At 38.2% G+C, this 144,179-nt stretch overlaps 4 protein-coding genes and 1 long non-coding RNA gene across 19 annotated transcripts in view; 2 read left to right on the top strand and 3 right to left on the bottom strand.

The window, feature by feature from the left end:
• The window catches only part of LOC139120071 (uncharacterized), a 106,807-nt gene extending 86,136 nt beyond the window's left edge, over positions 1-20,671 (bottom strand). The window contains exon 1 of the mRNA XM_070684149.1: positions 19,308-20,671. Coding sequence (XP_070540250.1) covers positions 19,308-20,080 — 773 coding nt within the window. The 5' untranslated portion in view covers positions 20,081-20,671. The remainder of the gene's footprint in view (positions 1-19,307) is intronic.
• A 3,729-nt stretch (positions 20,672-24,400) lies between these two features.
• LOC139120070 (epididymis-specific alpha-mannosidase-like) lies at positions 24,401-46,010 on the bottom strand. Its single transcript, XM_070684148.1, is given in 21 exon segments — positions 24,401-25,202; positions 25,997-26,099; positions 27,011-27,123; positions 28,272-28,439; positions 28,779-29,007; positions 29,957-30,073; positions 30,259-30,364; positions 35,919-36,071; positions 36,436-36,630; positions 36,990-37,279; positions 37,894-38,036; positions 38,425-38,617; positions 39,664-39,857; positions 41,433-41,631; positions 42,332-42,509; positions 42,780-42,895; positions 43,171-43,277; positions 43,280-43,342; positions 43,994-44,105; positions 44,488-44,628; positions 45,842-46,010. Coding segments are annotated over 21 exon segments (3,216 nt in total). The 5' UTR covers positions 46,001-46,010; the 3' UTR covers positions 24,401-25,065.
• Positions 46,011-47,466: 1,456 nt separating this feature from the next.
• Positions 47,467-70,152, bottom strand: LOC139120069 (major facilitator superfamily domain-containing protein 10-like). 2 transcript variants are annotated; one of them, XM_070684146.1, is made up of 15 exons: positions 70,012-70,152; positions 69,733-69,918; positions 63,745-64,167; positions 62,908-63,004; positions 59,864-59,967; positions 58,746-58,904; positions 56,941-57,132; positions 56,359-56,455; positions 55,508-55,619; positions 55,109-55,164; positions 54,628-54,680; positions 53,583-53,673; positions 52,949-52,996; positions 52,076-52,165; positions 47,467-51,549 (listed from the first exon to the last, which is right to left on the bottom strand). In XM_070684146.1, the coding sequence occupies exons 3-15, from the start codon at positions 64,063-64,065 to the stop codon at positions 51,443-51,445; spliced, it is 1,527 nt and encodes a 508-aa protein (XP_070540247.1). In that variant the 5' UTR covers positions 64,066-64,167; positions 69,733-69,918; positions 70,012-70,152; the 3' UTR covers positions 47,467-51,442. The 2 variants fall into 2 exon arrangements, with proteins under 2 accessions (XP_070540247.1, XP_070540246.1); XM_070684145.1 differs by having other exon boundaries at positions 69,733-70,151.
• A 23,669-nt stretch (positions 70,153-93,821) lies between these two features.
• LOC139120068 (uncharacterized) lies at positions 93,822-96,395 on the top strand. The gene is made up of 2 exons (XR_011549032.1): positions 93,822-94,059; positions 95,672-96,395. It is a non-coding gene; the product is annotated as an uncharacterized lncRNA (long non-coding RNA).
• A 132-nt stretch (positions 96,396-96,527) lies between these two features.
• On the top strand, positions 96,528-142,473 carry LOC139120066 (fibroblast growth factor receptor 4-like). 14 transcript variants are annotated; one of them, XM_070684134.1, is made up of 18 exons: positions 96,528-96,680; positions 125,703-125,886; positions 129,399-129,665; positions 130,049-130,353; positions 131,540-131,563; positions 132,281-132,404; positions 132,626-132,807; positions 133,499-133,588; positions 134,475-134,622; positions 134,776-135,032; positions 135,223-135,350; positions 135,869-135,984; positions 136,414-136,524; positions 137,855-138,051; positions 138,452-138,574; positions 140,193-140,401; positions 140,724-140,829; positions 142,018-142,473. In XM_070684134.1, the coding sequence occupies exons 2-18, from the start codon at positions 125,781-125,783 to the stop codon at positions 142,288-142,290; spliced, it is 2,766 nt and encodes a 921-aa protein (XP_070540235.1). In that variant the 5' UTR covers positions 96,528-96,680; positions 125,703-125,780; the 3' UTR covers positions 142,291-142,473. The 14 variants fall into 14 exon arrangements, with proteins under 14 accessions (XP_070540235.1, XP_070540236.1, XP_070540241.1 ...); XM_070684135.1 differs by lacking the exon at positions 96,528-96,680 and adding an exon at positions 97,713-97,785; XM_070684138.1 differs by lacking the exon at positions 96,528-96,680 and adding an exon at positions 97,946-98,088 and having other exon boundaries at positions 133,502-133,588.
• The last annotated feature ends 1,706 nt before the right edge of the window (positions 142,474-144,179 follow it).

Raw genomic sequence — 144,179 nt, 5'->3', positions numbered from 1 at the left:
CACTGTGAAACAGCAAAATATGTTCAGAGTAAATTAATTAAAGTACTGTTAGAAAATGCATCAATGGTAGTATTAAAGTTGAATGACAATGACAAAATAAGGATAAAATTTGAAAATAACCTTTTCAAACTGCATGACAAAAGTTCAAAGCTAAGCTAGCTATGAAGTCAACATTTGGGTATGTTTCACGAAAATCACAAATGACTGACATCTGAAAATGACAATAATATCCATGCTGGGTTGTCACAAAGACAACCATCACTGAATTGTATTATTTCAAGGCAGTCCACTGGGTAAATTAAATCATGACTTGAATTATAAATGGTAGGAATGGTCACGCAAAGTTGACAGACATTTTAAAAAAATATCTTTTCTCTCATTGAAAGCACTGACACAGATCACCAGAAACGGACAAATTCCTTGTACATGTGACTTCAAGAAGAGCAGCTGCAAAATTTAGAATGATTTTAATGGTTGTCTGACACCTTGAAGCAGAAACACACATCTGTTCCAGAGAGTACATCTAATCACTTGTATGGATATACCGCATCGCCGGTACAGCTGCATGAGGATTTGAAATATCAAGGCCAGGCACTGGATAGGTCTTAAGTGTATACAAGCCTAGCCTAAAACAGTTTGCAAGGACTAGCGAATGCACACGAGATCTTTTGGCATTTAAGGATCAATAACTGTAATTTTTGAACATACTTTCACTCATTTCAATAGCAGAATACAAGAATGCTTCCTTTCTTCTCTCTTGAGTACGGTGAAATACCAAGTATTAGCCTTGTGACCACGATGCATAGTGTATATACTATATGCAATGTTATTGTTACAAAATTAATTATGTAATTCTGTGGAGTATTAGAGTTTATAAAAATACAGGTATTTGAGGAGGGACTGAAGACATACCGGGTCACTTATTTGCAATTACATGTTGCAAAACTTAAATATCTGATGAAAGTATGTTACTGGTTGTTTTACCTAATGAATACATTACATATTATCAAAAGAAATTCCTTTTGGCGACAGGATTTTGTTTTATGAGATGTAAACTGGCAGTTGTATTGTCGTAACAAAGAGCTCATAGTTGTATGTTCTTGACTGGATTATTAATGTCCAGTAGATAACCGGATACAAATCTTTAATAGTCTTTATGGTGGTTTTGTGACGGTGGATTGTATTTCACTCTCAGTTTCTATGAGAGCTTTGTAATGGTCTCAGAAGTAACGATTGCTATTGTTCCACTACTACTTCTGACAGACAATAGACAGGTAGTGTATCACTAAACAGCAGCCATACAACTTGTAATGTCACATCAGCTTGGTATTGTTTCTGAAACTGTTGGTGCTTTATGTCACATTACCAAAGGAGTTTAAACAGTTCTTTTACAGCTCTTTTGAAGTTACATCGTTTTCAATCACAATGGTTCCATATTCTAAATTCCCTCGCGCATACCACCACCCTTGATACAAGGTGAACGGTTTTGTTCCAAAAATTAAATTTAACTGTGACTGTCCATGTAGGCTATCAAAATATATTTCGGTCAGGGTAGTTTGAGCTGTAGGAAAAGATGGTGAGCTAGTAGATCTCAAAATACATTACCGAGTCGTGTCTCCTTGTATTAAAACCTTCCTTCTAAAAACTTGCAAAGTTTGAAATTTAATGAGTTTTCACACACTGGATGTACTATTGTTCCCAAAATGTTAATTTTGCTCCAAGCCAGACAGCATTTATAGTTTTCCCTGTACAGGTTCAAGTTTAAGGCCTACATGGCTTAAGACAGCAACAATCAACTGGAAAAGCCGCTCAGAGATGGACACATTTTTGCTGAATCTATTTCAAAGGGCCATCAATATATCTCAGCCAGTTTTTAAATCCTTCTTCATGGTAAACATTGGTGATCCAATGGGTTCATCAACCTTTTTATTTAGTGGTCCAAAAAGACAAAGAGTTGATGGCTGGGTGAAGAAAGTAAATTAATTTTGAATTGTGATATAGATGTCCACAAGAAATTGTGATGTTACAACAGCAACTGGAGGGGCAACATTGCTCTTTGTTATCATTCAAAAAATTATATCTTTTTGAAAAGTTCCAAAACTGTAAATACCCGGATGGGCGAGTTAGATACAAGCACACACTGTACAGTGGCAGCCAGGTTTGCTATTAGGCATCACTGCAATCGGCTCATTTACATAAATTTCGTTTCAAATGACCATCCCAAGTAACACAAAAGCAGCAGAAACAACGATAACAGCACACAACTTTGTCCACAAAGTGTCATCTTCATGCTGGAAACGAGTCAACTGTAACGCGTGCACGTTTCAAGCTCCATGTCAGCTGGCTTGTTAGAGACAGTGTACAGGGATTGTACTGTATAAACCCATGATTGAGAGTACATATACAATTCATGCTGTTTGTCGATGATATCTGATGAAGTTCAGAACGCCTTTCAACATGCACATCACATAAAGTATTTAGAGCAGTAATACAGACGTACCCTTACGAGCATTGTAAAAGAAAATAAAATCCAACTGCACGGACAACATACACTTTCTAGATTGCATTTAGAGTGGCCATATAAAAGTACAATAATGATCATTGAAAAGAAAATGCAATCCACTTTCTAGCTAGAATCATGCATCAGCGTGCTCTGAGAGTTTTTCAGACGCTCACATTTTTACAATACTTTTCTCGCCTGGGACTCATTTGAAGTCTGCAACGTAAATTACAAGTTCTCGCCACCATGATTTTTGCGAAAATAGAAATCTACTTTTTCCCTAATGGGGTTAAAACAATTAAGGTATAGCGACCAACTTTGAATTTCAAATATCGGTAAATTTTATGTAATTTGTTTTTCAGATACCACACCTTTGATTTTACTGAAAAGAAAAGCTTCAGGTTTCTTTTGGGACAGTTTAGCAAATGTTCAAAAAATTTGATTTTGAGGTATGTGTGTAAAATTTTTACCTTAGGGTTGAACACACACTGGGACAGATAAATGTATTCAGACCCTCAAATGCTTACTGTGAATTTCAAAATAGCTTGGAATTAGAAAAACATTTCTGGCGATAGAAAATAATGCCAACAGCATTCATGACAAACGTTCTCCTTTGATAGATATTGCAACAATTTAACCAAATATGACGTACACTGTTCTCACTTACTAACATGTTGAGTGTAGGAAACACCAATCATTGTCCTGACCCGTACACACTTTACCAAAAAAAACTATCGTTAGCGTTCTCTACTTTTTCATCGACAGGAAATGTGATAAAGGCAATATAAAAATGTTTAAGTAGTCAGTGTAAGGGTGAGTTTTTCAATGGGAGCGCGGCAACACTGACAATGTTGAGTGTGGCATAGTGAACGTGATATTGGGTTAAATTGTTACAAAATCTATCGAAGGAGAACGTTTGTAATGAATGCAGATGAAGTTACTTTCTATAATCGCCAGAAACATTTTTCTTATCACCCAAGCACGTTGAAATTCCAAGCTATTTTGAAATTCACTGTAAAATACTTTTCTGCATGGTCTCCCACTTGTGTGGGCTCATTTTGAAGCTTGTTGCGTAATGAATTTTTTACAGTCTCATTTTTGTGAAAATCAAAACTTCACTTTTTCCTCAGAGAGTTAAAACAGAGATGTCAGCCACTTTGAATTTCAAGTTTCGATAACTGCTAATGTCATTGCTTTTCTGGAACCAAAATTTGCATGGTCACCCCTGATTTTATTCTTGATTTTGAAAGTGAATGGCTTCAACTTTCCGTGAGGAAAGTCTTGGCAAATCTTTCAGTTTAAAGACATATACCATCTTGCTATCGGGTTGACTCTTGTAAAATCACCATGTGTTACTTGCATCTTACTCTTTGCAAGACAAGATCATGAAAATCAGGTTTATTTATAAGGATCTCCAAGTCCAATGGTCAAGTCTGGTAAGATATGGGAAAACATGGAACATACTATGCTTTACTGGTTTTAACAAACTTGACCTTAAAGGGACAGACATACCAGGTAGGAAATAGGTCGAAACTGAACAATTATCGTCTACATGATCTATCGTTTGCAATTTCCTTTTCCTATGACAATTACCATAATGCTGTACGAAATTAGGCTTTTAACTTCCGCGATATAGAAATTATTTTGTAATTATCTACTTCAAGTCACTCCTCAAGGGACGCTGAAAATATGCACCAGTGCAGGTAATCATTCCCACGTTACACCAGTGATACTTATTTTTAGCAGATAATACACACATGGAGATAACCGACGCCAATTTCTAATTATTATTAAAACCAAATTCACGGAAAATGAACATCAAATGGCTGATAAAATAAATCAAAAGGTGTATACACACCATAGAACCAGTCAAATGGTACTGCGGAAATGGTCAAAAATTCAAAAGGCAAATAAAGGAAAATAATATTTATTATTATTTCATATTTAGCATGGTTTTTGAAAAGTATGTGTGCAGCCGTTTCAACTTTTCAAAATATTTAAACCATTGTCGACTGTTGTACGAACAAGATGTGCCAAGTGAAACTCTGCAAGAATGATAATATTATAACATTAAAGCTGCAAGCAGCGTTGGCGGGGCCGAGCAGCTCGCATAGTTGATGAGAAACATACGGCGTCATCTTGAGATCTGCAATCATAACAAACATGAAGGTTTCTGTACTAATTGTTGCTCACGTTTAGGTACATATGTACATTTGGGGTCAAAGGGTATAGCACTGTTGATTACAGAGTTATGGACAAAAATATATATTTTGAGGTCAAAGGTCATTGAAGTCACGTGACATTTTGTCAAAAAATTGTATCCCATACTGATTCCCATATACAAAAAATCAGACCTCTAACTCTATTGGCTTGCCCAGAATTAGATATGTGCATATTTAATGAGGTACCAGATATTGCACCATAAGGTCTCCCTTTATACCAAATAAGAAGCATCTAGCCCTTGTGGTTCCTGAGTTATGGACAGATATGTATATTTGAGGTCAAAGGTCATCGAGGTCACGTGACCTTTTATTGAAAAAATTGTATCCCATACTTATCCCCATATACAAAAAATCACACTTCTAGCTCTATTAGCTTGCCCAGAATTAGATATGTGCATATTTAATGAGGACATGATGTGGCGTCAAAAGGTCTCCAATTCTACCAATTATGAAGGGTGTAGCACTTGTGGTTACTGAGTTATGGACATATATGTATATTTGAGGTCAAAGGTCATCAAGGTCACGTGATATTTTGTCAAAAAAATTGTATCACATAGTTATCCCTATATACCAAAAATCAGACCTCTAACTCTATTGGCTTGCCCAGAATTAGATATGTGCATATCAAATGAGGCATGACCTATAGTACCATAAGGTCTCCCATCATACCAAGTATGAAGGGTGTAGCCCTTGTGGATACTGAGTTATGGAAATATATGTATATTGAGGTCAAAGGTCATCAAGGTCATGAGACATTTTGTCAAAAAATTGTATCCCATAGTTATTACTATATACCAAAAACAGACCTCTAACTCTATTGGCTTGCCCAGAATTAGATATGTGCATATTTAATGAGGCATGACTTTTGGTACCATAAGGTCTCCCATCATACCAAGTATGTAGGGTGTAGCCCTTGTGGTTACTGAGTTATGGACATATATGTATATTTGAGGTCAAAGGTCATCAAGGTCACGTGACATTTTGTCAGAAAAATTGTATCCTATAGTTATCCCTATATACCAAAAACCAGACCTCTAACTCTATTGGCTTGCCCAGAATTAGATATGTGCATATTTAATGAGGCATACCTATGGTACCATAAGGTCTCCCATCATACCAAGTATGAAGGGTGTAGCCCTTGTGGTTACTGAGTTATGGACATGTATTTTTATTTGGGGTCAAAGGTCATCAAGGTCACGTGACATTTTGTCAAGAAAATTGTATCCCATAGTTATCCCTATATACCAAAAACCAGACCTCTAACTCTATTGGCTTGCCCAGAATTAGATATGTGCATATTTAATGAGGCATGACCTATGGTACCATAAGGTCTCCCATGATACCAAATATGAAGGGTGTAGCCCTTGTGGTTACTGAGTTATGGACATATATGTATATTTGAGGTCAAAGGTCATCAAGGTCACGTGACATTTTGTCAAAAAAATTGTATCCCATAGTTATCCCTACATACCAAAAACCAGACCTCTAACTCTATTGGCTTGCCCAGAATTGGATATGTGCATATTTAATGAGGCATGACCTATGGTACCCTAAGGTCTCCCATCATACCAAGTGTGAAGGGTGTAGCCCTTGTGGTTAATTAGTTATGGACAGATATGTATATTTGAGGTCAAAGGTCATCAAGGTCACGTGACATTTTGTCAAAAAAATTGTATCCCATAGTTATCCCTATATACCAAAAACCAAACCTCTAACTCTATTGGCTTGCCCAGAATTAGATATGTGCATATTTAATGAGGCATGACCTATGGTACCATAAGGTCTCCCATCATACCAAGTATGAAGGGTGTAGCCCTTGTGGATACTGAGTTATAAACATATATTTATATTTGAGGTCAAAGGTCATCAAGGTCACGTGACAATTTGTCAAAAAAATTGTATCCCATAGTTATCCCTATATACCAAAAATCTGTCCTCTAGCTCTGTTTGCTTGCCCAAAATTAGATATGTGCATATTAAATGAGGCATGACCTATGGTACCATAAGGTCTCCCATCATACCAAATATAAAGGGTGTAGCTCTTGTGGTTACAGAGTTATTGACAGATATGTATATTTGAGGTCAAGGGTCACAAGGTCATGTGACATTTTGTGAAAAAAATTGTTTTCAATAGTTATCACTTTATACCAAAAATCAGACCTCCAGCTCTTTTGGCTTGCCCAGAATTAGATTGCATAATAAATGAGGTTAGAAACATGCTAGGGTCATAGGTCAAGTTCATCCTCAAAACATTGATTTGCAGTTTGATACCCTGTTGGTCATTGTTCATTATTGACAAACCCCTGGCCCCCCAGGACACTCACATATGCCAGAATAAGCCATTGGTATAGCTTAGCTGCAGAGGTATAGGGGAGGTCAAAGGTCATTGAAAAATCAGAAAAATAATACTTTAAAAATCTTCTTCTCAAAAACTGCCACATCAATTTCCTTGAAATTTAGTATATAGCATCTAGATAGTATGGCCTATAAAGTTTGCGAAAAGATTTTGGATCGGTCAAATTTTATGGAAATGGGACAGTAAAAAACATTTTCATTTCAAAATTGTAGCCAGGTCACATGACTAATTAAATATTCAAGACTAACATGCACTACCTCTCATTGACCTTAAACATTGTACCAAGTTTCAAAAAATTTCATTGAGCAGTTTCTGAGATTAGGACGGACAAAAAAACGGCAGAAGAATAAGAAGAAGAAGAAGGAAGTAGAACTTTAGCAATACCAATAGGGGCCTCGCCCATGAGGGCGCTCGGCCCCTAAATAAAGTAAATAAAGCATTAGAGGAGACACAGTATTACATGTACATGCGTGATATAGCTAAAGTGATACACTGACAAGGTACACTGATAGAACGTGTGTACAGAAAAATCTGCCCTGCTAATATTGTACCGACCAACAGCTGGTGATAAATATGACAGTCGCTAATCTCTCATATGATTATTTTCAGGACAGATTTCAAAATGCAGTCACCACCAGTTGCCAATTTATGTATTTTTTATCTGACCTTTTAAATTTTTCCTTTTGTTCTGCATGGATGCTAAGTACAGACTAGTTGAGCTCCTAGTAACATTTTGACATATCTTCCTGTATCTTTTTCCTGCCGATGACCTACAGTTTCTTGTTGATTTTGAAATGCCTGTGTGAAACATGTTAGCACAGACTGGATATATGTGTAAAACAATTTTATTTTGTAGCCTGGATTAGGATTTCATTTGTTCATAATAAGATTACATAACACAGTACATAATACACAATACATTATGTGGGCAAGGTTGACACTATGTACTTCAACTTATTTTTGGGGAGAAGAAAAAAAAACACATTTGTTTTACCAACCAGCAACAATGGAAATATTATGAATAATTTACAGCTTTTTTCCCCTTGCACAGGTATACCCCAGGATTCTGGTGAGTTGTTTCAGATCATTTGAGGCCCTACCTTCCTATGCTCATATGGTTTTTTTTTCATTTATTAATATTTCTTTCTTATCACCAGATTATTTACTCAATGACAGAGAAATCCCAAATTTTCATCCAATCATTAAATATTCATCAATGTCTACATGAGCTGTGCTGCGACTTCCTTGTTGTTACAATCCATTGAACACACTTTTCTTGTCAGTTTTGTGCAACAGAAACTAATTCACTCAACTGAGAACACTCAACACAATGTGTGAAGTGATCGAAGTATGTCAGCACAATAAAGACAGTCTGCAAAGTTCCCAAAAATTAATTATCATCATAATCATGTCACAACTTATCATCAGATTTATTAATTATTAACCACACCATATACAGAGTTGGAACAGACACATGAAGACTCACAAAATTCTCTGTCAATGATTCCAAACATTACTATCACTGAACTTACCCAAGTCATTTCAATTCTACACGTCAAAGACTGGCATATGGTTTTGGTGACAAATAGCTATTTGTTCTGATCATATATACAGAGGATTAAATTGCCTTTTGCACAATCAAAATTAATCTCCCTATTATTATGATTACTTCTATTAGGACCACTCATTACCTTTTGAATGAAATTACTTCACAATTTCCATGTATATTTGACCATAACTATTATTCGCTAATCTAGGTTTATCCGTTTTGAAATGACTTGCAAGTTATTTCAAATATTGCCTCTAATGCAAAAATAAATGCCATAGGACACTGAATTTTTCTGTAATTACTTGGTTGTAATAACCATCTTTCTACACATCTGTACTGATGTCATTTTGGTGGTTTAAATCATTTGTGAACTTTTACATGTAGCAAGCAATCGCCATAGTGACAGACTGGTACAATCCTCTATATCCTAGATAAACAGGATGAAAATTGTTTGAGTATGCAAATGAAAAATTAATGATTCACTATTGATACGGTTTACTCACTGGCTTAACATAGCACGATGTCGGAAGGGACCATTATGTTTTTTTGACAGGGGAGTTCGTACCTTGCACTGACTTCAAACTTTTCTTCAAAGAGTGGAATTTTCCATGCCTTATTCCATGGGAATTAACCAACATAATCCCTAATACCATTCAACTGTCCAGTAATATATCGTCTTTCTGTGATACAAATTGTACATGTATCTCGGCGTGGTTAAGGTGAGATCAGATAACAAAGTAAAACGTAAAATTTTGATCTCTGAGGTAGAAATTTGGGATGGAGATTATTTCAAAACGTTAGACCTTATCCCCAATATCATACACTAGTAAATATTTGTTTTACTGAGTGATGTCGTAGGTCTCTCATTGCCACACATTTATTGCACATCACACTGGGGTAAATTCATTTAGCATCCAAGACCGATTTCCAATTCTCAACGCATTTACCACAATCCCATCAGAAACTGTGCAACAACAATCCACAGGATATCCACTCACCCCATGCATTGCTGATTACAAACGCATACAAGCGCATAGCAAGCCAATTTGCCACAAATGCTTTTCAATTGAAATCAGTAGGTGTTATGAGCTACATGTAACACACCTCTATTTTCATAAAATCTGATGTTCTAGCTGGTAAAGTGAAAGTGAATTATGTAAAGATCAATAGGAGATACAACCTTTTGCAAAGTGAAACATTCTGTTATTTACCTTTTGAGTGCTGTAAAATTTCCAACCAAAATTTTGGCGCAAAATTTTACCAATTTTTATATGAATTTTTTGATGATTTTGGATCAGATGGACATCACTTTTCATTGGCTACAGTTTTTTGATCAAAATTTTGGAAAAAAGTCAAAATTTGGAAAAAATATGGGAAAAAAAACTCTCTCGGTTACAAAAATTGACTTTAGCACTCAAAGGGTCAATGGTTCTGTTCACTGTTGATAGTCAAGAGGCTAATTTTGGGATAGCCATCACTGCGGACAGCGTTGATTCAAAAATCCATTTATGGATGTCACTGGGATGATTCAGCAGGTGCTTGAGCGATGTCAGTCTGATAAAACTAGCATATTGATAAAATTGATGATAGATCTGCCAGTAAGTTTTTTATGATGGAAAATTTACTTCATTACATTACGCCATTTTCAACCTTTGCCTCAGCACACACTGTGTAATGTGTATACCATTGAAGTGTGGACGAGCTCAGAGGTGGTATTCAAAATGTTGACCTATCAACTGGCAGTTTGCTGTACAGTCTTCTTACAACATGTATCCGTTTCTTTTTTTACACTGTACTGATTTACTTATTACTTGAATATTTATTTAATTTAGTTGTCTATTCTACTTCTTTTCCCTTTTTATTAACTTTTCATTTCATATTCCTCCAGCTATTTCGTAATATGTTACATATTTTCGCCTGCTGTTACTCAAATCCTTTGTTAAGAAATTAGATTTATGAGTGTTTAAGATTTTAGATGATTAAAATAACACTAAGCACATGACTAATGTCATTGGTTTGTAAATGGCATTCAGTGAACGGTGAATAAAAATTGTATGATACCATTCTGATTGCAAAACCTGTATGTATTCAATATTCTCAATCTGGCAAAATATCAGGCCACTTTCATCATGGTCTGTGTGAATTTCACGGCACACTTTTACGACAGGAAACTCAAGAAAAATCTACAGTCATAATGTATGACCTAGTAAAATAATTGGACATAATAACCAATCCGGCATACGCTGATCATCCAGGTTTCCATAGGAATTCCCTGTATGAGGCTTAGCAACCAACATCAGGTTTCAATGGAAATCTGGACACCACTGTGACACGGTCCAAGTCAAATGACCTGAGCGATGGATGGAATGTACAATGAGAATATTCGGGCTGCTGACACAAGCATATATATGTACATGTATGTAACTGAATATTGTACTTTCCATACATCATTGGCTTTGTGATAGCATGGCTTACAACATTTATTGGTGCCATTACTCTTACCTGTCTGTAGTTTTATGTCATTTTCAATATCGCCACTAAAAACACAGAATTTACCACAAAACGTAAAGTTAACAAGGAAATCAATCAGCACAAGTGACTGTTCTCCAGCCCATGATTTCCAGTCTGCGCTTTAATTCAAAATGCCTGTCAACATCTCAACTACAATTATTACTAAGGGCAGTTGGAGTTTAAAAGTTCACATGAAATAGGCTCATTTCATGGATGAGGGAATCCGCTGAACAGCCCATATCCATGCCCATTTGTCAGCGTAAGACTGTAAGACTAGCAACTAATTGCTGCGTCTGCAATGGCCAACTATATGTCATTGAGGGAAGACTTAGAAGTCAGCTGATGTGCCATCGGAAGCGAGGCCACGGGTCTTTGTACCGAACATGCCATTCAAAACATACGCATTTTCCCCGCATGCCACAGAATGGTTCCCACACCTGAGAAACAGCATACCGATGTCTTTGCAATATCATTTTATCTGCTGTATATCTTTGACCAGGGTGGCCTCTCTGTGCAAGCATCTGCATGGCTAGAAAAATTCAGCAAGATATTAAAATCTACAGAGTGATGAACAAAAATGTCATTTCTTTCAGAGATATCTAGTGCAAAGTAGTTCTCCAGACTGAACTGAATTAGTTTTCAACAACAACAATGTACATCACACACACATAGCAGATCCACATGTACTTTGACGAACTTAGCATTAAGCACGGGAATGAAACACAGAAATTCTGTTTTATCAGTACACCAAAACAAATAAATGGAAAATATTCCATCACTCACACGTCTGTATAAGCCGGAACATGTACATGTTAACCTCAGCCCACCAGTGTGGCATCATTTTTCCATTTACATGAATGGAGAGAGGAGGATATATGTGGAAATTAAATCGAAGTTTTAAACTCATTGTACATTCCCAAGCCTGGAAAGAGGCACTTTCATACGTAAGTGTTCACGCAAACTGTATAGCTACATTAAATTTGATTTTTTTTTTCAGTACTGGAAACAAACTGTACAGTAATGATACGCCAACTGCACAACAAGTGTTCTCAACCTGTCTCAGGTTGCTATGGGCAAACATTACCTGAGGATATTGTTTAGCCCCCATCTGTGACACTCACAGCAGGTTTCATCAATATATATCACTGGTGTGTACCATCGTCAATGGAAAGGCAAAAAAAAATCTGCCTGCAGTACGAGCAAATTTAAATTGATCACATGCATAGGAGGCAAAACACCCTTGTTTGGCACGTGAAAGTGAGTGTAATTTTCTGGCACTTCTCAGAGAATATCTCGGAGAAACAAGTTGACAGCCACATCTGGGTTTTAGCATAGATCTGAATACAGCATGTGTACGAGTGCATTCGATCACAAATCATCATATGAACTGCAATCAAACATAATTGAGTTAGGCTGATGTTATGAAAAAATGACAAATGACCTGCCCGGCATGGCTTGCAGAACATGAAGATACTGTCACTGAAAATAACACCTTTTTTTGCTGTACTCAGTCTAAAAGATTTCCTCGACAGATTTCCTTTCTTTGCTTAAAAGATGTTTAAATTAGCCATTCTCCTCATCTTAAAACCCATCTTTTCGGGCTGGCAGTGTTATAGTACTTATCTGTAATTTTTTATTGTAATGTATTTAGAACATTTAAAAGTAGTGTAGTATGCCTTTTTTAAAGAAATAACAATAAAAATTGTTATTATGGAGTAAATTGCTCAAACAACATATAACTCATACATGTGTCATGTTATAGCAAATAACTGTTCGATGACAAACGCTTAAAAAGAAACAAAGAAATATGCAAAACATACATTTACCGGTATTTGACTCCTTCAATAAATATACTGACACACTTTCATCTTTTGCAAGCTAACACCAGTTTCCATAATACAAGAATAATCTCCATTTTCAGATCAAATTTCATAAGTTCTGTAGGTTGTCCACCCCCACCCCATCCACTATGTATATCTATATGACATGTACATATGCAACACATTCACGCACAGTTTGTGCCGATTTCTGCAAAATCTACTGTTCTTTGAACACGATTGCGGTGATTTCTTGGACGGAACACACTATACGCCAGAGGAAGCGGTCGGTCAAATACGTGATGTTTTACAAATCTGGTTATGAAGGTTTCATATCATTTACCCCTATGAGTACCCATTATGGCGTGACGAAGGGCAAATATGCCCAATCACAAGTATTATCATCTTAATCTGCGAAATATCATACCAGTCAATATATGAATTTAGGAAGACTACGTGAACAGCTCCAAGATGAAACGCACATTGTACCTGATTTTTCAGTTTGCCCTTGTCATGCAGCTAATTAGTACACCTGATATAATAAGGTCAATACCAACATCACTGATAGAAGACCACAAAATGTAAAAAATCTTGAAATTCACATACACACAGGTACAACATATTCTGTAAGTACATATCTCAGTTTCTTTCGCCAAAAAATAGTACACATTGAAAAAAAAGTTAAACACACCTAACAGGGACACTTCACGTCTTAGGACACTTCTTGCCATTTTTGAAGGGTTTCGGAACATTTTTGCGGTGATTCGAATTCATCTCAAATCCACGCAAATTGGGGGGCAGCTAATTCCCTGAAATCTGAAAATGTCCTAAGTCGGAAAGAATTGTGCCTGCCTGATCAGGCCCTCTCTCAATTAATGACACTTTTGTCATTCCCAAGGGTCTCCTTGATAGGCAAGTCACATGATAGATTTTGATCATGTCTGATAGTATGGGGAGGGGGGGGGGAATTGTGGCATGTCAGCTATCTGTTGAAACTCTGAAACCTTACACGACAATCTCAATAACTGTGCATAAAACTGAGGGATAAGTGGACATGTTCAACCCATGTATGATTCATTAATTTTTCATCTTGTCTGCATTCATATCTTATACATGGTATATATCTACAAGTATATTGATTTTCATGCGAGTAGCTCTCATCTTGTCAGGGAGATCAAAGTGCATCTATTATTGCCAAAACAGGAGGTTATTTGATCCGTCACCTCATTCACCTTCATATCTACAGTTCTTGCTACCTGTTGACACCGTAATCTCTTGATATAAATTTCACCCAGAGCACATAGACGAAGAAACATACATGTGTACGGAATTACGTCTGACTTGATCAATGAGCCCTTGTGGAATCGTCAATGATGACGTAGGTATACCTCTCTAAAATTAGAAGCTTTACGCAAGTTGAATTCTTGGCACATGTAATAATTATGAAGAGGTCATTGATATACAGCAAGTCACAAAATCCGCTCACGGCAGATACAGATTATTTACATTCACATGTGACCTGAGGACCAATGAAAAACGTCCACCTTTGTGTAGCACGGCATAAACGTTTAAGAAGATTAAGGCAATTACGGGCACCAATCTCTCATAAACAGGAAGTTTGACTTTTTCTCAATCTGTCTGCTGAGATTTGATCTTTTCAGTTAAAGTCTGCGTCATCACCGTCTTCATTAGCCGTTGTCCGTAAACACTCTTACACCTAGGGCTAGTCGTAACACCTACCACAAAACCGACAGTTAGGTAGTTACAGTTTGAATTTCTTTGATGCTTGCGTCATGAACGCTCTTTCACGCGACACCACAGAAGGCGCGTTCAACTTTCTGTTAAGGTTGTATGACGAGATTGCATAGATTATGAGGACAGTCTTTTTATGTCTCAAAATGAATGCACAAGACCAACTTTACACTTGTTCATCGAGGCAAACAAAGAGACACACTTTCAGCAAATGATTGATATCCTAATAAAACAATAGTCAAACCCGAGACAATTCATCCAACTCAACATTGCAATTTATGAGCCTGTGTTATCAATGACATACATTTAAACGATGAGGTTTATGTTTGAAAAGACAAACTAGCTTTTACAAGTGGAGGGTTTAAATCTTCATCAATTTCATAAATTCAACTTTAATCACAATATAAATTATTCAAACTGTCTTGCATGATAAGTGGCTATTCGGAGTCGTTTATCAAATTTTCACTTTTTCCACAATAACAGGGAGGGAAAAGTCGGTTGATTGCATCACTGCAAGTCCTTGTCTCTGAAAATAACAGCCACAGTGTCTAGAAGTGATCACGTTTCTTAAATGCATGTTGAAAATTTAGTAAGAAAGGTTTTCTCTTTAAAACGTATCTGTTGCCAATACAAAATTAAAATCCATTAAGATAAATTAAATCTGCCCATTTGTCACTAAAAGCATTGTTTTTTTGTGGGATGATTAATGGCTCATTTTAATAATTGCGACGAAAAATGTCATTCAAATGCACACTGGTATGTTCCATTTTTTCCCTCATGCTGAAAACTTGTTCAGAAGTCAGAAAAAGTGTGAAAACGGGAGGATGATAAATGCTATCACATTTGAATAAGTTGTGAGCATTGTCATTTTAAAATGAAAGTTAATTACACCCTTTGACCTTGGGACACGCCCATGTGTCAGCAAAAACGATCCAATAGCACTTTTGTATCAGTAAATTTTGTTAGGAAACTGTAAATTAAATCACCTTTGCACTGAGCTTGCCACTCCACTGAGTATGTATGTATGATAGGGCATGAAAAAGATATTTAAATGTGCAATTAAAAGTAATATTTTAGATATTAATAATATTATTATTGACATCATATAGTATATGTATATGCAATCTTGCATCAGGCAAACTGACCCTCTTGATAAACATATACACAGACAAAATATATATACTGGTATATATATATATATATATATATATATATATATATATATATATATATATATATATATATATATATATATATATATATATATATATATATATATATATATATATATATATATATATATATATATATATTGATAGATAAGTTATTCTGGAATCCGGCATTGAGCACTGAACCCCCCCATCCTCAGGAAGATACAAGCAAGTTTGAAATATATATATAATACATGTAAGACGCTGACATATCTTTTTCCATGCCTTATCAGCGTACTTCTGATTGCTTTGCTCAGAGACATCTTCACTATAAACAGTCTAAATTACAATTTTGCTGCGTGTGGAAATGTAACAAAGCTCTGCTTTGAAAGCTCTCCTGCTGGAAACCAAAAGGATTACATTTCAAATGCACCGGCATTTGGGAGTTTAGTCGGTTTCCCTTTCAGCAAAACACCAGCTTCCAGTGACTTCGAATGTAAATACATGCACTCTCAATGCTGAGGTGGAGAACAGGGTCTATAATGGTGGTGACTCTGGACGTAACATTTCGTAAGAAGTCTCAGTGTTTTATACACGTTTCCCTCACAATGAGGGAATGGCGCCCCTTTCTGGAGGCAAACTCTAGTTGATAGTCTTTCAGCTGTTGGCCCATAGGAAGCTTGTATCACTTCACTGAAGCTACAGATAGTGGATTACATCAACTGTATGATGTTACATCATAGACAGTAACCATGAAGTGGATTACATCAACTGTATGATGTTACATCATAGACAGTAATCATGAAGTGGATTACATCAACTGTATGATGTTACATCATAGACAGTAACCATGAAGTGGATTACATCAACTGTATGATGTTACATCATAGACAGTAACCATAAAGTGGATTACATCAACTGTATGATGTTACATCATAGACAGTAACCATGAAGTGGATTACATCAACTGTATGATGTTACATCATAGACAGTAACCATGAAGTGGAATGCTACTATAAATACTCTGTGTAAACCATAATCTCAAACCTCATCGTAGAAGGGCAGTCATGTCACTGGCTTGTGATTATTTCAATGGGATTTTGATTAGATAGGGGATTTGTCCTGGAGAAAACACTAAGAAACACATATAAGCAGAAGCTTCTATAGTACGGTGTTGAGGAACTCGTTACTGGAGCAGTTTCATGGGAAAGCTTATATCTTGATTAGTACATCTCCAATCTGCATAGAAGCTTGGGGACACACGTGTTGTATGCTGGCGTCATATGAGGTCATCTACCTCACTGACAGTTGTCAATAGACAGACACACATTTTTAGCACATATGCAAGGTTTCTTTATTGGATGATAAAAATTACATGCCCTGGCGATAGAGGGCATTTCAAGGGGGAATATACATCCGATAAATTATGTGTCTCCCCTATCATGATTTGATGAGCGCTCTTGATTCAGCACTGCTATTTTCATGACCCCTTTTGATCATTACCATTCCAAGATCCTAAACCTGTCAATTCCAGACGGTGCTGGCAGATAAAATCCTGAAGATCCTGGCATGATTGCCAGGTTTATGAAGCCACCAGGAGGCGTTAAATCGCCTGATAACATTTATTAGTAATGAAAAACTGAGATTACCATGTTTGGTACGCCCATTATGCAGAGCACAACTGGTAATCTGTTATGAACGCTTTCGTATTACAGGGAATAAAAACAGAAACACACAGAGTTACAAGACAGTTGTGTCTGCTATCAGAAGACTTCAATTAATTATTATAAGCCGGATAATTATTCCGAACAAGTTGCAGGTCCCTTGTTTACCAACACGTTGTAGAAATTGATTTACTGCATACATTGATACAAATTGTCACATGTCATCAGTGAAACAAGTGAATTCTTGTTCAAACTTCCCCACAATACACATAAAATTTGTTCCCCACTTCAGTGGTTCCAACATTTGTACTCAATGCATTATCATTTGCTCACAATTTTCATATTTTGTTTGCAAAAAGTAAACAACCAACTGATAAGATCAAATATTGGTTTTCCTATTATGGATAATAATTTTCACAGTGGCAATAATCAATATTGGTTATGGGCATAGACCCCTAGGGTCTATGGTATGGACAATAAAATATTAGCACGATTCGTTTTCTGTATATGCTAAATTTATGCTACAATGGATGGGTAAAGTTGGGTTGGAAACATAAAAATAAAAAAATGTTTCTTTGAGTTTGTTTTATAAAGTGTGAAAAATTGGGACATTTTTAATGAATTCATTTCATCAAAAGTTAAATGAAGTAGAAACGAGAATGAACGTTAACATTATTGTCCTCTTTTTTTAGTATTGTAACGGCTATAAATAAACATGTTCATGGATGGACAAGTAGTTAGTCTACAGAGGGACAACAGTGAACCTGGAAAGTGACAGAAATAGGAAGTTATTGATGGCGACCGCTGTGATTGTCAGCACTGAGGATGAAATGCCAGTCATTGCTTGTATATCCATACTGGTAAAGGGGTCACTGTGTATAGTTTGTTGTTTTTCAATGGTGAGACCTGACTGTTTGACAGACATGCTTTGACGTACACGCCAACATAAATGTTGTAGTCATTTTGTGTGCGGTATACAGACTATAAAGTTGTCAACCAGCCACTTTCGTTTCCATATGATGGGATGGTTTTGAATCAAAATGCGGGTTAGTAGGTTCTCCGCGCTGAAATGTGATTGCAGATATTATGATGTCACGTTGAGAGTATTTTTGTTTGGTAAATCCGTTACTGATGATAGTCAAACGCTGACGAGGCTGCGGTTGCATGCGTTCCACAAAACCCCGTTGCTGTCGTTCGCTTGGTAACTAACAACGCCCACGGCAATTAGCCAAGGAAGTGCAACCCCGGTACTCCCACCAGGGGAAAGCTGTCGCGACGGGAAAACAGCATCAGTGTAATTTCAGTTGATAATTTCGGGCGAGATATCGATATTTTTTATTATGTTCATTGAACAGTTAATTCCTCAGTTAATGAACATGTTTTTGCATTCCAGTGCCCTATCATTGAGCTTGAGCTGTCCCAGTCAGAACAATCCTGGGAAGATTCATTTTTTTTGGGATAACATGAACTGACGGAAGAAGCCTGTGCATGGATGCACTACCTATGCTTCGGCCCCTAGCTTCATTGACGGAATCGGTTTACAACTTCGTGCAAACGAGCACTTGCCTTGAATTTAACGAGTAGTATACACACCAAATAATGGGGAGTGTCTGAATCACAACAAAAAGCGCTACCGCCAGATCGCTTTATATTAGGTGACGCAGACAAGGGGAAGAAGAAGTGCTGTTACATAACCACGAATCACGATTACATCGTGTTCTGGCAGTACCCTTGTCTACGAGTGTGTTTATGAATGTCAACATGGCTATGTATGTACAAACTCACCCTGCGTTATATGCCTCTCTCGGCACTGGACAACTAATACCGAATATGTCTTCCTCCGGAATTGTCACCTGTAAGAGCGACACGGCGACGTCGTCCGTGTTATCGTCATTGACGTAAATATAGAGAACCTGGTCGTGTCTCCTCCGCACACTTTCTGTTAACCTGTTGTTTGTATTGTCCGCTTGGAAATACTGTGAAAACGTACTGTCTGTGGCACAAGTCACCCTCATGTCGAGCAGTTTCCTCTGCCCCGGCATAGGGTCGTTGGCACATACGTCTATAGTCGCTTTAAAGAGACAGGCTTGGAAGCCGAGGCAGAATAGTACGGGATCACAACTTGACAGTGCATCACCGGGACTGTCACCTATCCCCGCATTCCAGAACCCCCTGGATTTCTTCTCGCCCGCTTGCCTCTTCAGGACGATTTCCCGGTTGGTGAGGCTCAGCTGTGGGATGTCGTTCAGTTTGAAATTCTGCAGTGAACTCCCGTAGTATTTCTTCATTCCGGAGAACACGAACGACACGGCGGCGATAAATGTTCCCTTCGGACAGAGCACCGCAACTCTCTTGTTTTCTTGCCATTTGTAAGTTTCCTCCAGAACGCTATCTACCGACTGTTCGTATCTCACTTTCGGTGGGTCCACGAAGGCTCGGCGGCTGCGATCGGCGTTCGCGGCTGCCCTCTGAGGAATCTTCACTGCGGGTATGGGCTGGAAGCCCCGAGAAGTCGCTACCACTAGTAGTAAGACTACTGGGAGACATACCTTCCACATGGCCAACGGTTTTGGTCAGATATAAAGAGACACACGATTTCATCGCTAAGTAATCGCCACAACTCTCATCCTTTAGGTTGATTGTATTGTTATTAAAATGACCAGCTACGAACTACACATGCGTGGTAGTGCCGCAGCTATGCAAATATCGTGAAACATCAATATTTCGCGTCTGGCAGCGGCAGTCATTCATTGAATGGGTTCAACGTAATACAATGTGACGCACTAAATCGCCCAATCACAATTTACATTAATCTGAACTGTCGACGAAAGCATTTTTTGTTCTCGGCGTTAATGTACTTCGGAAAGAGACTCGACCTTGTAATCAGATGGATAAAAAAGGGAAGTCGTGTTTGCGTTTATATGCTTAGATAAGTTCCGGTGACCATAGGTAAGGGGATGTATCGTCAGACATTACGCATATTTGACTTTTTCAAATAAATGTTTACCCATGCTTCGAGTCACAGATATCAATGGGGCAGTTTTACGTCGTCTCATCATTTCCCCGGAGACTCTAGCCACGTGTATTATTACATGTTTTATATTATTTATGAATTCTGTACTACAGTCTCCCGCATTCACCTGACTGTTTAAAATAAAGGCTCAAAACCTTAGAGGCGACAGAAATTCGCCTTTGTCTGTCCATGGATGTCTATTTTTTACATCCATGGCCTGTCTGTGTGAGTGTGAGTGTGTTTGATATTCACTGCAATTTGTTGACAGCAGCTCCCGTCAGAAATTATAATAGACAAAAGTAACATTGCCACAATACCAAATGCATATTCTATAAAACATAATGGCAGTTTCCAAGAACTCATAATATAAAATTATATAATGAAACCAAAAATGGTACGTACATTAAAAAAATATAAGGCCTTAGCTGGAGTGCAATATATTGGCAGAACGCTTGACTTGACAGAATGGGTTCAAATGTCATCTTTTTTTTTTATTTTCGAAGTTCAAGATATTACTACGAAAACCCGTAAAAGCAAAAAAGTATCTTGTGCGCACGGAATAACATGCTCACGAGAAACTACTCGGTGCCCACTGTGCACGATTTATTATTCCGTGCACACGAGATAAACTATATATATATATATATATATATATATATATATATATATATATATATATATATATATATATATATATATATATATATATATATATATATATATATATGCTGACGGGCTTTCATAATATGACAGGATATAGAGTGAAAAATTGCTACCCATAATTGAGTGATTTCCAGTGCCGGTGTTAACAGATCGTCGAGAAAAGGAGGGTTCATGGTGTTACACATGAAATCATGTAAATGTTAGAATCTTCTTTCGTCAATAAGCTTTGCATTTCATGCGTGACTTGCTACCGGAAGTTTAGCACTTCATTTTTCCTCTTGTGCGCATACAAGGTAGTGAGAGGATGTCTAATCGCCCGGAGGCAGTCCATTTAGCATAGATTTGTTCATTTCTCACAGCAATATGACAAGTTAAGGTGTCTAGACTTTTGTAAAACGTGAGATTATCTCTACGAACGTAAGATAATAAACCAAATCAAGACAAAATACAGCTTAGACTCTTGGAGACAGTTTTTATGTAGTTTAAAGGGCGTTGCACTATGTTGGAAGACTATGTGAGCGACAGAAACGAATTTCTATTTTCAACTCTCGAATATTCCACTGTCACAAACTTGTGGATAATGTGTACGTATTTTGTTGGTGGTTTCCTATTTAGGAAATATCACACGGACAATCAAAGTTTTGGCCATAAAATCAGCTTCTGTTAAAAGTGACCCTCCCCAAGATAGGTTTCTAAACAGTGACCCTCCTCCTTGAACTGTTTTCTAAAAAGTGACCCTCCCCCAAGTTCCCCCGGCCCACCCCCTGTAATTACTGAAGGCTCCCTTATGCGGTTGAAAGCAGGATCGAGAGCCATGTTTGTCCCTCGTATCAGCTGTAAATTAAGTCAGGCAAGTCAGAGAAGTTATATCAGCGCATCGGCGAGATCTCTTCAATATATATATATATATATATATATATATATATATATATATATATATATATATATATATATATATATAATATAAATTTATATATGTGTGTGTGTGTGTGTGTGTGTATTCAACTGTGAAGTGAATCTTACAACATAATAAGGAACACAAGAAGTCTGAAAATAGAGGGAAGCATCAAGAAAGAAAATTTAAACGATTGAAACGAATAAAGAAAGCAAGAAAAAAGTAAGTATATTTGATACAGGAACAGCGAACGTAATGTGATAAAAGCTTATATCTCCGTATGACGAGCTTTGCGATGATGTGGGGAAGGCTCAGATATACCTGTGTTCGGAAGCTAAAAATTCCTTGTCGACTGGTACGAGGATTTCGCAGTTGTTGAATGTTGGTCTCAAAGCCGAGTCTGTGAAGTGAATAGACTCCAGCTAAAAGTACAGCGTGTAACATTATATGCATTCATAATTCAGAAACTGACGAAGATATTACGCAGTGTTGTTTTCCGAGCGCCACTTTTGCCGGAGGCCGACTTCAGCTTATAAAGTATGCATCAATAATGCACACATCTGTTATAGAAACGAAAAAGTGAGAAATGGGGGCCAACATGTGCTAAGCCAAATAAAATAATGATAGGATTACAAGAGAGATTTAGTTGGACGTCACACAGCGAGGAAATCAGTGGGAAATCCCAATTTTGAGCTGTAGGACAGAACACCCGACAAATCACGGGCTTTGCATGCATACATTATCATGCCCGACCGACATCAAATACAATAAACCTTTTTTTAAAACTTTGGACCAATCACATATAAGTAAGTTAAAGAGAGAAATCATTTAAATCATAATCAACGCAATTACGTGGTACCAGCCACTGCAACGTTCTCCATTCAAAAATAAGCAGATAGATTCGTCATAACTGATTGTTTTAAACGTCGGTGAGATTTCCATGGCACGCGATGCACAGGATTCATTGATAACACACTGGCGCCCTCATACGACAACAAGCAAGGCAACCCTTTCTGCGCAGGCAACCTCAACCCGGAAATTCATTCGGACTTAATTCTCCATAAATCCCAATGATATCAAGAAAATACGAACAAACATTGCCGTGATTCCGTTAAATTTTGTAGATATCCTCAGTCTTTGTTCTTTCCTTATTTTGGTGTTCTTTCCTGTCATAGTGTTCGTTTTACACAGTACATTCAATCATTGAGGTGAAAGTAACCTCAATGGTAAATATTTTGCCAATAGAAACTTGAAAATATTGCTTTCATGATTGAGAACATATGTCAGGGTCAACATGAAAAGCTTTCAATTAAAAAACTAATAAAAATTACAGCTCAAAAATTCTTTACATTTCTAACAAAAACAACAATCATCACGTAGCTGTGTTCACCTTGTTTTTTTCTTGGGGGGAGGGGGGTGAATCATTTTTCACAAAATAATGGCAATTTAATTTTCTGCTAAAGTTCAAAAAGTAAAGTTGATGTTCAAAATTTTTAAGTTCAGAATAAAGTATTTTTAATGTTCAGTGGAGTTGTATTGAAAATTAAAAGCATTTATGACAGAAATGAAAAAATTTGAAGTGAAATATTGGAAATGTCAAAAGCAATTTTCAATATCAGATACAATATAGACATGATTATGACATAGAGCAAAGAGAACAAGACAGTGTGTGGCATTTTGAGTTAGTTGCAGTAGAATGCGCCTCAGAAACTAAAATTTCTACAATACTTTCCTGATCTGCTGCATGTATGGACTCGTTTTGAAGCCAATAAAACTAATGAAGCCTTTATCACGTTATTTTTGTGAAAATTTGCAATGTTCATTTTTCCCCATAAAATTAACACAGAGTACACGCAGCAGATGTTCTGAATTTTAAATATCCACAAAGTTTTGGTAATGGATACAAAAGTCATACTAATTTATGGCTCAGACTACAAGCAGCGACAACAGCCACGCATGCAACAACAAACTTTGTCCGAATTTCAAGCAGAAGTGTCCCATGTCGCGCATGTGCAGCTATATTTAGTAACAGACCTGAAATTGCGATCAGCGCTATTCACCAACACACTTCATTCTGCACAATAAGCAGTATTATTGTTGACAAATGAATTCCACTCAAATTATCAACGATAAATATGAAATATTACTATTACACACGTATAGTATGCATTTATAGGTACAGTGTGAACACTTCTGCATTTCATGTGGCTTTTAAGAGGAGAAACCATTCTACAGACAAAATGGAATTATGAAATCTCACTGAAAATTAAAAGACACTCAAACAGAATGAAACACAGTAAATGTATATAAAGTGTGACTAGATCAACTTTATTGATGATACAAAAAATAAAATTTTTCACTTTGTCAATGCAAATCTATGGGTATTTGTTAAAATGAAGCAATAATATTGCACAATATCAAATTTTAATAAAAAATTGTGATTTAAAAATATACTATTTTAAATGTAAAATGGCATTCTATACTTCACGGGAAATCTTGATATTGTTGAAACAATGTATAATGTTTATTTAACACTAAAAGTGAGAAGGATTTTCTCAAGAAATTCATGCAAGGCTCGAAGAAGCAGTTTCCATGACTGCTGTCTTCTGAATGTGAACCCAGTCACTGCTTCCAATATCACACAGAATAGCTTGAAAACTATGGTCACCATGTCTGATTCGGCAACAATCATGTCGCTTTCAAAAATCAAAACACTTGGTAGAACGCGTTTGTTAACGGTATTCTCATAGTGTATCGCAATTTCGTGCAGGATTGATGAAAAATTTGCTTTATTCATTCAAAACAAATTTGATGCACTGTACAAAAATGGCTGAAAACATTACTAGTAGCCTCAGTGAAAAGTACGAGGGCTTCTAAGAATTACTATTATTATCATCAGGAAACAATAGTCAGGAAATATCATTCTGGAAACTTAAAACACTTGGCAAAGATTGGCAAGCCTTTCCAGGAATTCACTCATTATTGATGTCAATAAAGAATGTTTTGATGTCTTTGGGATTTAAAGTCACTGTAAATGGATCCACTCTCATGATATCCATGTCATTCTCCGGAGTCACTGGAAGGTCAGCTTTCTGCTTGTTTACATTTTCTGGAATAAAAAGAAATATAAAACTCAGACTGACCACCATCAAACTTACATAATGATGTTGACATATATATAACATATACTGATCAACCATCTTGCCTTCCATACAAAAATAATTGAAAGTAAAATTTGTATCAAATTATCCTTAAGTCATATGAAATATCTCGTGATAATTGAGTTGTCAATTTGTAAAGAACCCTCGCATCCAGTTTTCTTCACAAAAATGTTAACAATGGGTTTAGGCCAAACCATGGTGGCGAAAGGCCTTGTGTGATTTTGGACTTGACCACAGGGAATTTAGGGTGAACTGGGTAAGGGAGAGGGGAGGTCATATTAGCTTTTCAATGTTTCCTTTCTGAAGAATCATTTGTGGAATCTTTTATCATTCTAAGCACTCTCATGAATCAGTTGTGTGTCCTGGACCACGGGCACATTCTAGTGTTAGAATATCACCATTCAACATATACTGTATTGATGCGCCTTCGAAACAAAGTTCAGTAGAGTGATTTGTACATATTATCCGCTGACAGAACCTACAAAAGACTAGTTTAATTTGCCGGTGACATTTTACAATCAGAGCCTATGCTCAACTATAGCACAGGTTAACTGTCATGTCTGAAATACAACACAATTATGATAACTACAAACTGAAGAATAAGGCAAATAATCCTGTAAGTGCATATTCAATCCCAAATGATGAAGGCTAACTTCTTTCATTTCTACATGAACATGTAAACAAGGAATACACTATGGTCTGTACAGATTGTACGATGTTGCTTTTTGTGATGACTATTCACCTTTTGAATCCCACTTCCATCTCTTCATCTCTTTCATCGACCAGATTCCTGTCAGACTTCTCTCTTCAATGTTGACGACGTCGCCAAGAGGAGCCAGAAATTTCTATAAAAGAGACCAAACATGGACATTGCTTTAATGATTTGCATTACAGGCACACCAGAAGAATACTATGGTAGTCCCAATATTCCTTGCAGAGCCAATATGGCTCTCCTATGAAGGACTCACCCTGATGCTAGACTTATTCCTGACCGACTAAATTTTAGTAGACTTGTGACTTTAATTGGAAAACACAAATTTATAGGAGTGTTCAATGATCGTTGTTACATTGTTGTCATTGAGATGTTTGGATGACTTAATGCTGCTCCTCAGATGTTAATACATCACTGTTCCCGTTGAAGGTATTCTGTTGTAAAAGATTGACACAATAATCCAAGAAATTGCCAATCAGTACATGATTTTCTTTAGATGTACCAAAATGACACTGGAAAGTGACAACATTTTCAAGACAGCATGGCAACTTTAACCTTTATTCTGCCGGGTTCATGTGGCACCATCTGGTCAAGTTCAAGTTAAACCAGGGAGGCCCATAAGTTGCATTTTAACAAAGACTTGAACAATCAATACAGAATGTCACTTACAGTTCTTAAAATGAAACCATTAGACACAAATCATCCTCTATCTAACACTCATCCTGACAGAAAACTCGATTTTGACTTTTCAAAATGTTATTTATATACATTTACAGTTGTGTTCAGGTAACAGCCATCTTTCAAGACTTAGTGACCAAAGAATCACATATCCACATGTAGCATGTATCCAGAATTGTTGCCAGCCCTTAACAAGTTTTGTTCAAAGGGTCTCCAAGATCAAGAAAAAGCTAACAATTCCCTTTTTATAATGATGAAAAAGCTGATTCTTTTTTCATCTTTAAATGCCTGTAAGTTTGGTTTACGATGAAGTCACAGAATAAACTTTTTCATCAACATAAAAGGCGTCTTTTATGAAAAATATACCTTTAAATCGACAGTCGCAGGTTTGGACAGATCTGGGTGTTCCATGTCTTCGTACATGTGATACAATCTCAGCAAGACTCTTTTCAAGTTTGGTTCTGTCAAGTTTCGCAGTGCTGTGAAATTGGAAAACACAAATTTACCGGAGTGTTCAATGAATATTATTACATCGTTGCCATTAAGGTGTTTGGATGATTTAACTGCTTTTGGAATCGCTACCGTCTTTCCATGTTATCACCAAAATAGTTGATCATCTTCTAGTGAATACATCAAGATAGGATATGATAAATAATTTTTATAGTGGCTTGTATCCATCAGGCAATATTCTCTGGCACTTTACAATTGGTCACATGTAAGTTCTCTCGAAGAAATGAGTCTTAAGCTTAGATCTGAAAGTACGAGTGTTTGGAGCTGATCGGATATGAGCTGGCAGTTTGTTCCATAGAATTGATAAACAACAGGATAAGGATCTGTCGGCAAAAGATTTCAACTGAGTTCGAGGAACATCAAGGCTAATTGTAGTATCCCGTTGACAAAATGATGCGCTATTATCATTTTACATCAATATTCCAATGTCAATCATTCAAAGTAACAATGCCACTGATTAGCGATTCAATTTTATGTGCAAAAGTACACTTGAGAGAGTTCCTGAAGGTCAAGTGTTACATCTGATGACTCACTATAAAACATTACTTACAAAATAATAAACAATCTAACTTATCTGTTGGAAGTCAATGTGATTTTCATTCAATATGTGTAACATTTTGCAGACACTATGCATATACCGGCTGATCAGCTAGCCAATCAAATCAGCCCTAGCTTACCAAGGTAAGTGCTACTTAGCCCACAGTTCATTGCAGGGTAGCCTTGATGTACAGCCTTATTACAAATGGTGATTTATCTCTCAAAATACATCCAGGAAACACAAGAAAGAAGGATCTCTGGTGTAGATCAAACATTAGGTACAAAAACTGAGGTGGAAAGACAGCCCACTATGGCTTCATTAGGGGAAATGAAATCACTCAGGGAAAATGATTAGACTGAAAAATTCAGCAGTGTGGAGGCGCTCCGGCTCTCTGCAACTTCCGACCTTACACAATGATTGATGTGCGATGGCCAAAGTAACAATTGGTTCATTACTTACTTTTTGTTTTACTTCCAGTACATAATGGATGTTGTGGTACACTTGGAGCCCACAAGTGACTGTGTGGTCACACCTACAAACAGTAAAGAGGTGGGATGAGACAACTGAGGGAGTACTTACGATTATTAGCAATATCCTGAAGATGTTCCTCGTGATCTGCGCTGAAGGTCCATCCAGGAGTCTTTAGCGTCAGTAGACGCACATTAGACGGCAGATCCTCAAAGTCCGATAAGCCAGGTGTGCTGTCAAAGTCATGCCAGAATTTGCTGATAAAATCCATCATCCGCCCTGTTTTGCAAAACAAGAGCAGCAAACATGTTCATTTCATGGAAACTGGCGAGAGAAAATTTCGAGAGATATGGTAAGAGAAAACGTGTTACTTGCAACAAAAGGTGCAAAGTCTGTATCAAGGCAAATAAATCACATTATACAATAATACCAAATGAGTTGTAATAGCCAAATAAACTGGAGCGAACTGGTAAATGGTAAGAGTGACTTTCACGGTATAGTCTTTTGCAAAATTTCCCATTTCTTTAATTTGCTTGATATCAATTTTATATAATCTTTTCAATTATTATCTGAAGCCAAAAAATCTTTAAGTTAAAAAAAAAATTATTAAAAACTTACTAAGAGTCCTCTCTTTTTTGTCATATTTTGGCTCTTGAGAGTGCTTGACACCAAAAACTATTGGAGGGTTTTCCAACATTGCTTGAACTTTGTGTCGCAGGTAAGAGGACCTTTCCCTGTTGCCTAGCAACATGGCAAATGTTGGCGTGACAACAGAAGTGTCATTGACGGTGAGGTTATAGTTGAGTGTCATTTGTTCATTGACAATCAGCCTTCGGTGCAACATTACCTATAAAAGTGTGAATGGATAATATATGTCAGTTATGGGAAATTTTTTCCAAATCACAAATTTTCCTAAATTCTCTGATATCACAACACAAAGATTTAGCTACCATTTTTTATGTTTGACTTGATTGATTGTGTCACATGAAAATAATCTTTCAAGAAAAATACTGAAAACTGATCAGATAAACATTGAAACAAAAAGTGTCTATAACACAAATCTGCAGGTAAGGCAAAGAAAGAAAGATTATTTGTTTCTGGTCCTCAATGTGTAGTAAGTGGTGATCCAATTTTCGTTTTTTTTAACTTCTCTCCAATCCACTTTGGTTTAAATTTACCACATAATTTATTTTATACAGACTGTAAAATACTCTCTGTTCACTTATTAAGCATTTCATGAACATTTGATGCGTATGAGAGAGGACAGTTTCACACACACAGAGCCTATTTGAGTCCATTGCTTTTTCTGATATGATATATAATGCAAATCATTTACTTTTTATGTTGACCATGTTTGGGTGAAACTATGATAGGATAATTTTAGAACACATCAAAACTGAGAAAAAAGACACGATGCGCAGGTTTTGAAGCAATGTGAACAAGGACTAGAAACATATCTAATTATTTTGTCTAAAGGAAAATATTGAAAAGTAAAATTTCAAGAAACTACTCTGATGCTGCGAAGTTCATTGCTTTATTAGAAAAGAAGTTCAAAGTATATTGTCCATTGAGAAGTAAAATATGGGTAATAAAATTGACTACGTTAGCATTGGTGCAATGATTTATACTGGCATTTAAGTCTTAAAAAGTTCAATTCAATCTTTAAAAATAATGAAAGCTCACAAAGGACTCATTTTCATTAGTATATTCATGTAGACCTATGTATACATCACAGGAAAACACTTGATTGTACAAAAACTGTGTATGAGAAAAAGAGATAAATTCAAGTAACTCACTTCAATCATTCCATCACCTTGGCTACTGACTCCATGACTTCTCTTAGACAGTAATGTCAATCTGATGTCTTTTTTCTCATCTTCCATGTATGCAGTGCTCACCATGGGGTAGTAATTCTGCCAAAAAATAATAAAAATGTCTCTTTAAACTTTATTTTGCACATTAAAACTGTCTAGATTACACAGACAAATCCTGTGTCATGTTACATTTAATAACTATGACAACAATCTATTGATTCTGAGGAATAGTTTCTACATATCAAGACCAAACTGCATTTCCTGCAATATTCAGTTTTTGCTACCTGAGCAATGGATTCTGGGACATCTTTTCGGTGGGTCCGTCTCATCATTTGGTAGGCATTCTCATCTGTATACAACTCTCTGTCTGTTGTCAAGTTTGTTGCGAACCTGCAACAGGAAACAAATTTGTTAGAAAAAGATGCAGAGCTCTAGGAATACTAAGATTAAACAGTATTCCAATTCTTATTATTCTAGAGATTGTGATTTCCATTTCTCTATTGTGAAAGCACCCTGAGATTCAGCAGCTTACTACCATGACAAGGATTGTATATTTGTAAAAACAAAATAAAATTATATATTTATCAATAGGGGCGCTCTAAACATTAAGAGTCCTGACATGCTCTAAACCTAGGCCCAATGTCCCTGAAGCTACTACTACAGATATGGACACAAAATTAAGTATTTTCTGACTGTATGACATTATCTCAATAAGGTCATCCTAGGGATCTGTATACCAAATATTAAAGCTGTCTGACCAGCAGTTTTGAAAAAACAAGCGACCTAACAGTTGACAGAGCTTTGAGCTTTGCTGTGTTATGTAGAGAATAACTTTTTGTGACACATGTTGATGATGAAGGTGGATATCTTTGATAACTCATTTCAGGATGGCTTGACCAAACATGGCAAAATTAGCGGCAAAAATACAAAGTTGAAGATTTCATCACAATTTCAATATATTACATTAAGATTAACCCTAGGAACCTGTATACTAAATATCAAAGCTATCAGATGAGTAACATTTGAGAAAGAAAGATTTTGACGAAAATGGCAAAAATTGACCCTGAAATACAAAAATTGAAGATTTCATCAAACTTCAAAATATCACACTGAGGCAACCCCTAGGAACCTGTATACCAAATATCAAAGATATCAGACAAGTAGTTTTGGAGAAACAATTTTTTTGACCAAAAATGGCAAAAATTGCACCAAAAATACAAAATCATAATTTCAATATATCATATATTGATCATCCCTATGAACCTGTATACTAAATATCGAAGCTGTCAAACAAGCGGTTTTGATGAGATAAATTTTTGACCAAAAATGACAAAAGAAATTCCATATTTGCATATTTCATCACGATTTGAACAAATCTAAGTTGGGTTATCCCTAGGGACCTGTATACCAAATATCAAAGCTGTCTGACCAGCGGTTATGAAGAAGATTTTTTACCAAAAACACCTTATTTGTGCTAATTTGCATATTTTCAAATAAAAAAAGAGAGTTTCTCATAATCATATTTTGCATCTCACAACAAAATATCAAATCTGTAAGTACTGCGGTTCTCAAGATATTTGAGTGGGCGGACATCCTCACAAACGGACATGCATACATACATACATACATACATACATACATACAGATTGACGACGGACACCGGACGGATACCCATCCCAATAGACTATAGTCCCAATAGACTATAGTTGCAATAGACTGTATAGCAGGGTTTTACATGACGCGCATTTCTGCGTCCTTTACGCATAAAACCGGACCCAGGACCCCTCAAAAACTAAACTACGCGTCCCTTCGGACGCACAAATATCTGTTGCTGGTGTATATCTCGCGAAGCTGCTGAACACGTAAAACACATCCCAGTAAACCTTACCGACCCCATACTTTAATAGAATGCTCCGTAGTGCATTGGCCTCCACTGTTTGATGACCAATGGTACCCGCGGAAACAAATTTTACTACCGTAAAAAGTGACTTTCAAAATGTAAACTGATTCTTAATTGGTCGATTTCTTGTTTGCGGCGATCAATACATGTTTATGCATTATGGCGGGTCGTGTCAAATACCCAAAACAAGCCGATCTGCGAAAGTTTTCGACGGCCGCAGCAACCAGCACGATGTAGGTTCGGTCGAGGCCGAAACAGCAGCTACGCCATGCGATACTGATACATCAGATCCCCCGGCCAAGTCAGCAAAATTACGAACATTCAACAGAAGTTTGCTCGATAGATTTAAATGGCTTCGATATTCTGAAGAGCGAAACGTCATGGAATGCGATGTATGTTGAAATCGAATGTTACATGCCCGTTCACGGAAGGTTGTTCTAATTTTCAACATTCAACTCTCACTCGTCATCAGGACTCTCACAAGTGCTAAAATCCTAAGCTTGAGGTCACAATTTACTACTGCTCGCAAATCTGCAGAGGACCGGCAGGTACCTAGGTGCAGGGTATGAGTAACGAACTCGAGGCGTACGCTGCACAATTACGTACTGTTTACCTGATTGCTAAACGTGACCTTCCGTGCGATGTATTCACTGACATCATGCATCTACAGAATCTGAACGGCTTAGACATTGAATATTACAAACGTCCTCAGATAGTTATGGAGTTTGAAGAGTGTATTCAACGTGTGATCGAGAAGTCCCTGATTGATAGCATACATGCAACTTGCAAGTGATTTCATGATGTAATGTTGGATGAGACTTGTGACATAACCGTTCATAAGAAACTTGCCATATATGTTCGATATATTCAGAATGGCGAGGCGAATGTTTCTTTCCTCGGTAACCAGCAAATTGCCACTGCTGCAGGGATCGAAAACGCCTTGATTGAATTTTTGAATAGGAAAGAAATCTGTGACGCGGCCGTAGACAAAATATATGGACTGGGAACAGACGGGGCGGCCGTAATGACCGGTCGTTTGAACGGGTTGGGTGCAAAATTAAAAGCCAGAAATCCCAACCTTGTTCAAGTGCATTGTGTTGCACATCGATTGAATCTTGCTGCTTCTCAAGCAGGCAGAGAATGAGATATTGAATATTGCAAAGAATATCATAATATAATCCATTCATTGTATAAATACTTTAATGACTCTAGTGTGAGATATGACAAACTTAGAGAAATTCAAACTCTGTTGAATGGGAAGGCAAAACAAATAACTGAGCCTACATGTACATCTGTTCGCTGGTTGTCGGTTGAATCAGCTGTCAAGATGATTTTCATCAGTTTTGAGCCAATTGCCTTGGCACTTGCAAGTGACAAAAAAGGGGGAAAGGCTGATGGGCTGTTGAAATTTGTCTCCAATTCATTGTTTCTGCTATTCACTGCCTTATTGATTGATGTCCTTACTGTGATTGGAATTTTGAGCCTTACATTTCAGAAAGATTCTGTCAACCTATCCCATATCAAAAAAAGTGTTCAGTCTACTAGGGACACATTGAATACAATGACTAATGATTCACACACTGTCAGAGAAGTCTTTAATGCTTTGGGTGATGTTCCTGGCAATGGTCAGAAAAAAACACTACAAAAACATTCAAATCACTTACAATCAGCCACTCAGACAGAGCTTCTGTAGTTCACGAGAAAATTATATCAACAAACTACTGCAGAATTTAGATTGCAGATTTCCAGATGATGAGATGAATATTCTGGAATGTTTTGATGTAATTCTAAACCCACACAGATATCCTGAAAATTTGGCCAACCTACCTGACTATGGGGTCAACCAGCTTGATCAACTGTTGAATCATCATAACAATACACCAGGTATTGATGCTGATAGAGCTAGGGCACACTTTCTTGTTTACAAACACTTCACAAGATCTCACACGGACGCACTGAATTTTGATATGTATATCAAGCTGTTGCTAACTGATTTTACAGAGGAGTATCCAGATCTTGCCATTCTTGCTAAAATTGCTCTTGTCATACCAGTGTCCTCTGCCCCATGTGAAAGGGGCTTTTCAGTACAAAATGCCATCAAACAGAGGGCATGAAATAGACTCAATCCTCAAGGCTTAATAGACTAATGTTCATCAAACTGGTTGGCCCCATCACAGATGATTTTGACTTCTGAATCTGAATAAATACGTTGAAGACACCAATACTGGTATATGATCAACGGGGAAGAGGCAGGTGCTTAATCGCACTGGACAGCTGCCTTAAAGATGTTTACCGATGCTGATGTTACAACCGAGTCACTTAAATTGTTCCAGTCTATGATTGTTCGTGGAAAGAATGAGTTCCTGTAAATGTCTGTGTTTGATCGTGGTATTTGGAATGGTTTTGAATTATTACATGCATATTTAGTTACTGGGTTGCTGTGATGATAATCTGTGAATTTCCGAGGTTTAACTGCGCGTTTTGGTTTTTGTGGAATGAGGTATGTATCCTGATGAATGGCTGGTATGAGATCTTGAGTGATTTTAAACAGAAATGTCAAGCGGAGTTGTTGTCTTCTTTCTTGTAGTGGTTGAAGTTGATTTTCTGCTAACATTTTGCTGATGCTGCCTGGCTGTCTTGATGTGTAATTTCTAGTAATGAATCTGATGGCTTGTCTTTGAATGCGTTCTAGTTTATCTATGTTGGTTTGTGTGAAAGGATCCCATATGATTGCACCGTACTCCATGGTTGATCTGACAAGTGAAATGTATGCTGTTTTCCTACATGATTTGCTACAGTGTTTTAAATTTCTCCTCAGGAAGCCGACAATAGATGCTGCTTTTTTTGACAGATTGTTGATGTGTATATTCCATTTGAGATCTTCAGATAATATGAGTCCGAGGTATGGGTTGTGTGGTACTTGTTTGAGGATATGACTGTTTAAACTGTAGAAATGTGAACTTTTGTTTTTAATACTAAGGATGTAACATTTCTTAGCATTAAAACGCATCCCCCATGTTGTTGCCCATCTCTCTAGCTCTTCAAGATCATTCTGTAGGATGTTATGGTCATTCTGTGTTCTAATTGGTCTGTACAGTAAACAGTCATCAGCAAATAGTCGGACTTGAGATTTAACACAGCCTGGGAGGTCATTTATATGGCAGAGAAATAAAAGTGGACCGAGTACAGTGCCTTGAGGAACCCCGGAACCGACTGGTACTTGTCTAGATGTTTCTCCCTCGATGACGAGGCAGACAGCATAAACAATGCTAGGTTATTTGCTGAAGGAGCTGCTGGCAGAGTGTGAACTCAACCTACTGGACTTGCTAGGTGAATGCCATTTCAGAGTATGAAATTACCTTCTTGTCAATTTGACAAATTTGAATACTTGTTCAAATTTCACAACTTTGTGAACTTGTCATTAAAGTTATGAGATCATTTCAATTATGAATAGTGTTCTTTGAATTGATCAATGAGGGACCTCAGTATGAACTAGAATTTTCATGTAAGAATAATTTTAAGAAATGCGCAACCATTTGCCGTGTGTTATAACACTAATTGAACACAGTGAAGACCATGGCATGGATAAACAATAAAATATTCTTTTGAAATAAATTGGGACCCCCATATTTTGATGTAGGACTCCCATTTTCTAACACCAGGGGTCCCAGGGACTCTCAAAAGTAAAAAGTGATGTAAAACCCTGGTATAGTCTATAGTAGCTAAAAATTAAGAGTCCTGAGGAGCAGCAGTACTTCACCTATACAGATTCTGACGAGCTTCTTTGACATAGTCATCTTTCACAAGATAGTGTTCGACTGCATTGCTGTCTGCCAATTGTGCAGGTCCCATTGTTCATACTCTTCAACATTAATGATACGATTTCTCTTTTTTCCTTTTTGAGACACACAGATACATATATACTGGTAAACCTTCATAACTCGGTGTTGTTGTGATTATTCTTGAATCAAATAACCCTAAATGCAGCATATATTTATTTCAAAATATGGATTTTTACTTCAAAGGTTGCTGCAAATTACTGACCTGGTGACGAGTTCCTTGTTTACATACAGTGGACCAACTCTGAATTGCAGTTCAATGTGACCACACATATACTCATCTTTGGTTTTGAGTTGTGATGGGACGTCGTAGAGGCGTATGGTGACAGAATACTTACTGGTGTTTGGCTCCAGAAAACTAAAGATGGTGTTACAAAAAAATTAGTGTCAGTGAACTGATTTTGGTTTGTGAAGCAGTCCATAACTTCCAACATGGCTGCACTCGTCACATCCATAGCATCTTATTTTTAAAATTTGAAAATTAAGCCATGTATAAGCTAAGGCTAAGAACAAATTTTTAAAATTAATTTAAATTGAGGCTCTAATTTCCAATCTATGCTATAAGACCATCATTCTTTTGTACAACAATTGACGTGAAAAAATATAACAGGACCAGTTGGATGGCCCGGAAAATAGTGTACTTATAAAAACAAAAGAAAATGAAATATACTTATAGAGGGCGCTCTGAACGTTAAATACCCTAAGGAGCAACTAAATCTCACCTGTACAGATTCTGACGAGCCTCTTTGACATAGTCACCTTTCACAAGGTGAAGTTCAACTATATTGCTGTCTGTGGATTGTGCAGGTCCCATTGGACGGAAGACATACGTGGTTGAGGTGATCCCTTGAGTGACATCATAGTATGCATTATATTCCCTGAATAAGTTATCAATCTTCACTGTCTGACCAGAAGTTCTATTTCAAAAACAGGAATAAAAAGAAGTATTCAGTAATCCATTGTAAATGCACATGATTGAAAAATACTTCACTGTCATCACCTTTGACATTTTAATGAAGCCTCTTATGGGAACATTTCTCCAAAACAGTGTCTTGGAGAAATGTTCTTTCATTCAGGCTGCTGCTGCACTTTCTTTTCTTGTGAACATATGTCGACTTGTCTCTGTCACATTCTCTTTGTTTCCTCAGTGTCTTGCCTTTTTGCTTATTCTGTATAGATACCAAATCAGAATTCAGTCACCCATTCTCTCTCTCTCTCTCTCTCTCTCTCTCTCTCTCTCTCTCTCTCTCTCTCTCTCTCTCTCTCATTCACTTACTTATCTGTGATAGAGTATAGCATATTTGTCGACTCATCAAAAATGACATCGTAGCAGTCATTGCTAATCGCCGTAGTCTTGCTCACAACTCTGTTCTTCTTCCTCTGATAATCCTTCTCATACCAGTGTCTGATTGGACGCTTGTGAACTTTGCCTTCTGATGCCATCCTGCGGTGGTCACCATCAGTGTTGTTGCCAGTGGTGATAGTGAAGGTCTTGTATCCAAGTGGAGGCAGCTCAGCGAAGAAAAACAGCTGGTACTTCTTATCCATGTAAGATGGTGAGTTTACCTTGCAGCCAAATGATCAAATAGAATATACAGTAATGTATAGCACTCCAAGAAATAGACTCAGTTCAACTGCAAAGAAGCTCGAGTGCACAAAAGTCTTGACAAAGGAAGGAGAAATGTTGGACAAACTCAGTCAGTTTCTTCAATCTTCAAATGATTTTTACTTAAAACTGAAGCTTCAGCAATACACAGATTGCGTCATATTTATGATTGATTGAAGTATCACATTTTTTAAGAATTCACAACTTAAACAAGACAGAAATAATCAATCATAGCCATTAAGTTATAGCAAAATCATTTTTGTCTTTAAAGTATTCTCCAGTGCAATTTCACACAAGTCATTCAATGGTAGCAGTACAATGCACACTCTTGACCATGAACTTCAAGAACACAGTTACCAAGGTAAGTTGTAAACATGTGACATGTTTTTGGTATTAGTAAAAACATGTATGTGACATGTTTTTGGTATTAGTAAAAACATGTACTTAAAGCAAAAAGTGAAATATTAAGTCAGTAAAAAATTATCTGAAAATAAAATCAAGAAAGTAAAATTTGTAATCACAAATTTTAGAAGAGGTAACATGACAAAAAGTTCTTTCAAAGAGTGTGACTTACCTGAGCTGAAACTATATTACCCTCACTGTCTTTGACAATCACTAGATTTGAAGACACACTAACGTTGATATATCTCTTGATGCTCCAGCCGAGTGGATTGTATGCAACAACGGTCACAGTGTTATCTGGGTTATTAAATAATTCTGAAAAAAATGAAGAGATGGAAGAAAGAATATCTATAGTATCTTACATTCTATGATCTGAAAAATCCTGCGTATAACCTGTCTTTAAAATGCATCAATAAATCCAGTGCAACACTGTGCCATAGTTGTTGAGAAAGGTAGGATGGAGTTAGGCAACAAACTAATTACACTCAATTTTTCAGAGCTCTGTCTTTTTTTCTGACTAAGAATTCATCCGTTTTACAGACTAACTTTTGATCAGTGCTATTGTTTTCAAAAAAATGACTGCAACGTTGATAGACTGATGTGAGGGAAGGTAATAAATCATTGTGGAGTGACTCGATATGTGTCACACCAAGGATTTCTTGAAATGTCATATTATAGGAATTGAACTCAAAGATATACTGACCTGTACCAATGTCAGAATCCACAGCAACAAAGTCCAACTTGTTGCCATGGTTACTGTTGCCGGGAGACACCATATCTGACATCATTTTTGCCATTGCATCCAGGGAACTGTTTCGACCATCTGTCAGATGGTTATTATACATTTCTCTCACCGGTGGAGAGTTCGTACCGGTGATACCATCATGGTGTTGAACCTGAAAAGAGATTGCATTAAGATGCCAAAGTTCTTTGAAAGAGATTTTTATGGGAAATTTCCAAGCAACCAAATGTAGTCAGTGCTCAGTAAGCAGATAACAGTGTGATTTATGGGTTTGCTGTATATTCTTGACAAGTAACTTGTGTACAGTCAACAATAATAAATGAAATTCAACCATTTTAACATAATCTTTGAGCAAAACCCTGTTTGTTTTCCTATAAATTGGCCATCTTAGACCTCTTCTGAGTTGATGTATGGATGTACTAACGGAAGTAACTGCAGTATGTCTAGAACCTGACCTTGTACTTCACTGCTTTCTGAAAACGGAGACACTTTGAAGACCCTAGATACTACTGCATGACATGCACTAGGCTTAGCTATACAGATATTTGATAGTGCCTTTGGTCAGAAGTGGTGGTGATGGTTTGATGAGTGACATTCAATGGTATTAATGGTTTTAGTATCTTGGAATGTTTAGTATGTTTTATTATTATACATCTACAATTGAGAACAATAGATATTTTTATGTGTGTCACAAAAGCTGTACGAAAACACACATTCAATGGTATTAACTGTTTCCAGGTGCTCCAAGTGCAGTGTATTCTATGAGGCCTCTGCATGTGGGACCCTTTAGGACAGTTTCAAGGGACCCATTGGATGATTGCCAGATGTCTCACACTCTGTAAGTGTAATTTTTCTGGATATCAGAAGCATGTACAGGACAACAAGTGTTCCATACTTGCACTATAAATCAGAAGAAAGATTGCTTACATAGCACAATACTGCCACTACATAGCCCAGTTATTAGTGAAAGATGTGTAATAATGTTATCATGAAAATACCACAAAGGATGCACTTTTACATTAGTGCCATACATCAACCCCTGCTTTGCATTGGGCGATATGTCCTTGTGCATCCTTTGGGGTATTTTCATAAAAACTTCATAGTGTCTCCATTGATTTTTGTGTAAGCATTACCACAGATTGACAACAAAAAAGCTGATTTCCTTGAACAACTTCCCAGTATCCACCAATGAAAGCTTACCTCTGCAGAGGCCCACCTCAACTTCTTGATCTGCGACAAAATCCATGTACCATTGAGTGACTTTTTGAACTTGGTTGCTTTATTGTAGATGGTGAACATTGATTCGATGGCACTGAGAGTAGCCTGGCTCCGTCTTGCTAGGCCTTTGGCATTGCTGTGAGAGGCATAAAACCCAGTCCAGGCAGAATGAGGATCTGTGAAAATTAGAAAATCGACTAAGCCCCTTTCACCCCTGTTTTACAGTGAATGAGTCCAACGTCACTGTAGGAAAACAGAGCATTTGGGCCAAACCATGTTGTTGAAAGGATTAAGTGCATAATTGGACTGAGGAAAGTTTGTAAGCGCATCATCCGAAATCACAATTAAAGATTGGTTCTTTCTTCTTACCCAACTACTGTCTTCACATGGTTTTACCCTATTGATGAGTTAGGTGAGGTCTGTTCCACTCATACTTGGTAAGGTGTGAAGTGTTACATTTCATGCACATCAAAATATTCAGTGTTGCAGCCTGTGACAATGTCCCCTAAATAGAACCCGTTGTCCTGCATTTTCGCGTTCTGCAGGTCACCTCGGGCGCACTCATGAGTCAACTGTGTTGGATTTAGTGCAAGTAACATCGGATACTGATGTTGGCCTTTGTTTTGCATGATTATTTTGAGGTTTACATTTACTTACTTTCAGAGCAGTGATAAAAGTAATTAAAACGTAACTTGCTTCTAGTCCGACTGAGCTCTGATTGGAGGCAGATACAGAATGAAATTCAATCATAGCGACGTGGTCCCGGTAGCTTGAATTTCGTTTTTTGAAACTAATTTGTTACAAAAATGATACAAAATTTGATTGACAACTGACGCATGTTGTCCCCAAAATGTGCAAAATGTCCCCAAAAATAAATGGTAGTGGGACACGGTGTCCCTACCCCTAGGTTTGAAAATCCTGGCTGCAACACTGAATATTCGTAGCTTCTGCTATATTAAATTGAAGCAGTCTCAATAACCATAATAATGAAGAGTTTTCTGTATATTTTAGGATTCATTTTGTAGTTTACTGTAACCACAAAAATGACTGCTTTTCACCGTGTTTTACACCCCCTTTCCTTCTCTTTATGAGTGAGTATTGCACTGTATTATGTTTATGTTTTTTCTTAGTTTGAAAACTTTCCGTAGTGCAACAAAAAGTAAGCAGCACTGCGTCAGTCACTGATACAGTTTTACTCATAACCCAATACCACTACAGGTAGGTCTCATGTACAGCAAGAATGGAACATGTTATAAAACCGTAAAAACCTTCAAAAGGTAAAAAAGCTATAAAACTGCACAAGTGCAAACGTAAATTAGATAAAATTACAATACCGGAAAAACCGCAGATAAAAACACTGGGTGTGGATTAAAAACGTTTCGAGTGCAACCCTTCGTCAGTCACTGATGAAACATCTGTTTTTAATTCTCTACACCTTGTGTTTTTATCTGCCTTTTTTCCAGTATAGTAATTTTATCTATGGAACATGTTATAATTTTTCACATCATGGGCAAGGGTGTTCAAGTTTTCTTTCATTGGTATTGTTGTCAACATGCAGTAGGGAGAACATGAGGTGTCAAAGGGGCATATCCCCTTTATTGATGAGAAAAACTTACTTGGGAAAAATGCCTGCCAAAATAAGTGTACAGCGAGTCAATTGTCCGGCTGATAAAAGAGCATACTGTGGCAAATTTCATGGAAATACTAACTTATGGAAATGGTTGATGACAATTACTATGACTACATCTCACCTGAGGAATATGGAAGGAAATCTCCACTTTTCTTGACATTCCAAGTGGAATTTGAATTCCTGACAGCCATGAAGAACTCTCCGAGGGTGGCATACTGTACAGTCACACCGTACTCTGCGCTGTGTTCATTGATGTAATCCATCAAAGGATCCATGTTTTTGAACTGAACTGTAGCATTGAAGAACTGCTTGTCACATCCCTGAAATTTAGAAAGGTTGTGGTACACCGTAAAATTCACAATTATATTCATCAGCACTGATTGAATATGCAAATCAAGTGATGACTTTAGATTGAGTTGTTTGATGGGAAAGAACTATTTCTTTTCTCAAGACCTTACAAAAAAAAACAGGTCATCATATATGACATAGTCCCCACTGGATCAATTATTTATGGGAGTTATGTATCCCTGCTGCTGCTGTCTTGGTTACAGTTCATTATTTATGCTGAGATTGTATGTATGTAAGGCAATCAAATACATTATATAGTCTAGTAAAATCATTATCGTGCAGAATCTGAATACAATGTAATTTATTATTATTATATATTTCTTAGAAATTTACTACATGTATATCTCAGCGCATTTTACACATTGAAATTGATAAAATTCAAGCAAAAGCTAAAATGATAGTGAACGTTAAAAAAAATTATGAAAAAATTTGCAGAGTTAAGATGATGAAAATGATGAAAATTGTACAGGGCAAAAGCAGTTAAAGTCAAGGAATCCTACAGCAACGGTTCCAAGCAGACTCTCAATAGAAATGTTTACTGTTTATAGTTTATGAAATGGAGTTACCCCTGGTATTTACGTATAGTTTGAAAGCCATGACAATTGGCAACCAGAGTGCACATATTTCATAATCAGTGTTTACGCAAGAATCATTTCCCATCATGAGACTTACCCAAGGCCACAACAACTGCTTTGTCTTAAACCAAGCTGATCTGGATTTAATATCATTCACCATGTAATCTGCATACTGCTTGATATTGCTGGCATTGACTGGCAGACTCATATTTGGGTATATGTGGTCTGGAGGTGGCTCTGGGAACACCACGTACCCATTCCAGTAAAACCCAGATCTAAATACAGTCCATAACATGCTTTATGAAATAACTCGATTTTTAACTTGACCCACAAAGAATTAGAAAAAATTAGCGATTACAACAAAGATACAACAGCCATAATTTTATTTTTACAGTAAACTAATAATGTACAATCTTTGTTACTTAAATTTACCTTCATAGGCTTACTATTACACAAGTGTTTGGTACATACAAAAAAGCATCATGCCAACATTATCACATGTGTGTATGATTCAAAACTTATGAAAAGTTCTCTTGTAGACCTACTTCTCTGAGAAAGGTATATCTCCAGGTGTGCAGTAACTGTATTGGTCCATCACATGGGTGAACATCTGTAGCTTGGAACCATGGGAAGTTGACCCTTGCCATATGAACTGTAAACCCTGGTATGGACATAAAACGTGTTAAAGATGATCCATAGAATTTATGATACCACATAAATAAAATTATCAACTTGGTGTTATTAAAACATATAGAAAATAAGAAATCTTCTTGGTAGATTTTATTCCCCTGTGAAAACTTATTTAACACTTTAAGAAACAAATAGTTTATCAGACTATAAAGTTTGTATTATGACACAAATTTTCACAGCGATCTACATACACTTATGATTTCATCATTGATTGGTGAATTCCGACTTTTACCGATGATATTTTACCTTGCCCTTTTGCATGGCATTCTTCTTATCATAATCAATCCTTGAGGTGAGATGGGCGTTAAAGCCGGCCATTGCAAACAGAACTGGTGTGGCTGCAGACGCTCCAATGGATCAACATGCCAAGAGAACTGCGGTCTCACACCAAAGTTTTCATAGATGTTACCATGGCCCTCTGGAGACAGAGGAATAATTAGGTGTATTCAGAAGTGCTGCCAAACAAATTATCCGTCATTTTATGATCAAAAGAGCCTTTAAACTCATACAGTTTAGTAGAATCCAGAATTATTATAAAACATGACAATGTCCTTGTGAGTATAGGTGTCAAGCATCTCTAGGTATAATTTTTATCCCTTGATACCATTAAGATAAACTTGTGTATGCTCTGAGATGCAAAAAACTGTAAATTTTGACAATATTTTCATTATTTTTGTTCTGCAAAAAAGCACATTTTCTGCTTTACCTTAGAGTGTGTTGACATACAAGGTATTCAACTTGCCCATACAATGTGATGTGGACAACATGCTGTTATTGTTAAAACAAATGAATTCTTGTCCAGATTAGAAATAACCTGTCAACAGGTTGTACTGGCAAGTTGAACATTCCAGACATTTGGTCAAAATTTGGGAGAAGAACATTTTTTTATAAAGTGGGAGAAAAACAACAGTACCACTCTGAATCAGACTTGTATGAAATGTAGAAAATCTGTCGAAGGGCAGTCAAGCTCCCTGAGTATTTCGTTATCGTCAATCACACGGATAAATGGAAATAACAAATACAGTTCACCAAAGTATTAAATGAAGGCCTGGCACCTCAGACTACTCACCTGTTAGTTGTTGGATATCTGCAGAGAACTCTGAGACTGCCTCGTCATGCATCACTTGCCCACCGATGATGAATTCCAGCTGCCCATTTTGGACCAGTTGACGCACTTGAAGCTGTAGATACACAAGCAAGAATATCTATTACAGGATCAAAAAAGCCTCAATAATATCATTTATACACTGATGTAAATATTAACTCAAACATCAATTTTGCTGTTAAGAAATAACTTATGAAGTATCCTTCTTCCCCATCAACATGAATGGACTTCACCACAGAATTTTGGTCATAATTACAGAAAATTACATCTTTAAATTTGTCAAAATATTTCAATCATAGAAGCATAGACCCTACAGTGTATAAAGACTTAAACATAACGGTTAAGTTACAGCTAATTGTGTGCAAAAAACACTGGATTGTGTTGAGAAAACTTAAAATCTGAATATTGAGTCAACAGTTATCAATTTTCAGATGCTTAAATGTACAATACTCGCAAACCTTTTGGGTGTAATCTGCTACTGTGTCCCACCAGAGACGGAAAAATTCCTGCTCAACCACGATGAAGCGTCGATGACCACCTCTGATCAGATTTTCCACCACTGTTGTGTAAACATTGGCTGCATATGCCTTCATACTTTCCTTGAAAACATGAAGGATGTGTAGGATCAGAACTCAAAACATAATGTGAAAGAGAATATGAGATAGAATCTGTATAGTCTGTCTGTAACAACACAGAAAATAGATGACATTGTACAGGTTATTTTATGATGAAAGTCAAAAATACCGAATTGCAGGGAAAAAGCATTGTTGGCCAAAATATTATTGATATGAAGCGTTCTGCACAAAAATTCAGGACAGGCTTTAAAAGAAGGACTATTTAAGAGCAATGGGATTGCAAAGCCATACCTCTGCAACAAGTCCATCTCTGTTTGCAGTGTTTTTGTCTGGTGTGATACCTCAGCAAATTTTACAAAAATTCCCCTTTAATATATTAATGCAATCATATTAAAAGACAAAAGAAATGGCATCAGGGGCTCTCAAAGCTTAGCAAAAACACTGGTTTGTGTAACAAACGGAAAAACACGTTTGAATAGCTGTTTATTGCACTGTCAACACTGTCCCATATTTTGTGTCCGGAATTGCTTTTTTTCTAGAACCCACCCCTCTGGCAGAGATAGCATTGTTCACTCAAATTGTGCAAATAACGCACTAAATCATTTTTAGACTTCTTATCACATACCAATAGCACATTTACTTTTATGTTTGTTGACATGAATGTCACTTCTTTAACCTTTGCCATTTACTTGTTCTGTTTGTACTGTAAAGTGATATAATAATGTTCTGCGTCAGTATTTTTTGCTGTTGTTTAATCGCATTTTCTGGGCCCTACCTTTTTTGTAAAGGCATTTGGTAAACTTTCCTCGCTATAGACTATATATAGACTACAGCCTACAAGTGTTTCTAGGACGATCGCAAACAATAGTGTGGCTCAGGGAGGACCTTTGCTCACGTTGAGCAAACTGAACAAAGCAATGTCATAGCTTGTCTGACATGTTAATGACACATGTTGAAGTAACCAAGCTCACGAAAGTGACACTCACAGAAATCAAACGGCAGGTTAATCTGACTTGCTGCAGTTCTTTAGTCCGCAACTTTCTTCGGCGACTTTTAGAGGCGGGAAGTACTTCTCTCCACCACAATTTACCGGCGAAGGTTGTGGACTACGGAAATGCAGCAATAATTTGACAAACATTAAATTGTAACGTAGCCAGCGGCGCGGCCACACAGCACAGCGTCACAACTTTGCTTCAGTGCGAGACCTACAACATCGACAAGATAGAATTAAACTCACCTCGACCGTGTACACCCATCCTACATCCATGTGACTGTGTGGTATTACAAAGGCATTAATGACATTCTCGTCTCTTTTGCTACTTGTTTCCGCTGAAGCAGAAGATACACACATAAGAACAAAGCACATGAAGTGCACGCACGTACGAGCACTCGCCATTTTGATCGAGTGATGCGCATTACTCTGCGCAGAAGAGCAACTGAACTTTTTTGGACTCTTCCATACTGTCGAGGAGGTAAGGATAGGTCCATTTAGAGAGGGACATGGTCACATTACACCCGCACGCAGTTTCTTGTGACATCATCGCGTGATATTTCCGACATGTCTTTAACAAAGGAGATTCAGGGGAAGTAAATTTGTTCCTTTCTAATTGGAGCAAATGTATTTTCAGATTATTATCCACACCTACTCAAAGTATAGTGCCATATCCTTGTTCTTATATTAAATGCTAAAAGATGCCTTTTATGCAAAATTCAAAATTGTCAATCAGACTGTGAGATTTGAAAGAAAATTATGTATATGTAATCTATAATATATATGTATGTATGTACTGTAATGACGCATTGTTTCATGATGCTGTTCTGTCACTTTTATTCTAAATGTTTTGTGTCTCTGTGAATTTTCAGATTAAAATAGAGTACACTGCACAGATTTCAAGTTGTTCATATGGACATGACATTCATAATTTCATAATCATGACTTTATATTCCCATGGACCAACCAATAACTCAAGGGAAATAGGGTAAACAGGATGTGTTGATCAAGTATCTTATTTACTATATGCATTAATTTGTTGATACGACGATAGAGTATGTCACCATGGCTTTCATTTCTTCTTCATTTCTCCCAACAAGAATGTGATTATTTTTTCACTCAAAAGGTTTGAAAGCTCCACTCTGGAATATCATGGCATACATTTCTGCAATCGCAAGGGTACAAATCAAACACATCCTTTGCAAAAAGAAATGACCTTGATGTAGCAAATTAATAGTTGCCAGTGAAGCGAAGGATCTTCCAAATATTATAAAAATATGTGGATTGCCGGTTGTGAAACCATAAACTGCTGTGAAAAGCCCAAGCGCATTTGTTTCTTGTGTAATTGGGGTAACCCCTCCAACCATGACACACATCTGGCTTGGTATTCCCAATCATGAATTATTAACACACCTTTAGCATAGAGGGTCTTTGCATGCTACCAATGTAAACGGAATATGCCCTGGTTAAAACCCTTTGAGTGCCAAAGTCAATTTTTGTCACCCTTAAAAAATATCGCTCGGTCAATTTTTGTCAGATTTTTGCCAAAATTTTGATAAAAAACTGTGGCTGATGCAATATTGTGTACATTTGGCCAAAAATTATCAGAGAAATTATAGAAAAGTTCATAAAAATTGGTAAAATTTGCACTCAAATTTTGGTGGGGAAAAAATACAGCACTCAAAGGGTCAAGCATATGATCCAACTCTCAAATTGATTCCATGATTGTCTAAGTTCACAGAATTTCAAATTTATAAACAAAAATTAAACAAAGGAATCTTCATATAATCTAGATTACAGCAATGTGCAAAATGTTTCCTTAGATTTCAAGGAGTTGACTTAACAAAAGACAGGCACCGGTACATTGGAAATTGATTTATTATATTTTATTGCCTTGGGATACACACAAAGACAAGCCTTTGCAGACTTTAAGTTCATTTTACAATTGCAATGGAAGACTGAATTTTGAATTAAACTTCACTCCTGCCATATTTCTGTACACTGCTGAAACCTGCTTTCAGAAAACTATAATTCCTAGATGAAAAAATTTGCATCAATACAGACCATTTATCATGATTTATGAAAATAGCTTTCTACTATTTTTTGCAATTTTCTTATTAGCAAGGCAGGACAAGTCATAAATTTACTAAGCACATTGTGAAAGAGTACTGTGTTGTGTAGAAAACTGAGGTTGTGAGAGAGGCTCTTGAGGCCCTACTTATGGTTAGGGATGAACCATTACATCTTGGGGGAGGGTATGACAGAAACATGTAGCTTTTGTATCTACATCTCTTGTAGTAAATATATTCATTTGTGACTTGCAAAAGTGGGAAAAAGCCGAATTTATTTTGGAAAAGGAGGTATATTCTGCACACTCAATGGATACAGCTTCACATCAAATATTGGAAAGTGTAAAAAAAATGTTCCTCTCTTCTTCTGACCAACCCCAAGATATATTGGTTCATCCCACCAGCACTGCAAGGCAATGAGGAATATAAATGGCAGGAACTAGTGATAGAGTAATGTATACATCAAATGACAAAAAACTAATCAAATCAGAATTGACACACTAAAAAGTGTGTCATATTACAGGAATGTTGGCGAATAAAGAAAACTGGAGTAAATAATAATGCAATATTCATAAGTTGATAACGTATACAAGGAAAAAAGAATATGTTGACTATAGCGATCAAACGTTCTTTTTCTACACTTACATAACATGTAATTATAATAAAAAAGAGTAAAAAGAGTAGAGTTGAACATGAGTTGCAAATAAATATTTGACATACAGTAGACTTTGCATTAATTGCCAATCAACTTACAATCAAAAGTTGCAAAGAATACTCTGCTAACTGGAGATATACTTCTGCCATGTTTATACTATGAACAGTATGCATCACTGAGAGTACAATCTTTACAAACTGAGTGCTCATTGTTGATTGGCGTTAAGCACAGAAACTAGACTCTACTGTTTAAAGCCAGCTAATATTATTCCAACAGTAAAACCTACACTATTGATGCGACGATTGATGACCGTGTAAATGATAGAGTTCTCTTGAGATCAAATTTGAGTTGATGATGTAGTCATCACTATTGATAACAATGTCAGTAGTAAAGATAAAGATACAAGAACAATTTTATTGGTAAGTAGAGACTTTCTCAAAGTGTGTGAGCATCTATGCATTATTGGTACAGAATACAGAGAATCTTTCATTAAATTGGATTTGACTTGTTCCTGAATACATGTATATAAATTGAAACTAAAATGACAGCCATTATAAAAGGTGTTTTGTTTTTCAGCATTTGAGATTTTTGTCACTGCCTGTAAAATTTATGCCTGATGTTCCAGAGGTAGAAAAGATACTGGTTGCCTAGGGCTGATTGTTGAATGCTGTGGACTATTTTATTTTCACTGGAATTTATTTGAGCTTAAAAACATATTTTCAGCGTTTCACAATGATCTTATTTTCACTTCGTCTAGTCTGACTACATGCAAAGTCTAGAAAATTAAAATTTTCACCTGGATTTTAGAGGAAAAAAGGTCTAGCGAAAATAGATTGCGAGTGAAAATAAAGTATTTCACAGTATACAAGATATTCACAGTGCTTTCTTTAGGTAAATATGCTTTAAATGGACATTGTGAACTGTGATACACCTGAAGCTAGGGAGATTTGGAGAATTGATCAGAGAACAGTTCTGAGCTGAGCAAGTTTTAATTTTGATCTGTATGTTTAGCTATAAACACGTAGGATATGTGGATTGTCAGTGCAAAATCTTGCGACAAAGTGTAAGTAAAGGGTGTTTGAAAACACTACACTCTTGGCTTTGTAAAATTCAACTTTAAAAGGTGTACAACAATAAGGGTATTCACAACACACAGGAATTTATGCCTTCATACGTCGACAAGACTTACACTGCCCGATGAACTTGGACATAATTCCTTGGTCTTTTCTGAATACGACATGTAATATTCCTGAAGTTTTACAGTTTAAATAACTTGTGATACAGCAGCACAAGGAAAAGTACAAAACTCAAATTTGCATTCATGATAATATCTGAGCGCTTTAGCTACCGAATTTCCTGATTTTTGACCAGTTCAGTCAATATCCTTCATGCCATCAGAGTTGATATCAAGTTAGTGAAACTGGAAAGATTCATGGTAAATGTTTCAGGTTAGAGTGTGAAATACATATGAAACATACATATGAATGTGTAAAACGAAATACAGTGTTGATTTAAGTTCATCTGAAGGTTAAAAACATGCAAAAACATACTAGTAACAATAGCAGCATAACACTGTTACTTAAGAATTCAAAAATAAGATGTCCAAGAAATGCTCATATTAAGTTTTTTTTAACTGTGTATCTTTTATAGAAATTATTTTTTAAGGTTGGCATAACAAGAGACTAATTGAAAGGAGTAGAGGTGTATTGTAAATGTATTAGTTGCCATAGTAAGGTGAAACTGTGCACCTGCTAAATTTCAACAACCTCTACATGTTCAAACAGGGTATCTCATCATGTACTGTATTCCACTGAAATCTGTAAGCTTTCCCAGAAAATGATCTTGTACAGAGTGAACAAGTTGCTGACTTGCATCGATCATATGTTGCCAAGAAACATCTTACTGGACGTTGTTCCAGGCAAACATGGAATACAGTGTAATAAAGCCTATAATATTTACCCTTTCATGGTAAAATTGTTAATTAATAAACTTCATGCTATGATCCACAGTCACTGAAAATTCCAATTTGGTCATAATGAATCAATTTCCTTGCGTGTTTGTCTGGCAAATCCATGGAATCTTCCATGCAATATCAGATTTTGAAAACAGATCAATTTTCCAAAATTACAAATTTTTGCGGAAAACTCAATGAGTACCAACGGATTTCAAGGGCCATGCAAACACTGTCCCATGCCCATGACCGACTGTTGATAGGTATCCTGGTAATCTTAGGGTCTATGAACACTTATAATCCTCTACGGAATGTGGTTGAATACCTGTCTAAGAAAACAACCAGCTCTTCTAAAAAAATACCACAGATCTAATCTTTAAATCAGAGTTGGTTAAGTCTAGATAATTCAAACAGAATTACCAGTCAAATTAAGCAAAACTTAAACAAAAGCTTTTTAAGAACTGTAAACTCATGGGAGAAACAAGATTATTGACAAAAGAAATTTGCCGCACAGATCCGATCAGGCACAATGTGTCTGCTGTTTGTGTCTTCAAAAATCTACAAATGAGAACGGTGCTACTATTTACTCTGTGAAAGACTTCAAAACCAGCCATTTGACCCTGCAGAGGATGAGATGACCACTTCTTGCCTTTTTATCCCCTAAGTCCACACTCACCATTGATAATAATGGATTTGAGTCCATACTATGGCCTGTCAAGAGGCTAGACACAATCTCAAATACAGGAATGTAAGCCACTCTTAAAAAAAGATGCATATTTCAGTTGGTTGACAAAGGAGTCGACACAAGTTAAATTAAATTGAACAGTTACTCAAATATTTTTTTTGACGCATGCACCTATATCTTAATGGTATAGTCCAAATTTCTAAATAAAGAAAGGGAAAAGTTGTACTTTTTGAAAAGTATAGGAATGGTGCAGTCTTGATGAATAATTACGAAAATGAAAATAAGAACATTCTGATGATAGATTACATTTTGTCTGTTTGTGATAAAGATTATTTCAGAATGTTGCATTTCTTTGCAAATCAAGATTTTGACGTCAATGAAACAACTCTGTATATCAAAAAAACCCTGAAACTGTTTGATTGACTGATGTGAAAGTTCAACTATCAAAAGAGGAAAAAATATCAGCTTGGTTCTGCTTTTGCTGCCATTATGCCATTGCCTTTTGTGGCTGTACCTTCATCAGTAGCATCATGGGAATTACCAGCAGTAACCCACCAATCATGTAGCAGAATTCTGAACCGATGCTCCAATAAACTGTAAGAGATAGATAGTAAATGATTATATGTGTGTTTGTGTGTGTGTGTGCATACATGTATGCATGTCCATAAAATATCTCTATCTCTTTACATAGATTTATGTATACTATATGCATATATGTGTATGTGTCTGTGTGTGTGTGTCTGGGTATCTGTGTCTGTGCATACATATACACAGGTATTACATATTTAAGATTGTAACCTTTTTATATTAAAAGACAAAGTATATATATATATATATATATATATATATATATATATATATATATATATATATATATATATATATATATATATATATATTTGTATATATATATATATTGTGTGTATATATATATATATACAAATATATTATTATATATTATATATATATATATATTTATATATATATATATACACATATATATATATATGTATGTGTATGTATATGTATATATATGTAATTTTTGTCTGCTGATGACTGCAACAAAGATATTATTGTACAAAATCAGTTGAAAAAAACCAAAAGATAATTGATGACTTACTTGTGGATGCCGCAACAGGTCCTACAGCTCTTGCAAGAGCTCCAAGTGATCGGAATATTCCAACTACAGTTCCCTTCTGGTCAGCATTACCTGCCAGTAAAGAAGACCACAGTTAGGAATACAGTTACTGAAATGATGCTGAAAATGTCTTGATGGAAACTCCTGGTGTAGTGTCAGTATTAAGTTTATTGACATGTATTGTATACAATATTTGTATACTAAACTATACAAGTTTTCACTGAGACAAATTCTTATTGAACATTTATGTTGCAGCTGAATTTCAACTCCAAGAGAGAATAATTGGTGATCAACAAAACTTCCAAGGCAATTCTTCACAAAGCAAAGCTCTTGCAGCAACTTCATACATCACAGCAAGTGTTTCAGTCAGTGGTTAAGAACATGAAAATTTTTAATGATCTTTTTTATTTTGTGTTCTATTTTTGCACTATGATTTCATGTTCAACCTCAAATGGTATGTTGAATTATTCAGCACTACGCTTTTGAACTAAGGATATATACATGCATGCTGTTTGTTATTTGCAGACCTGGAAAATGCAAATCTAGACTAAAATTCATTTGACAGTATCTTGGCACTCATTTATGGTGTATAAGACCCTTGTGTATTATCAGCCTCCAAAATATCACATTTGCAGAGATAGAATAACATTTATTGCTGAATTTTACACAAGCACTGTGAAATCTATCGAGAGTAACCCTATACAACATTGACAAAGTTTCATATAATCTAACTGATAACAAAGAATATTCTGTATAGTCAGCAGGACAACAGTAAAACATCATCATGAGAGACAAATTTCACCATTCACTTCCGCAGAGATTTTCAATACATATTACACACACATGCATACCTACCATAAGAAGACACCATGGTAGTCATGCATGGAACCACAGTGGCAGATGCTGTGGAGTGAAATTGTAAAGGACAGATGTAAATAAACCACTGCCGCAGGATATGAACATTTCAGCATAGAAATTGGATATTGTATCTAACTCTCTGCAGCACACATGTGAGGAAGCAATATACAGTCAGTGCATCCATGATTATTATCTAATATTTGTTTAAAAGACAGTGATAGTTCTTTCAAAACAGTATGTTTAAATCAAGACTATCAATTTCCAAAAATTACTCATTTATGAAAAAAAATTTAGCAGGCAAGATTGTTCCAGGTACTAGGTATAGCCCCTGGGTGATTGAAAAGCTATGAATCGTGGTAGCCTGCATACAAACATATCTATCTCTGGATCAAATTATGTGTACGGCATCATTGCAGACAAAATCTGTTGCTAGGCAACCACCTAGCAACAGTATCTATGTACAGAGATAAGCTCTTATTGCTGTAGGAATCTGTCTCACTATTGATGAGCAAACATCAATTTGTCTATTGTGAATGTTGTTCACATGGGTTTTGAAATTATGGTACGACCGAATGTCATTATCTTTCTAGGACGACATATTAGAAATATGAAAGTAAAAAATCATATTTACCAAAACTGAACAGAGCAAGCCCGATATAAAGTACTGCCTGACTTGAAGCGAATGCAATTATGATGAAGGCTGGTACAAGTATTAACATCCCCTGCAAAGCAAAATATAGAGAGCACAGATGTTGAAAATATTTGACTTCAGGGAAAGAAGCTATGGCTAACAATGGAATCGACTGGATTATGCAAAACATGCTGGGTGTCCATTCAGTGAATCTGATTTGTCGTTGTCAACTCAATGGTGTTTTCTTTTTGTTGCAAGAAAATCTGGCATGTGGTTTACATTGGTACAGAGCTGACCAAACAAACTTTGAAGAAATTCTCAAATTGTCTGAATCAGTTCACTTATCTTGAAAGTGACATGGGCACACAGCAATTAAAAAACTTTACATTAACTTGTCAAAAAACAACAGTACCACAGTACCATAATTGATTAAAGATGTTTGCAAATTCACATGAAATATGGGCACACATCCACTATAGTCTGGCAAATAGCCGATTATCATTTCATCGGCAAAACCTTACAATAAACAGATATCACAATAAATAACCAGGGAGGTACTGTAAATAACCTTCTAATGTACAATGATTTCGATGGCAAAGCAATCCTTTCATCACACTCTTTACTCAGACTTTTTTGTGAAGTTTGATTATCAGTAATATTTTACCAAAATATCTAATGCTGAAAAAATTGTTGCTGGTATACATTTTCATACACTGATGGATAGGCAGATAGGATAGACACAAAAAATGGGTTTAAAATTGGATATCTTCTCTGAAAAGGACCACCATACTGAGGTGTTCTCCAAGCAGAAAGTATGTCAACCTGTTTCCTGGGAAGAAAATGTGTTTTAAAATTCAGTTGCTAGGCAGCAGCATAGATGATGAACGATGATATGAGGACACAAGATGGCTGCATGAATTGCAGATGACTGTGGTGGCATGGCATGACAACATGACAAATGGAAATGCCCAAAATTAAAATTTGACAATTTATTAACAAGGTGTCCTTCATACATCAGTGACAAAAGCATCAAATGATTTCTCACCCTCAGAGCAACTTTCTTTTCTGCCCCCTGGGGTACTCGTCGACTGTAACCACCTGGCATAATTGAAAAACACGTACACATGAACAACATCATACATCGATAATCAGAATACTCCATGGCAAATTTATGAGAGTATTATGGAAAATATAACATGTAAGGGATCATGAATCGCATAAATGCTGTACTAAATAAATCAACATATTTGTGCGAGTCAAAAACACTCAATATCAAGCTGTCATATTATATTCTCAATTAACAGTGAGACATTTTGGTACAGAAATTCACTTGGCATGTTCCCTATGAAGGAAACTGTATTTGGTCTTCTCTACAACATGTGAAATTGCCTATTGCATTTATGTCACCAGGACAAACTCGATTAATATTTATGATACAGTATTCTTTGCATTACATGTGACTAACACAGCTGTCATTGAATTTTCTTTTCATACTTTGTTTGTTTTTGTTTGTTTGTAGAACTTACCTTGTACCAGTGCCATGATCACACCGATGAAAAGAAACATTTTGCCTTGCTCCATGCTTTATGTGAAAAGAAATTCATGGATTAGTATATGTGTAAAATTTGCTTCAGCAGAAAATACTCTGACAATAGGTCACACTAATGGTGGACTGTAACAGTTGCTTGGGCGATCACAGACTTCTGCAAAATTTCTTTGGAGATAATATTCTATTGGCAGTTTCGTTGCAAAATTCAGGTGAAATTTTTATTTGTCATTGTAGAGAAGAGCATCATGAATAACATAGGCCCAGCACCAATCAATAGACTGGGAGGAACATTGCCTCGTTATTTCAAGAAATTCACATTGAACATAATCTGCTTCAAAGTACAATAATCACTGAACAAAATTTTGACAGCCTTTACCTTGTGTACTGAAATCTGTTATGGACAAGGAATGTGAGAGTGAATTCAAGTCCAGAGTAGAGAAACAAATATAAAAAATAACTTCTTCCAATTTGTCTTAAGGTTCCAAGATCTGAAATCGATGACAAAAAAAACAAAGGTCAAATATTTTGCAAGAAATTTCCTTTAGTTGCAGAAGAAAGCATTTCTGACATGAAATAATGTTGTTCATTGAAATTTACGTGAGAAATTCCTTTACGTTTTTTTGTTGAATTTCCATTTAGATTTTCATCTGACATCATGACACATGTACTGGGTGTTCTAGTACCCTGTAAAAAACTAGCTAAATAAAAGTGAAATAGTTATTATGATATTCTCAGTACCAAAATGACAATTTGGCCACCTAAGTTAGTATTAAAAATCTCAGGGGATCAATCATATTTTAACATGGAGGATTTCTACAGGTAAAACACATAAGATTACAGAAGCAGAAGTAAAGCTTTAGGTTATGCAGGAATTTTATCTAAGATTTGCCTAAAAAGTAGAAAAGATGCATGAGTTTAGCCAGTTTCATGAACAAACAGAACTTTTGCTGTGAAATTGATGACATTTGCATTAAATGTATTTATTAGATCACTATATCTAACTCTTGCCTCGGTGAAAAATTGACTTTTTTACCTACAATGCATTTCAATATCACATAGTTTGCAAAATTTCTACAGCATTACAGGTAATGGTACCCATGCAAAATTGCAAAATCAGAAAGGCCACTGACAGCCAAATTTGATGTATATATATTGGTCCAGTTTATTTGGCATCAGTGCGAGGGCCGTAGAATACATGCATATGTAGTTATAGATATGTAGACTTACCCTTTTCTGGACATCTTTTGACGGCAGAGAATTGAAACAGAGCATAGGGACTCAATAAATTATGTGCTTCTTTTAAGCTGCTACTAAATGATGGGGCCTGGTGAAAGAAAACATAGAGAAAACACCATAATACAAATGACCAGTAAAATTAATGAAAAACAATAAAATTTCAAAACTGAAAATTTTGTAACTTACCGGGTAGTTGTATGAAAGAGAGCATACATGAAGAAAATGGCCATTTTCAAGTGTGTGATGAAAACATGACAAAATAAAATAATACACAAAATCATTCACTTATAAAAATCATCTGGTGCATCAAACGATTGTCAAAAAGATGAAACTGTAGCAAAAGTGTTGAAAGTGTCTACCGAGCAAACCATACAAAGAGCTTCACAGACGTAAACACTTTTCTTCATCATTAAACATCATAATCTTCACTGATTACCTGTGGTCTCAATCAAGAGATCTCTCCCAGACGGAGATGAACTTTTGATATGATAGATATATGTGAACATGTAAAATTTACAGTAAAATTTCTGTGACATTATCATCTCAAATCATCAAAACTTTGTAGCAACTCACCCGTTTGCCAGCTGGCAGGGTCTCTTCAAGGAACACATAGAGGAATACAACATCTAGAAGTGCAAGGCTGAGTGCAAAGAGTGCTGGCATTGTGTAGAACTCTCCCTGTCTGAAAGTAGCTATCTTGGCAAAGTAAGCACCAATTGAAGGACCAAAGAGAAAACCCAAAGAAAACGCTACACCTATAAGAGCCTGAGGACAAAAAGAAGAGCATTTTTTTCAGGAGTTACTTTTCTGCTTGTTGTATTAAAACTATCATATATTTGTCTCTAGCTAAATATCCACTGTTTATCACCAAGTTTCGGCAACAATTCACAGTGCATCTAGAGTCACCGATGAACAAATTTAGGCAACAAAATTCTGTACAACGACAACACAAACCTGAGAAAGTGACATTTTAAAGGGGAAATTTACCCATACTTTCTTAGGTAATCAGGTCGTTATTTAGTGAAAAATAAACAAAATAGCGTTGGTTTCATTCACTTTCACTTGCGCGTATTAGCGCAGTGGCCAAAAACTGAACGCACGGAAACCGGAAGTGACGTATCAAACTTGCTAGTCAGAGCGGGTTCAAAGCAAGGTCACTTATAACCCAGCTCTTCTACGCCAAGTGGAGTACGCGTACGCGGTACGCAAACCTCAGCGCTCGACTGAAAATCATAATGGCAAAGATAATCGGTAATAACTTCAAACCTGAACGAGCAATCAATGATCCAAGACTGACATCGTCAGAAAGTTACAGCGACTCGAGTTCGGAAAGTCACTATTCTAGCTCCGATGACGAAGTTCAAATTACTGTCGGCGATCAATCATGCCTGTCATTGTCAACCCAATCGCTGTGAATCATGCCGACACCGAAGTAATGCCAATGCTCTAAAGAGATCGACATTTAAAAGTGCAAGCATTTTTAATGTGTTACAGAACACCCTGATGTAGCCAAGATTAGTCTAGAACCAGCGGTCTTGTCTACAGCCTCCCGTTTCTAGTGCCTGAGCGTACGCACAGTCCCATATGTACAAGCAAAGCACTTGGGGCTGAATATGCCCCGGGCAGTTTTCTTTTAGGCTTGTAGTTCAGTAGTTGGACTTGCAACTTTCACTAAAAGCATCCCTTCTAAAAGTGGTATTCGCAGAAAACTTTATTTCTGCTTGACTTAAACATCGACACCGAGTCTTTGGCCCCTATATTCTGTACCCGTTCTACACGGTAAGTGTGCAGCTTACAGTTGTACACGTCGACTGCTTCAATGACCAAGTTAACACATCACTTCCGGTATTTCAGTACTCTGCTGTTTGTTAGCCAGTGAGTGAAAGTGAATAAAATCGACTCGAAAGCCTTTCAATGACCATATCAGTTTAATATTCCAAAATTAATTTTCAGGGTAAATTTCCCCTTTAATGAAAATGATGATGAAAATGTTACTTCAACTACAATCATCATGATTTAGACATCAGAATTTTTCATCTGTACCATCCTCATCATCACTACCACTGTGTAACATCCTTACTGCAACTTACTGAAAATCAGTGCCAACAAAATCGTAGTCTGTTCTCAAGTCTGATAGTCTCAATGCAAGGCAACGTTCAGAATGAATCATATGTTTCTGTAGGTGATGTAAAGGTCATCTTGTCATGATCAACAATTTAGCTGCACTATGTGACTACAATTCACACGTCCCTTACACTGGGTAACTAATATACAATACAGGTGTGTAGGCACCTGAAAAATCGATGATCCCAGAGCTTGGATCAGTGGATTTTCTGACTGCCTGGCCTTAAGCATTGAAGAAAAGTGGCCTGACTTACCATTCCCTTGCCTCTGTTTTTGACAGATGACGCATCAGTGACTATCGCTGTACTGAGGCTAACATTTCCTTTGCTAATCCCACCAATAATCCTAGCTATAACAAACACCGTGAAATTTCTGGATACTGCCCATAAGGCATATGATATTGCAATGCCAACCTGGGAATAGAAAAATCAATACCGTGAAGACAAATAGAATACATTCAGCTAGATACACAGATTTGATATTGATTTTTGAATTTTCTCTTTGATCACAGATCCCTTAATTCAGTGGTCTGTACTTTGATTTATTGAGTTTTATATTGTATCTGAATATGGTCACTTTTTTACTGGAGTAAAGGAACGCACAGAAATGATTTGGGGAACCTATCAACATTTCAGTTGCATATATTTATCAAGGGTAACCCTGCTAACATTACAGAGGACCCACATCAACATTAACCCATGGCTAACTGCCCCTAACAAAAACACAGACAGTCACCTGCTGCTAACAGCTGTTTCCTGATCTTTGTTTAAAAAAACCAAAATAGTACTTTGAAGCTTTATTTTTTCACATTTTGGGATCTTCACATTTGTTCAACACCAAAGTTTGATCAAAGGTCTGTGTTGTTGACAGTGAGGTTTGGCCCGGGCACAGGGTCACCAGCTAACATTCCAGTTACTCTCATACAATAGAACATTTCATCATGCATTTCAAACAATTGTGTAGCATTTGCAGTAATCATCATAAATTCCTGTATTGAGACAAAGATTCATTGTGTTACGTAAGTTGGTTCAATGTCAGATTTGTCAGCAGGACAAACCTAATACAAAACACGGAGTAATAAGAAAAGTGAAGTGAGGTCAAAGGTTATGCAGATCAGTCCTGACTCAGAGTATAAAGATTAGCTTCCAACATTGCTACCGTAATATGCATGTATTGTTGCACTCTACATGCAGTGATTAACAGCGAAAATATCCGAGTCATAAAAAAATAGAATTCAGAAATTCATAAATCTTTATAAAAACAAAATTTACAATATCACAACTCTATTAACATCTGGAAGGCTGAATGGATTTTTGTACTTGTATTTTGAAGTATGAATGATACAGAAAGAGCTAACCCTGCTGACACTTACCATACATAGTAACATTAGAGGCCGTCTACCGTAGACGTCTGATGCTGACCCAACCACAGGACTTGCAACAAATTGCAGAAATGAAAACAGTGATGATATAACACCTGAAAGTAAAACATAAAAATATTTGAACTGTGATTTTCATTTGTGTATAGTAGAGCATAAATTCATCATTTTGCAGGATTAATCCCATGTGGGCATTACTGGTACTACCAGAAGGTGGACCAACACTCAATATACAAATCCTGTCGCTATGAAATTAGAAAGTATTGTATTGATACAAGCTTGTAAACTTCCTAAAAATAACTGTTACGATAAAATAATTTACAGTACACTTTTTGTATGTTTTCATTGCTTTCAGTATCAAATTTTGGTTACAACCTGTATTTTATTTGTCAAGGTAATTGAGAATTTGGACCAGTGTATTTAGGACTATATACACAGGGTTGAATTAATGGTTTATAAAATAGGGCATTTATTTCAACCTGCTGTCAATATTGCTACATGAAAGTAGAACAAGTGCACATTTAAACCTTTCATCCCTATTTCCTTGTGTATATGTCCAACCTTGCCATAGAAAACAATGAGACTGGGTCAAACTATGGCGGTGAAATGATTAGAGGATATTATATAATTACTAGGCATCAGCTTGGTTTGAAATTCAGTGTATTGTTACAGTAAATTTCGTTTCATGATACGTGATTTCTATTGTGGGCTTGGCTCCTTTCCAATGCTACATCACATACAAATCACACACACTATGCAACATATGTGTGTATTGACAAGGTAAGACACAATGTGCAACACCTAAATTGGTGAAACAGTACGGGTGCTAATCACAATAACAATGCGTACACGAACTTCCTTGTATTCACATCACGACTCTCAGTATTTTCAAGTTTGTCAATATTAGCACTTTTAGATGGTAACTGTCAAGGAAACTCAAAACATATGTACACCTTCCCTTCTGCTGCTACCAAGTCTGGGAATGTAAATAACATGTACCATTGGCTGTGAGAAAATTCAGTCATTCTAGGTCGGGAGCTGGCACAGTTTGCTTATTTTTTGTGACAACTTTTCCTTTACCAATCTGACAGGTTCCGTCTTTCTCGGCAGTTAACCTCAATGGTTGTAGTTTGACTGACTCTTCTCAGAACATTGTTTTTTTGCGTAAGACAGACCAGCAACTTTGGCCGGCGGCTGGTTCCATTGACTGGTGAATGCAACATACAGTGAAACCTGTCTAATAAGAACACCTTACACCTTCAGGAATGGAAAAAGTGTCCTTATGCCGGACAGGTGGAATTCCAATCAAAGTTGAACTTTTGGTTTGATAAATCTGTCCTTAATGCAAAGGTGTCCTGATTAGAGAGGTGTCTGTGAGGACAGGATTCACTGTACTTGAGTGATATAGGATGCATGCTGGGCTAGAAACCTATACTGTAGGACTGCCAGACTTTCACTCACATTGATACTGGTCAGAGACCCACTGAATAATGGATCCATTTGCTAGCACCTGCACAAAGAATTTCACCATTCACTTTATCAAAGTTACCTGTGCTATACCGTAAACGTTGAAAGCATCTAAAATCACTTTCCATTTTACCTTAACTCTTATTCTGAAGAGTTTTGAAGCAGCGACATGTTGGATGTACCCACACTCATACCTGCTTACCTAACCAACTTTACATATTTTGACTGCAATTATTACATACGTCTAAAATATTATTTACTTTTTCACAATCTCTGAAAATTCAAGTGGGAAGGCCATTTAATATTTGATAACATGAAATCCATTCATTTTCAGAATGGTGTGACGATTACAGAGGCAGAGATGATTTATAGACATATTGGTAGCAGTCGGTTTTGTCACGCTGCCAGTCAGGAAATGGTCATTAATGACCTGGAGATTTGTTACCATGGCGATCCCACTATGTATAAACAACAGAGTCACAGCTCAGATACACTTACAATTACAAAACTTTGGCAGCTTAATGAAATTGGGTATTTTATGACAACAGCAAAATGGGGAAGTGTTTCAGTTGTAAGCTTCAGTTTGATGTGGCATGTGATGTTAATCTTCATGCCAAAAGTTTCCCAAAGGACAAAATTATGACACTACTTGTAAAATGTCATTCTCTCAGACACGTTCTTACTTAAATCAACAGACACCAAGGGGAACAAATTAACAATAATACTGCCATTTCTGTACAAACTTTGATCTACTTAAGAGTAACTTAACACTTGCAGCATATTGGATTAAAATAACCAATTCCACGAAAGGTATACCTAAAAATTATCTCTACTGCATCTTTTCTGACATGTACATACTGAGTCTTTTACTTTGATTTTATTCAAAAAATTTTAAGTATTTTCTTTATCTTTGTGTGAATTTGACAGATAAACTTTGATTTCTGCATTTGAAGAGGCCAGGAATGTTAAACCTCTTTTTTCCCATCGATATAACTTATTGTCAATTGATTTATACCACATGGCATTTATATCACATCAATAAAACTTCAAAAAATAATGAAATTTTTACGAGTTAGGCTGCTATCAACAATACGAGTATGTTTGAGATCACCATGTGCACACTCTGTCTGAATCCTGACTTGTCTGTGTCACAGCATACATCAAGAATCAGTATTCAACATATTTTTAAAATATCCCAAACATTTCAATGGCTTGAAATTTGTTTTCTAATGCAAATATAAATGGGATTAAAATCCTACAATATGACTTGGGCAGTGATGCATGCAGTATGTCTGTATGAAATAATATGCATCTACAGACCAGCAATTGCTGACTCATTGAAGACAATCAAAAAAGATGGCATTCCAACTGTATTAACCCGAGTAAATCCTAGATTACTGGTAATCCAAGCAAGACAGAAACCTGTTTCAGTCACAAGAGAAAAAGTGAGAACACACCATAAGGTCTTGATGACCACACGACACATTCATAAGGTATGCAATACTGTACACCATATGTTTTACCAGGAACCGAGAATAGTAATTGTATTGAGTCAGATCTAAAAAACCCACCTCCAAACAGTACAGAGTTGTACTTTTCAATGTTTGGTACACCAATGAAATCCCGGAAACTGTTGACTTGTGATACCAGCATCTGATACAAACCATCCTGTGAAAGAAAAAAAAATATGATAAAATACACATTTCCAATCATTTCAAAGGCATTTAAAGTATACTGATACTGTAAAATTTTTCATTAAACACTGAGGTGGCCAAATTTGGAAACATTTTCTTTTGCCACCATCTGTCCATTTCCTGAAATTCACATTCTTTTAATGGGCACACATACAGAGTATTTTAAAAATTCTACAGGAGTTCAAAAGTACAGAAAATGATCCTACACATGGTCTCAAACTGGCTTTACGACTGTTAAACTTGTTGGTTCCAGTGCACCTTTCTGTACTTTCAGCGTCAGATGTTTAATTTCGTACCGCAAAGCCACAAACTAAATTGCTGAAAATATTCATAAATCATTCAAAAATAATTAATTGACAGCAATACTTTGAATATTCCTTTAACAAATGAGTTACCATGGACATAGATTTCAAAGATAAACAATTACAGCTCAATTTATTGAAAAAATTGCCTGTACATGGTGGCTTTTCATGAAAGTTGAAACACTGTTGCATTGGACAGTAACACTGCTATGATTTTGCATACTACTGCTAAAATTTGTTATAATTTTAAAATATATCAAAATTAATAAATGCACGAGAAAAATATTACCGTACGGTACGGAATGAAACATTTGATGTATGAATAAATTGGTCAGGGCTAAAGAAAAGGAAAATATATACAAAGAGGTATCGTTGAACAATGTATCACAGATATCGAGAATTCTTAACTCACATTACTGTTCTTTCCATAGTAATCCAGTAGTGATGGCAACAACGGCAGAATAACCGTGAATCCCAACAAATCAATCAGAAGTGAAATAAAGACAATATAGAGAATCCGTGGTGAATCCGTGCGTTCAGAAGTGTCTGAAGCTGATTTCTGCACATTTTGAATGTCTCCGTTTGTGTTCACAGGTGTACTGTCCTCCGAGAGATGACCGTTCGCACGTCTTCTGGTCTCCATGATGTATGTGTTTCTGTGGACTCTGGCAATGTCACAGACTGACAAGCTATTCTTAGAAATCCCACAGTTCAGCTGTGCAGCTGTTGGCATCAAAGTCAATGCGCTCTGATTGGATCACCGGTGGTCGGTACTTGTGATGTCAGGGATGAACTGGTAAAGGTCTGTCTGCTGTCTGAGTGGACATGTGGACACCTGTGAAATACAGAACACGCATGATTAAGGTTTCTTTGTAAAGTAGAATGTATCTAAGGGACAGACAGTCAAACTCCCAATTTTTCACAATACTTTGTTGATATTTTGCCTGTGTACATTCATTTTGAAGCTTGTGAAATAAATGAGATTGTCACAGTCTTGTGTTTTTTAAACTAAAAAATTTTAATTTTTCCCAAATTTAATTTTTCCCCATTGAGATGACATAAAGAGAGCGGCCATTGTGAATTTCACTAAAAGGTAAATTTTAGGTCATTTGTTTCTCCGTTACAAAAATTTGCATATTGAGCCATGACTTTCCTCTTGATTTTGTAAAAGAATGGTTTTAAGTTTCCAAAAGGAAAGTTTGAACGAAAAAGTTTTTATCTTTCAGTATTGAGGTGTGAGCATATTCTCGACAGCCACCATATAAATCACAGGAATATGCATGAAAGTAGGCCTCAAACAAAATTAAACAGGCCTGTCAAATAAATTTAGTTTGCCATCCTTCTTTTCACGCCTGTTTTCTGTTAAAGTGGAATGTGCCTCAGGAACAAATATTCAGACTCTAAAACGTTTACAATATTCTTTTGGTCTACCACTTGTGGGGGCTTCGTTTTGGAGCGCTTTGGAGCAAATTAAGCTATAACTGGCTTATTTTTGTGAAGATTCGAAACTTTATTTTTCCGCCTAGAGTTAATACAGAGATGGTGGCCATTTTGAGCTTCAAATGTCGATAAATATTGGGTAATTTTGTTTTTATTACCAAATTTTACACAGTGATCCTTGATATTTTAGTCTTGATTTCAATAAAGAATGGTTGGAAGTTTCCTTGAGGAAAGTATGAGCAACAGTTTTAGTCATTTAGTTTCGAAGCGCACACTACCATAATGCAATTCTACAAAACGGACAGAAATGGAAAGCCTAATCCTTTTAATGCTTATTTCTGACATCAAGTCAGCAATTTAATCTCTGGGTCTTAATTCCTGTTTTAGCAATGTAAGACTTTGTTGACGGATTCAATCACCAACCATCTGCCACATAGCACAAAGGGGAGAAATACATCTAAATATATGATACCAGATAAATTCAGATACTGCAACGCTGGATATCGAACAATAAGTGAACATCTTGTCAGATTATCAGTTTTTTGTCTGATTTAAAACGGCTTAGAGAAGGGAATGTGTGAATATCTCATAGCATTTTCAATTTTCTAAAATATTCACAGAGTACTCTGTGTACTGTGTTACAGATTGCTCAGTTTTACACATTTTCTTGCATCAGGTCCCGCTGATAGAGGGACTGTGGTTGTATCAATACAAGGTGTCTGTGCTCCCTATTTTCGGCTAAATCTTAAAATACAGATGGTAAAAAACAATTTTTAAAAAGTCACCGGATTATCACATAAAGCAGTGTTCAAATACAAAAAGTATGTAATGCTTTGATCATTTTTTCAAAGACAGCCTATTTCCTGTGACTCACGGCAAAACCACAAATCTGATGCAGCGTTTAGGTATTTTTTATCACAATTATTTTTATATGACTTGTTCTATGATATAATAGACTAAAACAGAGAAAAGTGGGATGACTTTAAATCCCTTCACCCCTGTTTCCAAATGTAGCTGTCCAATTTTGCCAAAGACAACAGTATAGAACTGGGCTAAACCATGCTAATGATGTAAGATGATGTAAATTTATTTCCACTTTTAATCTTTCTACAATATTTTGTGAAATAGTCTGAGGGGTATCTGTGACTTGAGTGAAACATTGCACCACCCCTCCATTAACCATGGTTTGGACCAGACCCATTGTTTCCAATAGTAAATGTGGACCTGTGCATGGATAAATCAGGGATGAAAAGATTAAAGCCTGCGGGGAAATGCTATATTCAGTTATTACATCAGATTTTACTACATAATTTCACCCTGATAGGGCATCCAACAAACAAACAGTTGCAAGCAAACACAAGCTGATGCCCGCTCTATCAATACTTTAATCTCCAAAATCACCAATCTACCACATTTTGTGGTCAAAATATCACTACACTGATCCAAATGTCAAAGTGCATTATAATCAAATTGGCTGATAATTCAACACATGAGACCATTTCACAGATTTTGCTGAGTGGATAGAAATACATTGTTATGCAAATGAAGCGGTACTTTTATCTGGAGCATCATTATCTGGTAATCTGGGCTGTGATTACAAGCTCCACTGTGCATTTATCAAACTGTCTGGCCACAAAGTTAACAAGACAAATGAAGCAAATTCCTTTGGTTGTCAAGGATGCATTGTTAGAGCAAATTTCTCACCAGTTTGGCTATGTATAACTTGATTCAATTTTTCTTATGAGAAAACATTACTGTATATTTAACATAACAATAACTTAAACAGACCAGAAATATCACATGACAACAGGACTTATCTTGTCAAAAAGAGAGGCATTCATATCTCAAATGCAAGATTCTAGAAACTGTAATAAGAAATTGAAAATGTATTATTCAAAATCTGTTGATTGAAGAACTTCATCACCAGCCTTGAGGTGATGTAGCCGTCCATCGATTATGATTCTCACAAGTCATATCACTGATTGTTCTGACCGTATCCCCTGACAGCCATTCTCTCTGCTAGGACAGTTCAGAAAGCTTTTAAACCTGTTAACCCTAATCGCCATGTGAACTAGTCCATAATTACCATTGATGACAATGGGTTTGGGGAGAACCATTGTGGTGAAAAAGGTTAAAAACTTGACAAATATACTTTTCCTTAATGTTTAACCCTTTCACTTCCATTTTAATCCCTAAAAGGTCCAACTTTACTGAAGAAAACAATGGCATTGGTTCAAACCACGGGGTGAAAGGGTTAAAAGATGCAGGTACATGGCATATCTCAAAACCAAAAACTATCAATCAAATTGGAATCTTAGATGTACCACAGTCCCTCCACCTGCAGGGACCATGGATGTACATAAACTTTGTAAACTTCAAACATACCTTTTTCCTATAACTTGCACAGAAATCACTTTGACCATGACATACATTATTACCTCAACAAAATCCTATCCTTCCTGCTTTGTTATTTCTCAATTTCTACGTATCCATGGATAATTTGATACTGAGTAAAACACAATATTAGGTATGCAGCAACTACTTTTTGGAATGCAATCCTAACTCACATTAATGATATCTCAGCGAGAAAACTGTTTGTAGCAACTATAAAGATGTACCTAAACCATTAACCAATGTTTGCATGTGAAGATTCTGTTTTGTCACATATTTAATATTGTCTTCACATCATCACTGCATGTAACCAATTATAACATTGGCCTCCTCATCACTTACACAGTTTCAAACTTTATTCATGGCCAAGAAGTTTTCATAATGAAGAATGCCAGACTCTGACAAGCTAGAAGTCACAGACAATTATTGCAACTTAAAGTTAACTTTCAATTATGTTTCAGCAATTTAAATTTTAAATACCTTGGTTGCACAAACGGTGGGATGCGATAATTCCTGTAATATATCAATACAGTCAAGGCAGTGCTCTCTGTACTTTTGCTAACTGTACCAATCATCCCCAGACACAAAACTGACTTACTGGTGACATGATAAAGGGCATTGTTATTTTCGTAAGTCCACTGTCTGAGTACACCAGGATGACAATAGCTGGACACAACCATTAAAGGTCGTCTTTGAAGTCAAAGGGCAAAGGTCATCATCATGTAATTGCAGTCTTTCATGTGCTGCTGGGCATGCACTGCTTCTGAACGACCATTTTCAAGGATATACCAGTAAATGAATATTGTAGAGACACAAATATTTGCAATGTTTATTTGGCGTTTTTTCCTGTCACTCAATAAAAAGTAAAGAATCTCTGACCATATTGCCACAGGCAAAATGAATAGCATAGATCACTAAAGACTGCACCAAAAGTTCTTGTATAAACTGATTTTGTTAAATTTCAGATATTAACATCTAGTCTTCATGAGTAAATCAAGATCATTTTTTCAGGATACACCTATAGCCATTTTTATGTGTACATGGTCAGATGCAGTCTAACTGGAGACGGGAACAATACACAGAGCTGGAACTACCGTATGCAACTTTTGTCGGCTCAGAAAGGTCAAGAAGCCGGTATCCAACAACTGACGTAATAACAGTAAACAAAGCTGAAGTCATATAAATTATACTTGTATAAAGCAGACATGCTAATACAAAAGACGACATGAATTGAAATGACAAAATACATGTTTATGGGTCCATAGAAGAACGGTTTAGGTGCTTTTTAGTTGTTGGCTTGGAATGTTTTGACATGAATCGGATTAACATTGAAAAAAATCAGTGATACATTTATGACTTCCAAACAGCCATTTACAATCACTGTTTCCAAGGAAGTGTGAGACATTGCTTATCAAAGTCAGCACGTTTTCTGTGAAGGGGAAGTATGAATGTTTTACACTAAGGCGGAAACAGACTCTTGTTTATTGATGAATTATCAAAACTTTCAACACAGAAAAAAACTAAAGAATAACACTTTACCACATGAAGCATAGTTTTTTCGTGTTATCAGTATTTTGTTTAATAATCAGAAATATTTTCGAACTTTTGGATGCACTACAGGATATACAAATGTCAGTAAGAATGTATCTCCCTGGAAAATAGTTGAAAACGTCATTTGTCTGCAAAAACTTTCAGAAATGTGGAAGTTTATTACGATTATTCAGACTTTCAAACTTTCAAACGATTGTTTTCCTCTTAGCTCTGCCACTTGTGGGGGCTTATTTGGAAGTTCTTGGGGTAAGAAAAGTTTTCACTGACTTAGTTTTTCGAAAATCAGGAATTTCACATTTCCCCTCAGAGCTAACACTGCCGACATTGGCCATCTATAAAATTCAAATATTAGTAAATATTGGGTAATTTGTTATAACTCTATTTAGTCGATGACCCCAAATCATATTCTAGTTTTTTAAATTGAATGGTTAAAAGTATGCTGGGGGAAAGTTTGAACAAAAGTTGAATCCTTATTTTTTTCAAGGCACTAACTACCTTAAACCTAATATGCTGACAGAGAGAAACAAAAAAAGATCTTATATCCTCCATCACTCTTTTCTTTAGGGGACACACCTTATTTCAAATTAACCCTCACTATATCCCTCTCTTAGCTGATTATCGGTCCCTCTAACCGTTTTTTTTTCCCTGAGTGAAAATGTGACTGCACTGTAAGAGAGGGGCTCTTGCATTAGGGCGACAGGCGTTCGGTATGTTTTCCTAACTCTTCTCTCTGCAGGAAAAGTTCGTATTAGCCATTACAAATCTTCCTGTAGATCCGGACATCGCACTGTAGAACCCCCGCTTCATAGCCTGTGTTGACGTATCGGTATATGATTACGAAACTCGGGACCGGGTTATATACGCTACACTGTCCGCACTTTCAGAATGATATACTGTCCATGTGATAGCCACAACCACTGCACTGTCACAGTGTCAGTTGTAGAGCATAACGATAAGCGCTATCTACCGGTAGTGTAGACTTTGCCGATATGCCATTCTGTAATACGATATCACTTACCGAATTCAATGTCTTTCTCAAACTGTCCTCTGCCGGCCGCCTTGACACGAATACTGCACCCAAAACTGAACGTTGAACTTCAGTGTCAATAGTACATGTGAATGTCACTAAACCACAGGCGTGCTGTTTTCTGGGTAGTTTCTATAAGTGAAGTTTATTCTTCGTTTCGACGTTCTCTTCCGTAGCCTAATCACCAAGGTAAGAAACAGAATTATCCGGCCTGCCAAGAAAACTGCACGTTCTAGTCGAAAAATAAACACAAATCCTTCATTGAGTTACCTAGTTAGATGCGGAAGGATCTCGGCTGTCCAAAAAACACACTCATGTCACGATAAAATGAAAACTTTCGAAGAAATCTGCCGCGTTTTGACAACATCAGCGTTTCTGATGGCCACCGTTGTAATAACGCAACTCATTAACATAATGGACGGTGTCTGCACATAGAAAGTGGTGCATCTCAGTCTGATGCCGTTGATGGCGTTGCTCACGGACCAATCAGCGATGCGGACGGCGTACAATTATGATAATGAGTGCGTTATTACAACGTTGGACGCCAGAAATGCCTAGTTTGTCAAAACACGGCAGATTTCTCCTGAAGTTTTCATTTTATCGTGACATGAGTGTGTTTTTTTGCACAGCCGAGATCCTTCCGCATCTAACTAGGTACTCAATGAAGGATTTGTGTTTATTTTTCGACTAGAACGTGCAGTTTTCTTGGCAGGCCGGATAATTCTGTTTCTTACCTTGGTGATTAGGCTACGGAAGAGAACGTCGAAACGTAGAATAAACTGCACTTATAGAAACTACCCAGAAAACAGCACGCCTGTGCACTAAACCTACTACTGGGAAGAGTCGAGGGCACCAGCTGAATATTCGCAGTTGTCACAGGGGTTGGGCAAATATACCGTAGTTTCAAGCAAAGTCTGTGAACTGAGCTCTAGGCAGAGTACAGTTTGTGACTCAGTTCAACGGAACCGGGAAGTTGTGAATGAAAATATAGCCCATTCTGATTTCACCCGAAATCAAGACACTTCCGGTTTCTTGGAGTTCGCTGGTTGACTGGAGAGGGCGCTCACATGTGGGAGGTGCAGGCTCACTTGCGATCACCACTACGTATACATTGTATAGGAAAAATATCGATGGTTGATTGGTTTATTATTTTCACCTGTCAATATGACACTGTTTAAAATGTCATTATCAATAGGCCTGTACAAAAGACAGATATCATCTTAATATGTATGGCAATTTTTGACATACTTAGAAACGGAACTCCACTTGAAAACTTATTCATATTTTACAAATAGTCTTTGCATAACTATAGCTGCTGGAATAATTGCATCGCGGTCACATTTTCCAGCAGCCTGAATTTGGGTCTTGTATTGCAGCAATGCGAGACATACTTTTAAGTATCGGTACGACACACTAAAACTTTTGCTAAGATTTGATTGTCTCGAAATAAAGCACAATTCAATAAAGAACGGAAAACTGTACAAAACCGCTACATCATACCAACTGCTTTACAGCACAGTCCGTTCCACAAACCGGATGGACTATGATTACAGAAACATGTGTTGCTGAGTATGCGTTGAATACTTAAATTATTCAATAAAGGATCGGCTGATAGGGTGTAGTTTTTTACTTTTAGGAGTGTGACCCTAGGTCATCTGAGCGGGAAAAAATGCGCAAATGAAATATCTTAAAAACCAGGCATTTATACGACTCTGAGTTCTCCAAAGGCAGACATACAGATGACCGTAGGCCTATAGGCTACAAAAAACTTTCCCCGTGTTATATAGTCATGCGAAAAGGGAATAATATGTAGACATTTTTTTCAATTTCATTCTGCCTACAAGTATTCAGCTTGAATGCAGCCTCTATTTGCTTCCGGACTAATACATTAAATTGCATTTAAATAATACATAATACACTGCGTCGGCAAGACTGATATTTTGTGTTTCAATATGGAAAATATGGAAATACATGGAAAACAAATAATGAAAATACCATCGAAAGCTACAGCTGTTGTCTGTGTAAGGAAACTAGAATCGCTTTATGCTATACCCAGAATATAATTCAGTATTGGTGCCGGCCACAGATCTCCAGTTGAGAGAGTTCTGACCCTTAATGTTGTATGGCATGGTAACTTGACTATTACGATTGAAGTAAACTCTACCGTGCTGTGAATATATGGCAGAGAACAGATCATATCGGTCTTGGACGAAGCTTTCCATCCAATCTGTACCAGCCTGCCGTGAAAAGGAATGCACACTACACCATCAGTTATTCAATCGCCCTCTTCGCATAAGATAAGATAAGATAAGATAAGAATAACTTTATTGTCCAAAAATTGGAAAATCGTCTTTTTATCACTCGCAGTAAAATACGTACAATAAAATGAAATACAAAGAGTTAAATGGCACACATAGAAACACAATCACAAAGACACTGCTGATCAACAGCACATGAAAGTGATTTGAAAAAGTGGTTAAAACTACAAATTGAGTTCAACTCATTCTGTGTTGTTTAAAATAGATATTGCTGACGGAATGAAAGAATGTTTGTAAAAATTTCTCCTAGCTCTAGGCACTCGATATCTGCGCCCAGACGGAAGTTTCTGAAACAATCTGTAAAGTGGATGTGTGCTATCATTAAGAATTGAACGTGTTTTTCTGTTCATGGAATTGTGATATAAAACTGATAAGGGAATTTGCTGTGTTCCAATAACTTTGCTTGCCGTATTGATTACACTACTAAGTTTAAGCTTATTTCTTATAGTGAGATTTCCATACCATGTTACGATGTTAAAGCTTATCACACTTTCTATTAAACTCCTATAAACTCGTTCAAGTATACATTGACTGACATTGAAGCTTTTCAGCTTCCTTAGCAGAAATAGTCTTTGCTGTGATTTTTTGTAAATAATATCGGTGTTTTCCTGGAAACAGAGTTTGTTGTCAATGCCTGTGCCAAGATATTTAAACAACTCACATCTCAACCTCCTCATCATCAATTACAATTACTTTAGGTGTTTGTCTTTCTCGCCTATTATCACATACCAATTCTTTTGTTTTTCCAACATTGAGTTTGAGAAAGCATCACAGTCAAGTTTAGATGCTTCCGTCGGGGAGATGTCATCGGTCATACAGGGTTCCGGTTTCCAGAAAAGGTAATTTTAGGAAGTGATTCCTGCCAACGGTTGGGTCCTTGTAACTTCGTTTTTTCTAGTTTTTAATTTTGCTCTTCACTCGTTAAGTGTACACTTTTGCTGTGTGAGAATATTAATGACAAGTTTCTGTAGAAGCGGGCTAGCAATAAAGTACATGTATTTGAATTGAATTCAAGTTGAAAAATGGCGTAAACGAGATAATACCTAATAATATAATATTCTCTATCCGAAGCCATGTATAATCCAATAATCTGTTCATTATCATAATCTTATCGTCGAATTCCACAAAAAAGTATAAATACTAAAATAAATTATGATGATGTTTGTAAAAGTACTCACAGTGTTCTGGTATAGCGGGTTCATTTTCAACATTCTAGGTCCGTGAAAACACCAAAAAGGGGTACATTTTTTTGCAAAAGCTTATCCATGAAAGGATCAGAATACAGCTTTGAAATCTAGTAAATAATTTCCTTACGACGTTCAGCCATGTCAGCGCTAAATTGAAAATGAGATTTTTTGATAAGGACGTCACTCACCCCCAAGAGTTCGTGATGCTCCAGACTGCTTTAAAGCTGGTAAGGACACAGCAATAGACTACATTGATACAAGTATGTCAATGTCAAGACAATCTCATTGCTCTATACAACATTGACAGGCGGTTGTAACTGTATTTGTCATTAATTATCTCACCCACTCCTAGATTTTATAAATAGGGGGTGTTTTCTGGTTTATTTTTCTCCTACATTTCTCTTGATAAGGGTGCCTATTTTGTTGAAAAATCCCAGGTAAAGGGGGTGTTTTGAAAGTTTGCGGAACAAGCATGGGTATCCAGCCTTTTATGTGAATGCCACTACCGGGCCCTAACCGACCGAATAAACACCAATGGCTGGAAAAGTTGATCAAAATTAGCGTAAAATCAAGTTCGACCGGTACTCATCTGGAAAAAAAAAATCACATTATCAATTTACCGTATATTCGATATTTATCCCGATCAAAATTTCCTTTAAAACTGTTTAAGACTTCAGCATGCAAAGTAGGGTTATAGTTGATCGCGGTTCGTTCTAAATGAGAATTCGGAGTTTCTCTACTCATCTACGAACAGATGACGGTAAGAATGTGTTCACAGAAAAAGGTGAGGGTGCTGGAGGAATCGCGACTGAAATCTTTTTTTTCAGATCCCTCCTCAATACCCCCCAAAAAAATTCAAGTCCCCCGTCTATATGATCAAAATTTGTCAAGTCCCCCCCAAATTATCACATAGCAGATATTTATAGGGAATGCACGCATAGAAAAAATAAACATGTGTTGCGTAGTTCTGCTCGCAGATGTTCGACACTACCTCTTATCAGCAGTTTGTAGAGCCCATATTACTAAGGCAAGTTCTTCAATAGATTCATTTATGCATCGGTGGACTTTCTGGATTTATCAGTTTAATTCGACTTTACCCCGACTCTAGTCAGATCAATGGCACCAGCTGAAGCACACAAAAGTGACAACCATGCAAGAGTATGCAAATTGTGAATTCCTGGCGACATTTTGCCAAATGGTGAAATACTGAGCATAGTGACCTACTAAAAGAAATCATTCACTGCATTAACTTGGATGGTTTTACATATTGATTTTAAGTGATTTTCGTGAAAAACAGTTACTTTTCATCGCACATTTGTAGAAAACGAAACATGGTCACCACATCTTTTTTCTCTAATATATTTTAATTTAATATTCTCATATGCCAGAATTCAAAAATCCTCTTAGTCTCCCATGTGTTGCTGTCTGGTATCCTGTGTACAAGTATGTTTCACCGTCGTGAGCGTCACAACTGCACCACAGTCAGCGCTATCTCCGTCACTGCTGGTGTGCACTGACTGTGACACTGCCGGCAGTAGCTGTATTAACTTTGATGATTTTGACAATATTTTTTGTTCAGTTAATACAACTGTGTTCTTGTTCTACTCCCTACAGCATGTTGCACTGTCCAGAATTCAGCTTGTCAGCACGGTCTGTATACGTGTACCATGCATTTTTATCATTGCCAAATGACTTTCAGTCTGGATTCTAATTCAATTATCACCAATATTTATATAATACGGGCTTTGTTGACAAACTGAATATTCTGTGTTTCAGCATGGCGTAGAGAGACAGCTAGAAATTGTATTATTTGATACATTGAATAGAAATATTGAAAACAAATTATCAACAGTTGCATATTTTGCCCCGTTACAAGGCCAACTTGTTGTTTTTTTACGAAAATTGCGTCCATGGATTATTAGACTTTTTCGAGATAAAAGTCATAAAATGCGACAAATAGTTATAGATGTTGTTAATCATTACCAACATTGGAACCATTGGATGACATTAGAATGTTGGGAACCAAAATATTTTTAGGTCCCCTTACAAGCTGAGCAAAACTTCCAAGTCTCCCCCCTACAACTACCACAATTTTCGAATCCCCCCGGATTCCTCCAGCCCCCTCACTATTTTTGTGAACGCAGCCTAATTGCCGATCGCAATGATCGACTCAATCAGCTGATTAGGATGATCGGGATTAGGCCTAGCTCTGCTTACCAAATAACAGTTAACCTTATACGTTCAACTTCGTTAGCCAAGGTGTTTCCTCGGCAGTCTCCATCGGAACCAGGCCGTGCGGAAAGGACGATGTTATACGTTGTACAGATTAGTAGGCGCAGAAAGACGGAGCATTTCACGTCCACGTGTAAATGGAAAGGGGATTACAATTTTCGTTGTTTCATATTTTCGAGTATATTTTTGTCAAATTGCAATTGTCCACACAAACAGTTGAGCAATGCTGTTAGACGGTGATTTGATTGCTTTCCTTGGCTCTCTCTCCCTCCCCCCCCTCTCTCTCTCTCTCTCTCTCTCTCTCTCTCTCTCTCTCTGCATACATTGCAAGTTATCGTGGGCATAGCGCCCCCATCCGCTGAATGAGGAAGGGCATTCCAAAAACGCAACGTTTCACTTAGTAGCAGCTATATCATAAATTGTAGAAAAGGAAAATGAGGGTAGGTATGAAAACATATTGTCATATATTTCATTCATGGACACGTATGTTGACCTTTACACATACATTGCATTGGTTGTAATGAGTTCTTTTCTCTCACCAGTGTATAAATTACCATCTTCCACGATATTTCTAGAAAACTTGCAGAGGGCGCGCTGATATCCCGGGGACAAGATATCAGCGCTCCTCATAGTGATTCCTGAACGCTTTACGACACACGGATCGTACTTTCATCGGCAGATATACTCAGATGCAATCTGATTTTTATAGAAAAGATGAGGAGATGGCGATGTCACCCACGTGCTAAATCAATTATCTGTTGTTGTTGTTGTTGTTGTTGTTGTTGTTGTTGTTGTTGTTGTTGTTGTTGTTGTTGTTGACAGGGAGTAACCGTTGGTCTCCTACAGCTGAAGAGAACAGCAAAAATGTTAATCAGATTGAATAAGGTATATAAAATATTGTAAAAGATTTCCATGATTCCAAGGCCAATGTGGTCATCTTAGCTGAATCGATGTAAATGAAGTGATAAATAAATCTTGTAAACTTTATCCTGCTGATGAAGTGAGCCATAAAACCAAGTTTAAACAAACAAATATGAATAAACGAGGGAATAAGAACCAAGAATATGTCTATGTTCAGACAACTCAATTTCCTTTTTATGCCAAGGCCTGTAGATTTTCACTCTTCGCCTTGACATAGCAATACATGAAAGTTAAACTTTTAGCAAAACTTTCGGGGTGTAAAAGATGTCAGATATGGTGTGCTTGGGTCCAATATGCTCTATTTTTGTCGTCTCCTTTTTGTTTGCTGGTAAACTCACCGAACTCCACAGATAATTCAGCAGCAAAGCTGAAATATAGAGCGATAGATGGTGCGACACTTAAAAATACTTGCCCAACGTGCCGGTCTATGTATTGTCACCGGCTACAACATACAACATCCGGCTGTGGTTGAACACAGACAAGTTTTCTTCTCCTTGTCTGTGGTTTGAATGGGTAACCACAGACAGACAGTAGACCCCGGAATATACCTCGAAGTTATTGCACGTAATTAATTGTGCTTGAACGAGGTTACGTCTACTTTTGCATACCTCGAGTGACCTTTCTATCGTTACTGTTTGATGACGGTGTTGACCTCAACGCCAGTCACCACTACAGAACAACCATCCGGTGAAGCCCTGAATGTGCAAACAGGTACGGTTTAGTTTGGCATGAAAACAAATCGCACTTTTCTGCTTTCTGAATAGCATTTTTAGGGTTATCGTGCTGAAGTAGCAACGAATATTGTGGGCACTTGACTCGAGTTCGCGCCATGTCGAAAATAAAGTTCCTTGACCAATTTGCTTGAGCAAACGTGTCACATGCTGGGCGTAAGCGTTGTACAACGCCAACCATAACTTTACCGTACACAAATGTCAAGATTGTTATACTGAAGTGTTTATGATGCATGATGTCAGTACTACGTGGCATTTTTTGCAGCTTTTTTTGCTCGACAGGTTCATGCAACTTTGTAAATGTCATTGTACTATGTAGGCCGTTCGCCAGAGTCGTCTAGTAGTAGAGTCGACGGATGTTCATTATTTTCAAACTGTCTTGGGTTTGTGAATGATTTCGTTTCCAAAACAAATCTATTTCATGGTCAAACCACAAATATGTATTTCATAGGGCGCGAACAAGTTCACAAACTTTATATAAACACAGAAACTGGGGAATGTGTTCGATGATATCAAATCAAATGGCGCCACCGTTATATTTACTCAGAACGAAACGATCACCGTTGGCGGCGTTTTCCGTGGTCTACTCACTGCATGCACTGTTTCAGTGTTTTTCTGCAGATGCTGGAACCAGAGCCGGGTCCGTGGTCTGTCAGGCAAATATAATTTATTGTACACGAGTAATTTTTTGTAAGTTTTCCTGTCAGAAACCAAGAATAATATCCTATTGCCCAACCTTCACATTATGCAGTAAGCTGCCTATGTTTGCCCAATATGAAAGTCCAAAATCAAATTTATTACTGATATGCGGCATCATAGTATACACCTCAAAACAACCTAATAAATACGGGATAAAATATATATTTGATGAGTAACTGAGGGCTGTGATTTTACCTCCGTGGTTCAGAGTAAGGTGTTGCAAGTTCTCAGGTCATGCAAGTTCTCAGGTCATCCATTTTTATTTGTCGACTTCTATGGCAGAAGTTCAGCAGAGAACCCATTGGGCAATGCCACCGACTTTGAAATGTATTTAATCAGAAACTTTACTTAGCAATTGAGGGACGACTGAAGATTGTTGCCACACCTTTGGTTGCAAACTAAAGAAGGTTTTTTAGGAGACTCTAAAGAATAGTGATGATATGAATAGACTCCCTAGGTTACTAACAATTCAAACCAATATATGTCCACTAATCTTCAGACTTGCTGCTATTTAAACTGGAACAAAAATCTGTCCAAAGAAAGTAATTCTCATTAGCCTCGTGTAAACTTATCGTAAAAAAGTAACATCATGCACATGTACATATTCTGTTCTGACCCAAAGAATCCAAATTTGCTTACTCATTTGCCTAGTTCAAGTGACCTTCACACCGAAAGTAGACAAAAGTTTGGAGAACACACCTGACACGAATACAGTATATCTCTTAATGAAATCGTGGAGGTAACAAGAGATCTTTTGGTACCTCCATGATGAAATAAAGCTTTTGGACTTATGTCCTATAAAAAATGTGCAGACATTTTTAAGTGCATCACATTAGCTTTGAAGACTCATAATATCGTATTCTTTTACTATATGTTTCAGATCTGGAGCAAACATTTTTACTTTTTGCACAATTTCCGACAATATGCCAAAAATGAGGTAAAAATCAGAATCAATGAATACATCTATTATGTCACAGAAACTTCAAACCACCCTCCAAACTGCCTGTCCAGCTTAGATTTATTCATCTGACCTTTGACCACTGTCTTTGTACAAACAAAATTCGATCTCCCTACACCTACTTACCATGAATAAGGAACTGAGTTGGGCAAAGTTAATAAACAGGGGGGTGGATGATGCTGATATCTTATCACCTATCCTTGAATATTAAGCAAGCTGTAGAATCAGTGATTGAAAATCTTGATATAACTGTCAACATAAAGTTCATTCCGGACATGATGATGGAAGATTTTGATATAAACTGTTAAAGGTTCTGACGCTTAAAGATCTTGATTTAAATGTTAACAAAGTTCACTGGGGACCTGATGCCAATTTGAGATATCACTTCCCCAATCTTGTCTCGCTTATCGGGATGAAATCCATTGGTTACCTGGCAACAAATTCTCTTGCACATAACCAATTGCACAGAATGCACAACTCATAAAACGAGCTTATCTTCTTGTCGTAAATATCTCACTATTGCATATTTCACCTGTTCATGTAGAATCTTACTTGTTTGCTGATCTCAAGAGATAAAACCCAGTTTATGGCACAGTAGCATAGACATGGTGCAGGGCTCGACATAAGCGCTAGCCCACTAGCCCGAGGCTAGTAAATTTTCAAGAGGACTAGTAAAAATGTCTTCGGAGGTAGTCCTGCGGACTAGTGCAATTTTCAAGTTCCGTAGTTGTCCAGGAAAGTTTATCGCTACAAAACTAATGGGACGCCGGGCCACTCATACGAAAAGAATGAACCAAGCCTCGATCATTTTATATAAAAATAAACTAACTTTTACCCAAACAAATTGGACAGTGAAACAGTGAAGCAAACTTTATTGATCACCAACTTAAAATGAAACAGTTTACCTGCTACGGAGAATCAAATTGTACTGTACATGCCAGTAACATGGCCCCGGGAAACATGGCTCAACGCTGAGCATCAAATGGAATTGTCTGCACGTCGTGTATTTTGGTTTGCTTGAAGCTCATCACTTCGCCTAAAAACATGAGCAACCCCACAATTTCGTACAAACACTGTATCCTTGCCTTTCAAAGAAGATTTTTCTCAAGATTTCTTCAGGGGCATTCCCAAACAACACCTCCGATAGTTCGTAGCCAGCTTGACCCTGCTTTAGAATGCCTCCACATGCTGACCTCCATATATAGTCAAGACCCCCTAGCTTGATTGAAGCTGATCTTAAAAAGAGCCATCTAGCTTGCCAAAACAGTGCTATGGCAAGTTGCTACTGCTTGTACAGGTGAGGGAATTCCTCACAGATAATAACTTGGTGCTAGCAACTTATTGTTTTCCATTTTAGTGGAAAAGTGTAAATTATTGGGGCAATAATAGTGAAGTGAACCTTAAAACAGTAGTGAAAAAACAACGTATGAAATGGGTGTATCAGACTGTTGTATCCAATCACTTCTGGGAGTCATTGGTTATTTTTGTGCTAAATCACATTTGGTTACCAGTAACTGGCAAAAACTCATAAAAGACACAAGCACATGAAATGGTAAAATGCAACATTTTTACTATTAAAAACAAAATTTTTCACAAACCATTATTACAAATGAGAGGTCCTCCCCACAAGCTGGTCAATTTTAAAATGTGATATATGTCAAAATATGAAGGCACTCCACAGGAACATTTGTGAATGGCTGTACGAATTTCAGTTCTGGAGAAACAAATCTGTCCCCACCATGAACAAACATGTTCTTTGCAAATTAATGGTGCACTACCTGAGCTATGAAGAATTTTCCAACAAATTCATTCCTACGTCTGATTTTATTCTTGATGGCAATAGGCTATTTTCATGACCTCTCCTCCTATACAGGACATTTCATTCAGGTTATTTTTGTGGTTTATATATATGATTCAAAGTTAAACATTTTGCAGTAAGGAAATGTGCTAGTCTCGCATGAAAGTTAGTTATGGGTTTTAAAAACCTTTGCGACAAAAAATATGAGAATGGTCATATACCGTACACCTCTTTACAACATGAGAGCAACATTTGGCTTTGCTTGAGCAGGACTAGTAGATTTCATTTAGGACTACTAAAAATGAACTGCTACTAGTCCTTCGGGCTAGTGGATGATTTGACCTTGCGTCGAGCATAGACATGGTGTTGGACAACAACTGCAGCCATGGATTGCAGATGTATAAATCACATAACTTTGAAATCCGCAGGTGATTTTGATAATCTTAGCCTTGAGACAGGTTTATCCTGGGTTCAAAAAGTCACAGGCATGATGATAAAAACTGCATTCCACTTGATAGAAAATCCTGATTATGATTCATTCCTTGCAAATTTTGCTTATTTGTTAGTTTTCCGTCTTTATTACCTGTCCAGTGTCCTGCTAGGAGGACATGAACAGTGGGGATTCATCAGGTCGTCTTGAGTCATCGCATCCTATCTTGGGGTAGCTCTTTGATTTGATTCTGAATTTGAAACCAAATAAGGCTCGTCACTCCTAGCATAAAGTTAAAGAGTAATTTAGTTGACGATGTTGACACTTTCCAGTTCCTTACTCATGGCAGCTCCATGCATAGTCTGTTCAGATTGTCAGTGTGGATCCAGGCATTGCCTTTTTGACCTTTTTTGTCTCGTGGATAAACAGACTTTTTACCTGTGTGGGTACATTCAGATCACTATGTATGCGTGTTATGATTCAGGATTTCTAGCATATAATTGTTACCTTGTATGAAGCAGCCTGAGTGACTATGATAATAATAACACAGACATGTAGATTAAAATGTCCACAGGTAATCATGGACCCTCAAGAAAAACCAAGGGACTATGAGGTAATAAAGTAAATTGAAAGGTGAAAAAAATCACAGGAATTCCAGAAGCCACTTTACATGGTTTGCTTTACTAATGTGTGTTTCTTGCTTGTTTGATTTGTAGCTTGTCGAACTTACTCCGAATACACTCTGACCAGTCTGCGTAATTCTTGGAATGTGTAATCCCGTACGTGATGCAGTGTGATGAATTTGCATGATGTCAGACATACCGAAAAAAATAATTTGGGGGACTGCGTTTCTGAGTTCTATCCATAAACACAAGCACTACACCAAACTATAATATCATTCATGCCTCGGGGAGTTCAAAGCTGCTAAACTGATTTCATTATGAGAATCTTTTTTATCTTCTGTGTAGTCTTATCAGCTGCTGCACATCCAGGAAAGTTAATTAAAACAATTAAAAGTTTAGTCTGGAGTCATTTCCAATCCCAAGGTCATGCCTGCCAAACCAATGCAAATTTGGAGTGCATCACTGCCGTCTAAATTGCACCATTGTAGAATTTCTTATATACTCTACTTTGGACTGTTCCATTTCCTAGCATTATTTCAAACTGATATGAACACCACAGCATATTGTGTATGTATGTATGTATGTATGTACCATGGTTCAGTTCAGCCTTTGGCTAGTCTAGAATCTAGCTGGTGACTTTGGAGCTCTGCAACCCAAAGTTTCAAATTAAATACCTAGATCCTAGACTATGCTTTGTGATGGTTGGTTTGTTGGTTTTGACTAGTGTTGAATCTTAGCTGGCCCCTTTGGAGGCTTGCAAACCCAAAGTCTAAATTAATTTCACAGATCCTAGACAATGCTTTGTCATGGTTGGTTTACATTTAATATAAAAGTTTTTTCTTTGATTCTTGCAAATGAATGCAGAGCCAGGATTTTTTCCATAATTGAATAAAATTTTGGGAGTACGGCTTTACCAATATATTGGTTATGATTTCAATCGCCTTTCAAAGACACATTCATGTAGCAGTGTCAGAAATGTACAGGGCTGACATTGAGACATGCAAATGTCACACAAACACTTTTCATACAGCCTTTGAAGATTTCTATTTTAGTTTTTTTTCGAAGGGAAATCACCTGGAGCTGATTAGTGCGTTGTCCAAAGCAAATTGCAAGTTAAGTACTTGGCTGTCCAAGACATATTAATTGCTAAGTACATTATGTCAAGAAATGAATGCTAAGCCAAAGTATTGCAACATTCCTCTGGAGAGAGAGAGTTTGGCAATGATGTGTTTGTTTTGACTTGAAAGTTCTTGAATTCCGGGAGGTTGGTCAGATGACAATGAAACAGGTTTTTTTTACGCTTGATGATCACCTAATCTAACAAGTTGTGAAGTGGTTGGTGGACAAGTGCTTTGAAAGTCCCTGCTACAGTCGCATTCCATCGTGTACAGCATCAGGCGACGTCTCAATTTTGTAGGAAAAATATGAGTCTGTTTTTTTGAGAAACTTGACGTGTCCGTCATCCTGCATAGCTCTGAAAGAGAAAAACGTCAATTTTCACTTTTTTATGTAAACACTCCCAGGGCTTTTGGCGCAAACACAAACCTGATCTCAGACAAGTGCCTCCAGAGAACTGAATAGTGGGTGGGCGTTTAAAGGAAAGGTTAAACAAATACCCCATAATTAGTGTTAACCGCAGCCAGAACAAGATAGCATTGCATCTTGTTTGTGAAACCTTGCATTATATTCAACATGTTGTGCTGTCCTTTCAAACCAATATCAGGAGTAATTTCTGAGGTTGTCTTCCAACATCCTGAAGGATATATATTGGATGAAATATCACTGGGGGAGTTCACTCATCTCGTAATTATTAATGCTATATAATGGAAATTTATTTTCCTATGTCGTGAATAGTGTTGTGTGTACTATTAGTACTCTTTCTTCTGTGATTTTTCATGGAGGCAAGTATAGCGTAGGTTGTCAGGATTTTTGTCTTTCTGTTCTTGGAAAAAACATCTTGATCTTGGCCTATGTCGAGGGTTTGAGAGCTTGTATCCTTGACAACAAATTAGGGAACAATAGTTGCAACTTCAATCATATTTTCATTATTTTTGTTCAATAAAAGTACAAGTTCTTCTCTTTGAAGTGTATTGAAATACGTATTGGGCCTGCAAACGTAAATAATTGTGTGCAGTATTGGCATTGACAAATGAATTCTAGTTTCCACTAACATTCAGCTGTCATCAACACCAAACTAGAATGGAATTCATTTGTCAACAATACCAATGGACATTACCTACATTCAGACTGCCTTGACAAGTTGAATAGTGGATATTTGGACACAAGCTTTGGAGGACAACATGACATTGTGGTCCAGAAACAGAAAACAAATATTGGTAAATGCATAAGAAGTTGCAGCTTAACACTTTGAGCCTTAAATTTCAAGCAGTGCCATACTAAAAGTTCCTTCAAAGGCTGTGTGAATGGTGTTTTTTCCGTACAATATAATAAACATCCACCTACATACCATGACTCAGCCACCATCCCTCATCCACTTTCATTGATTCTGACAGTATTCATGCCCAAGGAGCAATAGGCAGATATATTTTGAATGCCGACACCCGCCCATTTCTTGCCATATGATTCACTTTTAATTCAGAAAGAAGACTCTGTTTTTATTAAGCCAAGAGATTGAACAGCCATGGTGAAGAAATTGGCAGTCTTCCCACAAATTCACTTTCTACTTGGAATTTTTTTCAATAGCTGCCTCATTTAAATTGAGGCAATCAACAGATGAGTGGAGTGTTACAAAGTTCAATGTTCAGTATTTGGTTTTGAGTGTAGAATGCAGGAGTGCAGTTTATTGCCATGTCAATTTTCCAATCATAGTGTAAACAGTCCAGGAAAGCAATTAATACTGTAATGATATTGTTCCTTTATGTGTAAAGAAGCCTTTTTATCAGGCACTTAAAAGCAATGGAGGTTCTCTTAACCCTTTGAGTGCTGCAATTTTTCCCACCAAAATTTTAGTGCAACATTTTACCAATTTTTATGAATTTTCCTCTCATTTTCCTATAATTTTGGACCCAATGGACATTACATTATATTGGCTACAGTTTTCCATCAAATTTTTTCACAAAAATCTGAAAAAAAATTGACTGAGTTCTATTTAACTGACTTTGGCGCTCAAAGGGTTAATCTAGACCCGCTCCTCTATTACGATGTATGCTTTGCTACTCTCCCTCTGAAACCTACTGTGAGAGCATAGCATACACCATAAACCAAGAATAGGTCCTAGACCAGCATCACTTTTAAGTTTATAGAAGATCATCCCCAGTAGTCGTACACTGGCTGTGATTGCATGCATCAAGATTTCAATTTACTGGCCGAGTCACTCCGTCTCAACTGGTTTATTTATTTTCTTGACCATGGGTATAAGTTACCCAAGTAAAACTTTTCCAAATGTCATACATATTGTTCTCGCTGTCACGTCCCTTTCGGCCATGGACGCAAGGCGTGCCATTGAAAATTATCAACACAGGTTCTCCCAAGACTTTGAAATAAACTAGCCAGTACAAATGCTGAGGTGATGAGGTTATTTTGAAAAAAACTGCAAAGAATGCACAAGGACATTGGTGGGTGGAGAGACTGTGGTGAGCTATCACCTGAGCTGTGCATTCTTTGTTGTATTTGTGTAATAACTTTATTTATCTATACAGCCTTTTTCATGTAATGTCAACAAATTGTCTTCCAATTTATACTAAGCAGGTATTGTGTAACGCTATTCTGAACATGCTTCAGACATTCTGTGCAACTACATGTATAGAGAGATAACATTCTTGCTGTCGTCCAAGGTCGCTTGAAACCATCCAAAAGGCATTGCAGGGATACTCTGCACATTGGGGCCTGTCCATATAAAGCTTTTTCAGGACACAAAATCTATTTTATCTATGGTAGATGTATAATAACAATAAAAAATATCTTTGCAGCACAAGTTTGTTTCATGCCTTGTTCACGTCTGATTTGATAAATGTTTCTTTGGGAATAAGAATCTATTTGTTTCTGTTCATGTAGCATATTTTTTGACAAGCCATGGTGAATGCAGTTGTGTTGCTGCTGTGGGCGTTCATTGAAGAAGGGAAAGCATTACTCAACCGGAAGAAGAATTGCCAATGGTAAGTGTGTTCAGATTCCAGCCATCCATCCTGGATGCATTCCAGTAGAGGATCTCTTTCAACTTTCCTGATTCATCATATAGTCACCCAAAGGTGGAACAGTGAAGCAGTCAGAAAAGGGAAGAGATTGTGAGCTAGACTGCAGATCAGTGGGCACAGATTGCATTTCACATTCATCACTAGTACCCTAGGGAGTCATTACAGCCAGGGTATGGGGTAGAGTACACAGACCCCCACCCCCCTCAAAAACCCCTATTGCTCATATCCTAAAGTTTTGTGCCCACTGATCTTTAGTCATGCCAATTCTAGATTAGATTGTGGACTCCATAATAACATATCCAATTATGGCTGTCATTCTGATGGGGACACTTCCTTACTGCAAGTAGTGGCTCCAAACCATAGGTACTCGTTCGCTGGGTAGTCTGCCAGATCGATAGATTTTCTGTTCGATCTATCGATCTCATATTCATTCTGCCTGCCACTGCAACCTAAGTACTCCCAGTGGCAGCAAGATCTAGTACGAGACCAATAGAGCAGAAAATTGATCAATCTAGCGGACTACCCAGCCCGCAGGCACCTGTGCCCAAAACTCTGTTTCCAGTAACATAACTCCAAAAAATTAGGGCGAGTCAGTCGTTTACTTTGCTGTTATTTCTTAAATTTTGTTCACTTTGACCAAACGAAAACCAAGTAAAATGATAAATTGGGGCATTGTCTGTTGAAAATGAGAGAGATGTAAAATTGAATAATTCCAGTAGCTAGAATATTGTTTTCTTAGCCTTGTCATTACTTCCCTTCAAAGGATTTACAGTTGTAGGACCTCGAAGATTTGCTTCTGGACTTACTGCTGATTTTACCTCTGTGACACCCCTAGCACATGGGAAGCTGATTGAAAATGATAAAAGCTTGTGAATGTTTTCGGTCATTTGCTAGCTCGCCCACTCATCCAGCCACACCCGCCATCGCCAGCTGGTGGTTAAGAATCCCTCAGGCCAGACATTCTGAAAGGGTTTAACCGTTGAACCTTCGTATCACCTTGTACAAACAACTTGTCAGAGTTTGTCATTCACTGTAACAAAGTTGGACCAGTGCCAGATGATGTGAAACTGTTGCCATGGTGTTATCAGGAGTGAAAAAAAACTAACTCCTGCATCAGTGTGCTTGCTTCTAGTCTTGTGTAACGTTAGAGCTGAGAGAGCTGAGAAAGCCACGAGGAAAAAATGCTTGCAACATATAAAGACACTGTTTTGCAACATGTTTCAATGGTTTAATTTTTACAATGGTTAAATTTTGCAAGCCGTAAAACAAGGAATTTCAGGACACATTAGAAATCCCACAGGGAGCATTGTCATTTAAAATATATTTCCAGGTATTTGACCATAGAGAAAAAAGGCTACAGCAAAAACCGACCGTGTGTTAAAAGTGTAATGTTAATAGGGTTAACAAGCCTGTATGCATGCATGGTTTTATCAATATCTCCCATCAGTTCCTCGTATCAAGTAGCTGTTTGTCCAACATTTACAGTCAGCGTTTGTGTACATATCCTGACTTGTAAAGATGAACCCCTCCCCCTTCCCAACCTCCATGGGAAACTGATTCACCAGAACTGAACTTTTGAACTCACAAATACTGATATGTAAGGGGGGGGGGGGCATTGGTTCATTGACCAACGTGTCGATTTCTTGGGAGTATCAGAATTTCGGGTCAAAGAAGGAAGGTTTTCATCATCATTCACGTTGTACTTCTGCTGATGTAGTCTGAAAGTTGAAGACTGATTTAGGCAATCTGTAAAGTAAGGCACCTATAGACACTCACTGTGTATAAACTAGTCTTAAAATTACCGACAGAGAATGGTCAATTAGCTCATCAGTGAAACAGTAATTACAAGAAGTGGGTGTCACTGCAGCATTGAAGTAATGTCATAATTTACAAGTCTAAAGGTGGCTTTTAATCTGGTTTTGTACAATGGTATGGAGAATCAGCTCTTTAGCGGGAGAGGGCACAATGTACAATCTTCTGTGTTATGCAAGGAGCCACATTCCACTTCAACATGCATGCGTGTCTGACAGTTATGACCATAATGATAGCTGGGGAATTCGCAAAGACCTTGATTGGGCGGGAGCGTGGCCATCTCCACCCATAATACAGTGTAAACAAATATTTGACAAGCGAAGAATTTATTTCGAAAAAAAATCACAGTTTTAAATATTTTTAGACTGTACCAGCTGAAAGGAGAGAAGGGATTTTATGATCTAAAAACAACTTTCTCTCGCAGATAATAGAAATAAATATCAGGGGTTTGTCCTTTAGTTATCATAAAATCCCCCTGCTTTTCCTGTGAGCAAGTCCACCTTTACCTGTACTATCACTGACATTGGAGCAAACCATTGCAGCCATAGGGGTGAACCAAACTATAGAAATGAAACGAAGGATAAAATGGACAATACTGTGTGAAACGGCCTGTACAGCATTTTCTGTTAGCTGACACAGCGACAACACAAAAGAATTGCCACACTCAGTCAAACAACACCACTCGTGTGTAGCACCATTTTCACTTCAGTTTGTACAAAGTGCAAACACCGGAATCGCATTGAATGGTGACTTTGCATGCCTTGAAAAGTGACTCCCACACTTTTGTCTTTGAAGTCATTTGAAACGTAAATTTGTTTTGTGTCGGAAGAATTCAGTTGCTCCCTGTGAAAGGGGCTTGAAATACAAGCTTCTAGCTTACTTGTGATGAATTCAAATTTTCGTGTCAATCTGTTGGTCTCTCATTAATGAAAGAATACCCATGGGATGGTTGTTTAACGTTTTCTCTCATTAAGGTTGTAAACAATTCCCTCCTCCAGTACACTGATAGTGGTTTAATTAAGATGGGCAAAACCGCATGCAGGTATACCCATCAAGGTATTTATGATGTTATCTCCATGTACATTCTCTTCCTCTTTGATTGGTGCACTGGTGTGCTGACATCCAATGCTTCCCATGAGTAGTGTGCTGTGTTATGATTTAAACAGAGACTGGAAAACCATTAAACTTCCTGCAGAAAACATGATGGTTGTTTAAAGGATGATTGATCTAACGTTGACAATAGTGTGACAATTTTTTGCTCCAAAAGGGTATATTTTCTTCAGCTTCTCCCATAAATTACATGGTATTAGCTGGGCAGCATAGTGCCCTGTGTTCAATAAGTGATGTCATTGATCACAAATGCATTCTAGTCTGAACTTAAATTCAGTTCAACAATGACATTGGACATAACACATGCATGGTTTTTATTGACTTGCTTAATACTTAATTATGAAATATTTTTATATTAGATTTACAAATATGACAAAATGTTTGAAAGTGCAATTCATCAAAATTTATGGCCAAAATAGCTTCAGTGATGAAAATTTCTTATTCTGCTACCAGAACATCTCTACACTGAGGCTTGAATCTCTTGTAAAAGGTTGTTTGCTTCGAGAACAATTTTGTCAAGCATGGTTTTAAGCAGTTCCTCCTACCTTGCCAACATATAGTTTTTAAGAAAATGATTTTTCTTTTGTGACAGTAGCGCTATACATATTGACCAATCAAGAGTGAGTGTATGTTACATAAAAAATTACATTACATACAGGTACACAACTTGTGTTTGACAAAGTACTTGAAGGGAACACGTGAAGTGGCAGAATCATGAGTAATTGATAAAAATGACTGTATACTGAATTTTCGGCCAAGAAAAATATGGCTGGTGGTAATAATGATGGCTAAAGATCCTTTGAAATATGGGATGGATGCATCAATCATTATTCAATGAATGTTGTGTTCCAATTTCATTTTGTTCCTGGCTTTGCTCTGTCAAGTATTGCTGCAAGTATTGGCAGTTCTGTGTTTGTTCATTTTTTCCTCATGATAATCAGAAAAGAATGAAAAACTAAGAATCTTCAAACTTGTCAAGCCAAGTATGTTGTTAGTTTGCCTTCACTCATTAAAAAACTTGAGTATCATGGACCTCAAAAAATTAGAGTTTAAAGTTTTGAACTTTTCCTCATAATTTACCCAAAGATTGTTGTGTTAAACTTGCTGTTACAGGCAGTATTAAACTTCTTCATTAACAGGATCAAAAATCAGGGTTTAGCACACAAATTTTTTGCATTGGAATACCAAATTACTATATTTGTAATTTATAAGTTGAAGTGGCTGTGATTCTCTGCATTAACTCTACAGGGAATAATTCAGTATTTGGTCCACACACCTGTAGACCAGCAAAGAATCACAAGATTTTTAGAGTGCATCAATCTGTCCACCAAGATACATTATTCCCAAATTACCCAATATTTACCAATTCTTGAAATTCACAATGATTGCCATCTCTGTGTTAACTCTATGGGAAAGATAAAATTTTGATTTTCAACAAATAAGCTGAAAACTTTATTTACTTCATGAGCTTCAACATGAGTGGTAGACCAAAAAAGTATTATAAAAGTTTGAGAGTTCAAATATCTGCCCCCAAGGCAAGGCGCATTCCTGGTGACCTTGAAGGAGACCATTTCTATGGAACATCCATGTATTACTATTGAATCACAGGTAGAGTTCTGCATTGTTGCTATATAATGCTTTCATCAGCAGACTTATGTGCATTCCAGTTGTCTGCAATAGGGTAGATGGACTTATATACAGGATAAATGAAAGTGTGAAATCAAAGATGGTGGGCCACTGCACAGTACTGTTCTTATCTTGTGATAAATGAAATTAAGATACATTGATTAAAACATCAGTAGTTTTTTGGGTATCAGGCTGGCAACCAAACAACATGATAGTAATGGACATCTATGAACGATGCACCACAACGCCTCGTTTTCATACTTTTTCCCCTCCGGCATCATCGTCAAAAAACAGTTGAGTAGATATTAAAGGTTGATTAGAACTGTGGTATTTGAACAAGACTGATCAGACAATCAGTGACCTCACCTCTTACTTTAGATTAGGGCTTCCTTTGTCTGCGATAAGTGCTTAGAGAGAAATTTTGTTGGCGTGCAGTGTATTTCCTCTGTGGGTTTTTATCCTCTGAGAGTTCAAAAAGGATTTCGTACAATGGCCGTCGACCGTGGAGGAAGATTTAGTTATTTCATGTATTTGGGTCAGCAGAGCACTACTTATTGATGAATTAAGTATGCCAAGCCAAAACCATTTATTAGGAATGTACAAATCTCTTTTGCCATCTTGTTTTCCACAATACTGTTAAGGGGATATAATAATTTTTGTGTATTTTCAAACATCACGAAAAGATGATAGGTGAAATGTCGTGATAAAACCTACTGCCAAAGTCAAATACTGTGTATGATGTTAGTGACATTTAAGTTGACTGTATGGAGCTTGGAGACAGTGAGCTGATTTTGAGAAATATAAAAACAAGAGGTATAATCACATTCTAAGGTCCCTTAGTTTCGAAGCAAGTTAAGATTTTAGGGGAAATGAAAGCTGTATGCATCTGTCTCACCTCTATGATTTGAATATGTTCTCCCTCCCTCCCACTATCTCTTCCCTTTATCGACTCCCCACAGAAAGCTCTCAGCTAGTAGCCCTCTTCCAACCCCCAAAGCTCTGGACTGACTTGCTTCCACTACAAAAGCTCTCTACAGCCCTCTTCCTAGAATTTACCTCCCCATTTGCAAACCCTGAAAAAATATATGAATCCAACTCACTGCCTGCCAGATGCCTACGAGGCAAAAGAATAAAATCTCCTTGTCAACCGTTGTAAGAAAAAATTCTACCACCATTTCTGTACCTGCTTTCATGAGAAAAACATGACTGCCAGCCTGCTAAGAAACTACTTACAAGCATCATTATGCACAAACGACTTTGCTGGCAGTATCTGACTGTGTTCTCAAGCAAGGTTGGCTGGAGTACACCCCCTGCTGCCACATTGTGAGAATTTATATCTGGTAGAAACCAGAAACTGTCATCATTTTGATTTTTTTCTAAGTTCTGTCGGAAAGCAGTCAAAATGTTTCAAGATACAGCTTTGGTTTCAATTGCAGGTTTGTGACTGAATGTAGCAGTGTACAATGCTACAGCTGCCTCTGTAGACAGAAATTCAGACAATTCTTGCATGTGTCTTGATCACAGCAGCTTATGACCACATCCTTTGACATGTGATTTTCATAGCTTTAATCAGAACATCAGCAGTAACATAGTACCAACTTCACTGTTTCTGCAGGAGTAAATTTCCTAAAGTACTTTCAATAATTTTCAGACAGATATTTATTTTTTACACATTACTAATGTTGGAATATAATTATTAATCAGCTCCATATCCAGAGACAATACTTTTTATTCTTCAGTCAAAGGGACAATACCTATAACTTTTGATTTTATGCTCTTTATTTTTGTTCAATAAAACAAGTATGTTTTCTCCTTCTTGAAGTAATTTAAAATACAGAGTATTAGCATTGCCAGCTCAATGCAATGTGTATAAATCTGCATTTTGTCACTTTGATAAATGTTTTCTTGTCCAGACTACAATTTATTTACAAGAAATAAGATTTGACATTAGGTAGCGTTCATAAGTTCAACTGCAAACCAGATATTTCAAGATGGCTTTGGAAGTGGAACAGGGAATGATGATTTTGTAAACAACAGAAATAATATAACATGCATCAAAGGCTACAGTTAAAAGATTTAATGAAATCAAACAGTTTCACAACTCCATCTCCATATGCTGTACCTTCCCCCTTTTTAGAAAGCTGTTGCATTTTTTCAGTTATTCATTTGTCTGACGTTCTTAAGTGTTGCAAATTCACCAGTCCATCCCAAAAAGTGTCGATAGTCCTGTACTTTGGACCTGACAAGACTGACTCAAATTTGTGTGTGCATCTCTGTGTGGTGAATAATTCCACGTCTAAAGTAAATTTTGTTTCCTTTACAGTGAGAATGTGTGTGTGTATATGTGTGTGTGTGTGTGTGGTGAATAATTCCATCTCTAAAGTAAATTTTGTGCCTTGATTGTGAGAGTGTCTCTCATAGCTGCATTTATATGAGGAAAGAAAGTGTTCCATATACTGCTAGTACTACAGCAGCAGCCAAGTTGAGCTTGGTCTACTTTTGCTTCAGTGGCATCTTGTCATAATATTTGCACATTCAGTCGTCGACGCAGGGAGGGTTTGTACAAGATGAATTACCAGCGTGTCATTTCACCTCAAAACTGAAAACATCCAGGCGTTAAAAAAACACCAAGTGTATTGTCAATATATATACTTTCACATCAGCTTGTGTTATTCCAAGTCACTGCTTTATTTTGATCAGAAAATAAAAGGCTTCATTCATTCATTTTGGTCAACAGTTGTTAACATTGAAGTTGAATGATTCCCATGGTTCCCTGCTCCTTGAGAATGCGCCCTCTAGAGCCCAGTGTATGCAAACCAGTAGCATTTCACTGATTTTGCATTGCCTGATAACAGCCTGGTTGTTTGATTATGTAGAATGATAATGGACATTGTGTGCCGTGAATACCCTAGTGGAGTCATGTCTATACATAGTACATAGTACCTATTGTCCCAGCCACTGGCCCTCAGTCTCAATGCACTCCCTTTAACAATGGAAGTTAAATATTAAACAGCTGTGAGAGCAAGTCTGAACTTGTCCGTTTGCCCAACAAAGCATATAAAACTTGTCAGTTTTCCAGATCAGAGATTATTCTCTCAAAGTCCGGGATCTAGTAGCCAACAAGTGGGATATATCATGTTTCCGTACGTAACCATGCATGGTACAAGCAATTCTATTTGCAATATGAGTTTAATTTCAATTCCATTGTGTTGGGAGTACATGGTCATATTGATGGAGTTCACTTGATGACAGGTAAAGTAATTTTTTTTTTGGTTTGACTATGTATGTGCCTGTTTCAAGGTGGTCCGTGACGGGGAAGAAAAACAGTCGACCATGAAGAAAAACATTTTAGGCCTAACAGCCGATAAATATCTTCAGTTTCATCGTTTTGAAGGAAATATGTTTCTTATCGCGTGATCTTTTCAAGTGGACTGAGTGGGTGGGGAACCGTTTTATAGATCATCAAAAACTCAAATGTAGCAATTTTTTTCTGTGTGTTGATGATAAGCTAAGGGATTAAGGTGGTTTCCCCTATAGGTTGGGAATCCCCGATTTTTGAACCCATGAAGATTCAGTGTTCAGGTACCATGCGATCAGTTTTGCTCTGGCCAGCCGTGGTGTCTGTTTGAGGCAGGGAGAAGAATATCAGGACCTGAATTTTTTGAGTAACAGCGTTGTTTTGGTTTTGAAAATCGGGTGCTTCAGCGTGGCATCTGCAGGTAACCCCGGCTTTACCAGAAATCATTCTGTCGATACAGATCAACGTGTTTTTCAATTTCACTAATTTTGCTCCGTGATGATTTTCATTGTCCTTTTTGATCAATTTTTGTCAACCTTCTCAGGAATCCAGAGCTCCCAGTTAATTATATTGACTGCTTAAACACTTAATTCGAACATTAAGATCAATATCTCTATCAAATATGGCGAGTCTGTTGGTTACATGTTCATACATGCTATTCACCAAAGAAATTTTAATGCAAATAATCGATACTGTAAGCGGGCTCTCATCCAAGGGACAAGCTGTTTGTTTGTTCTGTATCATAGGGAGACTATATTGTTATGTGATTTTGTTGAACAGATTTCGACTGTATCTAAGAACAGAACAATTTAACTCATAAATGTATGAGATTCCTTCGTTTATCTTCCAATAACACTCCTCGTGGTAACTTTAATCGTTTATTCATTACGGAGTTATATTTTCAGCTGTATGATATCGTCAACTTTATTGCAATCAGATTTTTTCGAGAAAATATTCGAGGCACATCAGTCTGAAGAGGTTGCTGGGCATAGCAAAGTTAATTGGGAACTTGAATTCTTTCCAAAGATTCGGTTGCGTCTGACTGTCTGTCGGCTGTCGGTTAGATTTATAGATTTGCGCATCAGTGCCTGAATATTTTAATTCCTGGCCCAGCTATGATCGGGGGCTTCTTTACCTCGGGCTAATTATCAATCAGACAGAACATGGCCTTCTGGTTTTGTGTTGCCTACCTACAGCGTAGCAGAGTTCAGTTCTGGCCATGTAATTTTAACATTGTCATCCGGTAGGCATAATATGATACGCGGCGTATGTTTTCAGATATATCTAACTTTAACCTTCAAAATATTTTCATGTATGTTGCACTCTCAGTGTTACTACAGTTTTCTTACTCTTTATCAAAATAATCCCAGAATCATTACATTCCCATTACAGTGGGAAAGTTATCCATTTCAAATTAACTTTTAATACTTCAGTTTCAGTTTGCCACTGTATCTGGAGGGCACATCTTGTCAGTTCCTAAGTGAATTTTCCAGAAAGAAACTGGCGCTAGCGATTGTGCTTTGTGTGTTCCTATCCAAACTGGCAGCCCTACTTGCATACTTGATCTCTGCTGGTGTGAATTCAAGTAGCTATAATAACCATCAAACAACTCCTAAGCAATTCTGAAATTCCTGGCTTATTGTTTCGTAGTTATCACCTTTTCTGCTTCATCCAGTTCATCTGTCCCATGTTTTGATGAGTGTTCCTGGTCAAAACTTGCAAAGAATGCCTGAGTTGACCAAAGCAATGTAGGCCATAACATGTCATAGGAAGTTCCAACTGTTTTTTTTCCATTTTCTGCGTGAGTTGAATACATAATAAGATATGTTTGTTCGGCAGAATTTCAAATAGGAACCGCCTATGTTGTGCTAGGTACCTTATACATTATCAAGTCACTTGTGAAAACGTCTCAAATTTATGAAAAAACAGTGCTTGCGATTTTATTTACATGTTGAAGGTAATACTGGTGAAAAGATATCCTCATATCTTAGTTGCATTATTGTTTTTACTTTCTTTTTGTTTCAATCGTACAGGTGGGTTTCTGGTCACGGACCGGATGGCAAACTGAAACACTATCTGCTGAAAATTGGCGATGGAACCACAGTGTAAATGGTCAGACAGCGGCCGATCTGGACAAACAAGTGGCCACTCTTGAAGCAGTGAAAGAAACCCAAAGCGTGGCCAGAGACATAAGGAATGTGCCTGACAACAAGGGTTCACTCGGGGAGAGCACGGCTAGAGCGTGTACTGGTTTTTAAATAAGCCCACTGGCCAGTGATTTCGTGTGTGCGAACTTTACCCCTGTGAAAAGAGTCGCAGGATATAGCCGAACAAAAGGGAAGGTAGTTAAGTATTGTAGTCCCACTTCCTGTCCGCCATTCAAGGGCTGTTTACTCTTTTCATTGGAAACCATGGTGAAAGTTGATAGTATGCCAATACATTGGCCCTGCTTGACTAATAACACTTTTGTTGGACCTCAACAAGGCATTCAGTGCACGGAGACACCACACAATGCTCACCCCTTGAATTTACATATTTATGAGTCGGAAGACTGTGCCGTGATTATGGGTGGACTGTGCCCGGATTACCCCATGAATGAGTCCGAAAAAAAGAGAAAAAGCGAAGGCATGAAGTATACCAGTGTGAAGTGAGAGAGTTAATTAGCAATCAGAAAATACCATGACATAACTACCATGGAGCAATAATGACAAGGTTCATTGTTTAATAAATGGTCTGAAGAGGGCGCTTCATACTGAGCGTAGTGTGTATCTTGTATCAGTTTTAAAAGCTGTTCATTTTTTTCCCCTTCCATTTCGTAAAAAAAAAAGATATCTCACACCAAGAAATACATGTTAGCTTTCATCATGTGAAGATGGCTGTGTCATCTAATGCTTGTCCAATTTTATAGAGAAGAGAAATGCGTTCAGCGAATGAAAAAATTAATGTATATGAACGAAGAAACTATAAACCACGCCATCATGGTTGTTGATGCCGATGATAAGCAATGTATTGGACGCTTCAAGCAAAGTTGTCAAAAACAAGGTGAGGTAAAATGGAGTATATACACATCTCTGTAAAGCAATTCTATAATCTCTCATTTTTTTCTGTCTTTTCTTTTTTTTTGTTAACAAGATAAAAGATAAGTGTCTTCCTGAGTCTTTATAATAAACCCGATAAAATCACCAGCTGTCCTTGGTTATTGTTAATAGTCTTCCGAACTGACCATCCCACAATCTTCAAAAATCCTGTGCACCACTGACAGTGAAAAGCCATCCCATCGATTAACTAGCACCAGCATTTGACGTCCATCTCTGGGAGTTTCATTGTGTTTACAGAGCGGTGACAGTAAAACAATTTCTGAAAGCAACTCTGGGCACACATGCGTCTGGGACAAGGAATGGGCTGTAATGCCAGGTTTTCAAGCTCATAAATCAAATGTGTTAACTGTTGGGCAGTGTGCCCTCCAGAGCAGGCAGCATGTTGATCCTGTAACTCATGACTTCAATACAGATGAAAGGTCACATGGAAAAACAGAAATCTTTGGGGGGGGGGGGGGGGGGGAGTCTGTCAACAGAAAACAGAAGCAGAGATTTTTGAAGAATCATTCAGAAAAACAAAATCTTATCATTTTGACGGTTGCGTTTGAGATAGGAGAGGAATCGTTTGAGATAGGAGAGGAATCTGGTGGCTTGTGTTTGTTAAAACTGCTATGGTGATTGGGTAGCAGCTAATCTTACTGATCATAGTATGTACACAAATACTGAAGTCAACTGTTCCCTTCATCTGCATACTACATCACAGAACGTCCTTCAAGTGCAGCCCATTCCATTCTGTGTTTGGGGTTGGTAAGCCCTCTACAGACGTGTGCTGAACGAGACGAAAAGCCCGGAGCTGTCATTCATTTCGCTATTGCAGCTGTTTTGAGTCAATTGTCAACACTTTTACTATGTGATTCAAATCTGTCAGTCCTAGGACAGTGAAGCGAATCCGACGACTGGCATCTGCCCCGTCAGGACAAGATAACTGCTTCCCCCCCCCTCCTCTTGTAAGTAATCCTCTGCGTCTAAGTTACAGAACTTTGAAACTGCGTGGACTCGGCCAACTTTACCAATCTTTCCAGGTCCTTGATCATATCCTGCAAGGAGAGGTGAGTCCATGGCAGTCATATTCCTTTATGCATCATGACATCTCTAGATGGTATTGCCCCGAGGGGAATCATAAACTTCCCCTGATGCATAAGCCCTCTTGCAACAGTTTATTTCTTCCCACACTGGTGTTTATTTATCCAGTTGCATATTGGGAGTCACAGTTGTCAGTTCATTTAAAGCTCAGAAGCTCAAGTTTGCCGCAGTAGTGTTTTGTCTCTCCAAAGAGTTCATGCTCCATTACTAATCAGATCTGCTAATTACCTAAGACCAGTACCCGAGCATTAATTCCTTCAAGTACAGAAGTAAGTGGAAATGTGACCTTTTTTTCTCTTCTCTCCAGCATTGGGTGTACACGGCTCTTCACAAGTGAAGTATATGTGCATGGCAAACTTCATGTTGATTTGGCTGTGCTAGTTCTGAATACATGTATGAGGTACTGGTGTAGTGTAACAGCAGGGTCTTTTTTTTTGCCAGTGACAGTTGAAATATTTGCAGTATTTTTGAAATTTAAGAGATGTGTTTCACTGTAGTATGTAGAAAAGGCTTGGTTGCTGGTCTCTGTGGATGTTAACATGTAGCTCAAGATGTGAAGGATTACTGCCAAAGATGAGTGGCTGACGTGGCTTGTGTAAGAAAAATCGCTCTGACTGGGATGAAGAGAGTGTTGTACTGTGAAAAATATGTTTCTATACACTCAGGTATATGAAAAAAAAATGTATTGGAGTGTTTACTGTAGGTTATGGTTTCACAAAACTTGTGCAAGATGCACTGTACCAATGAAGGGTCATAATATTTCTTGGGAAAATGTGATACTCTGAAAAAAGTATAGGTTTTAATGTACAGCAATAGCTGAACATTAAAACAGCAAAATGTTTCAATATCAGATACAGGGGAGAAATACTGTACCTCCCCCACCAAAATAAATTGTCGATTCACAAATATTTTTGCTGCTTTTCAGTGAAAGGAAAGTTTTGAAGGGCTTTTCAGTGTTATAGAAAGTGCAAAACAGTTTTATGGCTGAAATCAATTGAAAAATTATAATTACAAAAATTCTAAGAAGAGACACATGACCTGCTTTTATTGAAAACAAGAAATCGGCCAGGATTAAATTGTATGAAACAACTTGAGTTATATACGTGAAAAAAGTTGTGCGTTTGTTAAACAGGAAACAAGGAGGTATTTCTTTAAGAAACACACGGATGTGTTAATTAGGCAAAGGGACATTTTTTTACAATATATTCAAAGAAATTGGATGATTGGCATGCCAATGTAATTTCACTCAACAGATCAAATAAACAACACCCAGCAAAGTATTGTAAATAATTTACATTAGTGCTTCTCTTTCAAAGTTGTTGGGGATAACAAAGTTACGCAAGCGGTGACAAATGATGGATTTAGCGCTGATTGTGACCATTTCAGCAGCAACTGTGATAATTACCCGCCGTGGCAAGGACTGTTGTCAGTGATGCATGAAATACTGCTCTAGTCACTCTAGCTTTTTTTTACCAAGATATTGCAGATTTCTCCTCAAAAAAATTTGCTAAAAAATGACAAAAGTGATCAAGTCTGTAACTTAAAGTCACACAAGCAGTCTTTGTGAGGAAATATCATTATCACATCTTCTGCATAGGTGGGTGGGAAATGCAAAAAACTTACATATAAAGAATATAAAAAACCCCTCATGTTGGAATGTCACTGTAGCAATACAATTTCAAAGATGACTGACTAGCCAGGCGAGAAATTCATTCTTCTCCTTGGCATTTTTTGCCCCTTTCAAGTCCACATATGTTTTGTGAAGTTCTGGGCTAATGCTTTATTTTGCGGTTTTTCCGATTTCCTTCTTTTAATCGATGATAAATAGTCCGGGTAAATGAAGCGAAGGTACTCTTTTGTCCCAGACTACTCTGTATTCCATTCACGTATCTTCCTTTCATCTTCTGAGCATCTAAGTTAATCTCAGTGTTGTTAAAGCTCCTGTGTATGTGGAAAACCAACCTGCCGATAATATTTACTGTTTTTCTTCATCTTTTTGCCTCCCCTCCATCATTTCCTTTCAAGGTATCTGCGCGCGCAAGTTTTTCATGAAGTCATAGCTTTGTGGGTAATTTCTCAGTCTAGATTCTGATATGTAATATGCATTGTTTGTGCGATAGAAATTTCCAGAATTTCCAGAGATTCTTAGAATTGTGAATGCCACTTCCTCCCTGCGTGTGCATTTTGTCATGTCTCTCTGCACCCAAGCCACTGCAAGTACCCTAAAGCTACCAACAAGTTAAGTTACTAGGGTCCGTCATTGTATATTTCCCCCCCCCCCCCCCCAGTTGATATCTTGGTAATCATTGTTTTATGAGGTGGGAATTTCGATTCAGTTACTCCAGTAGTTATGTTTGTGTCCATCCATCATCCAAATATACCTCACTATAAAGGAATGGGACTGAAAATAACTTTACAAGGAAACTCTGCACAGAAGTGTTTGTGGACTTCATATCAAAATTCCACCTTTCAACAACTGCTACTGTACACTATTCATTGAGACGCACACAGTAGAGTTTGGATTTTTTATGAGGAATGGCATTCTTCTGGGGCTCAGAAAACATCCAGGAGATTTGCCCTGTCACCATTAATTGGTAATAAACAAACGATACATGGTTCGGTAATAGTGGCTAACTAATTCCTGTAGGGGTGTGCCAACACGGGATGATGGTTACCCAAGTATTCAAAGTCTTTGATAGCCACCGTGCCCGAAAAAATTCTTGTGTGGGACAGGTACCCACACCCCCAGATACACTGATCTGTCAGGTACGCCATAGGAGTGACATTCATTCAGATGTGTGCAGTATAATAGAGCGATTGTCTGAGATCGAAATTTTGGAGATAAAACTTGTTTGTGTGCTTGGAGTACGCCCTGGAAACTAAAGTCATTCAGAGAGTCGAGTGCTCTCAAGAAGATGATAAAGATCATCTAGGCTTGCATCCTTCAATTCAGAGAGAAAATATGATCTCTTGTATTGCTGGTTGTCACAGTGGGAAATTTTATTTCACTGGCCTTGCCTGCGTGGTAATTTTCCAGTTCACTTTGTTCTCGGACTGTCAATGACGTAGTTGTGTGAAGGTCCCTCTACAGACTCTGTAAGTCGAGTTTCAGTGATGGTCTGGGCATCGGACGTAATGAATACTGCAGATACGTGCAATCAGTCTCCAGGGATCGCCACCGGGGTATAATCTGACCAATCTGTGTGTGCCATTTATTTGCAAGTACTGTTCAGGTAAAACAAGGGTATGAAGTGAAGACAAGTATGTGTCAAAAAGGGACTTTTTAGTGTTTTCTTGAACAAATAGATTCCACTTTGCATAGGCGGCCGACTCAAATCTGTTGTACCCTTTTGAGTCTTGAACATCACCGACAGAATGTGAACATGCAAAGAAATACTTTTGCTAAGAATTTAAATTCAGATGCTTATGTCACTGATACTGGGATAGGCTTTTGTATTCATTATTGCATGGAATGCAAGTGTTAAGACGTTTTGGACATTGAGAATAGCCTGTGGTATGTTTAGAAGATAAAAAAGAGGGGGAAGTTAGACTGTAGTAGCTGGCGTAGGTGGATGATGAGGTGTGGTTAACCACGTTTACTCTTTCCACCGAAAGTGTAGATGCCACTGTGTATTGTTCAAAGTGAAAGATTGCTTGTTGGAAAGTTCTACGGAAATTTTTATAAAGACCTTTTTAGATCTTAGGAACATGTAAGTGTTTAGATTTTATTTGGCGGCAAATGTGCATCTACAAAAGTGGTTTGTTGACTTGTGTCATGCACAAATTGCATTCATTGGTTTAGTTCGCCAATAGAGATGACAGAGCTCTGATTGGCTAAGAGTTGAATCGACATGGAACTAATTTTCATAATTGGCCCACGGGCCAGGCCTGCCCACAGGTCACCTTATAGTTTAGGAGGAGGCGGGGAGGTCGACATCTCCCTCCCCCATTGATAAAAAAAGCATACAGCAATTATGATAAATTGGCTGAACTTGACTGTGAGTGTTAAAATCAGAGACGTACTTGAACGGTAGCTGGTTCTTTCAACCTTGGAGAAGGAACTTGGGACGGATGTGGATGTTTTGCTACCTGTAATCATACACTGATGCTAGCTAGACTGAAGGAAATTGTAGATTGTTTTATTTTCCATCTTCCTGCTGGGGAATTATATTTAGCGGTTATCATAACATGAGACTGAAAGACAATTTTAGCCGTAGGTATTTAACCCAAATAGTAACACTAACATACTGCAAGTGTCATTGACGGTCTCATAAAGACAGAATAGCTGTCTTTTCGGTCCGCTCAGAAGCAGTTTTCATCAGGCTGTTCTGTTCTGGTGCTGCGTGATTGATTAACCAAGGGACGTTTTCCACGAACGCTGCTTTTGAGTGACAGTGTTGATGTCATCGACTCATGCTCTGAACGTATACAGCATTTTTGGAGGGAAAATTTTTTTCCAAAGTGTGTCATTGACTTTAATATGCAAGGAGGTGGATGGTACACTGAAGTTGGCGCCACAAATTGGCGCTAATTTTCCATGAAACGGTTACCATTGCTCATAGTTCATAGCTTTAGAAGTTCTGCAAAGTCATTTTTGCACGTGAAAAACACTTTCAATTTATTCAAGAGAGAAGACACCAAATAAGATTTCTTCCAGAATTCATTTTGCCATTTCACATAGTGGGTATTTGAAATGAATACCCCTTGTAATCTCTGTGAAATGTGAACATCATTTGAGTGCTCTGAAATCAGTTTGCAATGGCTAAATTAAGATGTCACGGAAATTTACTGTAACTAATTTGATTTAAAAAAACTGTAAATCATTCCAAATGTGTGATAAGCTACCCCCATGCTCCAAAGCAGAGCTGACCATCCAGTTGCCTGCTGCGCCATAATTCAAAAGTTAAAATGCTAGGTTTCACTGAAGAAAGACATGGATGTGAAACTGTGACAATTATCATGATGCTATTATACATGTGTATTGAAGCATATTTTTTTACAACTTTGGCATTTAAACCAACAGCTTGGCATACAGCGTGCGGAGTCATGGAATTCAAGGATGAGAAAACCCTTCTTAACCGCAAAACGAAGGGAATTCTCTGCTCTCCGACTTTCCAGGAATCTTATCAGTGTTTTATTGAACCCTTGGTGGAGTTACTTATTAGCCTTCATTATCTACTTGTCCCTGTTTTTTCAGAACCCTAGATTCCATTACACAATAGCGTACCCTGAGTGCCTTTTTTTTCTGAATCCCCGATGTCGTTCACTTGTTAAAATCACACTGCCACTGTTTTTCTGGAGTTTTCTCTTGCATTACAAAATGTACTTGTTGTAGTTCATAGTTTGCAGACAGACATCATACCAAAGTGTCAGTTTTACAATCTGACAAGCATATATGCCTCTCATTTGAAATAATTTTGAAATTTTTAAGCACTGACATTTCCTCATGAAAGAGATGTCTCTGTTGATGAGCAAACAGTTTGTCATGCTACTGTCTGTAGTATTTGTCAAATTTCCAATGTAGATCTTCTCTCAATGGGATTTTTTTTTTGTAGTTCCACCCTGCAAGACAACTTGTAGTTTGCTTGTGTACATCATCTCCAGGGGAGCTGGAGAATGCTTTATTGAGTCTGAGATTTTCACCAGTGGACGTTTTATGTTACCTTAATTAGTGGCTCTGTTTTTCTAGTATAAACTCTGACTCTGACAGAACGTTAAAATACTAGTATCCTAGCGCCCAGACTACGTACAATGTGACCCTTGAAACATCGCCATCATTGGTCGTCTATTTCCAGGCATATTATGAGAAGCGGGCAGTGTAATAATAGACGTATTATATTTATTTTGAACTCAAAATACAAAGTACCAGCAGAGATCAGTCACTGAGTTTTCACAAGACAGGGTAATTGATGACTTGTTGAACCAGTAAAAAATTATTACTGTACATACAAACTTATATCAATCATTTTGAGTGAAAACATTTGCAGTCAGAGTAATTCTGCAATCTGTCCATGCAAGGAGCAGTCACAGGTTTTTTTTTTTGCTCGCACAGAGTTAAGAATAATAGAAAAGTGACGGCATTTGCCACAATGCTGTAAAATCCCATGTTTATCACCATTGTTGAGGTAAGCTGGCGTAAAATTAGAAGACTCAGAAGGTACATTGACACGAGATAAGCTGCAAAGCTTTTAAATCAGTTACCACTGACTAATACAGAAAACAGTAGCATTTCTCAAAGCTCCTCAGCCATTGTTTTAAAAGGGTGGCCTGTGATTGGCTGAAATCACAGCGTGTTTTGTTGCCCACAATGTGATTGGACAATCAGAGATTTGGCAACATGAGAAGCTTGTATCAACAGAACATGCCGTAATCCCGCCAAAGTTTCAGGGGATTACTTTCTTTTTTTCCCAAAAAACTCTAAATGCCAGACTTCCACTAATCATGGGAATGATCCACTTGATATTTTCATGACGCGAACCATGACCTGCCTTGTATTATCTGCCAAGACAAAATGGAATTACGGACAAACACTGGATGTTTACCCACTTCCATAGGTGTCCCATCCACTCAGGCTTGGGCCTGGCAAGTTTCACAAATTTTGACGTTGCTATGTGCTCAGGGATGTAAATTTGGTTTGATTACCTCGTTTCCTTTTCTGTTCAATTATTTGCTTACAGTTCTCCTGCTGGGTCTGTCCCATTCAAGGCTTTCTGGCCATTCAATCTCAAGGGCAGGCCGGGCCAACCAGTAAGGACAACCTAGTTGTCATACAAAGCCCACCAGTTCCAAGTCAGTCTGTTTACTGTCTTTTCCTTCAGACCTCCCCCTGTTAAGGTTTTTGTAAGCAAGTTGTACTGTTCTAGTGGTAAATTTGATGAGTGCCTTCTTAACATATTTAAAAGCTTGCGGAGAATTTACAAATGAGGAAATTATGCAAATCAGTGCGTAGCAGGATCATGACCATTAGACAGAAACCACAACAAAACTGACAACTGCAAGGTTTATAGTCAGAAATTTGTTTGCTAATAATATACCAAAAATAGAAGGAAGTTGAGGGGAAAAAAATTGTGAGTTGTTTTGACAGCAGTACAGGTGCTTGGTTACACGCTGTGTGACAAGTGAAGGATGCGGTGTGGTGTCTTATCTTATCCATAAAATTTACAGACTGTGTTTGTGGAGGGACCGTGGTTCGAAACTGGAGCAAAATTAAATATCCAAAGCAAACGTACTCAGCCCAACATACTGGGTTTGGAGTTACTCTGGTTCAGTGTATTGATAATGAGTGTAAATTGGGTGTTGATGACGATGCTTGCCTGCACCAGATCAGATCCGGTTCAACAATGTTTGCTAAGTACTTCCCAACACTATCCTCAAAAATCAAAAGATACTGATTAACACATCCTGACGAGGCTGATAAACGTTCAAAGGTGACTTTTAACGGTTTATATGTAGGTGTTACTTAAACTGACATAGCAAACCTTGGCAACCTTTTTCGTTTGTTTTATGTGAGAATTTTGATAAATCTCAAAAGAAGGATGGGGTAGGACTCCAGTCAATTACTGAGTACTGGCACCCAATTGCTTTCATTTGCTAAGAACTTTTTGGTCGCCTTTCATGCAGTGCAAGAATGTCCTTTTGGGTTATTGTTGGACTATTCTGTGAATGGGAAGTCTGAAGGTGTTTTGAATTTGGTACCGTCTTTCTTCAAGATGATTACCGGCTTCTCAAAAAAAAGTTGTGGTGCCATTGACATGCAAATGCTGGGAGTGCATGAGAATTTTTTTGTCCCATGGATTGTGTGGCACAGCACCCCTTTCTGCATTGTGGCTCTGCCCAACGGTCAAACACCGTGAACACAAGAGCAGAGTTTGCTCAGAGCCACGAAGCGGAAGTTTTCCTGTGGGTTGCCATGATGATAATTCACACTCAGAATTGCTGTGGGGATCCGTCATGAATGACTCAGCTTCATTGTGCAAAGAAGGGGGGTACTCAAAGTATACAAGCATGGCCAGAAATTCCTCGGTCTGATTCTTTACATTTGCATATAAGTGGACAAATTTCAAAGCTGGAAATGGCCAGCCAGTGTTTTATTTACACAGTCAGACCTGCGTGTCACACAGACCATCATTTACCGATGGTTGACAGAACATCCGGTTCAAGTTCAAGTTTGTGTTCCAAGAGAGCAATTTTGAAGTGTTTTGACAGTAATTTTATGCGGCCTGGTGATTTCACTGGCAACGTTATCAGTTCTTGATTTGGCTTCACTGAGAGAGAGAGACAAGGGTTTTCACCTTGGTATCTCATCATTTACCTGTTGCCAAGCTTTTAAAACGGTACGACCGGCAGGGTGCCGGCCATGGGTCTTTTGAGAAATTTCTAATCTCCCTTGAGTGGTGCCCACTCCTGGAATGTTTCATTCGAGAGCTTCACTTCCGATGCAGGTTAATATTCCACAAAGGTGAGGTGCAAAGGGCACGGAGTACACATTGTGGACACAACTGTACGGGGGCTTCTCTGCCCTACTAGGCAAGATAAGTGCCTGGCTGCATAAATCAGTGTTCCCGCTATCGGTGTATTTATCATGTATTCAGAGCCGTACTCCCATTCATTCATTGCTGTGACCGTTCATTGATTGAGGAGCAGGGGGGAAGGTTTACCTTTTATTGATCAGTTCATTCATAACGTGGAACTGTGTCGTCTATTGATCAGGTACCGAGTCAGGTACCCCACTCTGTCTGACATGACTGGCCTTTCACTCCTTTCTCTGTCAATTGCCGGGCTTTCACTGCTGTTTTGTCTCCCGCTCTTTTCAGACTTGTTTTTCTCCTCTAAATGGCCATCGAGTCCTCCCAGAGAGATGTTGTTGCCTAGACTGTACAGGTGTGACTGCAGTCTTGTCAACAGATATTCCCTGATCACCATCATCCCGCCGCCCTTTCAAATTAAACATCCCGCCGAAGTGTGCCCCTTATGCCGGGTAATTTTTTTCTGTCTGAGACAAGCGGTTCATCAACAAGAGTTTTGAAAAATTACCTGCCAGACCTTTAAGATGGCTGTTTTCTGTAACTGACAGCACCCACCTTTGATGCAGTGTTTCTTCCTCATCAGATAAAGCACATGGTGTAAAATAATCCTTTTCCTGTGGGAGTTCATTCAACTTTCAAGTTGGACTGTTAACTTTCTGCTCCTGCTGTCATACTGTTACCTACATGGATGGTAGGAAGCTGTGTGTAAACCGCATTCAAAACACCATTTCATTAATCACGGCCACCACCAGCACAAGTCATGCAAGTGGGATGACTGTGCATTTTAATTATTCAGCCGGGACTGCAAGGTCCATTGAATCTTGACTCAAAAACAACAACACAAGGAGTGACTTCTTTACAAATTTCTGTCAAAAGTCAACTTCCAACAGTGCAGATTTTACCATAGACAGTCTGCCCCCAACTAATGTCTGTGATTTTACTGTCTTTTCCATATCATCCCTAATTTCTTAGAAATTGGCTAAGGTGGGAATTAAGAGAAATATGTGTGTACGTATGAAGTGTGCAGGCTGATCCCCATCTGCAAACCATTAAAAAAATCCTCATATTTTCCAGGAAAAGACACATATGGAATCACAGTCAATTCGTCAGTCTGCACCTGACACAGTCCATGGTTTTACAGGCTTGTACAGCTGTTGCACCGGTATCCATTTTCATTTGGGGTGTGATAGCATGGGGCTGCAAAATCACAATCACAAACACAAACACAAAGGTCAAAAGATTGCTGAAGACAATTTTAGGAAATGAATTAAACTGTACAAACAATGCAGTGTTCACAGTTTACATAACAGGGGGGTCATATGAAAGAGCTGTACCACATAGCTTATGTTAATTAGGGGATTTGGTCCCTAGTTTCAATTAAAAATGCTAATTTGCCCATGACATATAAACTAACAGCAAATGATAGCGGCTAATCACTGTGTACATCTGACACCCCCTTAGACAACAGGATGTAACCCAGTAGCCACATCAACAAATTGTTAGATTAATTACCATGTAAATACTGGGCATGGTTAATAAACTTTTGACATTACCCATCATGCACTGTGCAAATATTCTCTGATACACTGGATAATATTAGCTTTCTGATTGTATTGCACCTGGTACTATTGTTAGTGTATATGTGTTTACCAGTGATATTCTGCGACTCTGAAAAATAAGCTTTTCTGATCTCACAGTAAAATCACAAGGTGATGCTACAGTTTTCCTGTTGTCTCTGTGCATATAGCTTTCATAGAAAGAATCCTTCCAAAATGTTTCTTGCAAATCAACTCTTTTCAGCTGGCAAGTATCAACATTTTGAAGAAGGCTGTGTTTCAGGGAAAGGGGGGTTTTGGCCGTGCGATTCAAGAGGGGAAATGAGAGATAACATTGTCAAATTTGTTTTGCAGCAGTTTTTTGTTTATGTCTCGTGTTTCCTGAGTACTATTTTATGTACGTGAGAATCTTGGTGTTTTGAAGAAAGAACACTACATCTTGAAGAGAGCAGGTGATGGGTCCCATCTGTCGGGAGAAGGGTGCCAGCAAGTAAACCAGGGTTCAAGACATTGAAACAGACTAAATAGAAGGTCGTTTTTTTCCCACCCAACCATTAGCAGGCTAATCTGTTGAAGGGTAGGCAAGTATAAACAATTTTTAGTGTAGTTACCAGCGCTGGGGATTAGAGATAGGCTCATTACACAAACCAACAGTCCTGCTTGGCAGCTTGGCAGCTAGCTCACACATTGGGTATGCAAACTAGTCCAGAGTCAGATCTGTCATTCGTCCGAGCAAACAAGCAGACCTTTTGCTGCTATCAGAAAGAGAGCATGGACTATGCATGCAGTGACATCTAACAGATCTTGAAAACTGTAAGTGGACTAATTTGTGTTTATAGCAAACTTGAATTTTACCAGGGACACAAATGGCATTACATGTATTGCATTATAATGGGATATGTAGTGTTTGTAAGATAATGACGGTCGTGTGGGGCAAAGACGATATGATGTATCACGGTTTAAATGATAGATGCATTTGCAATATAGATATCTAGCATTTGCATGCATCTGCAGAAAGCAGTCTCGATGTCTGTCATTCTAGACTAGCTGATTAGATAGGGCCCCGGGCGTAAGAATACTATTCAAAAGACAGATAGGAGGAATACGAATCACTGGACCCTCCTGTGTGGTGAATGAACCATACACCCCCAGAGAAGTCTCAAGGGTCTGTGTGTGTGGATGAACCTTTCTGCCCCTCCAGGAAGCATTCATGTGAAAAAAGAATGGATGACTTACAAATTAGTCACAAAACTTCTGTTGGAGCTGGTGGGCACTGCTAATTGGCCAGGCCGATCAGAGTAGAAAGAATAGTTGTCATTTAAAATGCAGTGGGCCCTTGCTAAACTGGTGTTGTCCAAAGCACCTTGGGAGGTAGATGGTGTAAACAACGATGATCTAATCAGTAACAGGGCAGTTTTGCCCCCACGGTCGCTTTGACTCCTTTGTTTTGTGTCTGGCAAAACTCTCCTCCCTGTTCCAATGAGTAAATTGGCAGTAATTGTGTTTTCAAGGAGATGGTGTTTTCCAGCCAAGGCTCGGGACATAATGGCAGAAGTTAAAAAAAACTGTCACGGGGAATTTGGCAATCATCTTGTAGTTGAATGCAAGTGATAAAAAAAGGCAATTTGACTCAATGGAGGCAGGCTCCCACCGCCATGTTTGTTCAGAAGGAAAGCCAAAGCCTGTGAAAGAGGTGCGTGTGTGTGGGGAACCTGGAATGTTGCATTGTGGGATACATACATACATGTGTGCCACTCTCCATCAAAGTACAAACATATTGCAAGGAAATTTCAACTTGGTCGTATCCTACACCAAACATGAGTTTAGGTGTCAATTAATATCGGCAGATAGATTTCACATCGCCACCAAAAAACGTGTTTTCTGTCACAGTTTGATTGATTATGTTTGCGTCTCGGGATGAAATGAATCTGGTAAATTGAAGAGAGTTTTACGTATCGACTGGTATTTGTGTTGTTGCTAGGGGTCAGGTGGTACATCCCGATAAAATACCATTACAAGATTGATACAAAACACTGGAAATGCAGATATCATTTGTCATGGGATAAAATGTCTGGTGAGTAGCCAGAAGGATATATATGTACACAAACAGAAATTCCGCACACTCCAGAAAAACGCCGAGATTCATTATACAAGATATTTCATGTCAGGAGCCTTGATGGGGATGTTTTGAACACGGCTCAGACAGAAGCAGAGGAGGAGGAGAGAGGAATCTGGTGTCTGCCATCAGAGGTTTGAAATTTCACCTTTTAAGAGTCTTGGCCGCATCTGACGGGCTCCACAACGTCTCAAAGTGCCTTTTTTTTCCCTGCAGAAGGCTCATCCCAGTAAGAGCAACAGCTGCAAACCAGTGAGGGATCAAATGCCATGCTTGAGCACCCCTCACCTCAAATCCCTCGTGTACCGGTAAAAGCATCCATGGTTCAACGGTTTGATGAAAATGCCAGGTCACGCGCTAAAACGACAAAAATACTGAGATGAGATGCCATCGGGGATAACTTACTTGTGCTTGTAAATCAAAACAAGTCTGTTTGAACCTCTTATCTTCTTGGGCTACTACTCATACAGAAGAATTTCACAGATATACCTTTGTTTCGATTCTACCAGTAAGCATACTGACAAAGAAACGTTTAATTTTGGCTGTCAACTGTCATACATCTCCAAAAGATGATGTCACAGGAACTTAGATGGTATTCAGGCCTCGTTTTACAGCACACAGCCATATTTCCCATGATGCAATGTTCACAGCCACTTGGCGTACAGATGTCAGCTGGTGCGAAAAAATAAATTATGATGCTACAAAGCTAAACAGTACAGAAAACTTATGTTGTTGTCTGCTTCAGCTCGTGTCAAGTACATCAGTGGGTTGCACCACTCCTACCAAAGGTATTCGTAGATCAGACATGAGAATGTGACCCTTTCCAGTAATTCATAGATCCCGCGTTATGCCAACTACCATCTTGCCATTCATGATGCAGTCAATGTGTTTATGTAAAATGTCCATCGAAAACACAGCCGTAATGGTGGATCTGCCACGAGGTTGCGACCCACAGCTAATATTTTATGGCCCGCGACTTTCGCCAGCAGTCAATTGTGATCTGGAAAGCCATGTGTTTATGCAAAGTAATTCAACTTGTCTTCATTTATCATTACTTTGCAATCATCTCAAATTATATTGCATCATTAATCAAGCCCCTGACATCATATTTTGTTTGAAATCACTTCTCAATTGGGTAATAAGATATTACACATCACATGTTAAAAGCCTGACATTTTGATTTCCACTGGTTTGGAAAAATAGCCAGACTTATTTATCTGTCTCAAAATGCCCTTTAGAAATTTCGCCTCATAAAATATTCCCAGATCTTTTGAATGTTAATTTGATAAACAGTTCACAACATCTATTGCACAATCACCGTAAATGTTTTTGGTTTGATTTAGTTTCCCTTTAATTTGACTGGTCAGGAGTTAAAACCAAGTTGACAGCGACATCCAATAACAATATGTTAATTAATGACCGTGGTGTCCATTCATTGCGTGACAATGTATTTGACAGTTTGAGTTACGCCTAATGGATTTCAGAACTGTTTGCCAGTGAATGCAGACAGATGCTGTCTTCTAAGACTGGCCTGCTTTTTTGATGTCTGTTTACGCTAGGTCCCTCCACTTGGTGGGAGGACCCTGGTTCACTGAACAAACTGGAACGCTGCCTGCAGCAGAGATTTTGCTGGGAGAGTTACTCCTTAGTGCCCGCCAGTTTCTGCAATCTCTGTACAGTTTGTAAGCTGTTTGATTAGGACAGATTTTGGAATTTCTAAATTTTGACAAAGACTAATATGTTTGAAAACCATAGATTTACGTAAACATTTTTGTGCACCAATTTGTTCTTTGAAATTGTGTAAATCGTCCTTTTAAATCAATGATTTTCATAATTGTGAAAATGAGCACTCCTGACAAAAAAATCCCATTTTATAGACAATATTGTCTCTAGCTTTTTTGGAACTCATATTGCACAGGTGAAAAAAACCAGCCGTGCACAAAAAAGCTGTTTTATGTCGGAAGTATCGATGCGGTCTTTTACAGCTTTGAGAAATAGAGCAGATCCCAAAGATCACCGTTGTCAGCCTTATCGTAATGGTAAACCTTTTCATTTATCAGAAGCTGTGCATGATGGTCGGAAATGCATGATGTGACCCGTTTTTGGTGCTCTTACCTTGGCAATGACATGTAGTCTCCTGGTAGCAATGACACTTGCCTCTTCATCAGGACAAGGTCAATTTTATGGACAGGAAACGCAAACAAACAAAATATCACCACTGCCCCATCAAAGTCAGTTTATGAATGATGTGTATATGTAAATATATATGGCTTCCCACTTCTGACAGGGCCCCCACCGGTGTCAATCTGGAGTGGTGTTGCCCTGTTATGAGAGAGGCATACTCCTTCAAGGATTAATTTTATTAAGATTGGTCAGATCGCTATCTGAGATTGCTATCAAATCCAGACTGCAAGTTTTAGACTTGTTGACTCTGGTTGGTTACATAACCTAGCTGCAGAAATTCTTCCCTAAACAGTCAGTATCTGTTGTGAAGTTTCACAGTGTTCACTGGAACCGCCCACAATTTAGTGCCCTAGCTAACCAAAAGTTGTGTCCAAAAAACCTATGGTTTTGTTGTCTCAGTCGTTGTGTTGTTCGAAGGGGACAAGTGTGGTTGATATCATGAGCAATTACATGTAAGTATCATCAGTCATGCCTATTAAATTTTTATTCCTTTTTTAACATCCATGGTATAATTAATTAGTCATGGGCCCTGTTCATGCTGTTCCTGACCTACAGGAACATAATGTTCCACCTGGGAAATGGACTGCCATGCGTACTGTAATAGATACTTGATGCTTTCAAAACAAGTTCAAAAGTGTGCATCATTAGAGTTTTCTCAATTAGCATGCAAGGTTGGTAAAAGATGTCAAGGGTTCACATTCTTCTACTTTTATAGTAATTTTATAATCTAGCTGCTCATCTCATATATATATATATATATATATATATATATATATATATATATATATATATATATATATATATATATATAAGAGTGTGGCATAGTATACGTTTTGAGATAAGGCCTATAGAGATAAGTTGATAAAAAACATATTATTGCTAGATTTTTTGTATTTTGTCTATCGTGTGAAGGATCAGCATTTGAATTACAAAAGCACTCTGCTGACTGCATCAGACAAATATGCAGACTCCTCTGTTCAAAGAAGACAGAGAGGACACACGAGTTGAACAGGCGAGCTAGCTCCTCCCGACTGTCATCCCGAGGCATTGATGGCACAGGGTGCCGGAGATGATGGATGCCGGGGTGGGAGTGTCTCCGAAAAGATATGGAACGGAATGAAAGGCATGGGATAGGTGAATGGTGTTTTGTTTGCCGAAGAAAAAAAGTCTGCAACACTTTTATGTTCCCCTTTTTGGTGGCACTGATCCATGGATTTAAGCTCACGGTTTAGCTGTGCCTAACAGTCTTTACAGCCCTAGGGACTGCAACGGGATTGGACAGTTATCTGGTTCTCACCGATTTAAACAAGAGAAAGGGCTTGGTTGCTGTGAGAATGGAGGGTCTCCATTGATTGGTGGTGTCAACCGAGCAGAACCACAGGTTTCCAGATTGAAGATTTTCACACAAATCTTATACAATTTTGCCCATCGCATGGCTGAGTTTTACGTCTGACTTCGTTAACTTGTGTTTTACGCGTTTTTCTCCCTCAGTGAATCTCAAAAAACTCATGATAGTTGAATGCCTGATCATATCGCTCAAACCGAGGTGTCAGAGCATAGCTAAAACAGACTTGCATCTCCCACAAGATCTGTGTGGGAGCATTTTCTTCATTGTGGCAATTCCCTGCCACCTTTGTAAAGAGTGTCACAGTGACCGAGTTTGCAGACACAAGCTTGCCAATTCATCAGTCTGGTTTCTCTCCATGTGTGTATCAGTTTCTTCACCAGACAATCATACCATCCCTATGCTCCTTCATACCTGCAGTACTGTAAAAACCCTATCAATTCGATCAGAAAAAAATAATTATGATTTTAAATAATCGCATTATTAGGAAATCAACAAAGCCAAAATAATTTTAGTGTCAAATTATTAGAGATTTCCACTTTTTGACAGTTCATGGATATGTTCACAATTTTGGATGATTAAAAGATATAAAGGCAACTTTCCTGAAATCCAAACTTAGGATAAAATAAAATTACATTTTGTGGAAAAAATATGGTGATTGAATTAAAAGTGGTCAGCTTTGTAGGGTTTTTACGGTTACTTTCTATGAACATGTGATGATGCCGTCTTTGAGGACGGTAATGAAGGTTTTCAAGCAGTTGGAGACATCGTCCATGGCATGAATGTATATCAACAATTGCAGAGGGCCTTGTCATGCGTCAGTCCACCATAAATTGTGCAGAAGTTTATTGAACATGTCACTCGCCCATATTCAAGACATTGACCAGTGACTCCGTGAGGAGACAAGGCCATTTAGAGGATATTTCGGTGTTGTTTATCCCACCAGGAATGAGGAACGGAACTGTGACGTCAGTAATCACTAACTTTGTGTGACACTGAGTTGTTTTCAGCAACGGTGAGCAATTTAGCCACTGGAAATATTTATCCCAATTTGTAATTATATCTGCTCCGCACTTCCTCTTTTGAATATTAGCTGAAGATTTACCACATGTGTGACTTTAAACTGAGATCCAGTCGAGTTTTGTGTCCTGTATGGAAAGTCCAAACTGCATGAGTTATAGTATGAATTGGCTACCCTGAATTGCCTGAATATGAGAACCAATCGTTACACCTTCCCTCTAATATCGGCCTCATCAGGGACTCCAAGAGGTCAAGAGGGGTCACTCGAAACTGGCTGGGGCTGAAGATTTTTATTGACAGTAGTTAGACATTGTGGCGCCTATCAGGTAAACTGAAATGAAATGATGGCGTGTTTAATGCATTCTGATGCAAAGTCTGGAATCACCTCACCATCTTTCTGTTATCTTCATCACTTGCGAGCAGTTCTGCAAAGATGCAGAAGCTGTTGTTGCAAGAGTTACAACAGTTAGGTGAACAGGAAGGGTAGAGGAGATTCACATCCAGTATGTTTTGTTTAATTTACGTCAAGTTGTGGAAATTTACAACATTTCAGACACGGTTCCTGATAGACTTTAAAGAAGAAATGGTCTCACAGTTTCGAAAAAGTAGACTTTGTGCCTCGCCAATTTTATTTAGGGCTCTGCAAATATATTTTGGAGTTTATTGAGCCTTAAATCAAACCAGGTGGATTCATGCTCACTACCGCATTCATAATTATTGCAGTCATATTTTATCAAGACATAAAATTTGATGAATATCAAAGATAGAGGGTCATAAGAGTTAACATTTCTCCTTCAGGGGGATGGTTTGTGGTAGTCTAGTCCCTGCTGGAGTATTTTTGCCTTCAGAGATGGAGTATGGGCGAAGGCTAAAAATCTTTCAAGGCAACATATACTCAGGCAGGGACTTGACTAGGCTTGTGGGGAGGCGGCCCTTACACCATCAGGTGTGTGTTCAAATACTGTATGACTACATCTGATGATAGTGACTCACTCTTTAAGCCAGACTTCCGTACATCACCAAACTTCTGAGGTGGTCCCTACTGCCCAAAATACAAGGGGAATTATGATAGCCCTAAAATGCTTTTTTGTGGTTTTGGTTGCCATTGCATCCGCAGGGATCTTTTCTTTATGGAACCGATATCAGTGTGATATTTATATCAATATCAGCAGAGAGTTTGCTGTGGAATGGTTATACACACAATGGATGTTTCCTTTACCGTATGTCCACCCCATGGTGCTCTGTTGCCACTAGTAAGTGGTTTCACAGGGGCATCGGTTTCAACATACTAAAGTTATCCGTGTTCCGAAACGAGTAAGGTCGTCGATGACCAGATAAATATGGTAGCAGGAATGTTGTTGGGGAGATGTACTTGAGGAGATAGCAAGTGTCGCTGCTTCCTGCTGCGTTGGCGTGCCTAATAAGCTGTGGCAGAATAGTGATGGCCTCTGTTGACAAGACAACAGGTCAAAGGGCGAGTTACTGAGGAAGCATCTGGGACCAATCAGCTTTTGTTTTATAGATACTACTGAGCGAACATTCTCTGAAGACTTGTGTTTTACTTTCTGGCCAATGGCATGTCAGAACGCGGTAATAACTCATTCTAATTCTATAAGAGTGGCTGCACGGTAATACAATCAGGCCTTCAAGGCATGCTTCTGAAAGATTTTGGTGTGATCTTGTAATAACCCATCATTATACAGGCCTCATTATACTTTGACTGTGCACTAGGTAGACAGTCAATGTATAGACTGTGGTAAAAACAACTTCCAGCGCACCAAACAGATGCACAGTTTATGTCATCCACCGCGATCGCTGCCATTTGGTTTCAAATTGTGTCTCATGAAAAATTGAAAGGATATATTTCCCCTTCTGTGATTCACTTGGGAGAACTTGTCACTCTGTTCCAACCCTTCCTCCCGCTGCTCCAGATGTGCACAGATGCTCTCATAAATTTATTTTGTTTGGCAGTGAACTTTGCCAGGGAGGAAACGGATGGGTCCTGAAGACTTCCCAATTTCATCCGCAGTGTAACAGTAGCTATGTATACACCAGCTGGCCTCTGCTGTTCTGTCTAGGTGTTTAAAGACCATGCTTAGCACCACGGGATGTCGTGGTATCAATTACAAAGTTTCTGAGCTGTTCTGTCACGCAAGCGATGCGGTGTGTGTCTCCTGTAATCGTGCTCACCACCGAGACGAGGGGGCCGATACATCAATTTCAGAGGGAAGCAATCCTGTAAAATTAGATTAAAAGAAATGGCAACCTCACTTGCCCTATTCCGAAACCACACATGGATTGCCTCCTGCCCTGACGTGCCACGCTCCCCTTCTGGTAACAGTATCCTCGTCCAAGGCCTGTTTTTATTGAATCAGATAACACGAGCTGGGTCAGTAACTTTCCCAGGATAAATAAATAAAGAACTAATTTATCAATTTCCAGGTATTATTTGATATTTCAGCTTACTGTCACAATTAATGGCAACACAGATCCCATTCGCCTTCTGTATGCTCTCTGATATTGCCAATAGCATGGCCCTATAAAAACTGATGGATGTTTGTCAGAAATTATGTTCAATCTGCCACTAAGTATATCAGCCACCTGGCGCGTTTTGAAATAGTTTGGTACTTTCGAAGTAACGGGTTTCTTCCTTTCTCTTGTGCATCTGTTCGTGCTGGGGCAACTGGTCTTTGATGAGGAACTTTTGTGATTAGAACTTATAGAAGTGATATTTGATGTCAAAACTTGACAGCAGGACGACATTACATCCCCCCCAAAAAAAAAACCCTTGGAGCTATCCCATCATGCAACACTCAATGGGCCACAATTACTGTTGCACAAACAGCAAAATAAACCAAAGTGTCAATCAATCAAAATGTATGCCATTGTGAAACGTGTCGCGTGTACTTCGGGGGTGCTTTCGATTTTTTTATCGCCGACTATCTACGTGACGTGACAAACCGACACTCAACAGATTATAACAGGTGAGCTTGAGTCAACTGATCGCTGGCAGCAGCTGAGGGTGCAATAATTTCAATCAATGCAAATAAAACTGTTTCAGGGACTGGTTGTCCGTGATAGCTCTTGCACAGACTTTTCATGTCATGCACTGTATATGTGAAGGAATTTTTCTGCGACACATCCACATATCGGGGAAAGTTTTGTGTTTATGTTATCAGTAAAACGCAAGTATTGACCCAGTGTGATGTAGCTGTAATAAAAAGTAACACGCCAAGATGGATAAAAATTATGAAGTTTGTATAAGTGGTACGTTATAAATTTTGACAAATTGTTTCCGTGCAACTCCGTCGACACTCTTGATAATTTGTTCAGTGACGTGTCCTGTGGCAATCGTGAATACAGCGTAGAATACAGATTTTGCCAAGTGTGTGAAACTAGCCCCCATAATCCAAATACCTCTCAAGTTGCTCCAGGGTCTGTGCACAATCCAAGGCACTTCAGTGACTCGATGGCTTGTAGATTTGTTATATCGGCAATCTTGCTGTCCGATCAGGGGGCTATTACCCTCTCTGTATCGTTCCCGCCTCGAACATCAAAAAAGAAGAGAAGACGTTTGAGCGATAGATCAATGTCGTATCGTTTGATTTTAACAAGATTCTAATTCATCAAGATTTATAAATGTCTGGAATTATGGATAATGTCCAGTCGCCTCCGTTCCTGCACAAATTTGAGTAACTTTCGCTTCTTCTTTCCTGGCGAACTTTATTTCGTCCGATTGCTATTGTATCCGGTCAATCATCTGTAATTTGTGGCGCACTCACGTCTTCTACGGCATCGGCATCCGATCGGCAGAGATTATGTCATTATGACTTCAGAGGCAGTTAAAGAAGAGAATTCTTTCTCGGATTGATGGCTTTACTGTTTGTCATGATTGCCCATAGCGGCATAAATTCTCGCCAATGGTGCACTATTGTTTATAAAAGGCATATTTCTCGCTCTCCCGTGACGCCCTTTTAACGGCGACCGTCAACATTTTTTCACATTTTATGAATTGCATCTGTATAACATCTGTTTGATAAACTAGTAAATTATCATTGTCTTTCTTTATTAATGGGAATTCTTGTCTGATCGATGAAATTTGACACTTTTGGGTATGCTACTGAAAAATATGGAATTCTTTGGGTGGAATGCGAAAATATGCAGATATGAAGAAATCAAAGACGCGAGTCCGTCAGATTTTCGAAATATCTTGCGCAGTCTAATTAAACTTTTGGCTAAATTTGTATATTGCAGTGGGGTCTGTTTGCATTGTGGTTTGCAAGTTCATTGAGTCTTCCCTCCTTTGAAATTACAATGAAAAATAAGTCTACCCCTCATGCTTTCTTACGTACACATTATTGGTGCTCCGGGAGCATCTCATTAAAAACGGAAGATTTTTGCCGGTAAATGGCATTTCTAAAGAACCAAATTCTCTGCAAAGTTTATCGCAACCGTAGCTTTGAAAATAGAAATGTCATGCAAAACACAGTTATAATCGCAGGAACTGTGCGAAATACTCCTGAAACCACGGCGTGTCGGTTGAGGAACACTGGGGTTAAACAGACCTTTGCGTGGGCTGTACTTTCTACAGATATATCATTTTATGTGAAATTTAGAGCTACTTAAAGGATAAAGGAAGTTTATATTTGGCGGCGAGGTTACCCCAATTCGTTTCTACATACATCCGTGCAGTGGTAGACTTTGAGGAAGTTATATACCTCGACGAAGTAGCAAATGGTTGTAGCACAGTCCCTCTATCCACGAGAGGGACTGTGGTTGTAGAGATTATTTCAGCAGTTGCTACTCTCATCAGTTTATAAGCCTATATGTGAAATTTGAATGTTTTACCATTTCCCGCCGTTCTGGAGTTCCTGACGTTTCGTCACGTCCGTAGTAACCAATATATTCTCATGCTCCATAAAAATAGCCGACACCGCCCTCATTGTGTTGCGGTGCATAAATTATTACACCCGCGCTTCCCTGGTCAGGTAGTATTTCGAAAATTACCGCGAAATGTTGACATGATGTAAGATTCGTATCACTTCACTTGTTCCACCAAAGAGGGTGATCAGTGATATAAAGGCGGCAAACCCACTTTCAATGAATGGTACGCGATTTTCTTTCAGGCCTATACTTGGTATGTAGCACATATTTAGTTCGATCGTCAGTTTGTCACAACTTTGCTGTCCCCTTTGCGTTGGTGCGAAAAAAAAGAAATTTTAAGACGTTTTAAGTTGTTATGCAATCTTAAAATAATCCATGCCGTAGATTCAACGTAAGTGTTTGCCAGCAAGTGGACCACTGTCTTCGGAAACAGGCGAAGAAGGTACGTACCGCGCACCATTTCGGCCGCATAATAAGTTAATATCCTTGGTGATCACGTGTTACGTTTCGCATTAGTAATTGCGGCGTACCTTTGATGCCAGATGCCTGCTTCCGATTGTTTTAGTTACTGAAAAAATGTAACTGTCGGCGTAAAACGGGTCAAAAATTTCTATCGCGGTATTAATAAAGGTTATGCTGTAGCTTGGTAGTTTAATAGGAAGGTGTTCGTTAAACAGCTTTCAGTAGCTATTATCCGAATAGTGGACAAGTCAGATGCATCGCAGGGCAGTGTCTCGGAAAGATAATTCGGTCGACGTCTATCGTCCGAAAATTGCCTTTAATTATTGTTTTTTGGAGGGCTATGTGGTGATCAAGGACAATCGAGCGTTGCAGAATTGGTACGTGGCACGCGCCCACTGTGCAGTGTCCGGTCTAGAATCTAGTGGCACTTGTACGTGACGCATAGGCAATAAAGCCATGAAATCCCCGCATACATGTAGATAATATACGATTTTTGTCATTTCACAACTTGCTAGTAGTTGCCGCCAAAGGGCGAAAAATAAATAAAGACTAGCTTATTTCCCGGTTATTTCGTCTATTTCCTCAATACCTGTGATCTTCCACTGTTGTTTTTCGTAACGAAATGTTAATTTACCAACCCACATCGCCCTGTTCCTAAGGCAAGATTGAGGTGAATGAATAAATCGCCGAGAAAATCGATATGACTTATTAGGAATGTTTCCTGTTCCCCAGTATCGGAATGCGTATGATCACTGAGATAAGTATATGTAAATCAGCGGGCTTTTTGTCCCTATTGGTGACGTCTTCTCTCAGTTGAATGACCTGTTTACCGAAGATGAAGGCGGAGTCGAGGGGTTGCTGGTCACCCGGACAACTTAATTTTCACGAATTGTTCAAAGTCTCTCACCTGTTCTTTGAGGCGGATTCAGGAGGTAAAATTTATTTTCTTATCGAATAGAAAGATCAAAAAGGTTTCGTAGTATCTGACAACTTGTTTTTCTTCGGAAAACTTCGAGTCTTGGGAAGATTCGGAAAAATTTAGGGGCTCCACCCCTTTTTGTAAATGGAATAGTCCACGAAAAACGATTTGTCGCATCGCCCATGCGGAGCATTGCTGAGATTTCATGGAATTTGAAACGTCGATAGCCCCGTGTTGGAATGGAGGTGAGTTAGGGAAAAGTGATTTCGTCCCATTTGGCAAGCGTCCCGTCATCGTAACGTCTGTAAGTTTGAAGTTCGTTTCAGAGAGATCACAGCAGTCACGATCGGACGGTGTTTGGAAAGTATTCCACGCGTTTTTACCGGGAGTTTGTTTTCGAAGTCTGCAAAGTTTGTGCTGGACAGCTCTGCATAGCGTGTGTGGAACCATGCCATCCATCTCCGCCGACGATCTCAACTAAACTACTGACAGTGACATGATGCCGCCTTGTAGTTTGTTATGATCGCGTCTACAGTGTCAGAGATCGCGGGATGCGCAATGCATTGATGACATTACCACGGAATGGGAGTAGAAGAATTCCTGATCGAAGTAGCGGTGAATATTTAGACAAGTTTTCACAACGTTTACTCTCGGAACTTGGCGCAACCGAATGCCGTTGCGTGGGAGCTGGTTTGAGATCGCTTGAAGTTGACAGCGGTCAACAAACAGTGAACTCGCACGATCTTTAAGACACAATTTTGTGCTTTGGATACACGTTTTCGTATGAACTGCACCTGTGTTTCCGTAATACTGCAGAGGGGAGAGTCTTCCGAAGTTTTTAATCTTCGAAACTAGCAGGTCAGTTTTTAGGAGAGTACTTCGTGCGTGGGATTACGGCGGGCAATCGATGTGCAATGGTGTGGAATCATAATAGGGCCCTTGTTAGTGCGTGCGTTGAATATATACTCGGCCCGGATTTCCATAGTTTGAAAAGAAAATGTGCAGATTTAAATTAATACTATTCAGTTTAAAAGAAGCGACGATGATCGTTAGGCTGTTTGTCACCGCTTGGTGAAATCCCGCTGCATGGTTGAAGTTGCCAACTTCAAGTGTGAGTGAGATGCATGGCGGAGAAAAAACTGTAACTTTGCCAATGTCGCGGGGAAAGAAAAACAAAGGCCGCACAGTGGTTCGTGAAACACCGTCTTGGGTTTCTTTACACTTCTAATATCTCTGACCTTGCACGTCTGGTGAATGGAAGAGGAAAAAAACGGTTTAATTAAATCAACTTTTCAACACCTCGTCATTTCTGAGCGCCTAGGGTGAAGTTTGGGCGTAAAATAGAAGTAGACAGGGTCGTACGGATGTCCTAGCAGTTCACTTGTCTCACATTTTGTTACAAAGTCAGACCTATTTACTCGTCTGCAGAGAAAAAATGATGAAATGGCGGAGTCACCAGGCAAATATTTCACGGTTTTAAACGCTTAAAACTTGATATTCGATACAGAAGCGTGGAAAGGTCGCACAGAATCCCGAAAATTTTGCTTTTGTCAGACAGGATAGACTTTTACAGCTTTGACAGGCATTCTATGAAGGTGTTAACAAGTTTCAAAGAAAAGTTTAAGGTTAATGAAGTGCTGTTTGTTAATAAATATGCGACCTTGCTTTTCGCGGTAATTTTGCAAATTCGTCGTTTTAGCTCTAAAACCTGTCAGGGGGAACTTGTGTTTGAGATACGGTGTCAATTACCCGCCCAAAAACTTACGTGCGACTGCGAAAACTTTCGTTCGATTCTGCACCTTTACTCGACATACCACTCGATACGAATGAAAAACAAGTTGAACGTTGCTTTTTGAAGTTTGAATAGGATTGCCCAGTGCATTGTAGTCTGACTTAATTCTGGTGTTCTGATGATTCTTATCGCAGCAGCAAAGCTTTCAAGAAGCTTAAAAATATGTGTACCCACCACTTTGGAGTAATTGTCAGGGACAAGAGCGAGTTTGGTTGTCGTAATTGTGAAATGAAAAGAAATCCCAGGCCAGTAGGCTATGTGTTGGATAAAATTCGCGAGCACGCAAGGTCTCTTGAAGATTCCGTATTGCAGATTTTGTGAACGGTTTTAAAGGCAAAAGAGCGATTGGTCACTTAAAAATGCTGTCAAGGCAAGGTCTTTTTCTATAAAAATCTTGAGGACAACACCAACAGGTGACAGACGATGCATTAGAAATGATTGAATCAGTGAATCTGTTGCTACTCTTTTGTTATTCATATTTCCAGTCAAGGTGTAAAAAAATAGAACGGCTGATCCAAATAAGGATGTGGCAATTTTGGAGGAGGAAGGGGGAGGGGGGGGGGCTTCATGAATATTTAATCACGTTTAGTACACCTGAGTGTGTGGAATTATAATAACGTGTAGCTTGCGCAGAAAGCAAGTTAAAAAAAAGGAATTATCTATTTTTAGAGTAGCAGCGATGGCGCTTTCATGTGTGACTGCTGAATGGACTCACCTTTTCAGACAGTGATGGGTGTTTTGTAGATGTTTATCGTGTGTCACCTCAGCACACTTCAGTGTGTTTATTGTCTGCAACACCTGGCGGCCTCAGTGATACACCTAAGACTGCCTTTAACCTCTGTACACTTCCCGGCCTCCCACTCTGCCTTTGAGAAATTCGCATGTGGGTTCAGAGCGGAGTCTACCCGCGCATTTTTTGCCCCGATATACACGTCAATCTGATTGTTGTGCCATTCTTGTCCAAAAAGAATGGCTTTCATGCTCCCTTGTTTGTGATGAACGGACAAGATTAATGGGTGTTTCAAATTGCAGCAGCCTAGTTATTTGATAAACGGGTACTTTTCCTTAGCTTAGCAGAGCAAGCATGTACAGCCGTGGGCATAACACCAGTCCTAAATCTGGTATGCATTATAGGTTGTATTGTGCTGCAAAGTTTATCTGCTTATGTTTCAAGCCAGCATCAGGGCTCAAATAAACCTGTAAATCAATTTTATCCGTTGGCATATGTATCATTACTCATTTAATTAATTAGATTTTGATATTTTATTACATTTTAGCTGTGAAACTCAAAATTGCTGGACGTAAACAAGTCACTTATCAATTATCAGCGTGCTCGCGACTCTTGAGTGTCGTCCCGTCACCCCCAATCCCGTAGTTCCAAGTCGAACATAGTCGTGAGTGAAGGTTTATACTGAAAGCAGTAAAGTGACTTTGAAATTCCAAATTTTCATTTAGAGGAAGAAAGACAGATTCACAACAAATTTTATTTGTATGTCTCACTTTTCTGCTTCAAAGTTAAAACACTGTCGTCCATTAATGTCTTGTGTGGGACACCCTCGAATTAAAATGTAAAAAATGACATCATATGCAGATGGGAATACACAGACATAAAAACTTAAAATGTCTGCCCTCTAAGGGAAAAAATTAGAAAGTAGTTAAATGTCCTCTGAGCTAAGAATTTGTGATTGTTTCATTTTATACGAAAGTGCTCATTAAGTTACCGGTAACAGTAAAATCTAATGCTGATCAAAATTGAATATAAAATGGGGGTAGATAAAAAAATTCTCATTTTTCAAATGTGGGTAATTACCCATGTGTTTCAGTGATGTAATTAGTGAATGTTTGAATGTTTATGCCAATAAAACTGTGCTAGGCAAGTACATTCAGCTGCTTAAACAACTGCTAACGTCATTCTTAAGTGTCCCAACATAAGTAAATTTACTTTTGTAACTTCACATAATGCTGTCCACATGCTGTTTATTGGACTAAAATGCAGAAAGTTGAACCACACGGCGTGTGTACATGCTGTTCTAAAAGCACGGATGTGTCTTCAGTGGACACCAATTATGATATATGGTGATTTCATTTTGCGGATCGTGGGTATCATCCAGTGATTTTTGTGGGAAGATGGTTATCAAAGGATATCAAGCCGTACAAGATATGATAAGATTATGGTGGTTATACCAAATGACGAGTGACAGTAGCCGTCACTGTACAAAATGAAGACAAACCAGAAACCGTACTTATTTTTGTTGTACTCTGGAGAATTATTTCACAAGCTTCGTCTCTATGAGGAAATAAGTGGCTTGTGTACCCAAGTTGCGCTATGCTTTTAATATCATCTTCCTTAGTTTGTTATCATTACATCTGTACTTTGAAAAACCTGCTGTCCAGCTGTTTTATGAAACCTCAATGGCCCGTGCACTGGCTAGAACCCTTTGAAACAAAAAAGTCTTTCAGTAGGAATCGCCTAGGCATTCCGTGAGAAGTCATTGCCCTGGCTAACTTTCCCATTAATTCCACATGCTGTCACTCCCACAGCATTTATTGAACCTCAGGGAACATATCAATCTAATGATACCTAATTCCATCTCTCCTTTGGCACTTTTCCACCGTACTTACTCAAGAGCTCTGGGTAGCTCGGGATAGTTCACTGGGAAAAAGCAACTTGCCCCCAAAAGTTAAAACTTTGGGTCAAATTTTGTTACTTGGTGAGGCCTTCCAAATGGTGGAATTTATCTGCCAAATTAACAAGAATTTCACCAAAGTGACTGCTTTTAAACATTAATGATGTCCAGAAGAACATAGGATTCCATCTTCAATATGAACGTGTTCCCTCTTTTAAAACTTCAGTGCTTGTTAATCGCTCATCTTGTGCGAATATGTGAGATGAATCAACTTTGTATTTAATTTCTTCTGCAGTATTTTTGTCCCACAATTGTCTTATGTAATTAGGTTCCAGTCACTTTTATGGCACTCATATTTCAATGTGTTGAATCAGAGTGTTTTCACAACTGCTGGATGTGTAGACCAGGGGGCTAATTTATTTTTCGTTCTTTCGTGACTGTTTGTTCTTTCAGACCGACTCAGAGGCGTCACCCTCAGTTGCTCCGAGTTAATTTCTGACGTGAGAGAGAGATGTACACAGGACTTTAAAGATGAAAGTGCAATTGATTATCGTATTCTCTGCTCTGCTGTTGATGACTGCCAGAACTGTAAATTGTGATGAGAATGATGTGAACAAAAGCAAAGAAGGGCCACCAGGTAAGTTTGTTTGATTGTGCACTATCTCCTTGCATGATGACAATGTCGAAAGACGGCCTGCCCATTCAGGAATTTTCAGTAAGAAAATTTGGTTTTGTAGCATGCCACTAAATTTCAGCTAACCGTAACTCCGTCACAGAATATCCGAGCATGCCGTTACTACCTCCTCTTAGTTTTCCCACCCCAGCCGTTCCGTGGAAGCGCCTTTTTTCTAACACCAAGTCCTGAGGGGATTAAGTTTGCGCAGTTAGAAAAGAAAACGAGCCCCAGGGAAACAGTTAGTCTGCTGTCAACACTATGCAAATACGGACCTGCATATATATGTGGAAATATGCCGCCTTGTGTTATGTGAAAAACAAATTGAGCTGCTTCTGCAGTTACAGTTGTTTTAAGAACAATGGTCAGTATTGGCCAGGGAGGAATTAGTATAGGAAAGCAATAACTCGTGGGATCAGCGAATTACTTTAAAACCATGGAGAAGGTTGCGAAGGTCAACAGACTAACACACCTGTTGCGAGCAAAAAAACACACATAACTGTGTATTGGGAGAGCTTGTTGACTTAACTTCATTTACTCTGCCAACGAAACAAGTCATCGGAGCTGTGGCTAGATGTCTGTAGACAAAAGGCGATTGAAAAGTCGTGATTGGAAAACCATTGATTGACAGCTTCCCCCCTCAAGACACAGCTAATGATAGTCTAAAAATGGTTACAGATATTTGATTGTGCGATGGCAAAAGATCCCAGTGGGACGCACGTAGGGTTGCTGTTCATACGATACACAAAAGTCGGTCCCTGTCATCTGCGGAATTCTGAGAGGAATTGAATGCGTCGGGTATTTCTATCTTCAGCCCCGGCACAATTTAATATAAGTGGTACGTGTTGGCGAGGAAAACATGTAAATTAATATGTATCTAACTATGGAATGGAATTAGCAAGATACGTTGGTGATAAGATTAAGATGCAGAAAATGGGCAATAATTACTGTCATAACCCTCAGGTGCAGAGTTCTGTTTCAAAATTGGGAGTTATGAATGTATTGATGTCGGGAGAGGTACATTTTGAACATAAGTTCGGGGGGAAAAAGTGGTGCCAGTCAGCCATTAGGATTAACTAAGTGGCTGGGGTCAGGGGTCGTGTAAGTATGATGCACAGATAAATTGAAGACCTGGTGTGTAGTTTGAGAGTTATCCGTAGTTTAATCGTACCAAAACACGGCAGATAATGTAACGCATACAGCATACCAAAGATATGTAAGAAGATGCACAACTCTTTAATCATCGGCCAACTTGCCACCAATGTGCACAAGGTAGAGTTTATATATAAATACACAGTGTATCCTGCATCTCAAGTTGCAGAGAAAAGCTTATCCATGCATGGATGGCTCCAGTCTAGCTCAGACCCTCTAGGAGTTAGTTAAAAAAGCATACAGCAAATGGGTCTTTTCATTCACTGTTTGGCATTTAAAACCAGAGTTTGACCCACTGTTGTGAAAGGACATTTTCAAGGCTGCCACTGTGTATGTAGAGATTTAGACAGTTTGATTAAAGCTATCAAATTCTCCCTCCAGTTTGTTGTGGAAAAAAAATTTCAGTCCAAGGTTAGGGCACACAAATTGTTTGCTACAGTTGAAGGCTCACGCATACAAAGCCATATAAAGGAAAGAGGTTCCAGCCGATTTGAATGTGAATAGGTTGTATAGCATCGTGATTTCTGAGGTCATTTGCACATTTATTGAACTTGTCCTGCGTGGTTACATAGTGCCACATGTATGATTCTTCCTTTTGGCTTCAGCCAGACAGGACACGATCCGTTTTGAGAAAGAAAACAGCTTATCTTAGGGCGCAATAGCATCCCCATTGATATAGCACATGAAATTGAAGTAAAGTTGATGGTGCAGCAAATCTACGAAGATATCATGAATTGTAAAGTTTCATCACAAACTTCACACTAAAGTTGAGTATCTGTGTGATTGTGACATGTGTCAGTCTTTCCATGAAGCCAGGTGTTTTTCACATTTAGTCGATGGGCAGCAAAAACTCAATTTGAAGAATTTTGTTAAATATAACTTATGTCAATTTGTCATCAGACAAATTGCAAAGAGATCTCGCAAGAAAACGGTTCAGTTTCATCTCTCACACATACAACCATTTTCCAATGTATTGAATATTTCACTTGAACAAAGTTTTTTAACTCCTTTGTTTTGTATTCTTTCCGACACTGTCACTAGTCATATTTCGTTCAGTTTTGGTGTCTTACACTTTCCAAATTTCAGACACTGTTTGCAGATGAAGCAAAAAGTTTAAATGTTGGTAAAAAAGAACATACTTTTACATAACCATGTTTGCTTGAACTGTGTGTCTCACCCATGGGTTAGAATGGCTATGCAAGAGCTGCCGAAGAAAACCATACAAATACAAAAAGTGGACTTTGTTGCTTCTTACGTGCAGCACTTGAAGAAATGTATAGCAAGTTTGCGTAATGTTGAGCAAACGCCACTTTCCTTGAAAATAAAACAAAATGTTCAGATCAATCCAGAGCCCAGGTAGCTGTGTGTAAATCTTGTGAAGTGGAGTGGAATAATGGTGTGGTAGGATTTACATCGGAGGCTGTCTTATCTGATAATATACATGCATGGCTATGCGCAAACATCGTACATCAAATAACATTATTTAAAAGGGTTGGAAAAATTCTATAGGGTAGTTGTTGCCAGCTAGTTGATGTTTAACCAGACAAGACAGAAATTGAATGGAACGGAAACAATTCAATGAGACACTTCGCTGTAACCTAGAAATTATCTCTAGGGGTGTGACAGAGAGGATGAAAGGCACACTGAGTATAATGAATTGATTTTAAACAACTCTGAAGAGCACGAGTTAAAGTGTAAAAATTGAAATCAGTTCTCAGGGTATTTTTGATGCATTGAAAACTGCGCTTTGTTTCTCACTGGTTAAAGTGGCATGTAAAAATGGGGTCAGAAGATCAGGACTCACCGCTGAAATTGAAATCTTAAACCTCAGATTTGTAAGCGTAGCCATAATTGTAAAGTGTACTTTTCGACGAGCACACAGCGTTTACCGACCACCAATCGTCTAGAATCAGCACTCCGTCGAAATGGGCAAAAAAAGTCTTTGCAATGGTAGAAGCCTCTGTAAGATCGGTGCTCTGGTTGTGGAGATTCTCAAGGCTTTTAGTTTGTTAATTGAAAATTTTACCCAGTTCTGAGTCGAGTGGAATGTTTTGTTGGAAATGCCCCCTGTTGAACTCAAGCAGTGAGTTGTAATGTTAGTTGAAGGTTTCACATATTTCATGGTGTTAGCCACCGTCTTGTTTCCAACTAAATGCCCGAGAAGTTGGCACTTTGCGATGTGAATATCCTCAGTTATTTTGTAACATGACATGAAGGGATGCCGACATCGTGTCAGAGCACGTACATTTTTTCGGCTTTTAATGTAGAGAAAATGCCAATTTCTGATTGTCCATTGGTAAAAATGAAGAGTTCTCGTCTTGTAGGGCCGCCTAAATTCACTGAAGACATGGACTTTGAAATTGAAACAAGTAGCGAAGAGCTCCGTTTGAAATGCCCAGTCGACGGAAACCCTCGTCCCGATATTACGTGGTTTCGGCAAGGAATATCTGTTATTAATACCTTCAAGTACATACAGTCAAGGCAGAGCCTGCGCATTATGAATCTGTCTCCGGAAGATGCTGGCATGTATTCATGTCATGTTATGAATAGTCACGGAGACCTCTGGGGGAACTTCACCGTCGTAGTCAACCGTAAGTTCCGTACTGATCGTCAAAAACAAAAAATCTTCCTCCTGGCTTCACTAATCTAACTCTACCAGTAGTGGCTGTTAGTCTGAGCACAGTAGTTTAACATAGCTTAAAACTTTAATAGATGGTAGTTGCCAGTTCTTTTCCACTGTTAATGTAAAGTAGGGCCCTCTAACCCTGGTGTAAAATTGTGTCAACAATTTATCCCTATATAGGAAATGCTATTATGGGAGGAAGCTTATCATAAAAATATACGTAGATGTAGTAACACAAACAGATGATAAACTAAGTATGCTGTCTTATAAAGATCTGACTATCAAACAACTTGTTTTGAATTTATCCTGTGACTTTTGACGATAAGGTCTTGTGTTTTCTGGATTTTGCAGGTCCTGATACTAATGATGAAGATTCCGTGTTTGAGGATGACTTGACCGATGGAGAAGTTGTCCCAGATTTAGGAGAAATTGGCCCCGCTAAGGTTGAAAATCAAGAAAAGACGGAGTCACCACAGAATAAAAGTGCGGCGCTGGCCCCCTACTTCACATCTCCGCACAAGATGGCTCGAACCTTCGTGGCCCAGCCAGCTGGAAGTGTGGCCAGGTTTCGGTGCAATGCTGATGGCAACCCCACGCCAACCATCAGGTGGCTGAAGAACCGAGAGGAAATCGACGAAAGGAGGTTAGGTTTTAAGGTGAGTGCAAATAGAATCCAGCGTCGTGTCTGCGCTCCTGCATGCCATACGCAATATAGAACAACGGATAACAGCAGAGAATCCATACCTTGTAAAGTCCTGTTCCGTAAAAAATAAACTGGATTGTATGCATCTACTTGGTGGTATCATATGCCTGCATGTACAGCAAACAAGCCAAAGAGCATGGTAGGTTATCATCAGCTATGTAAAGTGGGCATACAGTGACCGCTGTCTACTTTGGAATAAATTAGAGAAAAATAAATGTAAAAAGTGCATGGAGTGTGGTAATGCACTGTAACACTCACTACTTTATCAATAAAGGTAAAAAAAGTTGCATGTGTGGCTATATATGGACGGGCTGGAGTCACCGAGTGTATAATATAATAAAGTGGATCCATACCAAAGGGGTAACTTAAGCTTCAGACATTAACATAGTTGCTTGTGTGTGGTGTTAACTGTCCCCTTTCTCTTGGTAACTATTCTCCATCTCACTCTCTTAGTCTGTCTCTAACCTTTGCTACTAGACCTGACAATCGTTGTTTGGGGTGTGAAACATTTAAAAAAATGCACTCATAACATAATTTCAAGCGGCTGAAGATGAAAAAAATACTAAATCTTGATTGAAACGTGACGTGTTATAACTGACTGCTTTCTTCAAGTTTGTTGATGAAAAATAACAACGAAGTTAAAAAAAAAAAGACGTGTGTGATGCATAGCATAGCTGGAGCAGGTTTTTGAATTGAGAGAAGAAAACTCATCGCTTGGTGTGTTGCCTACTACATCTCCAACTAACCTGTGTGGTGGTAAAACTTGAAACTGGAAATGAAATAAATGATAAGTTCAAACCGATTTGTGGAATTTGTGAGGTCTATTGGCTAGTCTGTCTCTATAGATATTTTGTATTTCTGAGATGGTAATGCATCTTGATGATTTGGTGTGAGCATCAAAATTCTATCACTAGCTGTTGCAGAGCAAACAATTTTTATTTCCAATTACTTTTCAGAACATAAAAATTGTTTATTTGAAACTCCATCTCTGACTTCTTATTGATGTCATTCCATCTCAGAAAATACACATGTATTTTTTTTCGTCTGTATTCATTTTGTTTTTCCATATGTTAGCTGTAGAGTTAGATTTAGTCTAATGTAGTGTGTTTTTCTCCTTTCTCTATACGATGAATGATCAGGATTCGGGAGAGTCTATTGAAAAGGTAATTATTTGTGTAGCCTATCACTCTCATCTTACTGTTCCATATCTTTCCCCCCTTCTCTACTGTCTATCGTCTTTGGCTTTCATTGTGATGGTGGTGGCGATGGGAACGTTTCAACTGACAGAAAAAAACAAACACTGCTCAGTCTTGAAACATACAAGATAAATCTCAAGCCACTGAATTATGGGATGGATGAAAATTTCATGTCAGCCCTCGTTCCCTCTGCAATGCAGGGGAAACCAGTCATGTGTTCATGAGTGTGAGCGTGAAGATTGCTGATTGGTTTATGCACAACAGTACCAGCTTTCACAGTGAGGCAGCATTTCCTTAGCAGTGTCGCGGAAGTTATAACACAATTACCTCAGGGTCACCTCTGAACAGCATTTACACACATTTATGTCTCTCCCATGGATCACACAACTTCGCATTATCATTGAACCGCTATTGTTCATGAGAAAGGAAAGCCATCTGGCTTATCCCATCCAAAAATACTCACCGGAAGACTTTGTGATGTTTGTGTAAGAAGTGTCTGAGTGCAACTTTCTAATGAAATTACAGATGATGATATTGATAAATACTTTTAAACAACTTTTTGACAATACGCCCAGAATTTGGTGGGTTGAGATGGTGCATCAATGCTTTCACATTACTGCTGCATGGGTATCAAAAGATCAGGTGGATGGGGTTGTTTATGGGTTTTGTCTTTCTTTCCTCCAGGTCCGGCACAGAAAGTGGACCCTGGTTCTCCACGATCTTGTACCATCAGACAATGGCTACTACACCTGCATTATTACCAATCAGTATGGTTCCATTAATACCACCTATGAACTGGATGTTATACGTAAGTAAAAACTTGGTTTGTCTCAGAGTTAATCGAGGCGTGGTAAAATTTTCTTGGCCAATGAACTTCCTTTTGTAATGAGTGATATTGATTCCTTACATTACTGTATGACATTGTGAAGTTGTGATACTCATTTTGTTAGATTTGTACGGTTTTTAGCTGAAAGTTTCAAGCACTTTTTATCAGAGTTGTAATTTATCTTCCCTGCTTATGGTTTACAGCCAGAATAGCCCATGAACCTATCCTGAACCCAGCAAAGCCTGAAAACACCACAGTTATCGTTGGACACACGGCGATTTTCCGATGCGAGGTGGTTGTCAGCGACCTGCATCCACACATCCAGTGGCTGAAGCATCTGGACAAGGATGACTCCAACGACACCAGCAACTTTCAAGTGATGCAGGTAATAAAGGGGCATCCGGAATGTGCTCCGTTGAGTTTTATCCCTCAGGAGTTGAAGATGCTGTTGAGTCACGGAACATTCGGACACCAAATATTCGTCGTCAGCGGAATGACGAAAACCGAAAGAATATCAGTGTAACACAGACCACGACAAATGTATGGCTTGCACTCTAGGAGAATCGTAAACCCTGTACTGTTGCATGATATCTGTGATAATATGATGTTAATGATCGGAGTAACGTCAACACAAAGCATGATTATTTCATCTGACTGTGTTATGTATTGATGTACTATTTACCCCGCATGTGCTCCAATTCATCTTCCAGTTGCCATTCTCATCATGACCTCTCCAACATTCCCGACCAAACAGCCCCTGTTATAAGCACACATGTTGTCAACCACAATCCCCTGCCCGTCTGATCCCATATCATGTGCACTACTACCCCCGTCATTTACAGTATTTAACCTTGTGCATTTTGTCCCCCTTGTAGCCCACGCAGCAACTGGGATTCATTCCTCTCTCGAACCAACCGTTGAACTCTTGTGGTATGTCGTCCTCAATGCATGTTTACGACACAACAGTCCTGCTGGACACGTTAGCAGGGTCTGTATGTCGTAGTGAATGTTTAACCCCCCCTCCCCCCATCACTTTAATATTCCATGTTGTATTTTGTCTTATTTGCATGCAAAAGAAGCAATGGCCGAGTCACCCTGAGTGGACCTGTGATGCAATGATAAAGAATTTGTACGGGAGTTCACCTCCGTTTCTGTGTCTCAAGAAGGTACAAATAAAAAAAGTGTGTCGGATTTTGGTGACGGGTTTTTAGTCATAGCAAACCAAGCAAGTTGCTGAGAACTTGAAGCCAACGTAGTCAAAAACTTTACAGAACTTTTTCTTACTGCCTTATCACCAGTGGACTTGCATAGTTAAACTTTGAATGCAAAAAAGCCAGTGATATGAAAGCATGATTGCAGACAACAAAAGTGAGTTACATATTCTACTGAATACACGATGGTATACGAATGCAGTGTCGGAAATTCATAGCTACATATGGTATACCCGTGAGCTTGGAGTTGTACGGTTAGTAACTGACAAACATGTGCAAGATTTCAATAGATGATCTAGTCACCGGTGGTGGTGGTGGTATAGTAGTCAATTTTTGACCAATTACCTTCAAGCGTTTCTGTTGATGTTGGGAAGCCGGTTTGTACTCAAATCGTATCCATTTGTCAGAAAACTGTTTCCCTTGATCTTGTCTAGAGCAAAATCTACCAGGGGACAGGAGATGTTTATTCAAAGTTTTTGAATGAATGACATTTGTTCCCAACCACAGCAAAAATGCTGCTGAGAATGTAGGCTTCAGTGCCTCGTAGTTCTCATTCATGCATTTGATAAGAAAATTTGCGATTAATTTGCCATCATCACCAAATTCAGTAGTTTAGACCAAAACTGTTCGTGCTGGTTAGAAAGCTGGCCATCTCAGAACTGAAGATGACTGCACTATAGAATATTTGCTGTAACATCAAATCTGGTGTTCTTAGAACTAGTGAAAACTAGATGAGAAATCTTTTTTCAGTGGATGGTTTTTGTGTAATGGTGATGGGCTTAGCATTGCAAAGGCTTGGCAATGCACAGTCTTACGGTGTTGTACTTTCCGTCTTTCGTAGACTGACACAAACCAAACACAAAGTGACCCCCAGAGCTTGATCATACCGAATGTAACCTTCGAGGATGCTGGCAAATACACCTGTCTGGCTGGCAATGCCATTGGTATTTCATATCAAAGTGCCTGGTTAACAGTCATACCGCCACCAGGTAAGGCAGACTTTGCGCCATAATTACCAAAATTTCCAAATTGTATGAAAGTCTAGAAGAAAACCCCATGCATCTGAAAACCACATTGGATGTGGTATGCCGATATAATCTTATCTGACTAACTCTTTGGCAAACTTTCCCTCCAAACTACAGAACCAACAACGAAGCCCAACGTTACATATCACATCACAAAGACACCATATGTGCCATGGACACAGGCCAACAAGACTACTGTCATAGTAGCCGTTGTTGCACTCTGCTTCCTACTAGTAGTGATCGTCGTGTGTATCTGTCTTTGTGTCATGGGCAAGAAGAGGCAAAAGAGACCCAAACACCCCCCTATCATCGTAGAAAATGGTCTCTACCAGTATGGACCAAGTGCTGGCATCATAAGACACCTTAAAAGACAGGTAGGAATTTATCATTATCTCAGTACACATTGCCTAATTTGAAATGGAGGTAATGTACTTTACCTAAAAATTGACATGTCATGTCAGACTGCTGGCCATCATCCTTATCCTCCCCTCAAATCCACAATAATTAATATCATGCACTGTTTCACACCACTCAACATATATCCACATCATGGTCCTTTTACAGGACTCGACCTCGTCAACCAATTCATCATCACCTCTGATCCAGTTCAGAAGTAGGATGTCGTCATCGCTGACTGTGTTGTCAGAATACGAGGTTCCCTGTGATCCAGAGTGGGAGGTGGTCAGAGATAAGTAAGTCAGATGATGTTAATAACCTCTCAAAAGGGGGGGGGGGAAGTTCTTCTTTTGGTGGTATTCACTCCCGACAGGTCAATTAATGCACTGTTATTCAGTGTGTGGTCCATAAAACTACAAGCATAAGGCCTGTTTCCAAAAACATTTTATTCTCAAGTTTCCCTGGATGCAAATTGTTTTGCTAATGTAAATTCAAGTGAAAGCTGTCTAATATTTCACTTCACAGAAGTTAAAAGCAAAAAAATAATCATTTCGTCAAACCAGTATGTGATGTTTCATTAAACTTGACAGAAATCTATCACAAAAATCCATCTGTGCTTAAGACAACTTTTCTTCTCACTACTGCCTCCGTGGAATCAGATCAGATCACATGATTTATGTGAAAATTTGTCCGCGGTGAGCAGGCTGGGACTTCACCATGTCCCGCCGTTTGATTTAAAATGCCCAGGAGAAGAGTTGACATTGAGTTCCCCCTGCAGCTGTCATTGAATGTCCTTGAAATCTTGCATTTTCAGCATCACTCTGCAAGAACCGTTGGGTGAGGGTGCCTTTGGTCAAGTCCTGAAGGCCCAAGCTAAAAATATCCAGGGCATTGAGAGATCCATAACGGTGGCCGTCAAAATGCTGAAAGGTATGTGAAAAATGTGTGGATTTTATGTGTCTGTGGACATGTAGAAATCAGTAGATGCTTCTTTGTCGGACAGTCTGTATATGCTTGTTGGAATGACACAGTTTTAGAGTTTCCTAAAAATGTTACAAGTTCTGAAGACAAAGTGTTACTTTTGTTAAATTTGAGTGAGGATGAGTTTTAAACCTTTGAGCACCAATGTCAATTTTTGTCCCCTTTATAGATATATCCCAGTCAGATTTTTAGCCAAAATTTTGATAAGAAAGTGTAGCCAATGTAATGTGATGTCCTTTTGGTCCAAAATTATCAAAAGAATTCATAAAAATTGGTAAAATGTTGCACATAAATTTTTATGGGAAAAAATTACAGCACTCAGAGCATTCAAGTTAGACCAAATGTAACTGTTCTCTTGTTTGACTTGAATATCCACAGCGAGTGCCACAGAGCGGGAGTTATCTGACTTGGTCCAAGAGATGAACATGATGAAAAGTATTGGAAAACATCGCAACATCATCAACCTGCTTGGCTGCTGCACGCAAGATGGTGAGTGCATCAACATAGCTGTCTCCCCCCTTCTGAATATTTCACGTAAAAGTGGCTCGCTCTCCGCTGTCTGAGTCACGTCAAAAGTGGAAGAATTTCAACATCTGTGAAGCTGACTTAAGCGGGCCAAGACAAGCGGAGCGAGGCTTTTTGACAGTCTGATATTATTATGCCCAACTATCATGTCATGGAAATACTAGTGAGATGATGTCGTTGCCAATATGTGATTCCTTAGATTTTACAGTCAGTGCTGGTAATATTACCCCTATACGCAGAGGTCAAGAGAAGCATCTATCAAGTCGCTGCAACCTCGGCTCAGTGTAATGACAGCTATAATTTTGCTTTTATTGCGTGCTGTGGTATGTCCACTTGTTGTGGTCTGTGTCCCTGTTTTCTGTATTAAAAGTATCTCTAAATCGATAATTCACTGGGAAGTTCTATATGGAGAAGAAGCGTAAACCGATCCCTCACTTCGTGTGACTTTGCTGTTGTGCAGTGCTGACAGCCATATATGGACTAGGCTGTGTATTTTTAGTGGTATGAATTGCCAGTGTGTGTAGGATATGTTACCAGCGGTATACCAATAACTCATTAGTCATGGGGACTATTTTTAACAATCGAAGGCAATGAAAAATAAAAGCATTTCTCACAAAACATGCATTGAGAAGTCAATGACTGCTCAGTGTTTCACTCTTTAGAACAGTACTGCCACTATGGAGAAACTGTTGTCTCGAAAGGACTTCATCTTTAACTTTCTACCAGTGAATTAGCAGTCATTCCTATGCTGCATAAGAGCCAGCAAGAAAAGAAGTCTAAATTGTAAAAAGGAATTGGCCCACGGGAACACACATATTTGGCAAATCATAACTCACACCTAATGGCAGTAGACCAAACCCTCATTGTGTCATTTGCAGTCTGCCCTCAAAGCCTATTTGTTGCGCAATGACTCATGAATATTCTCTGTGATGCAAGAAAATTTTTAGTTTGAATAGGAAATTATGCATTGTGAATCAAGAAAATTTCACAAAATTTTCAATTGACTCAAAAGTTTCCTGAAATCTCTTTTGTTAGAGGGCACACTGGTCATTTGTATTATCTAGATAAACTGGTTTTCAGAATAGATGAATACAAACAATTGCTCCTGAGATGGTGTTGGAATTTAATATTGTGCAGGGTGATCCCCTGGACTTGTCATTTGGAAGGTCCATGAAAAAAATTTGGGCTAAATTATTTCTCATGCCTAGAGTCTCGTGATTGTTTCCTTTTCTTGTGTCATTGAACTTGTCAAACTTGTTTTTGATGAGGTGGTACATCGTCTGTTTCTCCCCAGGTCCGCTGTTTGTGATAGTGGAGTATGCTCCTAATGGTAACCTGCGTGATTTCCTAAGAGCGAAGAGACCGCCAAATCCCAACTACGACTCTGAGAAGTTGCAGATGATGATTGGGTGTACACCGTTACTCAACAAGGATCTGCTGTCGTTCGCGTATGAGATCACCAAAGCCATGGACTTTCTGTCTTCCAAGCGTGTAAGTATCCATAGCGACGTCTTGGCAACCGTCCAAGAGAAAGTTTCAAATGCGCGCGGGATAGCGTAAACAGATGACATTATCCCAAGTTGCTGCCACCCAGCCATGTGAACAGTAACCATGTGTCGTTTCTCACACACACTCTAGTATTAGGTTTGACAGAGGGAGAAAAGCGACCAGATCCGTACTATGACATGTCAGTTGAAGCCGGGGCCCACTCCATTCTTAATGACTGCAGGGCTTGTGATGGTTTCATCTTTCACTGACCCCTGACACCCGGAGCATTGTGGTTTAACCCTATTGTTTCCACGGTGATGCTCCAATTGACATAATGGCCATGGAAAGTTTTATAACCTGCAGATTCCACACTGGGCCAATCACCATGCTTTTCTACTTTCAGTGCATTCACCGGGATTTAGCAGCAAGAAACGTTCTTGTGGCCGACGGCAACGTCATGAAAGTAGCTGACTTTGGACTAGCAAGGGATATACAGAATATAGACTATTACAGAAAAACAACAGATGTAAGTAGATAGAGATGTTGCTACACAATTTTGTGTCATTTGACATTGTACAGAATGGAGGTGAAACGGAGATTTGGGCTGATGAGAGATTTGTGAAATTTGACCTTGGGTCAGGTCAGGAGTCATAAAAAGTGCCACAGTGATTTAGTAATTGTGGTCAAGGGTCGTGACCCAGTGTTAGCGCCTCCAAAATTACATTAATTGATTAATGCGCTTTCACAGAGAGATGAAATCTCAGATTTTTGGAAATGAGGTCAGTTTTTTTGATCCACCGTGATGGATAGTCTGTGATGCACATCACGGGCCATAAGTCAACATTAGCAGCTTCAGCCCATTGCCCAAGGCAAGAATTATGTTGCTCTGTGTGACTCCCTTAAATGTCATGCACAGAATGGCTAGGAATAGGGGTGCTATCAGAAGTGTCTGTGCAGTGCGTGAATGTCTGACTTTTGGGTTCGTTGACATGAAAAGGGGGTAGGGGAGCAATAAATATAACAGCACAAAGTAAAATTCCAATTCTCACTTGCCCTGAATTAAGATGGACCTTACCATGCAAGTTTCCCATTCTCCATCAGATTTTGAGCACAATCCATTGATTGCATAGGTGAAGGGGTGGACCCCACATACAGGGCAGTGGGGGGATGGAGGGGTCGATACAGTAAGCTTCCAACCGATGAAGCATTTCATAAGATGTTTGCTATACCCCTATGTGTATTTCTGGTTGCCTCTGGTTCTGGTAGATTTAAATATTCTTTGATGAAAACTGGAGTCACCTTGTGTCGGTTTCTTTGGACTCTTTTGTGTCTCAAAAATCTCTACCCTTTGTCCAAATCTTGTTTGGCTGGCCACCTATGTTGTTTACTTCAGTATCTGCCATCCTTGATCAAAATCACATCAGATATGTAATTCCACCAAGACAAGTGACTGGGCAACCGGGAAATTTGAGAAAGGTTACTGCAAAATATGATCTGTATGACAAGGCCAATTTGTCTGAATATACATACTGACAACCATTCTATGGTTGAATGACTCCTGCTTAAATTAGCTACTCCGTGGGGGTGGGGGGGGAGCTGTTGTTTGCAAATTATACAAATTGAAATGAACGATTATTCATATTGAAACAAATAACTGTGCGAAGGTAATCTTATTTAGTCAAAAGATATTGAGGACATCACATGTGTAACAAAATGATAGAAAAAGTGGTCAACTGTGACTCCTACACTTTGCCCCTTGGAAATTCCTGTATATCTATGTGGACGTCGGTTTACGTGTGGATGTCTACGTGTGCAGCTGTCGCCTCTTCCATCCATGACTTAAAAAGACAGCAATTAACTGTAAACTTCTGAAAGAAATGCCCCTAGAGTGTTAAGTCAGTGAATGGTGGTGGCTCTCTATACGTATGTGTTGTTTGAAATTTATCTGCTCCCTCGCAGGTCCCTGCCCCTTATCATTATGCACCGGTCATTGAAATGAAGGTGCCAGTGGCAGTACTGCAACGCTTCATATATTCTGTTAAGAAAAGAAATGATAATTCACGCACTTGTGTCCAGAGTCGATGGTCCTTTCCCGTGGTAAAGTTGTTTTGAAAGTGAAATATTTTCATGTGTGTGCCATTCAGGGACGGTTGCCGGTGAAGTGGATGGCGCCCGAAGCACTCTTTGATAGGAAATACAGTCCGCAGAGCGATGTCTGGTCATTCGGAATACTATTGTGGGAAATTATGACCCTAGGAGGTACCCCGTATCCGTCAGTGCCGGTGGAAAAGCTGTTTGAATTTCTGAAATCAGGCAAGAGGATGGAACAACCGCAGGGATGCTCCTTGGAAATGTAAGTCTCAAAGATAAACTTCCTGTGTTTACTGAATTGCTAATTTTACATTTGATATACACATAACATTAGTTGTATACAAATATCGGTGCATCACATCCTCCAATCGACTCTTTAATTGGGTTTTTTGTAAGCCTTACCCTTTTTAAATCTGAATAAAGTTTGAAACAGTATCCAATATTTTTTTTATGCAAGATTGGTCATGCCTTGAAGTACTACCATGGTTATTTTTATTATTCAGAAGAAAAGCTGCTGCTTTTTGCAAGTTTTGAAATCAAATTCAAATCTGATCTGTTGCTTTTTACGTCTTTTGTTTTTTCAGCTACCATGTGATGAGGGAGTGTTGGCAGACCATGCCAAACAAGAGACCAACTTTCCATGATCTCAATGAGGACTTTGATAGGATCATTAGCCTGTCTTCCAACGCAGTGAGTAAATCAATTGATCAGTTTTCCAGTCTGATATCATTTTCAGTAATACCAACAGTCCTCCATGCTTTAGTGTTCATAACAGACCACTCTATCACTTTTCCCTGCTACAAAGAAGTATCGAGGTAAAACTCTAGTGAGTAGGCTAATTGTGTACTTTTGTTCCTACATAACTAGCGGAAATTCTAAATCTTTCAGTTTTGAATTTGAGAAAAATGGTAAATTGACCTTTCAGAATTATGTAAGTAAAGCTACATACCTAATAATATTGTCCAGTGGGCTCATTCAGGAAGTTGTAATGAAAACAAACCTTGAAATAGGTAACGTTTTCAACCATCAAGATAATTATTTCATGTCGAAGACGGACTGTCCATTATTTTAGAAATGCACAGAATTCATTATTCGCCTTGTCTGAAGGCAATATTCCCACCAGTTCAGTAATAAAAGATCACTTGAGTAAATTGTTAGATAGTTGCATCATAGACAGTCGAGAAACAGGATGGGAAGCTGCGATATTTCCTTTGAACGAACTATGCTGGAATAAATTACATTGGATTTGCATACCCATTGATAAACAAGTCTAGTTACCATCCAACTGTTGTACAATCTCGCAAAACATGCTTGCAGGCCTTACATTCAGTGTGTCCTAAACACACCTTTTTCGTAGCAGAGAATAATCCCATTCAGAAGGAATGCAATGTTTCTTTGTCGCATCTAGGAATAAATCAATCTTTAAGATAAGGGAATCCGACTTCAATCGGAAAGACAACTTTATGCTGAAAATAAATTCAAGGAAGTTTTTTCACTGCGAACTACTGGATGTCGAGCAGCCGCTATTGCCCAGCTGATGATTATGCAAAAATCGATTCACACATTCTAATACCATGCCATTGACCCAGTGTTGGTCAGTCATGCCAATTTCCCAAATGTTGATAACTGTACAACCTTGCTGAAAGTGAGATTAACACAGGACACTTCAACTTCAGTTAATGCTCGAAACGTGAGCATTATCTACAATATTTTAGGCCATGATATATAGTTTGCTACACTGGGGGCTATTAGTTATAAATCTTGGTGATGCCTTTGAACTTGATATAAATTAAAAAAAACAAACTCTGATTGATTTGTTACTATGTATCACATTCCATCGTGTAACGAACCATCTTTACTTTTTCTTGTCAATCATAGGAGTACCTTGACCTCGATGCGTTGGGTGACGCACCGGAGCGCACATTTCTGGAGAGCACGGACGTTGATTCTGGCAACTCAAGTGGAAGTGTCCACAGTGGGCCAAGTCAGCCGAACAGTCGGCACGCCAGCGAGTCCACGGCGCCGCCCGAGAGCGCGTTCGGAGACTGGGACGAAGGGGACTCTTTCAACTCAGAAGAAGTTGTCACCGCACATCACAGTGTTCCAATCTTACCAAAACAAAGACACGCCAGTATTGAGTCAACCGTCTAGAACAAAAAGATATATAGAAGATATATATAAATATATATAAATATATAAATATATAAACTGTACAGAAGGATAGTTAGCAGTACCTCGCAATTTTGACAGAGCAACAGATGTATAAAATGTAAAGTTACTGAAACTGTAGTGGTAGCTGTATTGGAGCAAAAAAAGATGTGCCTTAAAAAGACATTGGACATGAATACACACGCCAAAGTAAACCACTGCTTACTGTGTGTTGACGATGAAATATTTGTTAGCTGGAACGGTGTTGTGGCATGGAAATTCCGATGACGGCAAGTGATGCCAGCCGGTTATGTGTGAACCAAAGATGCTGATTGCATATCCGATGTACTTCATCCTCCTTGTCAAGTTTGTGAGCACAGCAGGATCATAATCAACACTGCCAATTTTGTTGTTTCCTTTTTTTTTTCAAATCGATGATAGCGATTACCGTGTATGTGCTGCAGTGAAGCCGAGAGAGAACAAGTAACTCTGGCCTTTGTAGGCATGCTGTAGTATGTGGATGTTCCACAAACACGTCTTCCAAGAGAAGAGAAAACTGCCAATTCTTTGAGTCCCACACCAAATGTGCCTGATTTCACCATTGGATGTGTGCTTTGTGTGCTTTTTTCTGTACAACACAATGGCCAGTGTTTATGCAAGGCTTTATAAATGCACAGACTTTTTTAAAGCAAATGAAAAAAGCCCTGGATGGTAACATTGAGAAACGGAAACCACACACTGCATCAGATGAAGGGATGTCTCCATGGCAACAGTTTCTAAGCAACTATTTTTTTTAGTTACACAAAAGAATGGTGAAAAAGATATCACACTACAGACTTTAACAGTATTAAACTAAGAGTTGTATATGTTAGAAAAAAGTTCACAGTGTGACGAACAAGCACGTGCTGACACTTAAAGAAACTGATGTGGAAATCCAGAGTTTGAAAACACGGAGGTGCTCAGATTCAGAAACAAACAGAGATATCACTCTGTGGGAAAAAAGAGTGGATGACAGTCATTCTGACTAAAGGTGCATTTTTTCTTTGATTTTGATGAAAACAAAATTTTTAACTTAAATGTAAATTACAGAAACTTTTTTTTATGAGTTGACATTTTCAATGTCCAAGGGATGTTAATGATTATTTGGTGCATGCCATTATTATTATGAGAATCATCCACAGATGAACAAATTGAACAATTATGTCTGCCAAAATTTCAATCATGTCTGCCACAAATTTGTGAGATTTAAAAACTTTACTCAGAACGAAAAAAAAAAATATTTTATTTGATTGTACAAAAAACTATTTTAATATGACTGATCTTTTTTTTGTATCCAAGAGAAGTTAAAGATGAAAAGGGTTGATATAATTTATTTTAGGTGGACAGTTAGCTTACCTAGGTCTTATGGTAATGACCTTGGGGCTACAGTACCAGTGTGTTCTACCTATACCAAGTTGTGCCTTTTTTTTAGATGTTAGAGACACTATGATCATGTACAGAGAGTGATAAGTATGATTTAAGGTTGTCCAGCATTTTATCTGGCAACAATCTTTACCTACTTAAAAAAGTCGATAACTTTTGATATCAACCTAGCCACTGCCAGGGTGTTTTTTTTGTGTATCAGACTGATATATGCCATTTTCAGGGGTTAGGGGGGATGAGGGGGGGTGTCCTCGTGTTTGTCAAAGTAGACTTTCTCGGGGACTGTGTAAAATATGGGCTTGTTATTTTTAGTGCTACGGGTACAGGCATTGCTAGAATTCAATGCAGTGGAAAGTGTCGCATTGGAATTTGGCGTGTTTACAGTTTCCTCTATATTTAGTGTGCTACCAGCAATTGAACCAGCTACGTCAAGTGTTTTACCCAGGCCAGAAATCAACAAATTAGTTATG

Source organism: Ptychodera flava, chromosome 20 (genome assembly GCF_041260155.1).
Source record: "Ptychodera flava strain L36383 chromosome 20, AS_Pfla_20210202, whole genome shotgun sequence".
Lineage (NCBI taxonomy): Eukaryota > Metazoa > Hemichordata > Enteropneusta > Ptychoderidae > Ptychodera > Ptychodera flava.
This window is presented reverse-complemented; position numbering and strand designations above follow the sequence as displayed.

Coding starts and splice junctions, on each gene's coding strand:
- LOC139120066 (XM_070684134.1), top strand. CDS start 125,781: ATGAAAGTGCAATTGATTATCGTATTCTCTGCTCTGCTGTTGATGACT. Junction 133,589..134,474: donor CGTTTCTGTGTCTCAAGAAG/GTACAAATAAAA, acceptor CGTCTTTCGTAG/ACTGACACAAACCAAACACA. Junction 138,052..138,451: donor ACTTTCTGTCTTCCAAGCGT/GTAAGTATCCAT, acceptor TTCTACTTTCAG/TGCATTCACCGGGATTTAGC.
- LOC139120069 (XM_070684146.1), bottom strand. CDS start 64,065: ATGCCAACAGCTGCACAGCTGAACTGTGGGATTTCTAAGAATAGCTTG. Junction 54,681..55,108: donor GATCATGGCACTGGTACAAG/GTAAGTTCTACA, acceptor CAATTATGCCAG/GTGGTTACAGTCGACGAGTA. Junction 51,550..52,075: donor ACCTGTTGCGGCATCCACAA/GTAAGTCATCAA, acceptor TATCTCTTACAG/TTTATTGGAGCATCGGTTCA.